Here is a 111,384-nt window from a genome sequence, read left to right as displayed (position 1 = left end):
AAAGATTTATATGATACTTAAATAATTTGTAAATAATGTAACTGGGTTGAGCTGAGCTCTCCTAGTTTGAGTTTTTTATAATTATTGAGTTATGTTGGCCCGAAATAAAATTATAATATTTTAATTTAAATTATTTTTATATGCATGTTGGCCATAAATTATAGGCATGGTCATAGGTTTAAGAATAATAGAGCTTACTACGCCTTGGGAGCTTTATGCTTGTGTTCTAGTCTTGATCCAGCCCATAGGTTGGATCGTGACATATTATAAAAAGAATTGAATAAAATTAAAATAATCATGTAATCATGTAGAGATTTAATGTGAATTAACAATATTCATTCAAAAGCTCAATGTCACCAAATAAATGTATAGGTATAAAATTTAAAAATTTAGAGGCCAAAAAGAGGCACTTTTGTCTTAAATATTTTACATAACTACAATTTGTCTAATCTAAAGAATATTTGCAAAACAAAGTGAACATGCAACTAAATATTATGTGATCCAACAAAAAGGTTCAATGACATCAACCTCGGCTTCTTACCTATAAATAATAATTATAAAAACATCATTATGGGTGAATAACTTAATGGGATAGCATTTTGTTTAGATTCTTTCAGTTTATAATTTTTAGGTCGCTATACTATGTGTTTATACTAACAACTTTAACTTTTGGTATTGTGATAAGTACTTAATTCTATAATTGATATTAAAATTGAGATCATAAGTTGACTAACAAGCTTTTCAGCACAGTGGTAACTCTTTTATGCTACTATCATCTTTTAAATAATATATAACATTAAGTTAATAATTAATTGATAAATATATTAAATTCATATAAATGTTTTATTTCTCTGTGGAGAAATTTTTAGATCACTCTTTCAATTAATATAACTTAATTTCTTAATCAATCAACGCATTTTCCTAGTTTTAACTATTATTTCACAACTCTAAATATGTTAAATCAAAGCCCATTTGATATCTATAAGCAATTTAATGGTTAAATAAATTTTTATTTTTTCTTACTCTATATGTTTGTTAAGATATGCATGATTACATCAAATCTTTTTTTATTTTTCATCAGAAATGTGAATTATATAGGATGATAGATGGAAAGATTCAAATTTAAAATTCTCTCTATATATTTTAAAAGTGAAGATGTTTAATTATCTTGAATCAGCTGATTAAATCAAATATTTAATATAATGCATTAAAAAAATTATTTTAGATTTACATTCATATGATGTGAAAACCATTAAAATTATGAAAAGTGATTTTAACATTAATGTGAGTAAAAGCACAGAAAGTTAATAATAATAATAATTTAGAAAAGAAATGCGGCATCCATTCCACGGACTAGTGGCCCCCAGTTTGTATTTTTCAACCTTAATTGTGCCCTTAACATGATGTCATAAATAGAGTAAGGACATGGGACAAATGAAGCAGAAAAAGTAGCCGTCCGATTTTGATCAACGGTCAAAAGAAGCAACTAGTGGCAATTTGGTATGTCCAGTCTGGCAACCCAACCTGTATCCTATAAAAAAAAAAAATATGATGTATTGTATATTGGAATTGCGCTACGCGCGTGCATATATATATATATAATTAAATTAATAATAAAATTTTAATATATCATAATATTTTATTAAATATTATTTTAATTTAAAATTAGTAAACCACTCGATGATAGTAATGATAACCTAATAGCGGCAGCAACATCAACAGGATGATAAAGTGATAATGTTGACAGTGATGAAGAACATGATGGCAGTAAGATTGTAGTAATGATAATAAATGTGTAATAAAATAAGTAATTATAATTATATTTATTTTTATAAAAAATAATAATAATTAATATTATTTAAATTATTATTTTATTATATTAAATTTTTTATATTATTAAATAAATTAATTAAATATAAAATATAATCACAATTATTTTATATTTTTAATTATGTCATATTAAATATGACTTTAATTTAATAGCTACATAAAATTTATTGGAATGATTTTAGTTTTATTATTTTTTATTCGATTTTGATTTCGATTAAAAGTCAATTTTGATTTTTATTCAAATCTAATTTTAATAATTTAATTAGTAAAAAATATTTTAAAATTTTTTTAAATCGAGTTGAGCCTGATCAAACCATCACTAATTTAAAGTTCAAAAAGGAGAAATCACAGAGTTCCGATTTCCAAATAATTCAAAATCATAGGCTGATCAACAATTCTATAACTAAATTTTGACTAGATGTTACGTAAAAGTGAGATTTTTCATTTTATTAATAAATTGTTGGAGAGCAATCTAACAATAATAATAATAATAATAATTTTAAATACATTAAATTGTTATGGAGAACTGAATATAATTTTAATATTTATAAGCTCTAATTATATCAAAAGATAGTCACTTAAATTTTCTTATTTGTCTACACTTCAATTTTGAAATTATCCTCTTCAAATTGTCTTATAAATCTTTTATTATTTTTTTTTTAAAAAAAGCTAATAAAAGTACAATAAAGGAAGTCTCCTTCAAACTTTGCTTTTTCGTTGAAAGTCTTCTTCAAACTTGCCGTGTGTTGTGTGGCCGACTTTAATTAATTTTGATTAAAATTAAATTCAAACTTCACAGAATTGAAGAAGACTCTAATAAAATATTAGATTAGAATTTAGTTGTTCACAACCTTTAGCTTACTTAGGTGTCATTGTGGACTGTGGACCCTTTGGTGCCATATCCATGGAAGTTAGAAAATGAGACTACGAGAAAAAGGAAAAAGGGACTGAAAATCCTTTCATATCTTTTCTTTTTTAATAGTTTGAAAGAAAATAAAGTTTTAAAAAAATAAATATATACACATATGTTATCATAAAATAACTTTATTTTATTTTTTTTTATTTTTTTTCTAAATAAATAATAAATATTTATTAATAAATTTTAATTCAGTAATGCTGAAGTTATCTTCTGAGTTTTGAGATATAAATTTAAATTCTAATCCAAACCCAACTATATAAAAAAAAAATCCTTTTGCTTTTAAGCCAACAAAATTCATTTTTGTTGTTATAACGCTACATTAGGCTTGCAAAGTTGGGAAATTAACTTATTTCTTAAACTTCCTTCTCTTTCTCTTTCTTATCTGAATTCAGTCTATCATAAATTTAAGACATAATATATATTATATATATTTATTAAATATATAAATCTCACATTTTATATTTTAAATTCATGATAAATCGTGATTCAATAAAAAATTTTCATATATAATATAAATTATCATTTTTTTACAAATTAAGTAATGGTATTATGTAACATAATTAATAATCTTACTATTTAGATTGGCAATCTCCTAACTCAACCATAAACAATCTGTTTTTTATTAAATTAAGAGAGCTCATTTTTTGAAGCACAATTTTAAACGCCAATTTCAAGAAAACTTAATATGATTAAAAATATTTTTTTATAATTTATTAACATCATTATTGAAATAATACTGAAAAGAAATATTATTTTAAAAGTATTTATTGAAATTTTTTTAAAATTTAAATTTAATTTTAATTTAAGATATTTTAGTTATAAAATAATAAAATAAATTTTAAAATTATTTTTTTTTTACAATTGAAAAAAAAAAAAAAAAAACTCCTTTACAAACAAGTGGATAGCGTAAATTGAAAACTTCTGCATTTTAGTTTTTCTTTCTTCGTAGCGATATTTCTTAAAGGTTACTTCTTTTATTTTCTTTTCAAAATCTATGCCATGTAATGTTTAATTTTATGTTCCTTGTTTTTAATTTATTTTATATATTTATATATATCGTGTAATCATGTTTAATTTGAGGATACACAACTCTGCACATGTTCAGTTTTTTGTCTCTCGTATTTTTATTATTTTTTGTTATTTTCTGAATCTGTAAAAAATTTGTAAAAATTATATTCATATTTTACACGAAATTCTATTAATTTTAGGCTCAAGAATCATTAAAAAAACTTTAATATTTTGTAAGTTATGGCTGTTTAAAGTTAGGGTTCCTGTAAAATTCGATCTGCAGGATACCCGATTTATGAAGCCCATATCTTTCTTGTTTCTTAATATTTTTATGTAAATCTGGTATCTAAAATTAAGTTTGGAATCTTGTGAATCTTTTCTAATTAGTTTCGCATTCATATCTGTTATGGTTGATGAGTTATGAATTTTACAAAAAAAAGCAGCGCGATTCTGTCATCAGGAAAATTTACGATTTTTGTAGATTATTTGGCTAGGGTTTTGTTTAATCTATGAATTTTATGATGTTGTATGATGTTTTGGCTTTTTTCTGTAATTTTTTCATGATTTTTAGGCTTATCTAACTATTTTTCAAAAATCAAATTTCTTGCTACTGTCAATCTGCCAGAATTTAGAAATTGTATGTTTATGCATGTTTTTATATTTTCGTGGGTTCCAATTGATATTTGATCTATTTTTCTGTGGTTTTTTAATTCAAGAAGTGTCATGAAGTGTTGGGAATATGTTAGAAGATGTGGACCCTTGGATAGTTGTAACTAATTAGGAATCTTAACCCTTTAGGAGAATAGAGTTAGAATCCAAATAAAATTGTTATTAATATTTTCTTATTTTCTTTATTTATTTTATTTTCTTTAGTTTTTTTTATTTTTTTTTACAAACAAAAATTGGTAAGTAGCCCTAAGGTAAGTACCAAAGAGGGCATTTGCGTGGAGCTTATATAGAGCTAAGTGGGAGTAAGTCAGGGATATCATTGCCATACCAGAAGAAAAGACCATTTTTTAAGGGTAGCTTGCCCCAATGGCAACTACAATTACTAACAAGTAAGTAATCCTAAATTCCTAGAATAACCATTGGCATGAAATTGTAGTAATAATAAGATTTTTCTTTGGTAAATTGAAATTAACTTTGTTTTTAATTTAACTGATTTTTGCATGTAATTAATTTAAATAAATGCTTTGTAAATAAAAATTAATCTTGTTTGTAAATTAAACTAACCTTGGCATGTAAAATAAATTTAATTTAATACTTGGTAATTGTAAAATAAATTTGCACGTTAGAAATCTTTATTAAGTTGTAATTATTTGGGCCTTATGTGATATTAGAATAAATTACACATGTGCATAATTAATTTAGTTTAATTATCCTTAGGATAATTTCGTGAAAAATTAATTAATTAGGCTAATAGAAACATAGGGTTATTTGAAATTGAATTTGTTTGTAAATTAAATTATCAATAATAAATTAATTTTAGTCATCTAGTAAATATCATTTAAATAATTAGCAACCCTATAGATAGGAATTACTTGTGCATGAAAATTATTTGTAAACAATAACCATTTTGTGAATTACTTGCGTATGTAGGATTAAAATTGCATTTTTGAGGATGAAGTTTAATAAAAGAATAATAAACAAGACTTTTAGAAACATTAGTAGAGGACTGACACTCGAATTAACGAGGTTAGATCAGGCGTAAGGGGTGCTTAATACCTTCCCTTACATACCCACTATCCCGAACCTAGATATTGGGCTATGGTAATGACGGTTGTGGAACACTGAATATGTTCCGATTATTACCCGTCCTATCTATCTATGCCTTCGTGGCATAAATCTTTAATACCATGATAGTGTTATGAAAAAAGAGTACTTACCAGTGGTTTGATTCTATTAGGATTGTATGAAGTGCATGTATAGGAAATGTTGTTTAAGGAGGTGGTACTTAAGTGAGATCATTGTGACACCACCATCTTTCCTGGGCATTACCTAATGTATTTTATATAATTCTAGTGGATGATATTTCGCCTCACGCCCCCCTCCTACAGTGAGTGCTCCAAATTTTCTTTTTACTGTTATGATATGATTTGTATAAAATTTATGATGATGTTACATTCCATTCCTTAGGATGCATTAGTTTTAGATAGCTATAGAAATTATCGTTAAAATTAGTATTTTACTCTCTGAGTCGAACGTTCATTCTTGTTCATCTATTTTTCCATGCTACAGGAGGGGTTCTTTTACAGACAACCTGCTTTCTTCCTTGCAGGTTTAACGTCGATTATTTAATTGTTTTATTACTTTTCTAAATTTGAAATCTAGAACTCCGCATGTGTTAGTAGCAGTATGGACCTTGTTAGAAATCGTGTTAATTTAAATTCTTAAAACTAATAAATAAAGATTTATATGATACTTAAATAATTTGTAAATAATGTAACTGGGTTGAGCTGAGCTCTCCTAGTTTGAGTTTTTTATAATTATTGAGTTATGTTGGCCCGAAATAAAATTATAATATTTTAATTTAAATTATTTTTATATGCATGTTGGCCATAAATTATAGGCATGGTCATAGGTTTAAGAATAATAGAGCTTACTACGGGCCTTGGGAGCTTTATGCTGGCCCAGGTTCTAGTGCTGATCCAGCCCATAGGTTGGATCGTGACATATTATAAAAAGAATTGAATAAAATTAAAATAATCATGTAATCATGTAGAGATTTAATGTGAATTAACAATATTCATTCAAAAGCTCAATGTCACCAAATAAATGTATAGGTATAAAATTTAAAAATTTAGAGGCCAAAAAGAGGCACTTTTGTCTTAAATATTTTACATAACTACAATTTGTCTAATCTAAAGAATATTTGCAAAACAAAGTGAACATGCAACTAAATATTATGTGATCCAACAAAAAGGTTCAATGACATCAACCTCGGCTTCTTACCTATAAATAATAATTATAAAAACATCATTATGGGTGAATAACTTAATGGGATAGCATTTTGTTTAGATTCTTTCAGTTTATAATTTTTAGGCTGCTATACTATGTGTTTCTACTAACAACTTTAACTTTTGGTATTGTGATAAGTACTTAATTCTATAATTGATATTAAAATTGAGATCATAAGTTGACTAACAAGCTTTTCAGCACAGTGGTAACTCTTTTATGCTACTATCATCTTTTAAATAATATATAACATTAAGTTAATAATTAATTGATAAATATATTAAATTCATATAAATGTTTTATTTCTCTGTGGAGAAATTTTTAGATCACTCTTTCAATTAATATAACTTAATTTCTTAATCAATCAACGCATTTTCCTAGTTTTAACTATTATTTCACAACTCTAAATATGTTAAATCAAAGCCCATTTGATATCTATAAGCAATTTAATGGTTAAATAAATTTTTATTTTTTCTTACTCTATATGTTTGTTAAGATATGCATGATTACATCAAATCTTTTTTTATTTTTCATCAGAAATGTGAATTATATAGGATGATAGATGGAAAGATTCAAATTTAAAATTCTCTCTATATATTTTAAAAGTGAAGATGTTTAATTATCTTGAATCAGCTGATTAAATCAAATATTTAATATAATGCATTAAAAAAATTATTTTAGATTTACATTCATATGATGTGAAAACCATTAAAATTATGAAAAGTGATTTTAACATTAATGTGAGTAAAAGCACAGAAAGTTAATAATAATAATAATTTAGAAAAGAAATGCGGCATCCATTCCACGGACTAGTGGCCCCCAGTTTGTATTTTTCAACCTTAATTGTGCCCTTAACATGATGTCATAAATAGAGTAAGGACATGGGACAAATGAAGCAGAAAAAGTAGCCGTCCGATTTTGATCAACGGTCAAAAGAAGCAACTAGTGGCAATTTGGTATGTCCAGTCTGGCAACCCAACCTGTATCCTATAAAAAAAAAAAATATGATGTATTGTATATTGGAATTGCGCTACGCGCGTGCATATATATATATATAATTAAATTAATAATAAAATTTTAATATATCATAATATTTTATTAAATATTATTTTAATTTAAAATTAGTAAACCACTCGATGATAGTAATGATAACCTAATAGCGGCAGCAACATCAACAGGATGATAAAGTGATAATGTTGACAGTGATGAAGAACATGATGGCAGTAAGATTGTAGTAATGATAATAAATGTGTAATAAAATAAGTAATTATAATTATATTTATTTTTATAAAAAATAATAATAATTAATATTATTTAAATTATTATTTTATTATATTAAATTTTTTATATTATTAAATAAATTAATTAAATATAAAATATAATCACAATTATTTTATATTTTTAATTATGTCATATTAAATATGACTTTAATTTAATAGCTACATAAAATTTATTGGAATGATTTTAGTTTTATTATTTTTTATTCGATTTTGATTTCGATTAAAAGTCAATTTTGATTTTTATTCAAATCTAATTTTAATAATTTAATTAGTAAAAAATATTTTAAAATTTTTTTAAATCGAGTTGAGCCTGATCAAACCATCACTAATTTAAAGTTCAAAAAGGAGAAATCACAGAGTTCCGATTTCCAAATAATTCAAAATCATAGGCTGATCAACAATTCTATAACTAAATTTTGACTAGATGTTACGTAAAAGTGAGATTTTTCATTTTATTAATAAATTGTTGGAGAGCAATCTAACAATAATAATAATAATAATAATTTTAAATACATTAAATTGTTATGGAGAACTGAATATAATTTTAATATTTATAAGCTCTAATTATATCAAAAGATAGTCACTTAAATTTTCTTATTTGTCTACACTTCAATTTTGAAATTATCCTCTTCAAATTGTCTTATAAATCTTTTATTATTTTTTTTTTAAAAAAAGCTAATAAAAGTACAATAAAGGAAGTCTCCTTCAAACTTTGCTTTTTCGTTGAAAGTCTTCTTCAAACTTGCCGTGTGTTGTGTGGCCGACTTTAATTAATTTTGATTAAAATTAAATTCAAACTTCACAGAATTGAAGAAGACTCTAATAAAATATTAGATTAGAATTTAGTTGTTCACAACCTTTAGCTTACTTAGGTGTGTCATTGTGGACTGTGGACCCTTTGGTGCCATATCCATGGAAGTTAGAAAATGAGACTACGAGAAAAAGGAAAAAGGGACTGAAAATCCTTTCATATTTTTTCTTTTTTTAATTTTTTAATAGTTTGAAAGAAAAGAAAATTTAAAAAAAATGAATATATACATATTTGTTATCATAAAATAACTTTATTTTATTTTTTTTATTTTTCTTCTAAATAAATAATAAATATTTATTAATAAATTTTAATTCAGTAATGCTATAGTGATATTATAAGTTTTAAGATATAAATTTAAATTCTAATCCAAACCCAACTATATAAAAAAAAAAAAAAATCCTTTGCTTTTAAGCAAACAAAATTCATTTTTGTTGCTACTAAGCTACATTAGGCTTGCAAAGTTGGGAAATTAACTTATTTCTTAAACTTCCTTCTCTTTTTTTTTTTCTTGAAATTTTTTCCTTAATTAAAATTTATTTATAATATTTATTTTTTTTAACAATTAGAAACTTTTTAAAATATTATTATAATTTTCCTTTCACAAGTCATAACTAACTTTTTAACATCATTTTATATAAGTATGTTTTAATTTTATATAATGAATTTTTCTTTTTTAAATTTAATCTATCATAAATTTAATATATAATATGTATTATATATATTTATTAAATATATGAATCTCATATTTTATATCTTGAGTTTATGATAAATTAAATTTAAATAAAAATTTTCTATATATAATATAAATTATCAGTTTTTTTACAAATTAAGTAATGGTATTATGTACAATAATTAATAATCTTACTATTTAGATTAGCAATCTCCTAACTCAACCATAAACAATCTGTTTTTTATTAAATTAAGAGAGCTCATTTTTTGAAGCACAATTTTAAACGCCAATTTTAAGAATACTTAATATGATTAAAAATATTTTTTTATAATTTGTTAACATCGTTATTGAAATAATATTGAAAAGAAATATTATTTTAAAAGTATTTATTGAAATTTTTTTAAAATTTAAATTTAAGATATTTTAGTTATAAAATAATAAAATAAATTTTAAAATCATTTTTTTTTTACAATTGAAAAAAAAAAAAAAAAAAAACAACTCCTTTACAAACAAGTGGATAGCGTAAATTGAAAACTTCTGCATTTTCAATTGAGCAAGTCAAAAAAACAGGCTTGATTATTTCTCCACTGTTGCTTCCCTGCTCGTCTTCTTTTCTCGACACGTCTCATCCTTTATCCAATGAAACATCGGCACGTCCGTTTGATTACTTGAAATGACAGAAAGATCCATCAGCGACTCAACCTGGAAGCAGAGAATCAAAACCTACCTTTATCTCCACCTCTCTATATAATGTCCTCCGTCTCCATTTGAAACCTTCACCAGTTTCTTCTGGTTCCTTTTTCATAAACCATTTCTCTCTCTTTCTAGAACTCTCTGTTCTCTTTATCTCTTAGCTTCTGTGTTAAAGGGCCGACTCCGGGCTTATTCTCGAACTGGCTAACTCAGAGGAAATACTGGAAGAATCATCAAGAAAGAACCAAGAGGTGGTTCTTGCCCTCTATGAGGCCTTAAGATCTCGAGACGTGGACACTGTTGAAAAGATCCTCGCCTCCGACCTCGAGTGGTGGTTCCATGGCCCGCCGTCTCACCAGTTTATGATGCGCCTTCTCACTGGTACTGACACCGTATCATCAGGAAAAGTTGGAAAAAGCTCCACTGGTTTTGAGTTCAACCCGGAGGTCATCAGGGCCTTTGGATCGATCGTGATTGCTGAAGGCTGCGATTCTAGCCGCGCCATTTCTTGGGTTCACGCTTGGACCGTCACGGATGGGATAATTACCCAGGTGCGAGAGTACTTCAATACTTCTCTTACTGTTACTCGTCTTGGAAACCAAGATCAATCAGAGCCTTCTGATTATTCATCTCCGTCTTCATCGTCATCTTCATCGGCGGAGATAACTCCCGTGCATTGCCCGTTCGTTTGGGAGAGCAGTCTCTCCAATCGGGTCGGGAAGTCAGTGCCGGGTTTGGTGTTGGCAATTTAGCCAAAATTAGCCTTCTCTGTTCCTGATCAAGTGCAGTCGTTATTATTATATTATAGTATCGGAATAAAGAAAACGCTGCACGTGTCTCTCGTATCCGAACAGAGATGTGAGTCATTAAGGGCTTGTTTGTTTGGTTTGAAATCTGCTCCTTTTGTGTGTTTATGTGTGGAGCCATGATGGTGAGAGCTAGTGGTTCAATTGTTGAAGTGCCTATGTTTGTAATTTGGTGTCCATATTGCATAATAAAGTTGTGCTATTGTGCTTTTCTTACGTTTCCTCTTGGATATTTTGGCTTTAAAATTCATTGATTTTTTATATTTTTTTTTATAAATGTTTGGATGAATTATAAAACATTTTTCTTTAAAGAGTTATAATTTAATAATAAAATTCGAAATTGAATTAATATCCAAATAAAAAAAATTTTAATTTTTTAAATTTTGAATCCGAATTATCGATTCAGACTCTGAACCCGACCAGAGTCGATGCCCAGCCCTAATCTCAATGTAAAACAGGACCTTAAGAATTGATGCTGCAAACAATGCCTAATAAGAAGAACGAACGAGTCATCTTGAAATGATGGTTTTGTCCTCATCCTATCGTAGCAAAACAATTGTAGGCATTTAGGTTAAAATACTTTTCGATTAATTATTTTAAGCGTCTCAAATATTAAAAATATAAATTTTTAAAAAATATATATTTTTTATAAAATAAATAAATCGCGCATATTGTGGTTTGTAATCGCTTATTCAAACCGACTGATCAAAGCTCGAAATCATTAATCTGATTCAATCCTGAATTTGACTAGGCCAATTTCAATTCAGTCCACAAGCCGAACAGACCTGTGGGTAGGTCTAAACGGTTGGTGATCTGATACAGTCAGCAAAGACAATTAAAACAACGGAAACAGAAGAAGTAGGGTCCAGTGTTGGCATAAGCGTGCACCCTCATGACATTAAAAGATTGGAGCTGGAGATCACATGTAAAGTGTGAGTGAACAATTGAAATCCTGGGACGTGGGTGGGTGGGTGGCTACAATATCATACCCTTACAATAATTAGAAAAAATTATTAACAAACAAACAATGCGCAATTATTGATGAAACCCTTAAACTCCAATGGTTTTGAAATAGGAAGCGGTAATGCACACCAAATGATAAAAGATGGGATCGAGCTAAGCTTACCCCATTTGACCAAATCAGACAAAACCAACTTGGATTTGAACTATTCGAGATGAGTACTTCAATTCATAAACCTCACATGGATAGACACATAATTCAATGAACTTAGCTTAATAATATGACAATTAACTCTTAATTAAGCACTAGATTTTTTTAATTAATTGTTCAATTATCCATGCATGCATGCACAAGCACAAACAGCTACCCATATGTTTCTGATGTCAAAAATGTCTGTATATATCCTTTAAATTTAATTATCTATGACAAGCATCTCGTCTCGTCATCATAAAATGTTCCAAATCTTAAATTAATGTTTGATTTTTACCAAACATTAACAAAATATTTCCATATTTATGCTGTAATTATTTTGTTTTCCCTTAAAATTTAGCTTTAATTAAGCAATTCTCTCTCTTTCTTTTTAATATATTCTTTTGGCGGCTGTTTTTTTCAAGCAATAGGGAGAAATTTAAATTTTTTAATTAATAGAATAAAATTATACTCATCAGAAAGGTATATTCTTGTTTTTATAGAAATTTTAAATTATACATATATATATATATATATATATATATAGTGATCAAACTAAAGGCAAAATGCAAGAGAATTAATGAAGGTGATGGGGAATGCTGGCCAATACAAGAAAGTGTCTAAAGAACAATTAATTTAGTGTATATGATGCCAATATATACTAAAGAACATATATTGTTCTACATATAGTTTCTTGATATGTGACATGGAATAATATTCCACCATTATTTCTCCTTATCGATCAATAGTTCATGCAATTTAACAACACAAGCTCTCTCTATCTCTCTAATATATTTTAATTCAATATGATTATAAGAAGACCAAATATAAGTGGTTAACTTTAATATCAATACAATTGAAAGGGTTGAACCAGGAAAAGGCGGTGGAGACCACATATATACCAAATTAAATCACTCAATGTGCACAAAATGGACTTTGATTTGAGATGCTGGAGGATACCCTTTTTTTTCCTTTCCTATCTTTGTTAGAATCCACTCACTTTTTCTTTAAAAGTGGGAATTTATCTTGTGGGTATTTGGGATTTTAAGGAGCCATGTTGATCATTTGAGCTTCCTATTTCAACTTATTCTATCTACTGGCTTAAGGGTTTCTTTCATTTTGTCAAATCAATCTTATTATAAAGTTAATGTTCATGTCTAAAGCGACACCCATGATAATTCATTGATTGATGAATAATCTTGGTAACTGTAATTGTGGAAATAAGGAATAGATTAATAGATACCATCAAATAGTTTTTGTGCTAATCTTGTCATGTCATTTTCTTGCAATCTCTTCAACATTTCTAGTTGTTCTGTTATGAATTAAATGCCAATTTACAAGTAGTTTTCTTTCTTTCCTTTTTTATTTTTGCGTATCTTATACATATTTAATTAGCTGATATACTTAATTGCTAATCTTACCCTAATTACACGCAACATTAATTGGCTAACAGCAAAAAAGAATACTAATTATAGATATATATATATATATATAGGTTATCTTATGATGTTGATAATTAATGTATATTATATAAGATGAGAAGGGAAACTTAAACTTATCATGACTCATGATTAATCAATTAAGGTAGCTTAATTGATCACCAACTTAATTTTAAGATCAAATGGTGAGAGTGATTTACTTTTCAAGTAAAAAAAAAAAAAAAAAAAAAAAAAAAAAAAAAAAAGAGAAAAAAGACGAAGAAGAAGAAGAAGATTAGCTTTATTATGGGAAGATATGGATGGGAGGAAGTAGATATCATTAAGATTTGAATTTGTCAAGCATTTGAATTCTAAAGAGATAAACTTTGTTGATTTTTTATAGACTTTTCTGTGCAATTGGAGCGTAGTTTTTCTGTTTCTTGAAAGGCACTAAAAGTCTAACTGCACAGCAAAACCACAGGGAAAATACTGTTTGGTTTAAATGTTACATGTAATCAATAATTATTTTTGTTAACCGATAACCGATAATAATTGATATTAGGTGTTTGATAAATTTTATCTAACTGTTTTTATTAATATATAAAATGACGATCTAAATGTATATATATATAATTTAATAAAATAATTAAATAAAAATACAATTATTAATTTATTAAATTATATAATTTATTAAACTATTAAAATAAATATATAATTTTTAATCTATTTTATATATATACCTTCTAATATATTTCCAAACCAATTATACCAGCATGCAGAAAAGTGCAAGGTGTATATAAGGGGATAAAAAAAATTCTTTTACGAAATACATTAAAATTAGACTATTATAAAAGTTATCTATCAGCCATCAGTTATGTTTTCAAAAATTTACCAAACACTTTGATTCAGTTATTTGGATGCTTACCAGCTATAGGCTGCATTTAATAGTTAAACCAAACACCCTCTAAATTACTTATGTTTAGGAGTTTTTCTTTCCTTTCCAAAAATTATATCATACAATTATGATTCAGGATAGTCTATATAAAATGACAATTTAATAAAAAATATGCGTGTTGACCCCGTGTAGCTCAAAATGAGCATTGATTTTGATGATAACAAAACTCAAATAGAATCTATCTAACCCAACTTTAAAGTGATGTGTAGATTCTTTCTCTTATTCCTAAAGAATCTTTGAAGTTGCATCTAAGGAGGAAGAATACTCAAAGGTATCTCAAGTCAAATCCAAGATGAGAAAGGACAAGATTATGTAAGCCAAGACTCAAGATAAAGGTATGAAAGACATAGAGTTATAAATTGAGTCTTAGGACTTATGTGAAAAGAATAGATGAAAGGTTAGTCTAATAGAGCTCAAAATTAAATTTTCTTTTAAAGATTTTCTCTCATCATGACCTTGGACACTACTATTGGAACATATTTTTTTTAAGGTCTAAATTAGATTTTTTAAGTATTACAAGTTGAGACATGCAGCTGTTGACTTAGTTTGCTAACTGGTTTGCTAAAATATTAGTTTGCTAATATGTTTGCTAAAACATTAGTTTACTAACTAGTTTACTACTGTTGCCAAAATTTCATTAGTTTGCTAAATGATCAGAGCTGCTCAACTTCGCACAAAAAGACAAAATAACGGCTATTTTGTCTTGAGCAGTGTGTATAACGTTCCAAAAAGGTTTCAAACGATCTAAAATGATTTGGGACTATAAATACACCTTCTTTACTCCATTTTACACTTGATGAAAGCTTACCTTTGAACTCCAACTTTGATTTTTCATTTATTGCTTTCATTCAAGAGCTTTAAAGTCTTTGAGCTACTATTGGCAAATCAACTCATCTTTTCTTTATAGCTTGATTTGTATTAAGTGAGAGTGAGTACTAAAACTTTGAATTGCATTTAAGAGAGGTTGTACAAGCACCTATTGAAGCTTGAGAGAGAGTAAGTGCTTGAGATAGCACTTGTCAAAGGTTTAATCTGCCTTGGTAAAAGCTTGGTGTTGAAAAGTTGTAAAGGGCTTTTGATCTCTTACCTTTAAAAGAGCAAATAGTGGAGAGAAGACTCAAAGAGGGTTCTTTGAGAGAGTGGATGTAGGCTAGTTAAGCCGAACCACTATAAAAATCATTGTGTTTGATCTCTCTCACCTTAACCTCTTTACTTTTGTGCAATTTAATTTTTTTTATATACATGACACTGAATGTTGAATGAATAGATTGAGTTGGTATATTTGAGAATTTATGAGTATGATGAGAAACTAGTTGAATATATTGTGATGCATGTTATGTTAACAATTGCTATAAATATTGATTAAAGGTTGAATTGCAACTTAGGGATACTTTATTGAAATACATATCACTGTCATTATATAATAAGAAGCACCTAGTTGAAAAAAGCTGCAATTTTTCATTAGGCTACAAGCAAGAGCCGAAAAATTGTTAAAATCCAATTCACCCCCCTCTTAGACTATTTTGAGACAACAATGCGTGTATATAAAAGTGAGCCCCATAAATTATAACTACCATGTAGTTTTTTTTTAAATAATTTAATTAATTTTTGTATAAATTTTCTATTTGATTCCTATTCAATGTAAACTACTTACATGGAATAACCAATCCACTATAAAATTGCTCCTTTCTTTAACTATTTATTTTAGATTTTTTCTTACAAAACTAATAAGAGGTTCTTCCTCAACCTTTAAAGGTCCTTCTACTGGTGGAGGGAAAGTCTCAAATAGGGATGATGATAAGTAGGGTGTACACGAAAATTATTTTGTTTAAATTTGATTAATATTTTTAAAATTTAAATTTATCTTAGACTTGATTAAAATATATTTTTAATTATTAAATTCGTCCCAAACCTAATTATATTTAAAAAAAAATTTCAACTCATTTAATTTTATATATTTTAATTAATATTTACATTAAAAATATTTTGATCAATAATTTATATTTTAAAATTAATAATTCCATACAAAATTTAAATTCCATTTTGTATAAAATAAAAAATATATATATAAATTTATAAACAATATTGTGAAAAATATATTTTATATTTAATTAAATATTTATATAAACAAATTTAAGTAATGAATACCAAACATGTAAAATCTAAATTCTATCTGAACCCGTCACGAGTTTATTCTTTAAATTCGAACTTATTCTAAACTCGATTATATACTATCAAAATTAATCCTATTAGGTTTTTATTGAATCAGATACTTACAAAACCTAACCCGTTGTCATCCCTAATCTCGAATTCAAGTATTTTCATTTATCTATTTTAAAATTAATTATCTTAATAGGACAAAAAAAAAAGAAAAATACTTTTACCTAAACTATTATATATCTATTAAATAAGAAAAACTAAAATATACACAAATTATTTTAATGAGCGAGTTTTTTTTTTTTTTTAAATATTTCAACATGATTCTTCTGTAACATATACATTTTCAATTTTCTTTTAATCAACTCACTCTATTATCGTTAAATTCATAATAAAACTATTAATGTCATTACTGTAATCATACAAGTTAATTTTCTCCCAGCAATCATGAACAGAAGGGAATAAAAGAGAAGACTTTTTCAATTGATTTTGATACTTGCGTTTTCCTTCTTTTTTTTAATGAAAGAAATCCTGATATTCATTTCTATATATAACAAATGAAATTAAACAAAAGTATACAACAGTACCTAAAAATGGTGCTCAGCTAATAGATGGATATTCGGATAAGGTTATGCTCGCCTTGTTTATACTGTAACACTCGGATCAGTTATTAAAGATATGGATCTCGGAATATTTATCTGTAATTACAGTCTTAGTATTTGTAAACTCTTATGTAATCTAGACTCCAAGTGCTGCTTTGATATCAACTCCTATTCCTAGTCAGAAGCAAATCCAAAGTCTGTATAAGAAGTAGGAACAAGACTTTAGCTAAATCCAAAAGATAAGAATTTCATGAGTTAGCTATTCACTTTCAGACGCATAGAAGAAGTTATTTTCTTTATAGTATGAAGTTGGACTTACTGTGATAGTGGCAGCCATTTTTTTGAAATTTGTTGTGGGGGTAATTATTCATTGATGTAATTTTTTTTTTAAAATAAATTTTCTTTTCCTTCATCTAGTGGGCTAATTTAATGATACCCAAAAAAGGAATGCATCATAAAATTTGGAGACATGAATCCCATTCCCATTTTCCTCCTTATTTCACTAATTTGCTTCTATTAGTTGATGATGATGATGAAATTGTGCTTCACACCTCTATTTGCCAAATCCTTTCACCTATTCACCAATCAAATTTATAAACATATCATTTGAAATTATTATGATTTTTATTTAAAAATACGATAGATCATATGTAAGATTGAGTGTATATAAAAATTTCCCTTGCAATAATGATAAGAAAACTGGTTTTCTTTAATTTTCGTCTAACTATTGGGTTCTTAAAAATGGAAGATAATGCAGAAAAAATAAATAAATAAAGGATATGAGGATGGAAACTAGAGAGAGAAAAGAAATGAAAGCTTCATTTTATCCAGAATGAAAGAAAAAGAGAAGAAAAGTGTTTGTTTTAAGAACAAAAGCCCATATTGGGCCCATTTGGGATTGAAGCCAATAAATTATTTATTTATTCCAATGGATTTTATTTATAATAATTACATTATTTCTCATAATTATTTAACATCTAAAAAATTGATTTTATGAATAAATATTATGTGAATGTGATGAATAAATATATTGTTATTTGTCATATTAATTTTTTATATATTATAAGTTAAAATTATATAACAGATGAATGATATATTTTCAATTATTTATTTAAGCTAAGTTGGCATAATAGTTAATGGTAAAAATTCAATATTTAAAAGTTTAATAATGGAGAATAGAAAATTACATATATTATGAGAATAATTAAAAGGGATTAAAAAGTAAATATAAGATTAAAAAAAAAAAAAAAAAAAACACCCTTTGATGAAGAGACAATTAAGGGGTGTCATTCTCATCAAGAATTACTAACAATGCCACAATAAATGCAAAATCCACCTCTGGATATACTTTAACTCTGTATTTTTCCTTTCCCTTGCAGAAGCTTTCCAATGTGAAGTTATGCTTTACCTGTATAAATTGTCACATCAGTTCAATCATATCAATATTACCATCAATTTTTTAATATTATGAACTCCAAATAATAGATTTTTAATATTTTCTTTTAATTAATTTTATTAAAATAAATCTGAAGAAAATTGCATGCAAATCTGAAAGGTTGGTACCTCTGCAAGAAGCCGATGGCCTTTGAAAACTTTGAAGGACAAAGAAGTGTAAGATCCAGTAACATGGAAATCAGGGATTTTTTTCTTGAAATTTGCCAAGAAAACATGAAGCTCTTTTTTAATTTGAAGAGGATGAGATTGTTTTACACTGAAGAGGATATTATTTTCATTTGTATTTTCACCTCCATGAGCCTTCCATTTATGCCAAAATGTAAGTGCCTTCACACATTTAAAAAAACAAAAAATCAGATTCTTCAATAATTTACGTAAACTATTAGTTAATTTCTATGAAATTTATGAATGAATGAATGAATGAATAATTACCTTTCCACACAGTGTGAGAATAGGAATGCCTGCAGGATCGCGCAAAATTCTTTTCATCTTCAAATTCCAGACTCCACCATCTACTTGGAGGAGAAGATTTCCAGTCTGATCAAAAACTTCAAATTGTGCATTAGATAGCTTTTTAATCTTCTTCTTCACAATCAACTCCTTAGGATAAGGGAAGCAATAGCCATCCCCAAGAACACTAATAGAAGGAACACCAAAAGTCCATCCTCCAGAGAGATCCATTGCAGTGCCTCTCAAGAAACTGTGTAGAAATTGAAGAACGTACAGCAAAGAGAGAGAGAGAGATTGATTTTTCCTTTTCTTTAGGTTTTGGTGCTAAAGTTAATGTTTGGGAATTGTTTCCAGAATTTTGTAGAATTTTCTTGATGGATTTTCCATTTCTTTTTTGTCCAATAAAGATTTGAAAATTGGGCATTGTGTAAATTAATGGAGATTAGCTGTTGGGATTTGGTTGCCTTCTGTAGTTTTCGGATCTTCTTTCCTTTTTTGAAAAACGAATTCCATGGTATTTCAGTTTGAATGAATGTTGGGAGCTTTTCTCGCTTTGTGTGAGCTATACCCTTTCACTCTTTCAACTTAAAAAAAGGCAAACAACTAGCTAGCCTGTGAGGCAACTTGAAAAGGACTCCATATGTTAATTAGGCTTAATTAAAATACAAACTTATAACACAAGGAATTGCTACTCTTTATGTTTTATGTTTATGGTTTTTAGATAAACTTTTCCAGAATTTATTTTCCATACAATTTACTCATTGCTTATGCTCCATCAAATTACATGTTAATCTAACACTAAACAACTTAAAAGTTTATTTAAAAAAATTGAGAGTTAGAATCATAATTATCATTACTTAGTGTAGTAATATATTTAGCTTTTTGTTTGTAACAAGCATTATATATAAATATTGACTCAATATAAATTTGGTGATACCTTTATGTAATGAAAGTTTTTTTGATAATTAAATTAAGTTAGAGCTGGGCATGTATCACACAGACTTTAGCTCCCATGATTGAGCACTTTTTTTCAGATAAGAAATGAGGCCAGCACTCCCAGCTCTATCACGAGATTTTTTTTAGGCATTTATGTTGATTAGTATATTTGGGCCAGTTTTTACGTGTCAAGTTTAAGTCTTCTCTTTAAACAATCTTCAGAGTACACTGCCTTACATCGAAATAATTCATTCAAAAATAAATAATTCTAAAGTGTTTCATAATGGAGTTGAATCTTAATTAATAAGAAGAAGTGTTCACATCCTTACTGACTGGACTAAATCTCTATTAAGTATATAGTGAGACATTTAGATATAATGAGATATTCAAAATTAAATTATATTAGGAATAAAACTCTACAATTATTAATTGGGTCGGATTATTCCTCACCCATTGATCATTCAATTATTTCTAAGAAGCTTTACTTGGAGTCAGAGCCTAGAACTAGATAAGGGACAATAGTGATAGGAATGGCAACGGAGTAAGTCAGGGACAAGAATCGTCTCCTCATTCCCATCCCTGATCCACATAATTTAGGATTAAGATAGGGATTTCCCCTGCAGAAAAGCGAACAAATGAGTTTTCTTACAAGAATATTTTTTATTTTAATTTATTAATATTAAATATAAATTTATTTATTAAAAATAAAATATAAGTTAAAATTATAAGTTTTAAATATAATTTTAATAATATATTTATATTTTTTTATTAAATTATAATACATAAATATATAAACAAATTATTTTATAATAAAAGATAATAATATGTTATTCTAGGGAGTCAATTATAGATTGGGTGCATCCATATAATATAGCTAAATTTTATTTATCGTCCCTCAACTTTAAAGATTATTTTATTAATATCCTTGAATTTCAATATATGTCACAAAAATATTTAAACTTCAATTTAACACTATCCAAGGTCTCTTATGCCAATTTCCAATGAGAATTCTGATCAAATGCTGACATGGACATGCTTTTGTGAAATTAAAACAATATAAAAAGGTCTCTCTCCACCATATAGCATTTCAATAATAAAAAAATATTTTTCTCCTGTCCTTTCTCTTCTCTTCAATCATTGGTTTTCTATTCCGTAACGGTCGAATCCCTTTTATTTTCTTCTCAATCTCATCTCATCCATAACTCTGCCCCACCTTAAACCTCCTAAAATCTCATCTAACTCCTTTGCCTTTAGCCACACTCTATTGTACCCTTACAAATCCACCTCTCCGCTTTCTAGCTTCCCTTACGTCATCTTTTATTTTGCCTATAACTCGCCTTTTCACTCCTTCCTCATAACCTTAGTCATTCTTCATCTATGGTTTGCTTTCTTTCTCGCCTTTTTAGTGCTTTCATTTTACTTAATGTCTTGAAGCGTTTCACATTATCGCACCTCTGTTTCTTGAAGGTTAAGCCTTACAATCTCACAGATTGTGCTTTGCCTGCCATGGAGGAAGGTTCTTGAATCCTCACATCCACAAAATCAGCCCCTCTTGCCTCTGTTTCTCAAAGTCTCAACTTGTTTATCCTCTCACTAGTTGGACGGTCGCCCCCCCTCTACCTTCCCTTTTATTCTTTAGTAATTGAAATTTCATGTTCATCTAGTTGAAATTTTATTAATCGGTTTATATTCTAATCAATTTTGTTAATAGAGTTGACATTTAGTCTCCCTCCACCTTTCTCATCTCATTCTCTGATTCTCATCTCATTCATGCAGTTGGATTCTTCAGTGGTTTGAATTTTGTTCCATCTTTTTCACTTGGGTTGTTATCTGGTTGAAATTTATTAACTGGCTTTTGTGGGATTGAATTAATTTTATTAATTTAGTTTTGTTTTGTGGGATGAATCAATTTTGTTGGTGTAAATTGATTAATTTTATTAAATTTGATTGTGATTGATATTGTTGCATATTGTAATGAATGATGATTTATATTGCATATAGGTTTAATCTTTTTTTCTTTTGAGTTTTGATTTTCATTTCTGTATACATCTGGGTTTGCTTGAAAACATTTGATTTTATTTTGTTATTGATTTTGGTTAATCAAATGGAATGAATCCGGGTTTGCATGAAGGGATACCAAGATTACACCAAAGGGAGAAAAGGGAAGAGGTAGAGGAGGGAATTTTTTTTAATTATTATTATTAAAATGCCATGCGGTAGATTGAAAAGTGACATAAGGGACTTTTGATAATATTAAATTAAAATATAAATATTTTTATAATATAAATTAAAGTATAAGGATGAAAATAACTCTCAAATTTGGAGGATAATATTGAAATCCGGTTAAGTCAAGATAAAATGATTGGTCAAGGCTATGTTTTTTTGTCCTTCCATCAACAGAAATGCTAAAAATGCTCCAGACCCTGCCATTTTACGTCCCACGAATGATGAATAAAGAAAGATCCAAAGTTCTAAACAATTCCGCAATCTCCCCTGCTTCGAAGATCAGATAAGAAATTTGGTAGAAAGCCGAAAGCAAGAACACGCAAAGACCCCAGTAAAGTAACCATAGCCCAAAAGCAACATTTAAAAAAAAATAAAAAAATTTACTTCATATTGGTTCTCTTTTTCTTTAATGGGGAAATCTCTTCCTTTCACAGGGAAACTCCAAGAACTCACCAAAATAGCCTCTTCCCACCAACCTAAACGCTCAAAAGTAGCGCCTTTAATTCCCCTTAGGCCCAGACAGGTCCGAGTTGACTCCCAGCCACTCAAGGTAAAGAAGATGGAGGATAGCTCGCTCTGTCTTGATGGCCTGAATGGTGTGCCGCTTTCCCAGGTAGTCTCCTTGTGCGCAAAACGGTGGTTTCAAGACACACTTAGGGAGGCCAATGCTGGTGATATTGCCATGCAGGTCCTTGTGGGTCAGATGTATTACAGTGGATATGGTGTTCAGAAAAATGCCCAAAAGGTTTCAATTTTTATTCGTTTGTTTTTTCATTCATCGTTTTCTAATTAAAATGTTGGTATTAGCTGATTAGGATTGTGGGTTTGCTTAGCTTTGTTGGATTTTTTTATGTTATTATAATTGCATTGAGTTTGGTTTTAGGATAAGCATGGTTTTTTCCATTTCAAGTTTTATTAAGAAAGAAAGATTGGAATTTTGGAATGCTTGTTGATTTTGTTTGTAGAGGAAGGAAAGCACAGTTTAATTTAAGCCAAATAGTGTTTGGCTCTTAGCATTTTCTTTTTTCATTCATATTTTGTCTCTAATTCTGTGTATTTAGCATCTAAGATGCTAGGCTTTCTATGTCTGTCTGGTTGCTGCCTAAATTGGGAAGACAAAGGATTTATTAATTTTTTCAGTGGTTGCATGGTCTACATTGCATTTTCTTCCCTAAATAAAGAATACTATCCACTTATGTTTGTTTAGTACTTGTATTGAGGATGAAGTTTCCGTTAATTTGGCCGCACATAAGACAACTCTAGAATTACAAAAATTTGGGTTCTTCTCTTAGCAGCCAAATGAGAAAGTGGTGAACTTGTAAATATTGCTTCCTTCTTAATTGTTTTATATTATAAAAGTTTTGTTCTATTCCTATCTTTTTCAAGACTAAAAGTGTAAAAAGGAAGCATTAGTTAATATGTTTTTATCATGACAAATCAGCAGTATTTTAGCGTATAATAAATTGCCAGTTTATCACTGTGTATTCTCGGGTTTGATATCCTCAGGATTGCAATTCCTTATATATTTTGGTTAGTGAACTTGCAATTCTGAATGATGTTGATTTTCTTGTGTTTAAGGGCTGTGAGTGGATTAACAGAGCTTCAAAGAGTCGGGCGTCAGTGTGGAAAGTGAGTGATAAACATCCAGGTATGTAAACTCTCCTTCTGTCAGTCAAATCCTTGATTATTATTCCTCTGTTTGTTTAATAGATTTCTATTTCGTTTCCTTAGGTTATAATGCAAGTGACTCAGATTCAGATGAAGCAAAGCGGGAGGCAAATAATAGCAGATAGTTATTCTCATTGAACTTGCAAATGAGAATCTGAGGTGAACTTTTTGCTCATTTGCTAATCGTGTTTAATTGATTCTAATTTCTTCTTGTTTGATATGGCAGTACAAAAACTCATTTTTATTGTGACTGAGCATAAAAGTTATTTGTGGATGCATAGTCTAAATTATTGTCTTAAATCTTATAGCATGCAAAAATTGATTGATTTGTTCTGCATATTTTTTTTGTTCATCTTGGACGTTTAGTTGCCGACCCCAAATTTTTGGGATAAAGGCTTAGTTGAGTTGAGTTGAGTTATCTTGGACGTTTAGTTGCAGAACTGCTACATTTCTTCCCATAGGGGGTTCTAAAACCTCTCAGACATGAAAAGTTTGAAAGGTATAAACATTATGTGTAAGGTCAGCTAAGCTAACATAATCAATTGTTTGTGCATTTCTTTATTTTTGGTAGTCTTAGAGTATATCCTTCATCAACTGCTATATTGCATCCATTCAGGAATCAGTATTTATATTTCCACATTATCCAAAACCTGTTTCAAAGGAGCAAGACTGAAGTAGCAAGCTTTTGCCCCTAACTGAAACTTTAGTTTCTAGAGATATTCATAGTTTACGATGCCAATTGAATCTGAGAATTTTATCCTGTGAGCTAGTTACAGTGCATCTTTATCTTGTTTCTTTGGAAATTGACTGATTTTTCTTTCTGAATGTTAACTTAAACTGTTGAATGGTGGTTCATTACTTAACTTTACCTACTATCACCTTCTTTGCGCCCTTTATGATATTTCTTTTGCTGACCCAAAAAATAAATTAATTAAACTAATAAAAAGAACAAGAAGAGGAGAAATACTTCAGGATGATCAGGACACCTGAATTTCTCTTTTATTTTCAAAGTAACTGGCACACTTCAACTTTGCTCATTCTGCATGATAGGCAAATTTGATTTACCTTTTGATGGATTACCTTAGATGCATTAATGCAGGCTGAGGTTTGCATCAATCCCTTTAAAATTCAATGATGCTTTCGTACTGCTGACTTATGAGCACAACTTTAGTTAGTAGTTACCTAATTTGATTTGATGGTGATTATTTTCCTCATTGCAGCAACTTGGAATAGTACTCCAAATGCTTTTGCATATTGTGCATCCTGAAATATATTATTATCCTAGTTGTTACATTGGCCCTAGGTAAGGTATCATGTCACTGTCCCACATGCTCTTTGATGCTTCCTTTTATATGCCTAAACTAGATCAAGTAATCTTTCTTAAGCTAAGTTGAAAGAGATTGTGAACTCTCAGAAAACCAGATTGGGAATTTCATTTATTAGCAATCATTCACAGGGATTTATTAAAGGAAAAAAGGAAAAAGAATGAAAAAAAAGAATGGTATTCAACTAATTAGCAAGAAGCTTTTACCAGCTCAGAAGAGATGAGGAATTGTAGTGGCAATGATAAAGTGGACAAGTAATCTTACCACTACCCAGGCTGACATCCATATTACTTGGGGGACAAATGGAAATTGACAAGAATGATGAATCAGGCACTAGCATTTTATGATTTCACAACACAAACAAGTGTTATTGCAATCTTACTCGAATGATCTAGCAAGCTTTGAAAGATCAAATTTCAAATGCTTCTCATTGGGCATCGAACTTCCAGAATATACTGAATCGCGTTTATTGTTGTTTGCAGCATATTCTTCAGGTGTACTTCCACACTTCATAACAATCCAGAGGCTGACTATATCTTTTTTATCTCTCAAAAATATTTGAATAGTTGTTTTTGTATTTTTTAAACTCTATGTATGTTTACATGCGGTGATTCTATTCAAATAAATATGAAGTTTTTTGGGTCCTCATCAATTTGATTTTGTTCATTTTCTTCTGCTTTCAATTGTTTCTGACTACCAGAGTGTTGAATAAGAGAATATTCCAGTACTTCTTGTTGTCTATGGACATGCTTAATAGTTAGATCTGCATTGAATTTGAAGGAACAAACAATTATCTGCATATCAAAGTGCATGATTATATTGACATTTTCATTCTAGCAAAGATAATCAGTCGCTCTGATATTTAACACGTAGGAGTTGGATTTTCGATACACTATTAATTATAACTGCATAAATAATAAATTGGCTAGCCATTTGCAGGTAGAGTTCTAAAGATGTTTGCTTTCTTTTCTCTGTTCTAGCAGCCTTGGGTCCCTCAACACAAACTTGCTGGTCATCATAGCCCTGGTTTTGGTCATGCATGTTCAATGTGATTCAGGGCAAACGTATTCAGAAAATTTCATCTGCCTTCTCTTCTGTCCTTCCTCCATTCCCATGGCTTCTCAGGATTCGATGAAGCCCATAAGCCTACACGTTTTGCTCGAGCCTCTTTCTCCCACTAATATGATTAATATGAAAGTTAGACCAGGAAGGGTTTACAGTTTACACAAGCAAGTGCAGGAATGAACAAGGGCATTGCGATTACTTACCGTTGCCAGTTCGAATCGTTGGTCATAAGCAGTATAATGCCATGCAAGCCCCTTCTTTAGCATTACTTCCTATTACAAACAAAACATCTATAATGTTCTTGCTCAATCATGTCATAAGGTGATGAATTTTAGAGAGGCAGCTACCTGTGCAAATATGCCGTTGCAATATACATCACCAACGCTACGGCCATAACGATCTTCCTCATAAACAAAGATTCTTAGACACTTCCCCTGGATAAGCTTAACTAGCTCCTCCTGTGCCTCTTTTCCATACGGCATTGAACTCTCTGGTGCATCTATTCCCCTATGTTCTTTCCAATCCAATAATCATTAGTCTCTAATGTGACATGCCAAGATTTAGGAAGGGCTCTTGCAAGTAGGTGTTACCTTAGTCGAATGCGATATTTTCGAGCAAGAATCTCCTCATTTTGAACCTTAATTACCCTGCAGGAAGAGTAGTATCACAAACCAATGGCTAGGACTGAATTCATACAATGGCAGGTAGATAACCAACCTATATCCAGAGTCAATAATTTTCTTGTGGAGTGCGTCTGCTCTCTCATAATTCCTATCTGCACGCGCCTTTGATCTTTGAACAGCTGCCATTTGAACATCCCTCGGAACGCAGGACGACTCCCTAGGATCAGCAGTGCTAACGTAGACAGATATTGTGTCTCCATCAGGCACAGCTTTTGCATCCACCTGAATCCAATCAAGTGTATTTTATCAGAACAAACCCATCTTCAAGATAATTATAACGCTTATTAAGTTTGCGAGGGATTTTGTCATCACTGGTAGAGTCTGCAACTCAAACTTGACCCCCTCGGGTAATGATGTTGGCACCCCAGTAGAAAGTGGAACAAGAGTATGAGGAAGTGGGAGACCATAAAAAGCCAGTAATCCCTATAAACAGAACAAGAAACAATCTTTCTTGCATTAATTAAAATTCTATGTTATGATCATCTTGCAAATATCCTAGTGCTCTAATGCTGTTTTCAGTTTATACCTCAACATCTGCCGTTTGATGTCTTTTCAAGGTCTGAATAACAAGTCTAGCAGCTTCTTCTGGTGTCCTTGGTGGAGGTTTTGCTTCTTTCCATGCATCTGACAGCTTTCTATACCTTTCATAGATTTTCAAGGTTGAAACAGATCACAAATACGAGATAATGTTTACGCTAATTCTCATTTATTTCTGGTAATCCTCACAGTGAAAGTCATGAAAATCAATTCTCAACTACATCTCAGCCATGAAAGACTATAAAGACTGTCCTAATATTTACCAGTTAGCTTGAGCTTTCTTGGAAGAGACCACATGTTCACTGAGCCCTTGGGGGACCTTACAAAACAAAACCCAGACAAAGAAATTTAACTTTAAAATGGTGAAAGTAAACTAGCCATCACATTTAGTTAGCTCAAATGACTTCCATAATGACCCAGATGTGACCATAATCAACATTGAATGAAGCAGCCAAAATTTCCAAAGGGTCCTCAAATCTAACCAAGCAATAAGAAAGAAAAGAATACCTGGGAGGTGATATCAAAGTTAAACAAATCTTGGGCAAGAGCTGAAACACTGACGGTGGCCGCAGACACGCCGTGGGGTCCCAATGATTCCGAGTCCCCTGTTGTAGTGGGCTTGCAACAATGTCCATAGAGTAACCTCAGGGCATTCCCCATATTGGGGTTTTGTCAAATGTGGATTTTAGATAAGTTAGATGAGAAATTGAGGATCAGAGAATCTCAAAGCAGCAACGGATTTTCTGTTTGGGTTTCGGAGGAGATAGGAGAGCAAAAAGAAAAGGAAAAGTTAGGTGGTGTTTTTCTTGAGGAATGACAAGGGAAGGGAGCAACGAATAAGTGGATGGACACGTGGCAAATTATGATTTGGTAACACCATGAAGGTGCTTTGACTTCTACGAACGTCTTGGAATCCCAAGTTTTCTCTAGTTGGCTGCGGCAGGTACGAGTAAAAAATTTGTATTCTATTGTTAATGGGTTGAAAACAAGAAATTAAGTTTATTTAGTGAGATTTTAAAATTTATTTCATTAAATTTTTATAAAATGATATTTTTTTTATAAAATAATTAATTATGAAAAATTTTATTAATTTAAAAAATAAAAATTTTTAAATATTTTAAATTATCATTTTTTCATAATATTTTAAATTTTAATTAAATTAATATATGTTAAATATAACATGTAAAAAATTTTATTTTTTCTAGTTAAATTAATAAATTTCTTTATAAATGATTATTTACTGAAAAAAGTATTATTTTATAAAAATCAAATGAGATAAATTATAAAATTTCATTACATCACTTTATTTTTTATAATAAAATAATATTTATTTTGTTTTAAATCAAGTATTCATAGAACATATCTAATAATAGATAAAAAAATAAATTAATAAATAATAATTTTATTCATGAATAATTATCAATTAATTTGATTAAAATAAATTAAAAATTTAAGAAAGAAAATAAAAATAGGATAAAATGGTTATTTTCTTTAAAAAATAGAGTAAATTAACAATTTTTTAATTAAAAATGTACTATTAAAATAATGGAAATTTCAAGTAAAATAAAACTAAAATCTAGAGATTTTATTTTAACAAGTGATGGAAAGAAGGTTATTGCAATTAACTTTATTATTAGACATTGTCTTGAACTTATTTACTAGAAATTTCAATATAATTTAAAGCTTTATACCTTTGATTTATGATATTTTTCATTTTAGTGAAGCTCAAGAATTAGAGGTAAATCTATTCTAAAAGAGGATCAATTGACTTTTTTTATATATATTAGTTTAAATTGACTCTCATAAATTGAAATTTTTTTTAATGAAGAATGTATTCTTATTAGTAGAAAATTAATTAATCCCTATATATTGTATAAATTATTGTCTGCTTGTAGTATATGTGTACATTCACCTACAAAAATATAAGTCTCATTCTTCTAAATTTAAGACCTAATTGCTTTTATAAACTTACTTTTTTAATATACCCAATATATAATATAATTTATTTATATATTAACCCTAGGAAAAAAAATTCTAAATAAAAGAATTACCCATATATCCTATATATTTCAATCAAATTAAGATATTAAAATCCTTTTTTAAATTATAACATCTCAAATTGAAATTTCAATTAAAAAAAAAAAAACTTTTAGTGGGTAGTATAACTATTTGCAATCCTTTCCTATGTTTCAATGTTGGCGTTGAGGTAAAGAAACCAAATAAACATGCCCTATGAAAGAAGAGGCTTGCAAAATTTCTAGAATGTAACTAGTTCAAGTTTTATTTAGGAGAGTTGCAGGGGTTATGGCCTGCAATCCCAACATGGTACAATATTAAAGGCCCAATTAAAAAGCATTTGATGGTACTCCAAGATGCTTAAATGTAATCCTGGAGAGGCTTCTCACTTATGAGCAACCAAAATATGCATTTGAAGAACTTGCTGTTTGAGTTTTTGGGTTGCTCTCTGAATTCTGATGAAGCATGACTACTAAAATATGAATATGTTTTATACTTTCCCATCTTCCCATAAACATTTGATGCAATTTGAACTTGAGATATGGAATTAAAGAAAAGAAAAGCCATTGATTGAGCAAAAGGACTCAAAACACAGGGGTGAGCAGATTTCTGTTCAAATTGAAAAACTGAACTGAACTGAATTAATTTAATTTATCGGTTTGATTTAAAATTTAATCAGTTCAGTTTGATTTGATTTTATATTATAAAAATTTTTATTATTTTGGTTTGGTTTGATTTTGAAGAGAAAAAAAATCAATTAAACTGAACCGAACCAAATTGTAATTTTATATATTTAAATCAAACTAAATCAAACTGAATCGATTTTTAAATTGATTTATTTTTATGGAGAATTTATGAATTATATTTAATTATATATATATAAATTATTTAATTTCATTGATTAATGATTATTATGTTCAAACCAAAGTTAAAATTAGACCAAATAACTTGAAAATCAAGTCTAAATTAAAAAATCAATCAAAAATTAAAACTGATCGGTTTGAATTGAACCGAACCAAAATAGAGCGGTTCAATTTGATTTGATTTTTCATTCATTTAGATTCAATTCGATTTCTAAAATATGTAATTCAGTTTTCATAATTTAATTTGATTCGATTTGATTCAATTCGGTTTGAACCGAATGCTCACCTCTACTCAAACAATCAAGAAAGCAATAAAAATCAGATGTATATAATATAAGTTCAACTTTATATAATAATTAAATTAAATATTAATAATTTTAATAATAATTAAATTAAATATTTATATTAAAATTTATATAAAATTAATTAAAATATATATCATAAATGCACAAATATAATAGCCATTAAACTCATTTTTATATTAACTCTAGTTTTTCATAGCCATACCTAAGGAAATCTTACACAAGCTTCAAGAAAACACTGGTTAAAAGAAATGTTAATATCTTCTAAAGGTCAATTTCTTGCCAACCATTGTTGAAGAGGAAGGATAAGCTTTTTATTCCAATCTCTCACGGCACAGCACCAATAATTGCATAGGACAAAGCATGTTGCTGTCTAAAACGGACCCACTCACCCATTTTTTGCCTTAAAAGCGTACAATGAACACATCTGTCTCAATTCAGATGTAAATATGCAGTAAGTGACCCTTTAATTAAAGCAAATCACCTTAGTTGGCAAATATTGGAATAAATACATACATAATTTAAAAATAAGACATATTTTTTAATAAAATCATGATAATTTATTAAGATATGTTCGTTCATAATTCATCAATACGATCAAGAGAAGGGCAACTCAATGCACAAAACTTTTCAGTTTCGCAGGGCTGGATTCCAATTTCGATTTCGGCTTAACCAAATTCAACGATTGATTTTTTTTTTTCAATTTAATTCCCATTCTAAATTGACAATTGTCAGGGTCTAATCTAAACCGTTCTACAGTGTTTGATTTTATCTTAGGATAACAAAGCAAAGAATCAAACCTAGAAGATTTGAGTATGAACAGAATTTGCTTAAAGAGAAGCTCTTATATGTGTCCCAATCAAACATAGCAGGGTCATGATTTTTGCCGACCATATGAGCGGAGGCTAGCTTCTCTTGAGTCAACAGTATGGGAAAAAAAGGAAGCTTTTTCACAAAAGTGATATTCCCATCAATCACGGAAAGAATCCAATACCTCTCTAACCTCTCACCTCACCCTTGTATATTTACAGGCTTGAACTCATTCACCAAACATTGACATTGTTTGCTTATTTCTTCCCTTCTCCTCCTCCTCCTCCTCTGCTACCTCGTGGGCCAGTGCTCAATCTCACTCAAATTACATAAGCTTTCAAGTTTTCATTTATCAAAATGACTAATGTAATCACTTCAAGCAATCTTTTGATATTCTTTTTTATTGATTTTGAAGATAAATTTGATTGTTCAATTTGGTAACAGGTGGTGGAACTGAAAGTAGGTTTACATTGTGATGAATGCATTAAGAAAATCTTGAAGGCTGTCAAGAAAATTCAAGGTAAACATGAAAATAAAATCTTCAAGTTATTAAACTTTCTAATCTCTCTACCAAATGAAAGATTGCTTTGACATGTAAAAATGTTTTGGTCTGTTTTCTTACCAACAGATATTGAAACATATAATGTGGACATTGAGCTCAACAAGGTCATAGTGACTGGCAATGTTACAACAGAAGAAGTCATCAAAGCCATCCAAAAGAGCGGCAAGACAGCAACCACTTGGGAAGGAGATCAAACAAATTCCTAAACTTGCGAAAGCTGTGTGCGTCCTCTACTATTTAGTAAGATCACACCAAACTAAAGATTATCAGATGTGGCCATGGATATTTTCACCTTCACTTGGTTAGCAGGACCGAAGATAGAAGCCAATCAGACAAACATTTATGCTTCAATATCTAGATATATATATATAGTAGTAGTTACTTTCAAGAATCATCAAATCTATGTTCTCTACCAAATCAAAATAATTGATCATCAAGCGCAACTTTGTTTTTGGATGAGGTTAATTTCCTTTTATTTAGTAATTTTTTTTATATGAAAATTTTCCTTTTATTATGAAATAGAGTAGAAGTTAAAAGCTTACAGGATGATACACAGAGCATGAAATACAGAAAACAAACGAGTAAATGGAAGTCAGGGTCTTATGTACAGTACAACTACAAAAGCAACCCATCTCGATCATCCTCAAACTCGTTGAATCACGTTATCTACCTCGGTTGCTGAATCAACCGTGGACTCATTTTCACAGTCACAATCTTGGGTGCCTTCTCCGCATGCCTCGGTGCCTGAACAAGCTGAGCTCGACCCACTTGCCATTTCATCACCCCAAATGATACCAAATCCCTGCTATGCTCATTCTCCTCCTCCTCCTCCTCCTCTGATGCAAGAAAGAACGAGTAACAAAGTTAGATCAGCTAATCAGAAATGATTCAAAAGAGCAAAAAAAAACTTTTAACAAGAAATGAAATTACGTTTGTGGGTACAAGTATCATCGCCGGCGTCGAAGAAGAGAGAGTCGAGGTCGCAAATATCGTTGATGACAGGGTCAAATTGGGGATCGTGGAAGCATTCTTGGAGCCAGTAGTCGCGGAACCAAGGGGAGGAGTGGACGAGGCTCCACCACTGGTCAGAGAAGTCCTCAACTGCGCGATACGCCAGAGGGACGAACAATGGAGCATTGGGATTCAGTGATGATCTGTGAGAGATTACATCCATTATTGCCACTTTTAAACAAGAAGCAAGCAAGAAAAATCTGATCTTGAAGAGAGAGAGACAGAGAGAGAGAGAGAGATGGGCGAGTCCTTGAAAAAGCTGAGCCGATAAAGAAAACAGGATAAGGAAGAAGCACCCACTGCTTTCTCTAATAAATAGTGAGGGACGTTGAAAATGACCTTGCACTCGGATATTATTACGGAAATGACACCCACTAAATAAAAATGAAAAATTTAATAATAGAATTTGAAAAAATTATATTAAATTAAAATAAAAAGGTAAATAATTAGCTTCCATTACATAAAAAATTAATTTAGATTTCGCTTATTTTATAAAAAATATTTTATCTTAGTATTTAGGGTGTTTAAAAAATTTAATTAATAGAAAATATTTGTTATAAAAAAATTAAATTATTTTTATAGAAAATAATTTTATTTAAAAAAATTATTTTTTTTTTTATTTTTTTAAATTTTAATAATCTCATTAAAATATTAATATATATTAAATAAATACGTATCATTAATTTAATATTAAAAAAATATTTAAAATATTTTTTATAAAATATTTTTTATATATAAATTATTTTTTATGAAATAAACAAAATATTAACATTCATTTTGTACTAATTATGAAATTCTTATTTAAGAATGTTATAAAAAAATTTAAATACATTAATTATAAATTATAATTTTTTTAAATTAAATTTAATATATTTTAATAATAAAACTCAATAATATTTTTTTAAAATAATAAATAATAATATCTAATTAAAATACATGTATTTTTAAAATTTATTTGACATTAATTATTGTTAAAAAAATTATATTTATGAGATATTATTAAAAATTAAATTCTAACTTATTTTAATTATGCAAAAAATATTTTTAATAATTTAAATTAATTTTAAATTCGATCATTTTCATTAAAAATATAGAATCATATTATAAAATTTCACTTTTGATCTAATTTAGTTAATTTTAATAACTAAAATTTTTAAATATTTAAAAATTAATCTTTTTTTTGTAATTTCAAATTAAATTAAATTAATTTCGATTTTAAATCCGCTCTCAAATTTTGGTGACAGTGGTTTTGTCTGTTACGTGAATAGATAACACGTCATTGCTCTCATCCTTAATTCTGACTCGTCTTCTAGTTCATCGTGCTGTCACGTGCCCCTGTTTGTTTGGTGTAACGTTATCAAAATTTTCATTTCTTTATAATACAGTGGGTACAATGGATACCCACAACAAAACAAAAACAGGCAATTCTTTGTAAAAAAAAACAAAAGAAAACCTTCTAATTTATTTGAAAAATCACTTTAGGCTCATTTATGATAAACAGTATCTATGGAAGTCTTAATAATTCATATATTTATGTTATAAAAATATAATAATCTTGATTAATTAATAGAAGAGGTGAAATGGGCTATAAAAATAATGCCAAGTTGTTGCTCGTAATTCATTAAATTGCCATTAATATTCTTTCTGAATTCATTGTTTTGGTAGCAGGAACAGTTTTCTTTCTTTCTTTCTTTTTTCATTTGCAGGATTCTTGAAACATTGTTGGTTCTGCAATAATGAATGTTTCACAATATAAATTTATTGTGAATTTAAGCGCAGGATGTTTTGATTACATCAGTGCTTCTTCTGATGGCACATGGAATGTAAAACATGGAGGAACTATTCTTGAACATCCCTTTTTTCGTTTTCAACTTCAATTAATTTCAATGGTCATTATTGCTCATTTCTTTCTTGTTCCTCAAAGCGTTTTGTTTCCCCAGGATAACCTCTGACTCCCTGGTAAGAAAAAATCAGCCATTGGAATTTGAATTCGAAATCTCATACCTGCAAAAACGATAATCACTTTTTTGTTCTCTTTTCATTTCTTTCCGGGAATTCACAATTATCTGCAGATGTACTGATTGAAATAATATATATATTTTTTCAATTTATGTCTACCAGGCGGGTATGCTGTTGGGACCAATATTAATGGAACGATTCTTTCCTGGAGCATAAGAACTATTTTTTCCTCCACCACCCAATCAAGTAATGGCTTCAATGGTAAAGATTGGATATGTTATTATGTTCACATTCCTGGCAGCAGTGAGGATGGACATAAGCTTGGTGAAAAGATCAGGGGCCAGAATTATCTTACTGGGGTTTCTTGTATTTGCACTTCCCTACACGTCAAGAACTCTAAGGGTAAAGTTTGATCGCAGTGTGATAAATGCACAGAAGAGTGCAAGGCTGAATAATGCAAATCTTTATTTCTATGCATTCACGACAAGCGAATTCATTGACATAAGTGCTCTTCTAGTACAGCATAAGATCACTAATTCTCGGCTGGGACACCTTGCTTTGGCAACAACTTTGGTTAGCGACTTGACAAGACCAAACACATATATACACCTTCAATAAGGGTTGGGGTTCAGAGCTATGTGTATCTGTTTATTTTCTGGCATCCACAGTTCTAGTTGCACAAAGATTGATATTGTGGTTCATTAGAGCAACTCCACAAGGGAAACCCATAAATCATAGCAGCAGTATTGATTTCTTCAAGTGTGGGTGATTCTCTGGGTCTTAATTATATATTGGGTCCTTTAACTTTAGGTTTGGTAGTCCCTGCAGGTTCTCCATTAGCCACAAACCTTATATCAAAGCTTGACCCTATCGTCTCGGGCTTGCTTATTCCACTCCTCTGTACATACTGTGCTTCCAAAGTTAATTTGTGGGCATTTCTCGCCCATTTTAATGAAGCTCTCAACTTTCAAATGGCCTTCATTGGCTATGCAATTAAGTTGGTAGCAACTGCTGCCTTGATATTCTTTATCAAGATTGATGGCTCCTACTCAATAATCTCTTTACTATTAATTATAGATATAAAATTTTGAATCGATTTTATATAATGGGAAATTTTAACTTACTGTTCTCTCTCTTTATGAGCATAAAAGATATGAGTACTGGGGTTTTCTTAATATTTTTGTTGTCATCATTTGCACCAACACAAATCATAAAGCTCTATGATCCAAGCAAGCATTACAAAGGCTATAAGAAGAAATGCATCCAATATGCTACTTATGAAGCACCAATGAATAAATTGGTCTGTGCACATAAGCAAGAAGAAGCAATGGCTGCAACCAAGTTGTTAGGATTTTCCAATCCAACAAAACAGAGTCCATTGGCAATTTATGGATTTGCTTGGAAGAACTTCTTGGAAATGACACCCCTTATATGATCAACCACAAATTAGGCCAAAGAAGATCCATTTCTCAGGCTTCTCGCTCGCAACCCATAATCGATGTTCTCGATTATTTCATGGTAGGAAACAAATTATTTCATGATAAACTAGGTCCAGTTAAGTTTATAAGGATTTGGGATACTATAAATAAGTCTATTTGAACCAATGAGCTTTTGAAGTTAACAATTAATAGTTACCATTAGCTAGTTACTAACACTTGCTTGGTTATCTTGCCCTTATTTCGGCAATATTAAATAGTGTAGGACCAATTCAAATAATTTAAAATCTTAGTAGATTATGGACTCTAAATTTATATTTTGTGGGGCTCAATAGCACATTAAAACTAAAAAATGTTCAAGGATTTTGTTTAATAGTTGGAACAGCCGAAGACGCTCTGGTTACCAGGGATCTCACTCCCAACCCATCATCAATATTAGCCAGTATTTCAAGACAGAGTGCAACAAACTGAATCTGAAACAATATGACGCCTGTCTCAGTGGACTGAGTTGCCAGAATCTTAGCAGGTGCAACAATTCCAAAAACCAAGTCACAGCAGTATCTTAAATTAAAACCTTTTCAATTAAGAAGTAGCATGGAAGGTGTGCGACACCTCCTTAAGCCACCAAGCAACTGTACTCAGTAAGTCATTGAAAAACATCAGCATGTTGTTGCTGAATTTTGGTGATCATTCAAATGGATCCTCAAATTGTTCCAATTTTTGTTTCCCATTTATCATCGTCAAGAAATGATTTCCAGAGATTGGCAGAAGTTCGAATCCTTTTGCCAGGTTTGGAATTCTGGCCTGGAAAGAATTATTTGATAAAGTAAATTAAACTTTTATTTCATTAAAAATTATACAACAGACCAGCCAACTAGCTCTTAATACACAAGAGTACATGTTAAAATACCCCTACAGTACCCTCCCTTAGATAATATTTTTTATTAAAAAAAAACTGCTTTTCAAAGAGATCTTCAGGACAAATTTATCCGGTCATGATTTGATTTGAAATTGAATTTGGATTGATTCAATTCAAAACTAAAATTAGATTAAAATTGACTGATTTATTCGATTTAATTCCCTGCTAAAATCAGTTTTTTCTTAAAAAGAAAAATTTTAACCATTAGATTTGACAACAATGGGACTAAACCAAACAAAAAATTAAATCGAGGGAGATCCTGTAGTTCAATTTCAGTTCATCTAACTTTAAACCGAAGCCAACTCTGACTAGACCGATAGCCACCTGTATCCATAAGAGAGAAAGGGAGAGAATACACATTGGAAAACCATTAAATAAATTTCCTACAAACAAAAGAATATTGAAAAAACATAACAGCCTTAGCTTGAAAGTCAATCACCCAAAATATCAGGTTTGCCCCTCTCTCTTTCTCTCTGCAGGTATCACAATTTGTAGATTGTTGTTTTCATTCTTTAGTTCAAGAAAGGGGAAAGATATGGGTTAAAACTAGTAATTGTTCTTCATTTTGACCCTTTTTTTTTTCCTCATTCCTCTAAGCAATGGCCATGGCAAAAAGCACTACAGATATGATAAGCAAAATTATGGTGTGCAAAAGCACGAGGTATATCATATCCTACAGCATATGGCAAAGTCGTTATGTCCTAACCCCTGGAATTCTTCTCAAAGCACAGCTTGTGGTTATTTCCTTAGCCTCAAAATTCATAGATTTTTGGCTCTACCATCTTGGACAAACCAGCCTAGTTTCCCAGATCATGGTATGGTTCAATTCTATCTATTCCAGCCCTTTTAATAGCTTTACATATATCTAGACATTAACTTAAAATGTTCTTTTTTTTTTTTAAATTGATTGGATTCTGGAGTTTTAAACTCGTAACTTTACTATCTTGGAGATGACTCGAGTATTTTGTGAAAACTAACCATTGATGATCATGCAGGCAGGTATTTTATTAGGGCCATCGCTACTAGGGCCAAAGAAGGAACTAGTACGAGTCTTGTTTTCTCAAGAAAGCCGAATGACACTAGCAAAATTGGCATCATTTGGCAACATGTTCTACCATTTCCTGAATGCAGTGCAGACAGACCCTCAAATGGTGTTAAGGCCAGGACGGGTGGCAATGTTCATGGCTATAAGTGTCTTCTCCATTACAATGGTTCTCAGCTTCTTTATGGCTATCGTCATGAAGAGGAATTTCGACATGGACACCAAACTCTATAGCTCCCTTTCATTAATAGGCATGAGTCAAGCCTTTACAGGTCTTTCTGTCGTTTATTACCTCGTAAATGAGCTAAAGCCCCAGAACACAGACGTTGGTCGGCTAACCCTTGCTACGGCAGTAGTCACCGATCTGTTGAACATTATCATGATAACAATTTCGTCTGTCACCGGAGAAAAGATGATCAGTCGCCAAATAATAATGGTATGGGCCTTTATAACAACTTTCGCAATAGTTATTCTTGTTCTGTTCGTCTTCAGGCCAATTATATTAGGGATGATAAGAAATACGCCAGCAGGTAAACCTGTGGATCAGAAGTATATCTTTATCATTATCATTCTAACTCTTGTACTTGGATTTGTGAGCAAGGCTATAGGCCAGCATTACATTTTCGGGCTGCACTTCTTGGTTTGATTGTGCCTGATGGACCTCCCTTAGGGGCAGCTTTGGTGGCAAGACTAGACACTTTCATCTTGGGGTTTCTCTGCCCAACATACCTCGCCATCAGTGGTCTGCAAACCAATATCTATGAAAGAAATCCTCGGGAAATATGGATTGTTGGGATCCTCGTTCTCTTTGGTATCGCAGTTAAAACTACAACAGTAATGATGACAGCAAAGCTTATGAATTTGCCCACAAAAGAGGCTTTCTTGCTTGCCATGGTTCTGAATTCCAAGGGCATCGTGGAACTCACAATCTACAACTTCTGGAAGGAGAACAAGGTCTCATCAAAGATATTATTATGATTATTATTATTTCATGTCCTTTTTCATACAGAATAAGTATGGTGAAATTAACCTAATTAATCTTAATTTGCTGATAACTTCAGATTTTAGAAGGGGAAGAGTTCACTATGTGCGTAATGTCGGTTATATTAACAACAGCAATTATAACTCCATTGATGAGATACCTCTATGATCCTTCCAAGCGATACCAATCATTTAGGAGAAACACCATCCAGCATTCCAAACAAGACACTTGATTTTCGATTGCTAGTCTGCATCCACAAACCTGAGAATGTCCCAACCGTTGTAAAACTTTTAGAAATATCCCACGCCTCCACGGAGAGCCCTGTAGAGGTCATCTCTTTTGTCCTTGTCGAGCTCGTTGGTCGATGCACTCCCATCCTAATATCCAACGACTACCATGGATCCCAACACAATCAGACATCCACTGCAGCTAGGATTGCTAATGCCTTAAGGCAGTATGAGCAAAACAATCAAGGTTGCACCAATGTTCATTCATTCACTTCAATCTCCCTGTTCCAAACAATGCATGATGTCATTTTTCGAGTGGCGATAGACAGGAGAGCCACAATCGTGATCATGCCATTCCACAAGCAATGGGCTATCGATGGTGGTATCGAGTCTTCGAATGCTTCTATCCGAGGATTGAACAAAAGGGTCCTGGAAAAGGCTTATTGTTCTGTTGGAGTCCTCGTAGACCGATGAATTCTAAAAGGATCGGCGAATGTGATGACTAGTCAATCCAAATTCAATGTTGCTATCATTTACCTCAGCGGTCCAGACGATGCAAAGGCACTAGAATATGCAGCTAGAATGGCAAAGCATGAACATGTGATCTTGACAGTCATTCGATTCCTTCTCTTTGGAAAAGAAAACAGTGTAGAGAGACAGTGATCTAATCTACCAGTATAAGCAAGCTAACATGGGAAATGATCGATTTATATGTCTTGAAGAGGTGGTGAGAGATGGGGTGGGGCTATCTCAATGCATAGGAAAGATAGTGAATTACTTTGATCTAATTTTAGTAGGAAGGTATCATTGGCAGTCTAATTCATTGTTTGAGGGACTTGAAGACTGGAGCGAGTGCCTTGAGTTAGGGGTCATCGGTGACATGCTTGCTTCACCGGACTTCAAGATTACTGCCTCGGTGTTAGTGGTGCAACAAAAAAAACTAATAGCGGTTAAAAGGAAGAAACACCAGTGTTGTTGTCCCAATGAATGTTTTGACGAAGTAAAAATTAAACTTGTTTTTCTTATTTTTTATTTTACTGCATTACTTGTTATTATTAATAATGAGTCAAACACCAGCTAGATAATAGGAGTTTTTAGTTAGAACTGATCAGAAATAACAGGAGGTATTATCGCCACTTCCTCCTAGTTTGTAGTTCTTTTTTTTTCAATTTACTGATATATAAATGGTGTGCTATCTGCATTAAAAGATATCACCACAAAAAGAGTTTAAAAGAGAAATCTATATTGTTCCCTTATTATCTCTACTATTTTGTTGTTAACATTTGGTATCAGAGCCTCTTCGATCAAGGCCTGAAACATGTCTCACCTTGAGATTGAGAGAGCAAGGAGAGAAAGAGAGCAGAAAGAAAGAGAGGATGCTTCCAGCGATACTTCAAACAGAGAAAGCTTGTCGAGTCAAGAGAAGGAGGGCTCGGTTACGCTAAAATATCCCATGTTGACAAAGAGCAATTATGCAGCATGGGCTATTAAAATGGAAGTGTTTATGATGGCTCAAGGTGTATGGGAGCCAATCGAGTCTGAAGGTCTAGTTGATAAACGAAGAGACAAGATGGCATTGGCGGCTATCTATCAAGGTATAGGTGAAGATACCTTACTGCAACTAGGGGCCAAGAAGACTGCCAAGGAAGCGTGGAATACTCTGAAGGTTATGAACCAAGGTGCAGAGAAGGTGAAGGAGGTTAGAGCTCAAACTTTATGGAGAGAATTCGAGGCACTGAGGATGGGTGATTCAGAAACTGTAGAAGATTTTTCTGGAAAACTCACCATCATTGTCAATAAACTAAGAAGCCTTGGTGAACCAGTTGAAGATGAAAAGGTGATCAAGAAGATGTTGCGTTCTACTTCCTCAAAATTTCTGCAGATAGTTTCAGCCATAGAGGAATTTAGTGATCTAAAAACCAAATCGGTAGAGGAGGTAATTGGATCACTAAAGGCTCATGAAGAACGTTTGCTCGGTTGTGGAGGCAGTTCAGCTGAAACGGTCCTTCTCACAAGAGCTGAATGGAAGGCCGAGAGGAGGGCGACACTTCCATAAAAGCTCGAAATAGCAAGTGGAAAGGGGGCAGAGGTCGAGGCGGCGCGCCGCGGTAGAGGAAGAAGCAACAGCGATTTCCGGAAAAGCGGTGATGATGAGTCAAAGCCGCAAAAGAAAGATAAGAGCAAGATCAAGTGTTATAGCTGTGGCCAAATGGGACATTATGCCTCAGAATGTCCCACGAAAGAAAGAGATGAAAAGGCCAATTTAACACAAGAAGACGAAGGACCATCCTTGCTGCTGCTGGAAACGTGTGTGCCAGAATTGTTACCAGCAGAGGAGTCTGAGATAATTATCTTTGCAAGAAAATACCAATGAATCGAAACAAAAGAAAGTAATTGGTATTTGGATTACGTGCAAGTAGCCACATGTCGTGAAAAACGCTTTGTAGAATTGGACCTTACCATTACGTAAAGTGAGATTTGGTGATGGGTCCATGGCTAGCATTTGTGGACAAGGTTCAATCTTGTTTGATGCAAAAATCGAACACACAACTCTCTGAGAATGTTTATTATATTCCAAGGCTTCAAAGTAACATTATAAGTCTTGGACAGCTTGATGAAGCAGGAAACTCAATTGTGATTGGCAGTGGACACCTGAAGTTGTATGACAGGAGGAGCAGGCTAGTGGTGGATGTTGTGAGAGGAGCAAATCGGCTTTACATTGCAAACTTAAAGCTTGCTACACCAATAAATTTGCTTGCAAAATTAGACAATGAATCTTGGGCATGGCACGCTAGATTCGGTCATCTTAATTTTGATTCATTGAGAAAGCTCAGTAGAAAAGGCATGGTAAAAGGACTGCCCAGTATTGATCAAGCAAATAAGCTATGCGATGGGTGTCTTGTGGGGAAACAGCACAGAACTTCATTCCCGAAACAAACAGAATTCAGAGCAAGCAGACCCCTGGAGCTTGTTCACAGTGATTTGTGTGGTCCAATATCACCAACAACATGTGGAGGTAATAATTATTTCATGTTATTGGTGGATGATTTTTCCCGATTTATGTGGGTATATATGTTGAAAAGCAAGGATGAGGCTCTAGCTAATTTCAAGAAATTCAAGATATTCGTTGAAACTGAATCTGATAAAAAGCTAAGAGCAATCAGAACCGATCGGGGAGGAGAGTTTACTTCCACAGCGTTCAAATTATTTTGTGAAGAACAGGGAGTTAAACGATTTCTTACTGCTCCATACTCACCGCAGCAAAATGGTGTAGTGGAGCGTAGAAATCAAACCGTCGTAGAGATGGCGAGATGTATGTTAAAAAGCATGGAGGTCCCGTCGAAATTCTGGGCAGAAGCAGTAAAGACGGCAGTTTACATCTTGAACAGAGCTCCTACGCAAAGTGTTTCTGAAGCAACTCCCTATCAAGCCTGGTTCGGTAAGATTCCAAATATACATCATTTGCGTGTGTTTGGGTGTGTAGCACACGTAAAAGATGTAACTCCCAATCTTACTAAATTAGCTGATAGAAGCAATCAAGCGATAATGATTGGTTATGAAATTGGGTCTAAAGCTTACAGGTTATTTGATCCAATTCGAAACAAAATAATTGTGAGTCGTGATGTAGCTTTCGAAGAGGGAAGAAAATGGCAGTGGAATGATGATTCAGGTGAGAGAATCAAGGAAGCCGGAGAATTTACTGTAAATTTCAAACAAGCAGTAAATCCTCATCCAGAGACTCCTTCTGAAATTGGAACTCCGATCTCCTCATCCAGTACGCAATCTCAAAGCTCGAGCACTAGTTCCAGCTCAAGTGAACCACGAAATCTGAGATCTCTTCAAGAGATTTACGACAATACTCGAGAAATAGAAGAAGCCAGCTTATGTTTTCTTTCTTTGGAGGAACCCACCTCTTTTGAAGAGGCCTCTAAGAATGAAAATTGGAGAAGAGCAATGGAACAGGAGATTACTTCAATACAGGAAAATGGTACATGGGAACTTACTGAATTACCAAAGGGTCACAAGCCAATCGGTTTGAAATGGGTGTACAGATTGAAAAAGACCCAGATGGCAAGATTTTGAAGCACAAAGCCAGATTAGTGGCAAAGGGCTATGTGCAGAAACAAGGCATAGACTACAACGAAGTGTTTGCACCAGTCGCAAGATTGGAAACTATAAGGGTCTTATTGGCAATTGCGGCACAAAAGGATTGGGAGGTTCATCATATGGACGTGAAAACAGCGTTCTTAAATGGTGAATTGGAAGAAGATGTTTATGTCACACAACCAATTGGATTTGAAGACAAGAGAAATCCATATAAAGTTTTAAAACTACATAAAGCTTTATATGGGTTAAGGCAAGCACCCAGAGCGTGGAATTCGAAGCTTGGTGGATGCTTGAAGGCACTCGGCTTTAAACAATGTCCACATGAACATGCTCTCTATAAAAGGAAAGATGAAGGAAAACTTATGATAGTTGGTGTCTATGTAGATGATCTTATCTTAACAGGAGAAAATCAAGATGTCATCGAAAACTTCAAATCAGAAATGCAGAAGTTTGATATGACTGATCTTGGTTTGTTGAGTTTTTATCTTGGTATTGAGGTTAAGCAAACTACAACCTCAATTTCCATTTGTCAAACAGGTTATGCCAAGAAGATTTTGGAGAAAATGGGAGTAGGGGAGTGCAATCCATGTAAGCTTCCTATGGAGCCAAGAACAAAGCTGAGTAAAGTTGTTGATGGTGAAGCATTGGTTGATGCAACCTTGTGCAGAGCTTAATTGGAAGTCTTAGATATCTGGTTAATACACGACCAGATATCACTTTTTCTGTCGGTGTTTTAAGCAGGTTTATGGAGAAGCCTACAACAACCCACATGGCAGCAGTAAAGCAAGTTCTTCGGTACATCAAAGGTACCTTGAACAGTGGTTGTGTCTACTCAAAGAAGCAACCAGATATGAGTCTTGTTGGCTCTTGTGTGGTGACCTTCTTTGGTGATATTGACGACCAGGAAGAGCACTCTTTGGAATTTTGTTTTTCTTGGCAGTGATCCGAGAACTTGGGTCTCGCAAAACAAAGAGTTGTAGCGCTTTTCGTCATGCGAAATTTGAATATATCATTTGCAACCAGTACTTGTCAAGGGATTTGGCTAAGTAAAGTGATTAGTGCAGTTGAAGATACAGAAGTAAGAGCAACTCTTAAAGTGGACAACAAGTCAGCCATAGCCCTTGCTAAAAATCCAGTATATCATGATAGGAGTAAGCACATCGACACTCGCTATCATTTTATTAAATGATTGTGTGCGGTGGAAACATTGAGTTAGTGTATGTGAATACTGAAATTCAATTGGCTGACATGTTAACAAAACCTTTGGGAAGACAACGGTTTGAAGAGCTTCGAGAGAAGTTAGGAATGAAGACAATTGGTCAGAAAGAATGAACAAGTTTAAGGGGAGTGAATGACGAAGTAAAAATTAAACTTGTTTTTCTTATTTTTTATTTTACTGCATTACTTGTTATTATTAATAATGAGTCAAACACCAGCTAGATAATAGGAGTTTTTAGTTAGAACTGATCAGAAATAACAGGAGGTATTATCGCCACTTCCTCCTAGTTTGTAGTTCTTTTTTTTTCAATTTACTGATATATAAATGGTATGCTATCTACATTAAAAGATATCACCACAAAAAGAGTTTAAAAGAGAAATCTGTATTGTTCCCTTATTATCTCTACTATTTTGTTGTTAACATGTTTCCATGCATGAAGAGGATGAAGAGTCTCTTATTTTGATTTTATGGGTTGGATACAAATTCCTTGGGGTCAATTTTATTAGAAAAATATTGTAGATTTTGTAAAATAAAATCTCCTTAATTATTTTTCACGTTACTCTATTAGGTAAATTATTAAGTGAATTTAATATATATCAAAGAAATTATTAAGTGCACTCGATGCGTATACACCATATCTCACGGTGGGAAAAGGTATGGTGCAGTGGCTAAACAAGAACTTTCACTCTCTATTCTTTATTAAAAAAAAATAGAAATGTTTTTATAAGAAAAATTTTTTATTAATTACAGCGCATGAGGTGTAAAACATGTGTACGTGGCCGTAGTACGATATACATGAATGATCCAAGGACACTCCCATCCAGATATACAGCGATGCTTTGATTGAAAATCAGAATTAAAATTAAATTATTTAATTTAAAATTAAAATTAAATCAAAATTAATTTATATTATATATAAATATATAAAAAAATAATTAGATCATATTGTTCTTTATTTTTAAAATTTATTATAATTATATATTTATTATTTAAATTAATTTAAAATTTTTAATTTTAGAGTTAATAGAAATTTAAAATTTTTAATTTTAGAGTTAATAGAAATTTAAAATTTTTAATCTTATTTATTATTAATTTTAATTAAATATAAAATTTTATAAGAAATAATTAATTAAAATAAGAAATTAATAAATAAAAAAATAATTTGATGGTATTACAATATAGATAAAATACTTTATTAATATCTAATTTTTAAAATTTATATTTACAATTTGTTATTTATTACATATATTTAAAAATATTTTACTAGTTGAAAATTATTTTTTAAGTTAATATCCATCTAAGTTTTTTTATTGCAATGAAACGATATATTAATAATTATAAAATCATGAATATTAATTAAAATTAAATATTTTAATGACTATAATTTATAAAAAAAATAAAAATAATATAAATTATTGAAAGATTATTATTAATTTTAAAATTTATTAAATCAACAACTTAAAAAGAATTTTATTTAATTTTAATAAAAAATAATACTACCAAAAAATAATTAAAGACAATTAAATTTAAATCTAATTAATTTATTTCTATGTATATCTATATTACTATAAGTATGATTTCTTGAAAATTGTTATTATAGAGTTAGCATTATACCATTTATAAAATATTATCACTTACATTAATAATAATAATAATAATAATAATAATAATAATAATAATAATAATAATAATAATTAACTATATTTATATTTATATTATTACTTTATTAATATTTTTATATTTTTATTCTTTTTAGTATTAAAAATAGTAGTGTTTATGATTCTTATTATTTTATAAAAAAAAAAAATTAATAAGAATTGAAATAAAAAAATATATGGTGTGTATAGCCAATCATATTGAATACCAAATAAAAAATAATTAAAGCCGAAATCAATTTTGTAAAAATATTTTTTTTTAGAAACATAATGTAAATTTAATATAATTAAAATTTAAACACAGATCATTTATAATAATAAACTATTTGCATTACAATATATATATAAAAGTATGAATAAGGATCAACTTTAGGAGCTAATAAAAATATTCTTATAAATATTAAGAATATAAATTTACATTTTTTCTTTGATAAATTTTTTTATAAATATTTTATTATAATTTTTAATTTAGAATTAGAAACCTAAGTGTTATATATATATATATATATATATATATATATATATATATATATATATATATATATATATTCATTTTTACAAATAATTTTTTTTCACATTAATTTAGATATGTAATTTTAATAGGCAAGTTAAATTTATTTTAAATTATAAAAAAAAAGTAAAGTAATAGAATTTAAATGAATTAAATTTAATGAGCTAATTTGTATTTATTATTAATTAATTTTAATTTTTAAACTATATGCATTATAATTTTTATACAATTACAAATAAAGATTAACTTTTTAAACTAATAAAAATATATTCTTATAAATATTAAGAATATAAATTTACATTTTTTCTTTTATAAATGTTATTTCATAAAAATTTTGTTATGATTTTTAATTTAAAATTAAAAACCTAAAATATATATATAAAAATAAAATTCATATCCATTTTTACAAATAAATTTCTTTCACATTAATTTAGATATGCAAGTTAACGTTATTTCAAATTATAAAAAAAATTGAAATAAAATATATGCAAATTAATTTTTAAAAAAATAAAGTAATAGAATTTAAATAAATTAAATTCAATGAGCTAATTTGCATTTATTATTAATTTATTATAATTTTTAAACATTTTCGCCTATTTATATTTTTAAAATTTATTATTATATTATTTTATTATATTACATTTAAATTTATAATTAAATTAATAATATATGTTGATAATATAATAGATAACTTTCTTAAAAATATAATTGAATAAAAAAATAATTTTTAAATTAATAAATGTTTTTTATTTATATAATTAGTTAAAATGACATTAAAGTTAATATTTAATTTAAATAATTAAATATAATATTTATAATTTTATAACAATATTATATAATATATAAAAAAAATTAAGCCAATAATATTTATAATAAGTGTAATAATATGCAATATACATTTTTTAAATGATAAAGGTTTTATAATATCTTAACAATAACATTTATGAGATTATATCATCTTTCAATTAGGTTTTCCTTTGAGGGTTGATTTTTTTCAGTTTGAGTATGGAGTTAAAGTTTAGTAGGCCTTTTATACGTAGTGGGCTTTGGACCATGGAAATTTATTGCTGATATTTCTTATTAAAAAGGAAAAAAAAAAAAAATTGAAGCCTCTTACAGAAAGAGACATCGCTGGGCCAGTTTATGAGCGTTGCCAGCCACCATACTCCATGGCTAAAGATGCTTCTTGTTTCTTCTTCCTTTATGTGGTCTCATGGTGGGTGCAGGTTTGAAGGCAGAGGAGAAGTTGACGAACTAGCCTTCAAACTCAAACTCATCTGTCAATACGAAGGAAGCACTAGCAGTGGCCATCAAATTTGCATTTCAATTTCAAGTTGATGTTTTAGTAAATAATAAATTTTAATTTACAAAATTAAAATATTCATATTTTCTTATCATATTTATATTATTTTATTTATAATATTTTAATCACTAAAATAATATATATTAGAAATTCTATTTCATGTATTTTATTTATAATATTTCAATTGATTAAAGTAATTTAACTTTTTATAGTATATTTAAAATAAAGATTTAGGTAAAAAAAATATACTTGACTTTATCTTATTGTAATAATAATTTTAAAATTAATAATTTTTTTAAATATATATTTTTTACTTTTATAAATAATAAAAATAATAAACAGTGTTATTGTAAATCCAGATATTCTCCCCTTCCCACTTTTTAAATATAAGGAGATTTATGCCAATTATCAATTTTAGTAAAAAATTTTAATTATATCAATTTAATAGTAAACATTTCCTGATGTTTAATTTTAATAGCAAATTTAATTAAAAACAATTAACTCATTAATTATTAAAAATAATTAAAATTTTTACATTTGTTATCAATTTTAACTACTGCTTTTATTTTTATTAATATATTCAATAATTTTAATATTTTTATTAATTTTAACAAATTTTTTTATGATAAAAAATAATAAATAAATAATATATTTAATATTTTTATCTGAATTTTTAATTTTTTTCCTCTTTCTTTCTACTTGTATTTTTAATTTACATCTTTTCTATCATTTTATTTCAAATTTAAACTAATAAATATAATTATAATTTTCAAAATGATAGATAAATTAGTTAAAATAATATTTTATATTAATTTGAGAATAATTGTTAAAATTGATAGAAAAATAAAAAATTCACTAATATTGATAACGCTTGCAAATATTTGAATTATTTTTGACAATTAAGTAATTCAATTAGGCTAATTGTCAGAATTAAAATTAATGTCAAAATTTAATATTTAATTGATAAAATTAAAAGGTTTGACTAAAATTAAAAAAATATATAAAGGTTTTGATTTTTTTAATCTTTTGCCATTAAATAATAATATAACATTTATATAAATAAATGAAAAATTAAAATTAATAAGCATTTAAATTTGATATTATGATTTTTTATTATATTTTAATATAAAATTAAAATTTTATTTTATTTTAAGCAATTAATTGTCCAAGTAAAGATAAATAATTTTTATGAATAGTATTTTTATAAAATTTTTAATATATTTATAGATTATAATATTTTAATATTAATATAAAAAATAAAATTAATTTGAAAATAGGACTAATTAATTAAAAAATTATAAGCACCTTTTAAATTTTATTTAAATTTTAGTTGATTTTATTAAAATTATGAAATTATTGTTGGTTTAATTCTACTTACTTAAATTAGTTTAGTTTTATTTTATTTACCTAAATTAGTCATAATTTCATTAAAGTGTACAGTACAAATTATTTTTTAATTTATTATATTAAATAATAATTTGAGAATATAAAATTATTTATTTTTATTCTTATTGAAAATGAAATAAATAAAATTTGTTTATATATAAAAATAAATTTTAAATTTAATTAAAGTTATATTTTTATCAATATAAAAAATTAAAAAGGTGCTATAAATATATGATCAATAATGTGATTTATCTATTTAAATTCGATTAAAAATTTAAATTTTTTATTTTTAATATTTAGTTAATGGTAAATTTATATATATATACTTTTAATCTTATTAAAATAAATTAAATAATTTTTAATAAATTAATAATACTTATAATATTATAATTATATGATTTCTATATTACGAATTATAATATATTTTTTAGTAAAGTAGAATTATTATTGAAATAATATTAAAATTTTAACTTTTATTAATTATAGTAATAGTAAAAAATAAAATTATTAGGTATTTAATGACAAATATTTTATCTTTAAAAGATAAAAACTCCTTACAAATGACTTATATAGCTCTTATATTTATTACTCAAAGTATGCTAAGTTCTTTGTCAACAATTTCATCTCTTTATGCATGTAACTATTAGGAAGAATTGTATCTTTTTACTCGGTCATATCTTTTGGCCAATAAACATAACTTTTTATATGAATGCAACTTTTTGTATGATTTTAATACAATTGAAAAATTATTACAAAATAATTCATATTTTTTAGGTCCTTTCAAATATCTAAAAAACCCTTGAATTTTTTTCTCAATATTCAATATTAGGATATGATTGCTAGTATATCTTAATAATTTATATACTGCAAAAGTAATATCAGATTTAGTGCAATGCATAACATATATTAACTTACTAATAGTACTAATATACTCAATTTGAGCAATTACTTCACTACAATTTTTAGTTAATTTGTAATAAATATTATATAAAGTATTTACTTCCCTCAAAGAGTAAAACTATATTGTATTTCTATTGGATAATTTAAGCAGGTCCCTTCAAGATAATAGCCGAAATAAAATTATAGATAATAATTTTAAAATTTTCTCTATAATGAATTAAAGAATAATAATATTGATTATAAGTAAAAATGAATAGAAGGGATAAAAAGAGAAAAGTTAATTGATTTTTGTTCCAAACAATTATATCATATAAAAGTGGGAAGGTGGGGACATTAAAAATATCAATAATACCCTTCATTATTTATATTATTTGTAATTATATAATTTTTTATTATTTAAATTAAGTTTAGAGTTATTATAAAATTAAAATTCTTAGTGTACTTGTATTTAACTTCTATCTAATTTAAAATAAAATTTTAAGAAAAAAAATTCATATTTCCTAGAAACAATTGTGTATGAATTTAAAAAAAAAATAATTTTATGAAAAATAAATAATTAAAAAATCATAAATTTACGTTTTTTCTTTAATATTAAATTTTACTAAATATCTTAAATTCAGGTTTTCTTAAAATAAAATAATAAGATATATATATATATAATTTAAATTGAAATAATAATATTTTATAAAAGCTGATTTTTAGTTAAATATTAAAATTTATTATTTTATTATAATATATAATTTTAAATTTTAATCCTATTAAAATTTTATTATAAAATAAATTTTATAATACTACACTTATTTGCAAATCATGATTATGGTATATTATAATTATGGTTTTTAATTTTTGTAATATTGTAAGTAATTTTAAAAAGTAAGTATTTTGACGGTTTATATATATATAATTGTGGAGAAGGGGAAATCATTAAGAATATAAAAATAACCACAATAATTTATTATAATAAAAAAAATTATTTTATTTTATTTGAAAAATTAACATTAATTTTGATATATGGACTTAATTTCTATTTCACTTAATATTGATTCATTATTTTTTCATAGTTCCATGTGAACTTGAATTCTATTTTACACGACATTCATATGTATATGAATTAGATTTAGTGAAATAATAATTTAATTGTTTGAAATTAATTTTATTTTATTTAAATTATTATCTCCAATATTTAAGAATTTTATTTCATGTGCAAATGGAGTTGATATGGGTATCCTATATATATATATATATATATATATATATATATATATATATATATATTCTATGGCAAAAGTCTTGATGTATATTAGTTTTAGGTTACTTTATGGAAAATGATAGCTAGAACAATTCCCAATGAGGATATGAATCTCATACAAGACACTTTTGAAGTAGTGAATGCTTTTGTAGTTATAATTGGGCATATTTGAACCAATATTGTATCATTTATAAGTGATTATTCCAACTAAATTGAAAATTAAGGTTTTACTGAGTTATGTAGTAAAAACTTTAGGTATTTGTTCAATTATATTTATTACTTTATTATAATATATGAAAATATAAATAACAAAAGCATATATTAATAAATAAAATGACATATAATTCTATTCATTATTCATAAAATTATATAATTTACTTAATTAATTTGAAATTTTATATTATAATTTATATATCATTATTATAAGTAATTCTATTAATAATAAATAGTATTCCTAACTCTCCAAAATATTTTATAATTTAAATTTAAAAATATATAATAAAAAAATAAAAATAAAATTTGAGTAATTAAAAGAAAATTATCTCTTATTTTTAAAAAATTGTCTTTTTCTTTAAAAGAAAATTTCTCTTTTTACAATTTTAATTGATAAGATGGCGAGTAATTTAAAAGAAAATATTAAGTAATATTAAAATTAGAGTTTTAGTAAAATTATGATTATATAAATATAATTTCATTAAATAAAAAAAGAAAGTTAACTTTTTTTTATAAATTAAAAAAGTGAATTATTGACAAAAAGAAATTATCTATAAATTTTTATTAAATAAAATCTTGCTAACTCTTATATATTATTTTAAATGAAAAATATTAAAAATTAATTTAATTAAATAAATATTCATTCTAAACCTTATTTAACAAATGTTCAGAAAAATCCTATTCTAATTTGAATTTAATAATTCATGTTTGATTTTAATTTTTTTTATTTGATTTTAGATTTATTTTATTTTGAATTTAATCAAATATTCAGAATACCTATAAAAGAGTAACAAAATTTTTACTATGATCTTTTATTATTGTCTTTTAGCAATTAAATTAATAAGAATAAGATTATCGATTATTCTATTTTATAAAATACAATTATTACAGAATAATAATTTAATATTATAAAATAATTTTTGTATGATACATATTTAAAAATACAAAATATTTTAAACATGATAAGAATGTTTTAAAATTAGGAGTAAAATATAATAATGATAATTGATAATATAATAATAGATTAAATTTAATTGATAATTGAGAATATATATATGTTATAATAATATTATATTATATTTAATAAATTAATATAAAATTATATATAAATAAATTAAAATATAAGTATACATGCAATGAACGTTTAGTAAAGATTAGTTAAATTTAAATTGATAAAAATTTATTTTGAATTAAATTAAAATTATATTAAAACCGATTAATTTGATTCCATCAGATTCTAGATCAAACAAATTTTTCCTAAAAAATATTAATATCTTAATTATTAAATTTATCAAAATCACACTAAATTAGGAATGAGATCCTATAAAATTAAAAACTGAGTTGGAAATTGAGACTGATTTAGACCCTTCGATCTAATGCCAATTAGCCCTAACTCTTTGAATCGAACAGACCCGACACATGTCTACTCCAAATCATAAGATCTTTGATAATATCTCAGCCACCAGCCAGCAACCCATATTTCAGGTCCGACACCGAAAGATAAAAAATAAGAGTACTGAATAAATCCAATAAATGGATCTCCAAATTCGTCCATGGATATCTTTGGTCCTAGTCAAGAAAGGCTCCTATTAAAAGCGCTCTAACCCACAGCTCTTAGCCCCATGTTATTCTCTCTCTCTCTCTCTCTCTCTCTCTCTGAAACACCACCACCACCACCACCATGTCTACTTCATCTTCTTGCCAATCTTCAACTCTTAAAATAGGCATAATAGGCTTTGGCCCCTTTGCACAGTTCTTGGCGAAAACCATGATCAAACAAGGCCATACATTGAGGGCAACTTCTCGTTCAGATCACTCTCAGCTCTGTCAAGACTTGGGTATCTCATACTTCAGGTAAAAAGTACTACAAACATGTATTCAAACACAAATAGATGTCTCTTTACATTTGCTTGTATCTGCAACAGTTATATATACATATCTGTCCTCTATAATTCTGCTTATTATGCACTTCTAGGAATGCAATCACATTTCTTGAAGCAGACAACGATGTCATCTTGATTTGCACATCAATCCTATCTCTACCAGAGGTGCTCAAGTCAATGCCACTCCATGGTCTAAAACGGCAAACCCTCTTTGCCGACGTTTTATCGGTGAAAGAGTACCCAAGAGATCTTCTATTGAAAGTACTAATAGAGTTGAGAATGTTTTGTAATCTTCATGGCTAACAAAAATCCTATGAGTATTAAAAGGCATGTGAAATTATGTATCCTTTAGGTACTGCCAGAGGAATCAGATATACTGTGTACTCACCCTATGTTTGGACCTGAGAGTGCGAAAGATGGGTGGAAAGATCTAGCCTTTGTCTACGACAAGGTTAGAGTGAAGGATGAAGCTACATGCTCAAGTTTTCTGAGAATTTTCGAAAATGAGGTATTTTCTTTTTTCATCATGTAATCACCAAGATAACTTTACTTTTGTCCTAAAGCTGACACAGCAATCTACAACAACTGATAAGGAGAAAAGTCATTGTTTTTGTCTAAGAAAAGGATAGAACATTACATTTTATGCACGCAAGCATGAGGAAATACATTAGCTAAACTCAAACAGACAAATGAGCACACTGTACACAGTTGTATGTCTTTACCACAAATTAAATGTATTGTCTTGTCATCATATGAGTGGCTGAATCCTAGAAAATGAAATGTATTGTCTTGTCATCATATCGTCTTGTCCTTTTCTTAGACAAATGAGCACACTGTACACTAGTATCAACAAGAATGAAATGTATGAACATGAACTTGTTCAACTCAAGTCAAATAGTAACTTAGCCAATTACAACATCAGACCAATACTAATTACCATGCACTTTTCAGCAGCAAGTAGCCATTAAAATTCCTTTCCAGTTCCTTTTCTCGATGTGCCAAGTTATCTAAACCTTCAACTTTTGTTTCTTTGTAGAACTTTTTTTTTTTTTTTTTTAAAAAAAGGTCTTTGCATGTCATTTTACGCCAACTAATACTCGTAGATCACAGACCAAATGCATAATTAGATTGGGCTTTCGCCTGTTATGTAACTTAATAACTTGAAAAACCATAATTTTAATCCTATACTCATTCTGTATTGTTTAATGATTTTAGTGGACAGTAGGCCAAATTTGTACACCTATATTTTCATTATTTTAATGTACAAATGTTATTGCTTTATACATTTTTAAATTGGAAATTGTTATACATATTTCTGTTTGTCTATATATTGGCCAGGGATGCAGAATGCTGGAGATGTCTTGTGAAGAGCATGATAAAATGGCGGCTAGAAGTCAATTTCTTACTCATACCATAGGCAGGTAAAATGTTTTTGTTTGACCAACCAAAAAAAAAGAAACACTGGAAAAACAAAGCACCCAAACCTAAGCTTCTTACTATCTGACAGGGTTTTGTCAGAAATGGAGATCAAATCCACACCTATAAGTACAAAAGGCTTTGAGTCACTTGTTCAATTAGTATGTTCAACTACCTAATCTTTCATTAAATGTTCCTTTTTTTTTTCCCCTTACTCTGTGTTCTAACCAATTAAATGGAGCAAAAATAACAAGATGAAAAAGAATAAATAAACTGTTTTTTTACTTTTGGCAGAAAGAGGTCACTGTGAAGGATAGCTTTGATCTGTTTAGTGGGTTATTCCTTTGTAATAGATTTGCCAAAGAAGAGGTAACAACTATTACCTACTCTACCATGATTTTAATATTGATTATGGATTATTTCAGTTTTTATGAATATGTTGATATATGAATATTCAAGGTTTGCTAAAAATTTGTGATGCAGCTAAAGAACCTAGAAATTTCCTTTGAAAAGGTTAAGCTGAAGCTTCTAGATATGATGAATGTGAGGCAGGATATAAATGACTCCAACCTTTGATGTAGATGACTCTTGCCAACAAAAATGAACTTAGAATTTAAAATATTAAGTTTTGTACTCTAGTATTTTTGCAAGTAGAGACAAGATAATGATGTATTTTTAGATTACATTTTCAAATACAATTCCATAGGATATCCATTTGCATCTATACTTTTTTTACAACATTATGTATGCATGTGTTTCATACAAAATCATAGCTACATGGATCCAAATCACAGTCATATTAAAATACGCGGCTCTTGTGAGGATGATTTGAGTAATTTATACAAAAAAATAAAGGATCCTTTCAGTAGTGTGATTTTGGCAGGTTAAGGCTTGGTAAATTTTGTTGATTTTACAGTTTGTACCTGAAGAAAAGTTTACGCATTTGTAGTATGAATGGTGTTTGAACTGGATGTAATTTGAGGACGGAGTAACTTTTGCCTTCCATTATTGGAAAATGATTGCACAGCGGCAACTTAATATTCTGATTTATTGTTTGTTTTAGCTCTCAAGTAGCTTAACTAAGGGAAGGAGAATAGGAAAAACATGCACGAAGTGCAGCTTGGGATGTTCAGATGAGCACAGCGCTTAATAGAGCAAGGAAAAGAAAGAAGTTGGGTGCTGACTAGGTGCCAGACAATAATCAAGGTACTGTAGAAGCAGAATCAGAGAGAAGTAAGAAACAATAAATCCTACAAGGTTTACATGCCTTAAAATGCTAATTCAAGATGATATTCCATTATTCAAGTTAGAAAATAACTCCTACAACTGGTATTTATAACACTCTATGGAATCCTAAATGGAAATCATAATAAACAACTATTTAAAAATCAAAAGATAATAAAACACTAAATTTTTTAAAAATTTTGAAGATCACGTATTTAAATGTAACTAAACTAAGAGAATACCTTCTTGAGTTTACAATTCTGCCTCTGCTTACAAATTCACACAACTTAAAAAAATAAATGAAATAAATGTAAATCCAAACTAGAGACTCCACCTATAGAACTACATAAACTACGAATTCATTAAAGTTCACTTGTGGAACTAAAATGCCAAAATCAAAACATCAAGTGGAATAGACTGAAATTCCTCCTCAGAGTTTGAATAGCATGGAAGAGATTTGTCTGACAGACAGCCCAAGGATTTTGCAATTCATTCCACTGAAATAAGTATTGCTGGAGTTATTAAATAAAACTTACATCATATGCAATTCTCCACGTGCTATGCCTTATAATTTCCAAAATTTGAAAGAATTATATTGACAAATTTGCAGAAAGGTTACAAAAGATATGAACAGACAATTTGAAATCCATTTCTTTTGGTTTGCTCTCAGCAGCTTTGGAAGAATACAAATTAGTATTATATGGAAGTGGAAGAATCACCTTATTGATTCTTGATTTCATCGATAATCGCATCCTGTGAGCTGTTGCATCCAACTATAGCTTCAGTAGCAGAACCCGGTGTATGATATGAGGATGATTTACTATTCTTACCATGCAATCCCGAATAGCGAGCAAGATTGACCCATTGCTGCAGCATGCAAAGCAAGGACAAAATTAACATCATTCTAAAAAAGACAATATTCAAAGACTATGCTATCATCAGTTCTGCATGCACAAATATTAATCATCTTTGACTATAGTTTTCCAAGAAAATGTCTTACTTTAATTACTTCCATAATAGTTTATAAATCGGTGAAGTCATGACTTCTAGCTATGCTTATGCTAGAACTTGCAGTAAGTCAAGAGGGTTCTAACCTGGGTTCCCCAGTAGGAGTTTATTGTCCGAACAACAAATGATAGCATATCTACAAGTAATGTCTGAGAAGCAAATGCATCAGAAATCCGATGCTCGACTATTCCAGCAATAATCTGCATGATAATTGTTAAAATATTAAACAAATACTTAAAAGAATTTAGAAACATAAGCATCATGTAAGCTTCTCAATCTCTAAGCCTCTAATTATTGGCCTACATAGCTTTCTTTTAGAAGGATCGAAGGGGAATTGGGCGCAACAAGGGTTTACCTGCAAGAGCGAGGTTTTGGTGGTTGTGGGAGTGCATCCCTGCTGTTTAGTGCCCTTTGCATTTCATTTTGAAACAAAAAAGATAATAAATACTGTAGCATTGAAGTATTGTCTCTTTGCCAGTCTTACTTGAAGCTCTAGCACAAGTATGCTATTAAAATTTAAAAAGAACACAGCACATGGTTCTAATCCACACATTCATGCATTGTGGACTAGCAATGAACTATAAATCTTTCACCTTGTTTCAAATAATTCTTGTATTAGACTTTAACTCAATTTGAAATGGATCACCAGAGGCACTGCAGATACTAAACTCATGAATTTAACTCAATTTAATACAAGAATTAAATAGATAAATTTAATCTTTCGCCAAATGTGATTTCTAGTATGTTTTATAATGCAAATGACAAATCAAATATCACGCAGCCAAAAAAAAAAATCTTTATTCTCCGCCTGGTATCGCAGATTTGCTGATGTTCCTAGGAAGCATCCATAAACAACTGCTGTTTTAAGTATCGGTGATCTTTTAGTTCGTTGATTAGTAACCAATGCTAGGTTAATTAATTTGCGAATTGCATGCAAAATACTCGAGGCAGCCACAGCCACAACACTGGAGATAAATCCAACACGAGAGTTTCAGACCACCAAAAAGCACTGATGCAAATCTGTGACTGAGATTCCAGTCCTTCCCTGGAAGATTTTTTTGAAATGCATTATCAGGAATAGATCCAAGAAGACCCTTCAAAAAGTCCTTGTTGTGAGGCCTATTCCTCTCATCAGCATATGAAAGGAACGACAGAGTTGGGGCAGGAAGCCACACAGTAAAAAAATAACCACTATTCCCCTGACAGTGTCTGTAATAACATAGTCAAGCTCTTCAAAGAAATTTTCTTTACGCCTTTCATACTGTGCTAAGAGAGTAGTGGTGATTGATATGGCCTCTTCTATAGCTAATCTATGCAAGAATTTGGGATCTGCCAACAGTCTTTCCCTGAAACCTCTGCACCAAAAATAGCTATGGTCAAGTTGAGCACCTATACAATTTCACCTTCCCTACCATCAACTATTCTTTTCCATAGCATCACTTATTGAACAAAAGATGAGGCTCCACTTGCACAATGAAAGGTTTTCGCTAAGCATGCACAGTAATCTCATGCTGGACAAATTTTCACTTCCAGAAAGCAAGCATACCTCGAAACTATGACCAAGTTCCTTAAGCAGAGGATATTGCTCTAGATTGAAGAAATTCTGCAGTACCTCCGGTAATACTAAACCAAGATTAAGTCCTTCCTGAATGTCCTGATAAGCACGGCAGAATATTGTTTCATCAGGAAAAAATACACCCTCATATAGATGGTGCTTACAAAAGTAACTTTTATACTCAACTCATCTCAACTAAGCTTTTATCCCAAAAATTTATTGAGGTCAGCTATATGGATTCTCTTTCTCCACTCTAAATGATTTTGGATTAAATCCTCTTCTAGGTCATGGGTCATGTTGTACCACTCTTCTCCAAATCAGTTTAGGTATAACACTTCTTTTCTTTTTATAATTTAAAAATAACTTGCAAATGCAGAGAAGAAACAACAGACAATTTATTATTATTATTTTTTTAAATCCAAAACAAACAATAGAAAATTTATTTCTTATACTGTAGCACTTTAGCTTACCTGGGGTATAGGGGTGTGCAAACGGTCGGTTCGGTTTCGAACCGAACCGAACCGATAAAACCAAAAATCGAAAATAAAAAATTTTAAAAACCGAACCGAATCGAACCGATGAATTTCGGTTCGGTTCGGTTTTAAACCGATCAAACCGATATTTATAAAATTTCATATTTTTAACATTAAATCTAAATAATAAAAACATAGAAACAAAAAAAATTAGAAATCAAAACTCGAAAATCTAAAGGTTCGGTTCGGGTTTCTTTGATTTCGATTCGGTTCGATTCGGTTCGATTCAATTTGATTCGATTTTTTTTATTTCCTATATATATTTAATAATTTCGGTTCGGTTCGGTTTTTTTGATTTTTTTTATGAAAATAACCGAACCGAACCGATTAACCGAAATTATCAAAATTATAAACCGAACCGAACCGATTAAATTTTAAAACCGAACCGATTGAACCGAATTAATCGGTTCGGTTCGGTTTTTCGGTTTAAACCGAAAACTGCTCTCCCCTACTGGGGTAGGGCATCTTGCCTCCTGCCAGCTGATTTCATTACTCGAGCAATTTCTGCTGCAGGATGTGGCAGCAGAATACCACACAAAAATCAGCAACAGGAACTTCTCGCTCTCTTCGAATGAATTGCCTTTCAGGATCAAGTAATATAACTACTTGGTTCTTCTTCTGTATCTTTTTGGAAATTCTTGCTGGCAGCCCAGTACCTTTTGATCCATACATAAAATGGCTTGCACCTGTCACCAATACAAGCATATTGGTGGCTCCTCCATCAAACATTGCTTGTAAAATAATTTGGGACATAGTGTAATCCTCAACCACTTTTGATTGTGCAGGTAAGTATGAGCTTGGCCCATAAGGAACAGAATGATTTGGAGAGTTCATATCAATTAACCTGAGTGAAATTGAAGTGAATCCTGAGATAAAGCCTGAACCAGGTGGAGGAACATATATTTTACGGTCAGCCTTTGAAAGCCTGCGAATACCTTTAGCGTGGACTGTCCGTATAACCTGTAAAGATGAATCAGATCATTCTACCACAAATGATGCATGAATTAAAAGAACAAACTAAGTGAAAATCTCAACACTTTGATAGGAAAGAAGAAAGATGAGCATACAGTTTATTCCTCAGATACCCATAAATCCACCAAAACATAAAACACAAGACACAAGAAGCATGGAACCAAAAAAATGACAGAAAAATGCAATCCAATCCAATTTAACATGTGTAACAGTATTTTTTCAATAAAAATATTCATGGGTAATGTTAATTATTGTTACAATAGTCATTTATCAACTTCTCAAGCCACTCAATCAATCATATCAAAGATGAGAGACGATAGCACAAGTAATTAAACTAGTTTTAGGCGACTCAATGCTAGCGCAAGGAAACAAATAGTTAGAATCAAGTCAGAATGTAGACAATTTCTTGAGAATAACCAAATTGAATTAACAAGTGAAAGGGTAAATGATATTGACCCATTTTAATCCGATCGGTTAATTGTTATGATGGTAGATTCTCACTATAAGCCAACACAATAAAAAAGAAGGTATCAACAGAGTGCAGATAATGAGGGTAATCATCCCGATGGCGTCTCTATTCTGTCAAAGAAGCCTACAACAAACTGGGGAGGAATTCTAACCGTTTAAAGAGGAAGCAAATCAAGGAAATGGATAAAGGGTAGGCAAGGAGGCTGATTTAAATGGCAGCGTTTGATCCTCAACTGAATAGATAGTTTTGTTCTTCACAGCACATACCTTACTATGTTGTTCTCTAGCACATAGATCAAAATGAACAATCTACCCATTTACGTATTGACACCCATAAAAGAATAGCAATAACCTTAAGTGGAGTACTGCAAGCAACAATCCGAACTCCATTGTCACGGCAACAACTCAACAGAGGCTCATACTCTTGCCATCGCTGAGGCGGCCAATGTGACAAATAAGACTTAAAGGTTTCCGCACCTATGCTGCCACCAAATATACGCTTCAATATCGAAGATTTCTTTGCATACAATTACAAATATCAAAATTCAAGTACCTTCTATCCATATATTGATTAAGCTGCGGCTGCAAGTCACAAGGGTTTGCCTCCATAGCTAAAGAAATGGATTTCTCATTCTCAACGCATCGTTTCCTCAAATTCTTAAAAATTTCAAGCTCGAATTCCTTATCGTCTTTTACAGGCAATTTCAAGCTCCAATTCCTCATCGTCTTTTACAGGCACTTGCTCCGCTTCACCTAAATACACAATCCTCGCATTCATTAGCTTCTCCCACACTTTCCTCTTATCCTTCCGGACCGCCAACGGCTCCCTATCGCCGTCGAGTCATAAATCCTTGAACTTATCTCCCCCGCCTTCTTCTCCGCTTCCACCGAAGGCGATTGAGTAGGAGGAGAAAAGGAATAATCCGGAGGCCTGTTGATGTCTGCAGCTTTGGACGCGGCGGATTGGAGGATCGACGCATCGAGAGCGAGGAGTGGAGTGAGTAACACGCGGCGGCTGCTTGCGTTTTGACTTTGACCATCGGCGGGAGGATGGCGGGAATGGATAGAGAGGGTGACGTTGCGCGGGAACTTTCTGGAGGAAAATTGGCTGCGAAGAAGCGGCCTGGGTGGAGAGGAGTAGCCCATGCGTACGGCGGTGGTCTACAGGCGAGGCCTCGTTGTGTGTGGGCGTGGGGCTTCTTTAGCATAGTGACACATGGACGTTCTTGGTGTGGTGTGAGCCATTCTGGTTCTATTAAAAAAAAAAAAAAAGGAGAAACTAAATTTTGTAAGTTGTAACATGGAAATTGCGTGGGCTTTGTTTTATTTTTGAGATTTTATCTTTTTTTAAGCATAGAATAGAATATAGCTAGTGGTAGGGGAAATTACTTTATTAAATTCAGTCTCAAATTTTAAATTTTATAATTTTTTAAACGATTTAAATATTAGTGCTTAATGAGAAATCTAATATATTTAGTATATTGTAAAATAATATGTTTAATATTTATATTAAAATAATTGAATTTTAAATTTGAAAAGATAGAATTAAGATTTGCATTTATTTTTATGAGTGAAATTACACTAATATCATAAATATATAATAATTTATTAAATATGTAAGTATCAATTAGTTTTTTATTAGTAAAAATATGTTTTTTTATTACATAAAGAGATTTAGTACTTAAGTATATAAGAGTACTTTATTATTCTTTTTATCTATTTTTATTGTCACATTTAAACTTTATATAATAATTAAAAAAATTAAATAATATCATTTTTATAAAAAAAATATTACTAATTAAGTAAATTATTATTTATTTCATCTAATTACTTATTATATAAATATTTATTATACTAATAAAGATTAGAGTAAAATTAAAAATATATGTTTTTTAATTTTATAATTGTGATAGATAATTTCAAATAAAAAAATTCGGATAAAGATAGTATTTAACTAAAATTATTTTTAACACGTTTTATTGGGATAATGAACGGGCCTAGGAAGCCAAATTTTAACTATTATACACAAAAAATACAAAATGAGACAATTGTCTCAAATATAAATTTCAATTCGAGTTTTATTAAAAAAAAATAATTTGATTTTAATCTATAAAAAAAAAATGAAATGAATCATAAAACCCGAAAGATAAAGGAATTTATCCTTTATTAAAGCATCCTTCTAGGTATATTTTTTTTCCCATTGATAGCAAGCGTCCTATTTAATTTTTTTTAATTACAGAAACTCTGTTTAAAATTTATTTTATTATATTTTTTTAATATTCTAAAATTAATTCTTTTTGTTAAAATTTTCTAATGAATCAGTGGTTTAGTCCCTATTTTAAAATTACAATTTATTTACTCTATATTTTAGTCGTTAACACTTTTAAATTAAATTATAGCTTAAATTCTATACTTTGGACTTCATTTGTTCCCATTATCTATGTTGAAGATCTAATTAATCCGGACACGAGACATTGGAATATTCCTCTTCTGCATGCAAATTTCTCTCCAAATGTTTGTAAGGAGATCTTGAAAATCCCTCTTAGTGATGGCACTAGAGAGACGAAAAGGGTGTGGCACTATTCCAGAAATGGAGTGGCATAAGTTAAATCTATGCACTTCCCCTTGAAGAAGGTTCAAGCTAGTCACTCTATTCCTTCTTTTTCACCTACTTCAACGCCGAAATTCTGGCATTTGATTTGGCATCTTCCTATCTCCCCATAAGTTCGAAATTTCATCTGGCGAGTCTCTCACAATTCTTTAGCTACAAAGGAGAATCTCTTTAAAAGGGGCTATTCTAATTCCTCTATTTGTCCTTTGTGTAATGATTCAATAGAGTCTCTACAACACCTCATGTTCTTTTGTCAGCATGCCAGGGCAGAGTGGGTTGGATCTTTCTTGGCCTTATTTCCTCCTAATGATGGATCTCTCTCATTCAAAGAATTGTTGCAAAGGCTCAACGTAGTAGACTTTAATTAGGACCAGAGAGAGAATAGAGGAGCTTGCTTAATAAGTTAGCACATACGGGAAACAAGAAATTCGGCTATTTTTGAAGGGGTTATTCCAAATTCTAGATGGACTATAATCCGAGCTCTAAATGATTTTAAAGGGTTGTAATTAGTAGTAGCTTCGCAACCACATTCTTTGCCTTCTTCACAAAATCCTCATATGCTTAGTCCTTCGTTTTGGGTACCTGTAGATGTTGGTTTGCTAAAAATCAATGTTGATGCTTCCTTTGACTATCATTCATTTTCTGAGGATTGTTGTTCGTAATTATCAGTGTAAGATGTTGGATGGTTGTGTTGAATCCTTCGTGAGTTCTTCCCCTCTTGCTGCAGAGGGGTTTGCAGTTAAGGTGGCTGTGTGTTTTGCTATCTCAAGGGGTTTCAATCCCTGCCTGACTGAATCTGATTCAATGCAGATGATTCAGTTATCGTCTTCTTAAGTCACTTCTTTGTGGGAACTTGAAGACTTTGTTCATGATATTCGATTGTATCTGTGCACCTATCCTTATATTAGTCTTGTTTATGTTCCTAGAGCAGCTAACAAATGTGCGATTTGGATAGCAAATGAGGCCAGAATTTGTGCTGTAAGGGCAGGCTGGGTAACAAATACTCTTGACCCTTTATTTTCTCTTTTACGAAAGGATAGTGCTGTAATGATCCACTCAAGAATAAAGTTTTGTTTTCAGACAAAAAAAAAAACTTCATTTGCATTATTATTTTATAAAAACTTTTGTCTCATAAAATTTTGTGATATTGTATAATATTATATAATATATAGATTAAAAGTATCAATTTTAAAATTGTAAGGATTAAAGTGCAAATTGTGCTTAATTAGATTCCAATGTTTGCATAAAGGCGGTCTTCACACCTTTCAGAGATTGCTAAGAAAGAAAAAAAAAAAAAGAAGGGATATACAATTATATCTCAATCTTTTATTTAGAAGGGGAAAAAAGGAAAAATTTGGATGGAAAGTTATCGTATTATTATATATTTTCATTAAGCTAATTAATGTTGATTTTTATTAAGTCGCTAATTACAGTAGGTTGTTAATTGTATTAATATAGCATGCTAATATAAGCGTCATGTTTGATGTGGTATATTAATAGGAGCATCATATTTGATGTGACATGCTGATATCAATATAGTATATGATGTGACATTCTTATGTTAACGTGCCTTAATAATGTGATACTGACATCAACATGCTATATTAAATGTAACACTGATATCAGCATAACACATCAGCATCACATAAACATACTGGTGTTAGCCTTTTTTTTCTTTAAATTGTTAATGGTGCGATAGTTTAATTCTCGATTTGTTATAAAACTTTTTGTTTAATCCTTGAATGGAAAAAGCTTGAAAATTAAGAGTACCAAATTATACCTTGCCCTAATCAAACATGAGAGTATCCATCATTCATAAGCTCATTTTTCACTTTTATGACTTTGTTAATTGCTCATTCTCTTTTTTGTTACTAACTCTGACCTTCAATACATTCTTTCTGATTTATACTATACAAAGACTAATCCTAAATTGAAATTGAAATTGAGATGAGTGACTTTATGGCCTAATCCTAAATTTCTATTTTCAAGAATCAAATTTAGAACAGTATCCACTTTTATATATGGCCCTTTCTTGTTTCAATTTTATTTCTAGAAGCAAATTTGTCTTTCTTCATATCATTGCAAAGAATTTAACTACCTTGAGCCAATTTTATTTTTCTAATAGCTTAAGGTTAAAATTAATTTTTTTAAATATATTAATTAGAGTATATTAAAAAATAATTATAAATTAAATTTAATTATAAAATATTAAAATAATAAAAAAATTTTATTAATAATATTTAAAATAATATTTTTATTCAAAAAAATAATTCTAATCTTTCATAGTCAAACCCATTCAGTCTAATAATCTATAACCTGCTCCTGCCTGCCACTGACCAAATGTTCATGTACAGGTCGTGCCTAAAGTTTGTATTCGGGCCTGCTGATCCATATCCACCAGAGCTATTAAATATAAAATCCATCGGACGCATAAAAGAAGAGACACGTTGGATAACAACAATAATGGTAAAAATGAAAAGAGCAACCAATGCACGTTAGCAGACGCTAATGAAAATCGAAAGCAGAAAAACCGCATGGCCCTGTGGGTGGAGAAACAGAGGAGCGTTGGCGGAAATTACAAAGACACTCTTCTCTCTCTCTTTCTCTAATCCAAACGTGTCGCTAGTCGCTACACTAACCAAACTAAACTCTCCTTTAATTCTCCCTTTTGCCCTCCTCAGCCCATACTCTATAAGTTCCTCTCCTCTCTCCTTCGCGCAAAAATCCTCCGTTTGCCTCGATTGTTGCCTCCTTCTCTCCTATGGAATTCTTTGTTGCTCTCCAATCCTTTAACTGTAATGCTCTCGCTTTCCTCTCTCTATGTTCTGTGTCTAATCTTTTGTGAAATCTGTTATGTTCTGTAGATTTTGATTCCTTCTGCTTCAGGTAAATTTTACGGCCCGCGCTTGACGGTTGGATGGAAGCTCATTTCTTCTCCGGTGAAGCGAAATGTGTCTCTCGTCTCGTGTGTGAAGGTGCCTGAAGCTGCGGCTACTGCTTCAGCGGCCAAATCTGATGGTGAGTTAGTTTCTTTAGCTGATGTTTCTGGCTAGTGCGTCTAGATTTGAGGTTATTGAGCTTTGCTGTTTATGGATGGAAATGATGAGGTTGTTTATTTCTTCTTCTGCTGGTTCTGTGAAAGGTTCGTTGGAGAAGAGTTCTCTGCGAAGTGCAACTTTTCCTAATGGATTTGAAGTGAGTGCTCCTCTTTTAAGAGGTTTAATTGCTCTGCCTGATACTTTTATAGAACCTTCTCGTAGGAAATTGTATATTTGTTTTAACTGGAAATTTTTAGCGGCTGCTAGTTTTATGTGCAGCGGCATGACTGCAAAATATGAAAAATTTTGTTAGTTGCTCCATTTTCTTAGTGACTCCAGACTCGCTCTGTATTCACCATAAAAGCCTAGTATTTGCCTTTAGGGTTTTGAAGTTTGCCATTGCATTAGGAATTGCCATTTGTAGTTTGCGCATTGTGTTCTTATCTACTGCATGGTAGTTTGTTCAGATTATTAAATTTAGGATGGACTTTGTCCTGATGACTAAACTTGGGGAACATAACATATTATTATAAAGGATCGTGTAAAGTGACTGCATGCCCCAGGTTCTGAGAGCGCCCTCTGCTCATACAGTCATGCTGTTTCATATATAGCAACTAACTTTAGGGCTTCTTTACTTGCAATAGAAAATGAAGGGGAAGGGGGGGGGGGGGTGTGGGGTGGGCGGGTGGCTAGGCGGCGGCACAAGGAAGCACGGGTTGTGTATGATTAAACATATGTTCTCATTAATCTTGAATGTTTCATGCTCAGGACATGGACATTTTTCTGTAATCACCATTTGATAGTTGGTAATTACGTTATAATTTTCCCCCTTTCTCAAGTTTGACTTGTTTCAACTCTTTATTTTGGTTGTTTGGCATTGATTAATGTCACTTCATTTTGATTATAAGTGCTAGCTTCCAATGATTTGAAACATATGTACTTTGCTAACTGCTTTCAAATCATCAGGCATTGGTACTAGAGGTCTGTGATGAGACAGAGATTGCTGAACTCAAACTAAAGGTAAATACTTTTAAGTTTTGTCATGCATTTCTATGAAAAGCAATTCTTGTTGTTTGCTGATATAATTAAAAATGTCTATTTAAAGGCAAATGCTAGAATCAGCTTGACATTAAAAATAGTAGTGGCAAAAGCGTAATCCTTGTTTTATTATTTTCAGATATTTGAATTTATAAATTCATAAAACATTTATTTGACTGGTTATCTGCTCCTTTGTGATAGGTTGGGGATTTTGAAATGCATTTGCGCCGCAATGTTGGGGCTACAAAAGCTCCCTTGTCCAGCATTTCACCTACAGAACCACCTCCAATCCCAACTAAACCAATGGATGTATCAGCTTCTGTTGCCCCTACTCCATCACCACCAAAAACCTCTACAGAAAAACCGACTCCATTTACTAATGTCTCATTTGGGAAGTCATCCAAATTAGCTGCCTTAGAGGCTTCTGGAGCCACTGGATATGTTCTGGTTGCTTCTCCAACGGTAGGTAATATCACTGACGTTACCAGAGAGTGGGAGCAGTTTCATGATATCTTTTCTTTGTGAATGCTTAATAGAACATTTGTATCACTTGCTTTCCAGGTTGGCTCATTCCGAAGGAACAGAACAGTGAAAGGAAAAAGGCAACCTCCCATCTTTAAAGAGGTATTACTGTGTCATGCTTATTATCATTATATTTTGAATTTTTTGAGTTGAGAAATTTGTTGATTACCACAAATAACCACCTTATATAAATTCAGTTGATTTATACAAGTTTAGTTTTTTAATTTTCCATTTATTTGAATTGCATCTATTTTGGGCTCTTTGGGACCAGATAACAGAAGGCAGTAAAGTACACGCCCTGGGCGTGTACGCCCAGGGCGTGTATTCCTCTGGACCAGCTTGTGAGATCTTCATTTTCCATGCCAAATTGCATGTCCAGCCTTCCCAAACTCAGTCTAACTTCCTATTTTTTTTAGTTAAAGATACAGGGGTAGTTTTAGGTGTTTCCTATTCCAAATGGGACCTATTTTAATTTTCTTATTCTACCTAGGATTAGTTATTTAAGTTTCCTGTTTTAATTAGAATTCAGGTTTTTTTTTTCCTATTTAATCTAGGATTCCTATTATAATTTGGTTTATCTAAACTTGTTAGTAGATTAACTTTCCTATTGGAATTAGGAGATTAAAATCTCTATAAATAGGCCTTAATTCTATGTGTTTCAGTTCTAGTTTTTAGTCAATGTAATTTTCAGCAAAGTCATTTGCTCTCAGTATATTGTGTATTGTGTGAGTAGTGTTCTTTGTGAGCTTCGCGCTGCATCATATCTGCATGTTATTGTTTTCTTTTATTTCTAGCACAAAATTATGAGGTATAATTTTTTAGGATAAAATTCAAGCTATGTTACTCATTGCAGTTTGCCAGGATCTTTTGATAATCTGTTCTTTCCAATTTTGCATGATGCAGAGCAGAACTTAAATTCAAAATTTTGATATAATGCAAATGTAGAAATTGATTGTGTCATATAAGAATCTTATCATGGATTTTATTGGCTTGGTTCTAAATTCTGAAAATTTACAAATTCAATATGCAGGGTGATATAATTAAAGAAGGACAGGTGATAGGGTATTTGGATCAATTTGGTACTGAACTTCCTGTGAAGGTAGCCTTTTGTTTTCACATCTTTACTCCGAGCTTTGCTTGTGATAAATGTGCCTTATTTTGTTGTTTGTTGATTGTGCAGTCAGATGTCGCTGGAGAAGTCTTAAAGCTCCTCTTTGATGATGGAGGTAATTATTTATTGCCATGCATATGGCTTTTGGCATCTTAATGTCTTGAATAATGTGATTAATGAATTCTACTCTGACACTAAACGAAAGGATGCCATTTGCATATCCTAGTTGGATTCAGTAAACCAAAACACGATTCTCATGATACTTTCATCTAATTTGATCCAAGGTGGATTGGGTCTCTGAATAGTGACATCATTCTTTAAGGGGTTCAATGAAGTTCTGGTTGATGCTGAGCCTTGTCTTTTGGTACTTTAATTAATTGTGAACAAAAATGTGAAACTGATTTAATTTTCTTGATCTAAGCTTCTTGACGTCCTGTATGCTATGTTGTGCATTTTCTCTTGCTAGGCACTGATATACTAAATTTTAGAATTAATTACTCAAATGACGCAACTCTTTTAAAAGAAGGTACCATTATGGAAAAAGTTCTGTACTCGCATGAACCTTATATAGCAAATGCCTTTGGGTATGATGTAGCAACAGTTTTTTCTCAAATTCCTTGGATTCGAAGATGTTAATTTGTGCCTAATTGCTAAGATTTAGCTCCTTTGATGATGGTTAAGAAAGAAGACAGCCTTATCCAACAAACTTATTTTTCTGATAAGTTTCAGTATTAAATTGTTAAGGGTACAAAAATTTAGGAGTTACAACACAAGGATATGACAATGCATAGATACTGGTCAAAATATAAAGTTTGTGAAAGTTTTTTATTTGTTAATGTTATTACAGATGCTGTTGGTTATGGAGACCCTCTTATTGCCGTCTTGCCATCATTTCATGGCATCAACCAGTGAACTTCATGGCATCAACCAGTGAACTTTCTGTCCTGTCTCCGGATCGTGGAACTACTCATGGAAAGTTCTGAAGATTGTTTTCCCTCATTACTTTGGTCTTTCCATCCTCTACTTTCTGATTTTGCAATTAGAAGACATACATTTTATGATGATCTGTGCTTGGCTTTGTTGGTCAGTTTTATCAATCATATTTTGAAGAATAATTAGGTAAGAAGTGTAGTTTGAGAAGTTCGATATTTGTATAAGATAGTGTTTGTATACTAGTGAAGCTATAGATACCAGTTCCCTGTCATGGCAAATTGTATTTCTGAAAAACCAGTGTTCCATGAAAAGAACATTGAGGGCATTCTGACAATAAAATTTACGCATTGTTTCTGTTTTTTTTTTTATTTTCATATTTTATTGATTGTATGATTTTCTTTCTTGTTATCAATTACAATCCCCATAGCCATCATCTTTTGGGATAGTTATTCCCCCACATTTGTATGAACGTGTGTTAAAATATGTAAGTGGAAATTTATCATTTTCATTGGAGAATCTAGTTATAAAACACTGCATTATTTTGCTTTTTTAATATACATTATTTTGCTTTGTCAATACTTTTATTCAATTTTTTATACCATCTTTATATAAATTTTAAAATTAATTATGAATAAGTCTCTTTTTTTTTTTTTGGCGGAGATTATGTCTCAGAAAGGCTGCAAACGGATTACTCTAGGCCATCCCGTCCCAACTTGGTTAGCGCCTGCTAAATTTGCTTAAAGTGCTGGCAAATTACGTATTATGTATTAGTTCATTTCTAATCCATCCAATTATATGTGGGATATGTATCTCAATAGCAAAGATCTTCGAACATGCTTCGGAGAATGAACCAATTCCTTCAACTCTTAACTTGCCAAAACTGCAGAAGAAGCCGGACGATAGTGACCATCGCAAAGCACATGTTGAAGATGCGCCTTCCATTGCATAGAGAGCAGCTTTTTGCACTTGGAAGACACACCAGCCAACAAAGAACCATATGAATTTACATCTTCGGTGCCAAAAGAGAAGAGCTGCTATCCATTTCAAGCGCAATTTCCTATGCCATTTCAGTCGCAAAACAATCCACCACAACCTGCCTGACCTGGATTACCATGGGAAGCTCCATTAACAATAAGCATAATCCATCCTGGAATTGACCAGACCAACCGTGGTAACCCGACAACTGGCATTAGCAACGAAGTCCCTATTCCAGGTAGGCAAAGTCGTGCAGGTTCAATCGATAGAAACCGGGCAGATGATCTCCACATACAACCAGGTTCCAAAGACAATCCCGCAAAACATGAAGAGTCCATAGAAACGTGCGAATCCGTTGAGAGACCTGGAGCTTCCAAACCACCTCAGTAAGTAACATCACCAAGATCATGACTCACTACAGCATAAGCAGATTTCAAAGAAAACCCCCCAGAGGGGGAGGGCAACCAATAATTACCATCCAAATCTTCAATATCATCGGCATAAACAAAACACGGCCAATAGACTAAGAATATCATCATGTAAGAAGAAAGAACTTGCCAATCCCAACTTCCATTTGGAAGCCAAAACTCAGCCCGCATTTAGATCTCTGGATAATAATACAGATTAGTGACAAAGCCACCCTTCTATTTTACTGTTAATACAAAAACTCAAGTTTTAGCGACGGATTTAATGCGTTGCTAGAACCTGGTCTTATTTTTACCCCGGATGTTAAATTATCTAAGCTGCGCATAATATATTCTAATATTATTTATATAAATACATTGTACAACGCATAAGCATGTGCCTTATAGCTAAGATGAAAGATCAGAAAAATTATAATGGGCTTTGAGGTCCAAAGAGAGAGTGGGAGATTGAAATCTGCAACTGGAGAAAAGGAAATAGTAGTAGACAGAAGGTTCTTGGTCACAGAAAGATTAAGGGATGGTTGGGATGAAGTAGAAACTCGGAATTTTCTTTCCATGGAGCAATTGGTGGAAGCTTATGAACCCAAACAAATATATCAGGACAACAACAAGAAGCCATTGAAGTAAGCTAATCAAGATGAGCTCTACGTAATATGCTTCTCTCTTTAAGCGCTCATAGCTTGGTTGGTACGTAGCTAAGAAAATCTTAGGTGGGTTATTGATTCAACACCCAACCCTTGCATTAAAAAAAAAAAAAAAAAGCTGAGATTCTAGTTGGGAAGAGTGAAATGTCAAAAAATGAAGCAAATAAAGGTTAGCCAATTATATATATCCAAAATATTTTCAAGTGTCTTGCTTGATTGTGATTGTCTATTCAAGTAATTAAGGGAACGGAATATGTTTCCAATAGGAGCTTTTTGAAAAGCAATCAGAAAGATTTTAAGCCAATTCATCCTTTTCTAAAAGCCTTGTCCAGAAAAGCTAGATGCAGTTTGGCAAAGATCAAATATAAACTGGGCATAAGAGTTTAGAAATTATCTTCTAGTTTAATGCTTGACATATAAAAAATGAATTAATTTCTTTTTCTTGTTAATTTTATAAGATTTCCACTAAAAAAAATTATGGGATTTTATCAATTATTACTTTACTATTATTTTGACAAAAGAATACAAAATGACATTAAAGCGATATTTTTAAACTTATTTGATTCTGAATAAAATTTTAATTTGAAAATTCACAGTTTTTAATATAATTTCAATATTTAAAATTAATTTTAATTATAACTTTGAAAATAGCTTCCATATTATTGGTATTGGGTTAAAACTCATACTTATATAGTTATAGTTTTGCAATATAAGAACCTATAGTTTATTATTGTTGTAAAATTTTTATTATTAATTCTAACATTTATTGTAGTTGATTTAGTGTTACTATTTGAAATGTTGTTATAAAATATCACTTTAAATATTTTAATTAAAATTATTAAATTAAATTTATATATTTTTATAAAAATTTTAAATATTTAAAAAATTTCTTAACAACGTTTAAAATAATATTTTTTAAAAATTATATTGAAATCACATTCTCAAACTGGCTAATAATAGGTAGCCATTAAATTATATAAACTACTGACAATGACAAACTGTGATTTAAACCAAGAAAAATAGTTACACTTAACCATTATTGTTTTGGAGGTAGGAAAATTAGTTAAAAGATAATTAAACGAGCTTCTTAGTTTATTACAACTTTTTTTTTTTTATTCACAAAAAGACATGCTTTGTTTGGATAAAAATGAGCTTTCCTTACCATTAAAAAAACAAAAACATATAGTTGTTGGGAGGCAATGAGTTTCCGCCCAGCAACTGTGGAACTGCTAACCTCTAACAGTTGATTGTCTGTCTCACTTTAGTGGTTCTTAGAGTTTCTTCCATCTTTATCCTTTCTTATTATATATATCTTCTCTCTTCTAAATTAATTTGCCAAAACAATTCCTTTTCTGAAAGCTCAAGTAAAGTTTCTTAATAATTGTGTTCTTATATTGGGCAGAGCTAAATCGCAGAGGATTAACACAAAATGGGTGTTTATTACCAAGGTAAGCCAATCCAGGGCTCCTCCATGGGAGGCAAGGAGTTGGTTTATCCTACGGTTTGCTTCTCAGATTATCATGAGCAAATGTATGGCCACGTCCATGGCATTTTCTCTGGAGATATTCCTTTCAATTACAGTTTTCCTGTCTTCATGACTCAAATCATTTTGGCCTTCTTTATCTCCAAAACGGTCCACTATGCTCTCTGGCCTTGGATTAAATCAAAACTTGTGATCAATGTCTTGGTAAGATTTCTCATCGTTTTTTATAAGCAAAAGATTTATTAATGATAAAAATGATTTCTCATCCCCACAATTACTTTATATATATATATATATAACCCCGCGAAGAATCCTATACTTGTATGCTCTGGAGATCGAGGAGGGTTGATATATGCAGCTTTAATTAGCAGAAAAATCTGTGACCTCCAGGTCACAAATGAATTAATTTACATGAAAGCCACCCTCATCTCCATCCCAAATATAAAATTGTTAGCTAGATTAATTGAATATCTTAACCTAATTATTAAGTATATGCTTGATTACTTTCTTTGTAGGCTGGAATAATTATGGGACCATCTGTGCTGGGTATGAACAAGACATACATGGAGAAAATATTTCCAGACAAAGAGATGGTGGTGTACAATACAATGGCGAAGATTGGGATAGGATACTTCATTTTTATTACTGCTGTAAAGATGGATGCAGCTAGGTCTCTAATAGCAACAAGAACTACTAGGCTTATCAGTTCATTATGCTTCTTTATGCGAATTGCACTCACTGGAATTTTCGCCTCTGGTGTTCAGCAGTACACAAAAGGAATTGTTCCAGGAACAGGGACAGCCGTTGTGACTGATGCTTTGTCAATAACATTTTTTGCTGTTACTGCGGAAGCCATGAAAGATCACGACCTTTTAACTTCTGAATTAGGCCAACTTGCCATGTCTTGTGCTATGCTTGTCGAAATGACATGCTGGGTTCTTATTGTTTCTACTACCCTTATTTTTCAGCTCAGCTTTTTTGATTCAATTAGGGTTGTTCTTGTCATAGTTGTGCTGTCACTCATCGGCATATATATTATAAGGCCAGCAATACTACAATTTATCAAGAAAACACCAGAAGGAACTCCAATAAGTGAAAATCTTGTCATAGCAATATTTGTAGGAGCTTCAGTCATGGGAGTCATAGCTGATGCAGCTTGTGGATCTCTATTTCCTGGGGTTTTAGTTATGGGGTTGGTTATTCCAGATGGCCCTCCTCTAGGTGCAGCTATTGTAGAGAAATCTGAACTCATGGTCATGGAGTTATTTATGCCTGCCTTCTTTGTTGTTATTGGTCACAGGGTAGATGTGTCTTCTCTATTCCCCATCAAGGATAATGAATTTTATCTCTTGCTGATTCTTGTTCTTGTAAGTCATATAGCCACCATTTTGGGGACTCTCTTTGCCTCTCTATTTTGTCGCATTAAATTACGAAATGCTATCTTGCTCAGCATGATCTTGAATTTCAAAGGTGTACTTGACTTTGCATCTTATGACAAATGGCATGGAAATGAGGTGAGATCCATTAATCAATTCCTCTATATATTATAATTTTGAAAAAATTTACACATACTCAATCTATTATGATCAAGACACGAAAACATTAGTATTCCATCATACATATATGTCTTGGATCATGATATATCAGGTCTAGAGAAGAGTTCTTTGTTTGTATATATATATATATATATATATATCCTACTTTTATTGTCAAAGTTAAATTAATATTGGTTTTGTTGGCAGCTTTATAACAGGAAGGTTTATACTACACTAGTGCTTGCCAACCTTTTCTTGACCATAATCTACAACATTTTATTGGATATTTTCTATAAGCCTCATATCAGGCTAACTGAATCTCCTCCTGAACCAAAAGGCTTCAGAAGCCTTCAATCAATCTCAGATACTAGAGAATTTCGTGTTCTTACTTGTATTCACTCAGAAGATAATGTCCACACCATTATTAGCTTACTTGAAGCATGCAATCCCTCTCCACTTAGCCCCATGTTCGTCGACGTGATTCATGCCATTGAGCTTGTCGGCCGAGCAGCTCCATTGCTAGCCCCTTACAAAAGCAAGAAGAAAGAGCAACTTAATTGCACAGATCATATCATGTCTGCCTTCACGAATTACTCAACAAACTCTCGAGGTCCTGTCTTAGTACGACCATTCACTATGCTTGCCCCATACACGACTATGCACAACATCATTTGCAACCAGGTGCAAGATAAAGAGATTCCTCTCATCATCGTTCCATTCCAGGGAAATAGAGATGATAATTCCATACAAAGCAATCTAGTCAGGGATTTCAATGCTCAGCTTCAGAACAATGCACGTTGCACTGTTGGGATCTTGGTAGATAGAGGATTCATCCATCAAAACTTTAATCACTTCTCTTGCAATATCGTTGTAATTTTTGTGGGAGGTGCTGATGATCGTGAGGCCTTGGCTCTTGCATCTAGGATGTCAAGAAATCCTGATGTGAGCATCACCTTGTTGAGAATCAATGTGAAAAGAAACGAAGCAGAAATGAATGGAAAAGATAAGCAACTAGATGATTCATTGGTCCAAGATTTCAAGGACAAGAATTCTAACAATGCATGTGTTGTTTGCCGTGAGGTGGTAGCAAATGACAGTTTACAATTGTTGGCTGTGATTCGATCTCTAAAGAATTATTACGACCTTGTTATGGTAGGAAAGATGCCAATCAAAGCACAATTTGTGGAAGAAATGAAGGGATGGATCGAGCGTCCAGAGCTAGGTTTGATAGGCGATGTTCTTGCTTCATCAGACATTTCTAATGGAAAGATGTCAGTGCTAGTGATGCAACATTTTGCAGAATTTGGTGAACATTCTAACCATTGCATATCTTCGACCACTTCATTATCACGGGAAACCAAGTAGTTATATTCTTTGTTAGGAATTGTTTGTATAGGTATGCTACTAATTAATTCCTTTAATCAATGATCTTTCCATCAACGAAATCGTTTGCCTAACTGTATGGTTACGAATATAAACTCTGTAAGGGCCATATCAATAAAAAAGACTCGAAAAGTTTTTCTTAAGGTTTTACAAAATCAATCAATCTATCATTATTTTGTAAGATAGTATTCATACCCTCTCATTCTCGTTCAGAACTTACTTCAGCATGATATATTTTAGTATAATTAACTCTGACTGAGACTCAAACTCAAAATTTTATAGTTCTAGAAATGATTCACTCTAATTATATATTATTATTATCATCTGTTATGTTTGAACAATTTTTTTTATGCAATTAAGAATTCAATTCAAATTTAAATAATTTTTTTAATATAATGTATGTATTTGGGATAAATTTTGCTAAGTAATTGTTTGAAAAAAAAATTAAAAAGTAAACAAATTTATTTATTTTATATTTTATCTTCATTTATAAATGAAAATTTTATTTTAAACAAAGGTATTTTTAAATTTTTAAAATAATACTACAAGAAAAAAACTTTTAAAAATGGAAATATGGTAATTAAATATTAAAAAAAATTTGTTTTAAATCAATGAGCTTTTATTATTATTATTATTATTATTATTATTATTATTATTATTATTATTATTATTATCTCTGGGATTATAAGGTGTCCAATTTAAATCTCAATTAAAACTAAAATCAATTAGCTTTAATTTGCATTATTATTATTATTATTATAATCTCTGGGATTATAAAGTGTCCAATTTAAATCTCAATTAAAACTAAATAAAAAATAAATTTCTTTCATTAATATTTTTTTTTGTTAATGATAATAAAGTGTGGCATTAATTTTATCAAAATATACATAATCTAGAGGTGGTTGTGATCCCATTCAGAACTGAAACTAAGCCTATGTTTGGGAACTTTATTAGGGAGGAAAGAAAATAACGGAGGAAAAATAAGGAAGGAAAAAAAAAATGTAAAAGTTATTTTTCTCTCCTTGTTTGGATCTTAGAGAGGAAAATAAAGAGGAAAAATAGCTTTTTAAATAGTAAAATACTCATTTTGTCCTTTTTATTTAAAATTAAAATAAATAATTATAAGGGTAAAAAAGTAATTTTATTTATTTTCCATTCACTTTCTCTAAAAAATGGAGAGAAAATAAATAGTGACACACATTAATTTATATTTTCCATTCTTCTCAATTTTCCCTCATTCCCAAACAAAACAAAAGAGAGAATATTTTTATTTTCCTTCACAATTTTTCTTCCTCCCTTATTTTCCTCCAATCCAAAGATAACATAAATGGATCCATTCGGAATTAAAGTAAGTTACCTAGCATAATACATCTTTAATTACTAGTCGAATTCAAGTAAGTTACCTAGCATAATACTTCTTTAATTACCTTTCTTCTCACAAACTTCAGTTAAATAATTCAAATGTCAGGTCAATCTCCAGCGATTCCTTCGTTCTTCGTCAGGAATTTGATGAACCCTTAGACTCCTCGAGCCTTGGCAATCTAAATTTCAATGGCTTGATAATTAGATATTGATAATTAGTTAAGATATAAAATCTTATCTAATAATAATCCGTTCAAAATCTAAAATAGATAATGATAATTAGATAAGATTTAAGATTTTAAATCAGGTTTAGGAAAAAGATATGGATATGGAAGGATGTGCTTCTCAAAATGTCATATACACTAACTAAGATATAAAAAATGTTGAAATCATCAGAAGAATTTAAGCAATGGTTGGAAGAAATTAAGCTGGAGTTTAAAGAAAATGGGCCTTTTTGTAAAGAAAATTAACCAGGAGTGGATACAGGAGACTGAAAATATTGAGCAGGTTTTCAAGAAATGTAAACCTATTAGAGAAATGCTATCACCTACACGTAAGGTCCTTTTCGTTAATAGTGGTTTTGTTGTTTGTTTTCATTTATACAAATCCTATAATTTTTTTGTCCCCTCAGGAAGAAGACACAACTTGCCCTGGGTTTTCATACCTATTATTTCTGTTATTTCTAGATTTGTCTTCTTCTATTCTACAAAGAATGCTTTGAGAGACTATATCACAACTGCTATTGGAACTAGTCCTTCTTCAGTGATTATCCTTCAATTATTATCTTTATTTCATTCTGCGGTTATGCCTACAATTACTCTTTCTGAGATATGTTTAGGTATAGGTGTTAGTCAAGGCGCAAAAGTGCCATAATAGCGTACTACTGTGGTATAATTTCTTTGTTGAAAAAACTTTTTGAGTGTTTGTATATGAATTGTGAGGCTGTTGACCCCATACGAAGAAGTGTGTGTGGTGGTAGTGGTAATTTAGAGGATTCAACAACTCCTGTCCAAGAGCAAACAATCTGGGATGGAAAAGATAATAGAAGCTGTCATTGTAACAGCGACAGAAATAATAGTGAAAGTATTGTTACTAGAAATGAAAATAGGGTTGGAATTCTTGTTCCTAGTGACAGAAATGCTAGAGATTCTGGCAGTGGTGACAGAAGAAATGGTAGAGGTGGTGATGGCATTGAAAGTTTTATTAGAGATAAAGGAAGCAGTGATGGAATAACAACTAATTTTGCCAAGCCCTGGAAAGACAGTTTGTCAAGGTTCAGACATCACTTCGATATTAGCTACACTGAGGAGATTGATTCAATACTTGCAGCTCAGATTAAACCATTATCACATTACGGGATTAGATATCGCTCAAATCCTAATAGGTATGATTATGAATTTCATTTTGTTTTATGAACTCATTTGAATCAAAAACTTGTCTATCCAAGAGATTCATGGCTATCAAGCTTACTCTGAAACTTCAGTTGTTGCATTGAACCAATGTCATCTCTATCAAGCTTAGCTTTTATTCGCTGAAATTAATACCTAATGTTTACCTTCTATAAATCGAGGTTAATTTTACTATCTCTGATAAAAAAACTTAAAATTTTGTAAGAATTTAATTCAATTGATTTCTTTTTATCTTTGAAATTAAAATGAAAGAAAATAAAAATTAATCATAATTGTATGAGAATTTATTTTTTTTTTCTTTAAATAATTTGATCCAAACAAATATGTTCAAAAAAATGCTTTAGTGTTACTGGTATTATTCATTCTTCCCATTAATATTCCCATTAATATAAATTCTTTTTGATATATTTATTTTAATTAAAATTTAAATTTGAGACCATAAATGTAGACCACTTTAACACCAAAGCTCATTCAAGTCAACCTAATTATACTTCAGTCATATAGAATCAATTGCATAAGGACATAACCAAGGACCAAAACTTATAGAATAACATAACATCATTTTAATTAAATACTAAATTTATACGTGCGTTACACAAGATTTTTCAATATATTATTTAGTGAATAAAATTTGAAAATAATTTCTATAAAAATTACTTTAAAAATGATTGGCTCGCTGTGTAGAAGCTGTCCAAGTAGTCCAAACATACTTTTATTTTCTATTTTAGTTAGATTTAGTATATTTTATTTTTTTAATTTAATTATGATTAGTTATTAATTTTCCTACTTCAATTAGAATTGATTATTTTTCTATTTTATCTAAATTTTCTATTGTATTTATGTTTATATAAAATTCTTAAATAATAATTATTTTATTTATAATTAGTTTAGGTCTTTAAAATTATTTTCTTTAGTTTAGGATTTTGTAACTCTATAAATATTAGAGTATTTTTATATTCAATAGATTTTTTTTTAACTTTTATCATATTTTTTCTTAATAAGGTTATGTTTTGCTTTATTCGAAGCAGGTCGAGCCAGCATGCGAGCTTAGCAGGCTTTGCGTGCCAAGCCCATTGCGTGGCACCATGCGAAGCAATATGTAAAATTGAAAGTTGTATCATTCATATGATCATTATTTATTTGCAAATAAAAAAATGTTAGAATTAAGTTTTTTTTTTAAAAAAAGAAAAAAAAAAGAAAATGAGGTACTGTACAGTAATATGAATTTTAACAAAATTTGTAACATATATAATAAATAATTTCATATATATATATATATATATATATATATATATGTAAAATAAAAAATTTCATTGCATTTTTTTTTATATAAAGATAGAGATGCATGAAAGGCCAAGATTACGTCCTAGTACGGCCATGGCCCAAGTTCTGAACTTTAGCTACAGCCTACAGCAAGTCCAACCCAGCTAAAGTTCAACCCGTTACATAGACCCAAACCCATTCCCCTCAGAAACCTAATCCAATTGGATAAAGAAACCAAAAAGCTGGACCCGTCTTCTCCAAGTAATAGTGCCACTACCTTGAGATCCTCTGCAATGTGGAGTGTTCCTCCCTTCGTTGGCAACACAGATCGCTTCAAGGTCAAAGGGGACATATGCAGCAAAGCACAAAGAACAATAAGGCAACAAAGAGTTCAAATGAAAAAACCAGAAGAGAACAGGCCATAGGGGTGAAGAACCATCTAGGTTCTATCCATCACTCGCGAGTGGAGCAAGATTATTTTATGCTAAATATTATCATATTGATCATGCTACAAACGCAGAAAAACACTATATATATAAAACAAATAAAATTATTGGAAGGTGTAAAATTTGGGAATAAGTTTTAAAAAAATGCAATTTATTTAATTCTTTCATAATTAGTCTAAAACTATATAGTAAACATCAAAATTATAATATTTATTTATATGATAAAAATGGTATCAGTTAAAATCACGCGAGTTAAATATTATTTTCGTAATTAATTATAAATATTATCATATTATTTATGAAAGTGTGAATATAATCAAAATTAGTTTACAATAAAAATTAGAAATTTAATTAATAATCAAAATTAAATAATTGTGTAAATTTCTAATATTAATTTTAAGCTTTTAAAACTGATTAGCTCCTGCAGTTTTAATGATGAATCAATGTGATGACAAATAAAAGATATACATATATATTTTAGAGATGATCTGCTGTCAATTTTACCGGTCTTTGAAAAATTTTTGCTATTTTCTTGTTCTGGTGGATCATGATTCACGACTTGTCATTTCATGCCCCCTTCTTTTCTTTTCTTTTCTTTTCTTTTTTTTTTTTTTGGCATGGAACATAAACGCATTACAAGGCCCTGCGGGCATCAGCAAGAACAACAGCAGACAGGCTTTGCAGGATTGCCTCAAGCCAAATACAAGGGAGCTTTTTTTGGAGGCTCAATTTGACCAGACAATCGGGCAGCTTTGTTTGCAGATCTTTTTACAAGAGCAATCAGAATATGATAAAAGGACTCCTGCAGTTTTAATGATGAATCAATGTGATGACAAATAAAAGATATACATGTATATTTTAGAGATGATCTGCTGTCAATTTTACCGGTCTTTGAAAAATTTTTGCTATTTTCTTGTTATGGTGGATCATGATTCACGACTTGTCATTTCATGCCCCCTTCTTTTCTTTTCTTTTCTTTTCTTTTTTTTTTTGGCATGCAACATAAACGCATTACAAGGCCCTGCGGGCATCAGCAAGAACAACAGCAGACAGGCTTTGCAGGATTGCCTCAAGCCAAATACAAGGGAGCTTTTCTTGGAGGCTCAATTTGACCAGACAATCGGGCAGCTTTGTTTGCAGATCTTTTTACAAGAGCAATCAGAATATGATAAAAGGACTCCTGCAGTTTTAATGATGAATCAATGTGATGACAAATAAAAGATATACATGTATATTTTAGAGATGATCTGCTGTCAATTTTACCGGTCTTTGAAAAATTTTTGCTATTTTCTTGTTCTGGTGGGCAGCTTTGTTTGCAGATCTTTTTACAAGAGCAATCAGAATATGATAAAAGCACTCCTGCAGTTTTAATGATGAATCAATGTGATGACAAATAAAAGATATACATGTATATTTTAGAGATGATCTGCAGTCAATTTTACCGGTCTTTGAAAAATTTTTGCTATTTTCTTGTTCTGGTGGATCATGATTCACGATTTGTCATTTCATGCCCCCTTCTTTTCTTTTCTTTTCTTTTCTTTTCTTTTCTTTTTTTTTTTTTGGCATGCAACATAAACGCATTACAAGGCCCTGCGGGCATCAGCAAGAACAACAGCAGACAGGCTTTGCAGGATTGCCTCAAGCCAAATACAAGGGAGCTTTTCTTGGAGGCTCAATTTGACCAGACAATCGGGCAGCTTTGTTTGCAGATCTTTTTACAAGAGCAATCAGAATATGATAAAAGGACTCCTGCAGTTTTAATGATGAATCAATGTGATGACAAATAAAAGATATACATGTATATTTTAGAGATGATCTGCTGTCAATTTTACCGGTCTTTGAAAAATTTTTGCTATTTTCTTGTTATGGTGGATCATGATTCACGACTTGTCATTTCATGCCCCCTTCTTTTCTTTTCTTTTCTTTTTTTTTTTGGCATGCAACATAAACGCATTACAAGGCCCTGCGCATCAAGAAGAACAACAGATAAAGCTTTGCAGGATTGCCTCAAGCCAAATACAAGGGAGCTTTTCTTGGAGGCTCAATTTGACCAGACAATCGGGCAGCTTTGTTTGCAGATCTTTTTACAAGAGCAATCAGAATATGATAAAAGGACTCCTGCAGTTTTAATGATGAATCAATGTGATGACAAATAAAAGATATACATGTATATTTTAGAGATGATCTGCTGTCAATTTTACCAGTCTTTGAAAAATTTTTGCTATTTTCTTGTTCTGGTGGGCAGCTTTGTTTGCAGATCTTTTTACAAGAGCAATCAGAATATGATAAAAGCACTCCTGCAGTTTTAATGATGAATCAATGTGATGACAAATAAAAGATATACATGTATATTTTAGAGATGATCTGCAGTCAATTTTACCGGTCTTTGAAAAATTTTTGCTATTTTCTTGTTCTGGTGGATCATGATTCACGATTTGTCATTTCATGCCCCCTTCTTTTCTTTTCTTTTCTTTTCTTTTCTTTTTTTTTTTTTGGCATGCAACATAAACGCATTACAAGGCCAAGAAGAACAAATAAGAACAAGAGGCTTTGCAGGATTGCCTCAAGCCAAATACAAGGGAGCTTTTCTTGGAGGCTCAATTTGACCAGACAATCGGGCAGCTTTGTTTACAGATCTTTTTACAAGAGCAATCAGAATATGATAAAAGGACTCCTGCAGTTTTAATGATGAATCAATGTGATGACAAATAAAAGATATACATGTATATTTTAGAGATGATCTGCTGTCAATTTTACCGGTCTTTGAAAAATTTTTGCTATTTTCTTGTTATGGTGGATCATGATTCACGACTTGTCATTTCATGCCCCCTTCTTTTCTTTTCTTTTCTTTTCTTTTTTTTTTTTGGCATGCAACATAAACGCATTACAAGGCATCAGTCAAGAAGAACAATGTGACAGGCTTTGCAGGATTACCTCAAGCCAAATACAAGGGAGCTTTTCTTGGAGGCTCAATTTGACCAGACAATCGGGCAGCTTTGTTTGCAGATCTTTTTACAAGAGCAATCAGAATATGATAAAAGGACTCTTGCAGTTTTATGATGAATCAATGTGATGACAAATAAAAGATATACATGTATATTTTAGAGATGATCTGCTGTCAATTTTACCGGTCTTTAAAAATTTTTTGCTATTTTCTTGTTCTGGTGGGCAGCTTTGTTTGCAGATCTTTTTACAAGAGCAATCAGAATATGATAAAAGGACTCCTGCAGTTTAATGATGAATCAATGTGATGACAAATAAAAGATATACATGTATATTTTAGAGATGATCTGCAGTCAATTTTACCGGTCTTTGAAAAATTTTTGCTATTTTCTTGTTCTGGTGGATCATGATTCACGATTTGTCATTTCATGCCCCCTTCTTTTCTTTTCTTTTCTTTTCTTTTTTTTTTTTTTTGGCATGCAACATAAACGCATTACAAGGCCCTGCAGGCATCAGCAAGAACAACAGCAGACAGGCTTTGCAGGATTGCCTGAAGCCAAATACAAGGGAGCTTTTCTTGGAGGCTCAATTTGACCAGACAATCGGGCAGCTTTGTTTGTAGATCTTTTTACAAGAGCAATTAGAATATGATAAAAGGACTCCTGCAGTTTTAATGATGAATCAATGTGATGACAAATAAAAGATATACATGTATATTTTAGAGATGATCTGCTATCAATTTTACCGGTCTTTGAAAAATTTTTGCTATTTTCTTGTTCTGGTGGATCATGATTCACGACTTGTCATTTCATGCCCCCTTCTTTTCTTTTCTTTTCTTTTCTTTTTTTTTTTGGCATGCAACATAAACGCATTACAAGGCCCTATGGGCATCAGCAAGAACAACAGCAGACAGGCTTTGCAGGATTGCCTCAAGCCAAATACAAGGGAGCTTTTCTTGGAGGCTCAATTTGACCAGACAATCGGGCAGCTTTGTTTGCAGATCTTTTTACAAGAGCAATCAGAATATGATAAAAGGACTCCTGCAGTTTTAATGATGAATCAATGTGATGACAAATAAAAGATATACATGTATATTTTAGAGATGATCTGCTGTCAATTTTACCGGTCTTTGAAAATTTTTTGCTATTTTCTTGTTCTGGTGGGCAGCTTTGTTTGCAGATCTTTTTACAAGAGCAATCAGAATATGATAAAAGGACTCCTGCAGTTTTAATGATGAATCAATGTGATGACAAATAAAAGATATACATGTATATTTTAGAGATGATCTGCAGTCAATTTTACCGGTCTTTGAAAAATTTTTGCTATTTTCTTGTTCTGGTGGATCATGATTCACGATTTGTCATTTCATGCCCCCTTCTTTTCTTTTCTTTTCTTTTCTTTTCTTTTTTTTTTTTGGCATGCAACATAAACGCATTACAAGGCTCTGCGGGCATCAGCAAGAACAACAGCAGACAGGCTTTGCAGGATTGCCTCAAGCCAAATACAAGGGAGCTTTTCTTGGAGGCTCAATTTGACCAGACAATCGGGCAGCTTTGTTAGCAGATCTTTTTACAAGAGCAATCAGAATATGATAAAAGGACTCCTGCAGTTTTAATGATGAATCAATGTGATGACAAATAAAAGATATACATGTATATTTTAGAGATGATCTGCTGTCAATTTTACCGGTCTTTGAAAAATTTTTGCTATTTTCTTGTTCTGGTGGGCAGCTTTGTTTGCAGATCTTTTTACAAGAGCAATCAGAATATGATAAAAGGACTCCTGCAGTTTTAATGATGAATCAATGTGATGACAAATAAAAGATATACATGTATATTTTAGAGATGATCTGCTGTCAATTTTACCGGTCTTTGAAAAATTTTTGCTATTTTCTTGTTCTGGTGGATCATGATTCACGATTTGTCATTTCACGCCCTCCTTCTTTTCTTTTCTTTTCTTTTCTCTTCTTTTTTTTTTTTGGCATGCAACATAAACGCATTACAAGGCCCTGCGGGCATCAGCAAGAACAACAGCAGACAGGCTTTGCAGGATTGCCTCAAGCCAAATACAAGAGAGCTTTTCTTGGAGGCTCAATTTGACCAGACAATCGGGCAGCTTTGTTTGCAGATCTTTTTACAAGAGCAATCAGAATATGATAAAAGGACTCCTGCAGATCTTTTACATCGGTCAATTGATTTTTTTTTTGTTAGTAAAAGGCTGCTTATTTTAGTATTTTATGTATCACTTTTTTCTGTTCTCTGCACCATATCATTTTATCACTATAAGACAAATGATAATAGTTTGCTATATAACCCGCTCTACCTCCATTCTCCATTACCCACCATTCTCAGTTACAGCTATACCTCCATTCTCCATTATTAGCTACAGCTATACCTCCATTCTCCATTATCAGCTATACCTCCACTGTGAAAATGCAAGCTTTAGGATCTTTCCCTTCCCTCACTCACACTCAACCCCCAAGCAGCTCTCCAGCACATCCTCCACACACTCAAGTAATTTTGTTCATACTAGCTAATTGTTGTTTATTTGCAGGAATGCTTCTTCAGTGGGTGCGTAACTTCAATGAAAACAATTATAAAAAATCGAGGTTTTTCTATATTTATGTGGGTGTGAGTCAATGTGTGTATATCATTCTTCTCTTTTCGGGGCTAATTATCAAAATCAATACTAACTGGATTACTATAATACAAGTTAATCAAAGCAAACAGAAGTACGTAATGAAGGCATTTATAGAATATGTATGTGCTGTAGCAATGGCTATATTTTATAAAGAAGTGGGCAAGGTTACGGATCAATATTTAGTGCTTGCTGCATTTTTCTATTCTCTGCATTGCATACTTTTATCCAGGGTCACATATCCCCATTTGGATTTTTCACCCATAATCCTTTTCTGCGAAATATACTTGAGTATAGGCATTGCTCAGGGTGGCAAAAGTAGCATAATAGCATGTTGCTGTGATGGCTTCATTTTTATATTGAAAAACTATTTTCAGTTTTTTGATAAGACATATGAGGAATCCATCCAAGGAACAGTAAATGCTGATATTGGTGGTGCAGGAGGGGATACTGATATTGGTGATGCAGGAGGAAGTGAAGGTGGTGCAGGAGGGGATACTGATATTGGTGGTACAGGAGGAAGTGAAGGCATTGAGCTTGAAGATGTTGGTAGTTTTGGAGTTCCTAGGGGCAACGGAGGGGGTGCTGTGGGGAATATTGATGCTGATATTGGTGGTGCAGAGGAAGTGAAGGCATTGAGCTTGAAGATATTAGTAGTTTTTGAGTTCCTAGGGGCAGCGGAGATGGTGCTGTGGGGAATATTGATGCTGGTGGAAGGTCTAGCAGGAGCTTTAGCAGGAGTGCAAGACTAACTACAGGTCATGGAGGTTCTGGGAGTGAAGAAAGAATATCCATTCATTTTCAAAGTTTCTGAAGAGATTTCTCCAAGCCTGACTCAAGTCGCAAAAGTCATTCACTTTGATTTTGTATTTTCTCTTAGCTCCTTCTCTCTGTAGCTTTGGCTGTCTGGTGAATTACATTTAACTCAATACTCTCCTTGCAATACTGTTCCGGAGGAAGTTGGCACCAGTTTTTTTTTAATTTTTATTTTGTCCCAAGTGGGAGAATATAAGAATTTATGATATGGGCCAATATAAAAATTTATTATATGGGCTACTATTAATTATGGGTTAGGTGGCCACATTTGTGTTTCACTATTAGGTCTAGGAGTCATTTTAAATTTGTTTAAAAAAAAACTCACAATTAATATTGTCCAAGTGAGAGAATGTAATAATTTATAATATGGGCCAATATGAAAATTTATTATATAGGCTACTATTAATTGTCGGTTATTTAAGTTTGTGAAAAGGGATTGAATAAATATAGTTTAAGAATATGTGTATGGAGCCCAATTTGTATTTTACTTTTTTTTTTGTGATCACTTGTGTATGGTACCAAACTATTGTCCATACACATATTCTTAAACTATATTTATTCAATCCCTTTTCACAAACTTAAATAACCCACAATTAATAGTAGCCCATGTAATAAATTTTCATATTGGCCCATATCATAAATTCTTACATTCTCTCACTTGGACAATATTAATTGTGAGTTTTTTTTTTAACAAATTTAAAATGACTCCTAGACCTAATAGTGAAACACAAATGTGGCCACCTAACCCATAATTAATAGTAGCCCATGTAATAAATTTTTATATTGGCCCATATCATAAATTCTTATATTCTCCCACTTGGGCAATATTAATTGTGTATTTTTTTTAAACAAATTTAAAATGACTCTTAGACCTAATAATGAAATACAAATGTGGCCACCAATTTTGAAAATATACAATTTAAGAAATAACACCTCTACAAATTTTGTCCATGTTAAACCACCAATATCAAATCATGGTGGTAATTATACCCTTTATTGATATAAGACCAATCCATGGTTATAAATATAAATGATTTAATTGACATAGATTACAGTATGGTAGTGTAGCAAGAAAATACCACTCAAATGTGATCAATTTGCTATTTTATTGTCGGTCCTCAATGATTTCTCTTTTAACACAAATACTTAGAAATAATCAAGAGAAATTCATAATAAGCTACTTATTTCCAAAAACACCAATGAAAACGTGCATATTGACTATAAACAATATTTAAGACTAAACCACATATGTCTTAAGAACTTAATATATATCTCCTGACATACCATTAATTAATGAGCAAATATAAACAAATATAATATCACAAATGATGATCATCAAATAATTACATATTTCCATCTCAAACAAATATTGATTATATGGACAAAATAATATATAATTGCTCAAAAGAGTTAATTACGAAACCAAGCTACCACTAATCAAAAACATTAAAAGATTCCACAACACCCATGTAGAGGGATCTTTTACATGCTAAGTGCACTGTGCAGTGTATTGGTTTATTAAAATGGAGGAATAATTCAAATTGTTCTAAAATTACTAATACAAACTACTGTTGTGTCTTGATCAAATAGAAAATGATATATGATTTAGTAGTAAAGGAATTCACTACAAAAGTTTAAGAATCACTTTGTTTTTTGAAATTATTAGATTAATAAAGTTTTCACATGCCAGTCCAAGAAAGACAAATAAATAAATAGATAAATACATAATGAATTTTTTTTTTGAGATTGAAATATACGTGGAAATTGGGAAAAGAGAAAAAGGCCCTTATAAGGCTAATAGTTTCAAATTTCGGACAAATCCATGCAACTTGTTGGAATATAAGGATTAAAGACCCTTGATAGCTTCATGATTTATGAGTTAATTGCGTACATTTATCAAACACATCCCCATCAAGCAAAATGGATAACACCCTAGATAATACTTCTTTCAATTTATTTGACTATGCGTTATGAAAGTATATGTTTTTTTTTTTTTTTTTTTTTAAGTGAGAGTATACATGTCATTCTAAAACTATACATAGAAGGAAAAATTATGGCGTTGGAAACCAATTGTGGTGTTTGTATTGGAGAAATTGATGGATTGCTCAATTTCTCCTACCTCTGTCTGTTGGATCTCTGGCAAAGTGACAGACTGCAAACAAATGAACAAACATTAATAACAAAAAATGAGACGCTCAAACACATGCCATTTGACACTGCCACCCTTTGCTCGTTGCCCAAATATCGCTGTCACCCAAGACTGAACCATAAGCCCGGAAATAGTTGCTAAAATCTTTTGGTCTTAAACTGTGTTAAAATAAACATTATTATATATGTCTAAAAGAGGGCATCTTACCCCTCTCTCTTCTTAATTGATGATTTTAGGCTTCAGGTACAGTAAAATGTTTTGTGGGTCTTAAAATGTCTCTCTTTTTGCTCAATATGCTAAATGCTTATCATGTTGAGATGGCTTAAATATAATTTTTGAGCCAATAAAAGAAACTATTCTTTTAGCAAATGAAATAAATAAATAAAAAAAATTACAATATGAAACTTTAAAAATATTACAATGATTGCAAAAATGAATAAAAATAAAAAAAGATATTGATTAAATTTGTGATCAAATATACGGCTATGGATGCCAAAAATGTCATATTCTTAATTTTAAATAAATAAATAAGATAAAAAAAAACTTGATGCTATAATTACACGTTAAATAAAATTTTAATTTTTTTTAGAAAAAAATATATTACGTTATTATTTTTTGTTTATATAAATATAAATTGACGTATCATGATTAGTGAAAGACTATATATATATATATATATATATATATATATATACACACTGAATAATCTATATTTTTTGGTATGAAGCTGTGACGGTGAGATGGTATAACTTTTTACATATTAATGGCACCAAATTTTTGTTATATAGAAATTAAAATAAATAATACAAGCACGACTACTTACTATTTGCCTGGAGTTAACACAGCTACTCAAAAATATATATTGATGTTAAAATAAATATGATTAATTAAATGAAAATTATAATAAAAAATGAATCATAATTGAATTGACAAAAAAGTTTTCTAAAATATTTTAATTTTAAAAATAATTATCAAAATTCAATAAATTCTAATGAAATAAGTGTTTAATAATTTTTTTATGTAAAATATACTTATTCTAATTATATTTGTACCATTAAAAGAATTTATATTTGATCATTTTTAATCAAATTTATATTTAATGACATAAAATAAAAGAAGAGATCCTTAAAATGGAAATAAATTGACTAAATGTTATCATTGTGAGTTGCAAAATGTAATTGATCCTAAAATTAACAAAATTAGTCACTCTTATTTAATAAATTTTTATTCTTTTTTTTATTCTAATTTCATGCTAAAGACATAAATAACCATCGATAATTATTAGATGATATCCTTTTGATGGGCCTATTCTTTTTCTTTTATTATTTTACTATTTTATTTTCTTTTATTAATTTAAGAAATAATTGAAAAATAAAAAAAATAAGTACAAAAAGAGTAATAACCCCGATAGAAACTGATCCGATTTAATTTATTATTTTATTCATTTGGATTTAATTATGTCATAGTTCTATAATTAATTGATATTAGATTTATTGTTGGATGACTTATATATATATATATATATATATATATATATATATATATATATATATTCTCTGCGTTTGTACTATGATCAATATGACAATATTTATAATTATTGTCATATTGATCATAGTACAAACGCAGAGAATATATATATATATATATATATATATATATATATATAGTTATCAAATTTGTAAATAGGTTTTAGAAAAATGAAATTTATTTAGTTATTTTATAATTAGTCTAAAACTATATGGTAAACATTAAAATTATAATATTTATTTATATGATAAAAATATTATTAGTTAAAACCACATGAGTTAAATATTATTTTCATAATTAACGATAAATATTATCATATTATTTATAAAAAGTCTGAATGTAATGAAAATTAGTTTATAATAAAAATTATAAATTTAATTAACAATCAAGATTAAATAATTATATAAATTTTAATATTATTTTTAATCTTTTAAAACTAACTAGCCCCTACAGCTTTAACAATGAATCAAATGTGATGATATAAAAAATATTAATAGAATTGATACTACATCTTTTTAGATGATATGCTATTAATTTTACCTGGTCTTAGAAAAACTTTTGCCTTTTCCCTGACGCGGTGGATCATGATTCAAATTTTATTATTTAATGCATGTGCTTTTTTTTTTTTTCCTCATGCAACGTAAATGTATTACAAGGCTTTCTGAGCATCAGCAAGAACAATAGCAGACAGGCTTTACAAGATTGTCAGAAGCCAATTACAAAGGAGCTTTCCTTGAAGGCTCAATTTGACTAGACAATCGGGAGCTTTGCTTGCAAGTCTTTTTACAAGAGCAATCAGAATATGATAGAAGGAAGATTTAAGAGAATTAATAAATGCAACAGTGGCAATCAACAGTATTGCTGTTGCTAAAATTGTGATTTGAGTTATTTTCACAATCCATAAAACTGTACTTATATTATTAGAGGCATATTGAAGGTGTTAGAATTATTCTAAATTTGTTAAAGATTAGAATATTAATTTATATGGAACCCACAATTTAAAATATATAGAAGAGAAAAAAAAAAGCCCCGAAACTTGCAATTAGACTTGTGTATTTATACGTTAAATTAGTACTCATATCCATGAAATCTTGAATGTAAAGAATATGAGAGAGAGAGAGAGTTGGATGGGGTGAACAAGGAGAAAAAAAGACAAAGTTGGTAATTACAGATGCTTCTGCTTTACTTCGTGTTTTTAAGTTTTTAAAATTAACTAGTTTTTGCAGCTTTAACAGTGATTCAATGTGATGATAATTAAAGTATTTTAGCAGATCTAATGCCATTATTTTTAGATGGTTTGCCATCATTTTTATCTGCCTTTGAAAATTTTTTGCCATTATTATGATCCTATAGATCATTCTTTCAGGTGAATCATTGAATATAATTATTACATTGTAAGAAAAAATTATCATTCCATGTAGAGATTTACTAATCTCTTTTATTTGTTGTGAATAGCAGATTGCTTTTGATTCCTCAGGCTTATTTCGTCTGCAGCAAACTCTGTTCTGAATAACACATTGATCCTTCAAGATCTGCACAGAACTAATACCATTTATTTTTAAATGATCTGCAAGAATTTTTACCATTCTCATGATTCGGTGGATCATGATTTTAATTGAATTGTTGAATGTAATAATTATATTGTGAGAAACTTTCTTTTTTGAAGATAGGATACATTGAAATAAAAATAATAATACTACTCATGAGCTGTAATCAGCTCTGCTCAGGATGAGCAGGCGTCCTCTCTCTCTGCAGAGGATAGGAAGGGAGAGAGAAAAATTACTATAAGACAAATGATATTTGTTTGCTCAGTCTTACATGTTATATAACCCACCATTATCAGCTATACCTCCATTGTGAAAATGCAACCTTTAAGATCTTTCCCTCCCTATACTCACACTCAACCCCCAAACAGCTCTCCAGCATATCCTCCACACACTTAAATAATTTTGTTCATACTAGCTAAGGACTGTTTATTTGCAGGAATACTTCTTCAGTGGGTGGATAACTTCAATGAAAAAAATAATAAAAAATCGAGGTTTTTCTATCATTTTGTGGGTGTGAGTCAATCTCTGTATATCATTCTTCTTTTTTTGGGACTAGCTATCAAAACCAATACTAACTGATTTACTATAATATAAGTTAATCAAATCAAACTGAAGTACGTAATGAAGGCATTTATAGAATATGTATGTGTTGTAGCAATGACTATATTTTATAAAGAAGTGGGCAAGGTTACAGATGAATATTTAGTGCTTGCCGCATTTTTCTATTCTCTGCATTGCATACTTTTATCCAGATCACGCATCCCCATTTGGATTTTTCACCCACAATCATTTTCTGCGAAATATGCTTGAGTATAGGCATTGCTCAGGATAGCAGAAGTGGCATAATAGCATGTTACTGTGGTTGCTTCATTTTTATATTGAAAAACTATTTTCAGTTTTTTGATATGACACGTGAGGAATCCATCCAAGGAACAGTAGATGCTGATATTGGTGGTACATGAGGGGATACTGATATTGGTGGTAAAGGAGAAAGTGAAGGCATTGAGCTTAAAGATGTTGGTAGTTTTGGAGTTATGAATGTTCCTAGGGGCAGCGGAGGGGGTGCTGTGGGTAATATTGATGCTGGTAGAAGATCTAGCAGGAGTACAAGACTAACTATAGGTCATAGAGGTTCTAAGAGTGAAGAAAGAATATCCACTTATCTTCTTAGTTCCTAAAGACATTTCTCCTAGCCTGATTCAAGTCGCAAAAGTCATTTGCTTTGATTTTGTATTTTCTCTTAGCTCCTTTTCTTTGTAGCTCTGGTTGTCTGTTTTTGCAGCTGTATTTTTGTTGGGGTTGTGTTTGCTTAGTTGGTGGTTTCTTGGCTTTTGTAGGCTTGTTTTTCTCAGTTTTTGTGAGGAATTCTATTCTTTTTTTATTTTTATTATTAATAATATTCTTCTTACTTATCAAAAAGAAAAATTCCATATTTTAGTGTGCTTCTTCAAAATAAATCTCAATTTTTTCATTGCAGTTTTTTATTTTTTTAAATGATCTTAATTAACTTAATTGCTTATTGCTTTTCAGTTAAGCAAAGTTGATATTAGAGTGTTGCTTGTTCTAAAGTTTGCCAGTCTCTCAGGTTGTTGCCATCTGCATTTAAGTTGTTGTACTGACTATTAAGCTTTTATTTGCTAATTCTAGTTAAATAATGTTTAAGGTAATTTTGTTTGTATGTATGAATGAATATGCTAATTGGGTTGCTCAATCTGCTAAAGTAGGCATTTTGTATCCAAGTTGGAGTTTTAATCCACCTGATCAGTTAGAAGCTCTTTTGCTTAAGGATAGGATGTATGGAGATTTTAGTTCATGAATGATATTATCTTATTTTGATAAAAAAAAAAAGTAATTTTGTTTGTTGTTATTGTTAACTTGTTAAAATAATGAAAAGAGAAAATGAAAGATCTATTTGATGTTGAATGAATTCATTTTTCCATTTGGTTATCGGTATTCTTAATTATTTATATCTATTTGACGTAGTTTTATCCAATTCTATGTCAAAAAGATATGAACAATTAAAAATACCGATAACCAAATGGAAAAATAAATCTATTCAACATCAAACAGATCTTTCATTTCTCTTTTCATTATTTTAACAAGTTAACAATAATTACAAACAGAATTAACTTTTTTTTATCAAAATAAGATAATATCACTCATGAACTAAAATCTCCATACATCATATCCTTAAGCAAAAGAGCTTCTAATTGATCAGGTGGATTAGAGCTTTAACCTGGATACAAAATGCCTACTCTAGCAGATTGAGCAAGTCAATTAACACATTCATTCATACATACAAATAAAATTACCTTAAACATTAGTTAACTAGGATCAGCAAATCAAAGTTAATAAAGTTTTCAGTGCAACAACTTAAATATAATACAAAATCAAAGTTAATGACTTTTGTCACTTGAATCAGGCTCGGATAAATGTCTTCAGGAACTACAAAAATAAGTAGACATTCTTTCTTCACTCCCAGAACCTCTATAACCTGTAGTTAGCCTTGCACCACTGCTAGAGCTTCCACCAGCATCAATATTCCCCACAATATGCCCTCCACTGCTCCTAGGAACATCCATAACTCTAAAACTACCAACATCTTCAAGATCAATGCCTTCACTTTCTCATGTACCACCAATATCAGTATTCCCTCCTATACCACCAATATTAGCATCTACTGTTCCTTGGATGGATTCCTCACATGTCATATAAAAAAACTGAAAATAGTTTTTCAATATAAAAATGAAGCCACCACAGCAACATGCTATTATGCCATTTTTGTCACTCCGAGCAATGCCTATACTCAAATATTTCGCAGAAAAGAATTGTGGGTGCAAAATCCAAGTAGGGATAAGTGATCCTGGATAAAAGTATCAATGCAGGGAATAGCAAAATGCGGCTAGTATTAAATATTCATCTGTAACCTTGTCCACTTCTTTATAAAATATAGCCATTGCTACAGCACATACATATTCTATAAATGTTTGAATTACGTACTTTAATTTGCTTTGATTAACTTGTATCCTAGTAAACCAGTTAGTATTGGTTTTGATACGTAGCCCAACAAAAAGAATAACTAAATACACAAGTTGACTCCAACCCACAATATTATAGAATAACCTCGATTTTTTATAATTCTTTTCATTAAAGTTACCTACCTACTGAAGAAGTATTCCTGTAGATAAATAACCACTAGCTAGTATAAACAAAATTAATTGAGCGCGTAGAGGATGTGCTGGGGAGCTATTTGGGGGTTGAGTGTGAGAATGAATAGGGAAAGATCTTAAAGGTTGCATTTTCACAACAATGGTGGTATAGCTGATAATGGTCGATTATATAATATGCAAGACTGAGCAAACAAATTTCATTTGTCTTATAGAAAATTTTCTCTCTCCCTTCCTATCTTATGTAGAGAGAGAGGACACATGCTCATCTTGAGCAAAGCTGATTACAGTTCATGAGCTATATTATTATTATTATTTCAATGTATCCTATCTTTGAAAAAGAAAGCATTTCTCACAATGTAATTATTACATTCAACAATTCAATTAAAATTATGATCCATCGAATCATGAGAATAGTAAAAAATCTTGCAGATCATTTGAAAATAAATGGTATTAATTCTAGGTAGATCTTGAAGGATCAATATGTTATTTACAATAGAGTTTGTTGCAGAAGAAATAAGCCTTTAGAATCAAAAGCAATTTGTTATTCACAACAAATAAAGGAGACACTTCTTAAACCTAGCAAATCTCTGCATGGACTGACAACTTTTTCTTACAATGTAGTAATTACATTCGAGAATTCACTTGAAATCATGATCCACCGTATCATGAGAACGACAAAAAATTTTCAAAGACAGATAAAAATGATGGCAAACCATCTCAAAATAATGGCATCAGATTTGTTAAAATACGTTAGTTATCATCACATTGATTCACTATTAAAGCTGCGGACACTAGTCAATTTTAAAAGCTTAAAAATACGAAGCAAAGCAGAAACATTGTAATTATCAACTTTGTCTTTTGTTTTCCTTTGGTTCAAACCATCCAACTCTCTCTCTCTATCTGATCCTTTACATTCGAGATTTCATGGACATAAGTACTAATTTAACGTATAAATATACACCATTGGCCTAATTGCAAGTTTTCAAGCTTTTTTTTTTCCTCTTCTACATGTTCTAAATTGTGGGTTCCATATGAATTAATATTCTAATTCTTAACAAATTCAGAATAATTCAACATCTTCAATATGCCTCTAATAATGCAAGTACAGCTTTATGGATTGCCAGAATAACTCAAATCACTATTTTAGCAGTAGCAGTACTGTTGATTGCCACTGTTGCAGCCATTAATTCTCATAAATCTTCATTCTATCATTTCCTAATTACTCTTGTAGAAAGATATGCAAACAAAGCTGTCAATTGTCTAGCCAAATTGAGCCTCCAAGGAAAGCTTTCTTGTAATTGGCTTCTGGCAATCCTACAAAGCCTGTCTGTTGTTGTTCTTACAGATGCCCATAGAGCCTTTTAATGTGTCACGACCGGATCCCGTGGACCGGACCGACACTAGGACCTGAGCCGGCATAAAGCCCCCAAGGTCCGTAGTAAGTCTTATTCTCAAATCCATAACCAAGGCCCAAAAATTGAGGCCCAACATGTAAATAAAATAAAATATTTTTATTCGGGTCAACCCAACCCAATAACCATAAAAAACTGAAGTCAAGGGAGTTCCGCTCGACCCTGATACCATCATTTACAATAAATATCATACATATCTTTATTTATTAACCTCAAGAATTTAAATTAACACAATTCCTAACAGGGACCATACGACTACTAATACATGCAGAGTTTTAGATTTCAAATTTAGAAAACAATAAAATAATTAAATAACTGATGTTAAACCTGCGAGGAACAAAGCAGGTTACTCTGAAAAAAAACTCCTCCTGTAGCCTAAATAATAGGATAAATAGAAGTGAGTGTTTGACTCATAGAGTAAGATATTTATTTTACATACAATCTCTATAACTATCTAATTCTAATGTATCCCTAGAAATGAGATGCGTCATCTTCATACAAATCATATTAGGTCACATCAAAGATAATCTGGAGTAATCACACACCCGTGTGTCACATCCATACTCACACATACATATCTGGGGAACTGATCCCCCTATTCAGCTCTCTTAATCCAAGGCCTACCAGTGAGATTAACTAAAGCCGGACTTTCGCTTAATAATCCATATGCGGGGGCCAGTGAGATCAACTCAAAGTCGTGTCTACCCTGACTCATCCATAATAAGAATCGAGTCCCAGCGAGTCAAGCTCCAACCGCGTCTACCCGTTCTACCTATATCCATATACTCCACATATACACCAACTCACACACACAGCTCCATATTATCAAAACACAGCAATCAAAGTAATATCATCAAGTACAAATGCAAAACAGGGCATGTCTAATATTTAACTACATAAATATAAGTATAAGTGATGCATGAGTATGCCAGAAATATAATAATATTAAAATTGTAAATAAAATAAATATATACTCACTGTACACCAGAGACTATTGTGGCTACTGTATGGAGGAAAAATAGCTGACCTCGATCATCCAATTAATTATATTATACATTTATTAGTACTAATTCGAAATAAGACTCTAAAAAGACAAAAGACAGCCTAATTCATGCTGAAAAACCGATAGAGTTTTTTCTACACCTAAGACCTACTCAACCTACAAAATGGTTCAAATAACACTTCTAAACTCAACCCATATCTTATCAATATTATATGGCCCCTCTTGAGCCTTTCAAACCGTTCAATAATCACAACATCAGACAATTCAATTGTAAGGTTTAAAACTAATATTTTTCAAGAACTATCTAAACTAACTTTAAAAATTTTATAAACTTGTCCCGCAATTCTTAATAATATTATAAGGCTATTGAAAAATGAACCAAAATTTTTTGATCATTCACGAATATTTTATGAATTTTATTTTAAACCTAATATAAGATAAAAATTGAACAATTTAGAGTTTGAATTTACCTATGTAAAATCTGACACCTGCATCGTGTCCAGAACAGCTGAAAATGTTAGGATTGACTATAATATCAATCATGTTTCAAGACAGGCCGTCAGACAGTCAGATCTGACCGAAAAATACAGCCATGACGCTAATGAACTATTATCGATCCAATCGTACCTAAATTATACCAAAAAATTATTAATAATTATCATAAAATTATTTTTAATTTTTAAAAATAAAAAAACTCAAAATTCTCACCACCATCCGATAATCGCCTTTTTCAAACAGTGTCCGATCGGAGCGGGACAGATTCTATTTCGAAGATTTCGTCTCCCTGAGTCCATCGGTGGTCTCGGATTTCCGATCCGAAGGGAGGATCGCTGGAAGAGTGACTGGAAACCTACTGCCAAACCCATTTCTCTCTCTTCTTGCTGTTGGCGGAAACCACCATTAGAACCGGTGAGAGAGGTCCCGACAGGATGCTTGAACTGCCAGGAGTTGAAAGCCATCCTCCTTAATCAGAACCACTGCCAGGATCGCCGGCCAAAGAGGCTCAAATTTGACGCCTTTCACTCACTCTCTCTCTTTCACTCTCTTGCTTTCTCATATCTACAACCACTGTCCACTGCCGTTGAGGAGCCCCTAGACGTCGCCGATCTGTGATGCTACCATCCACGTCAAAGCTGGTTCCTAGCCGAAGTTGCTGGACGGAGATGGATGCGAGGTTGTTCTTCTTTGGGCAACGCAAAGAAGAAGTGAAAGTTTTGATTGGTGGTTAATTTCTTTCTTTCCCCAACGAATAAATAAATATATATTAGGGACCTTTCTCTATCTCATAAATATATATTTCTCTATCTCATTGGTGCACTCCAGGCTTCAGTAAATCTGCTATATGCAGAATCGGGGAATCTGGGGGACGAGGGCTGCCAATCTTAAAGTTAGGAAGAGATGGCGCCCAAGGCTCATTCCAGATATTCAAGCAAGACAGCCTCTCATATTCCGTCTAATACCCTGCTTCACGGCATCTCTCCCTTCTAATAAATTTTTGACATATCCCATTAATGTCAGTAGCACATCCAATTTCACAGCAGTTGTCGGTGGTAAGGTTGAAGCCCATTGGGATGTTAAGCCCATCAATAAGAGAGATGTCGAGATAGTTCAAGTTGTTAGGTTGATTGTGTGCAAACTCAGTTAGGGCATTTAGTAGCGACCCTAACCTCGGCATTCTAGGGCCCTGTTGTCTCAGATTGGCTCTTTCCACGCGTTACCATCAAAGTTGCAATTAGTTCGGCCCCAAATTCGAGCTATGGTGGCATGCAAAGTCATATTTTCAAGTTTGGCCAGAGTGGAGATGGCGCCATCACCTGGTGAGGCTGCAATCCAAACTGTGGACATGTAGCTACTCTTTCATCAATGGATTGTTTGGGTCAGGCCGAAATAGCTTGCACATGGACTTGGCCACGGTCCAGTTCGGATCGTGAACTGGATTGGGTCTAAACCGGGTCAAACGAAGACTGGATCGAGACTGAAGGAGGGTGGGCTGGTTAGTGTTTCCCCTTTCCTAAACTGGAATCAGAACCTAGTGATTCAGAGAGTAAATAAAATTCTAGGAGTAAATAAAATTACACAAATATTGATAAAACAACCTGCGAAGGAGAAAAGCAGGTTAACCACAACAAAATCCTCCTATAGCCTGAAAAAATATTGAACAGGAGTGAGCGTTCGACTCAGAGAGTAAAATATCAATTTTAACTATAATCTCTATAACTATCTAAAACTAATGCACCCTGTAGAGTGAAATGCAACATCAACAACATTTTCACATCATAACATCAAAAAGGTAATTTGGAGCACTCACACACCCTGTAATATCAATCATAATATATGGGAGCTGATCCCCTATACAGCTCTCTTAAATCCAACCTGGTGCCAGCGAAGAACTCAGCTCGGACTTCCACTTAATAACCAAATTGGGGTCCCAGCGAAGAACTCAAGTCGTGTCTACCCCGAAGGACCGGGTTCCACCGAAGATCTCAAGCCATGTCTACCAGTCCTATCCATAGTCCACACCACATCACATGCACGCCAACACACGCACACTGCTCAAAATTACCACAACAGCATACATGGCACTTTCACAGTTATGAATGCAACATAAATCGTGCCTAGAGTTTATCTACATAGATATATGCATATAAGTGATGCATGGGCATGCTTGAACATATAATAATATCGAAATTACAATTAAAATTAATATTTTACTCACAGACTTGACAACGGTCACTATGGCGGCTGGGCGGAGGAAGAAGGCTGTCCCGTCTCACCTGACAATTACATTACAATTATTTAATACAAATGACTCAATACAAATCAAGAAAAGACCAAATACGTCCTAAGTCGTGCCAAAAATTCGGCAGAGTCTCCCCTATACCTAGGACCTACCCAACCTGCAAAAGGGCTCAAAACACACTTCTATATCCACAATCCATATATCCACAACTCAATCACATCACACAGCCCCTCCTGGGCCCATCAAATCAATCATCCATCACAATATGTAAAATTTCAATTTGGTCCTTATAATTGATCATTTTTGCAAAAACTACCCAAACAAGCTCTAAAAATTCTAAAAATTTGCCCCGCGGTCCCTAGCAATATTACTAGGCTATTGCAAAAAGAATCATAATTTTCTAAGCTACCACGAATATTTTATGGATTTTTAATCCTATTAAGCACTAGAAAATTACGAAAAAGCAAGGTTCGGGTTTACCTTTGCCAATTCCGACTTCGGCGATGCGCTCGGGACGTCTAACAATGAGGGGGTAGCTAAAACCTCGATCCAATTCGGAGACTTTTCCGATAACGGGTCTGTCTGGCCGGAAATTCACAGACCCGGACAACTGTCGAATTTCCACGAATTGAAGATACCTACACGAAGCCCATAACACGGGGGTTAGTACATAAATTTTTCAGAATTTTTTAAGCTCATTAAATGCTCCGAAAAACACTGCGAAGTTCCGTGGGACCCACCGAAAAATGGTGTCGGAAAAATTCAAAATTTATGTCGCCGCGAAGCTCTCGACGAGTGGAGCGCTCTGGTACTCTCGATTTTCTTGCGAGATTCACGATTTGCGAGAAATCTAGCCCAAAAGTCGAAATGGGCTAAAAACTTCCCGAGCAAAAATCGAACAAACCGCTCGACGGATTTCGGTGTTCTTAGTGTCTATGGAAAGCTCTCGACGAGTAGATGAGTTTAGACACAAGACTCGGTCCGATTGGTGGCCGGATGGGCCGGATTTCTGCTGGGAAGTCGAAAAGTCGCGTGCGCAAGGGAGGGGCGTTCGCGAGCATTTTCTGGCCGTTTGGGGCGGCAGCCGGCGGGCTGGGACGGCTGGGGGGCGGCGCCGGCGAGCTGGGGTGGCAGGGGAGGCGGTGACGCGGCAAGGGGAGAAGGGAGGAGAGAGAAAAAGAGAGAGAAGGGGAGGGAGGTCGGACGCGTGCAGGAAGAAGGAAGAAAAAGAAGAAGACCGGTCCGATTCGACCGGTCCGATCAGGTCCAGTTCGATTCGGCTAGTTCGATTTGGGATATAAAATTTTGAAATTTTACTCTGCCTCGGGACCGAAAACGAGGTCCAAAAATTCCGAAAAAATTTCAGAAAACTCAAAAAAATTTGTAGACTCCAAATATATTTTTAGTTTTGCCACGTGGTCTTTAAATTAATTTTTAAAAATCATCAAAGTTTATATTTTCGAAAAATCGAACTCGATTTTTAAAATCCGAAAAATCCCAAATAATTTCTTAAAATTTAAATAAAATTAAAATATCAATAATGCTCATAAAATAATAAAATTTAAAATTTTGGGGTGTTACAAGACACATATTAAGAGCAGCCATACTAGCATGTTAGCTCCCCAAAAATAATTACCATATTACCCTAAGCATGGCTGCCAAAATTTAGGGTTAGCATACCAATGGTGTTTCATCAAATTTCTTTGTCATTTACACACATTTATAGTTCTTAAACATGAAATTTAAGTGAAATTCAAGGTTTATGTCACTAACCTCTAATGGAGTGAATTTCCCACTTGCTCAAAGTCTTGGTTTCCTTTTCTTTTTTGCTCCCACAAGAATCACCAAGATGATAGAATGAATTTTTGTGTTAGCAATTAGGGTTTTTAGTGGAAGAAAGCTAGGGAAATGGAGGTTGAAAGGTTGTTAATGGTGGAATGAGGTGAGGTGAGTGGAACGGCTTGAAGAAGAAGAGAGGGAGCTGTTTTGGGTTTCTAGAATTCTGCTTCATTTATCCATTTTTATTGCATTTTAATTGTCTTGCTTAATTTTAATTGGCCGTAGCATTTTTAATTACCTCATGCTTACATAAGCATGAGGTAATAAATCCCATTATTTCTATTTTCTTTTCTTTCATTGCTTATTCATTTTTAAATAAATTTTCATTAATATTTGTTCATATTTTATGTCATATAATTCACTTGCATAAATGGACAAGTTGGTCAAAAATCATCTCTGAAGACGAAATGACTAAAATGCCCTCCATTTGGCTTACGGGCCAAAATTATGCATCTGATTGAACAATTTTTCTAAGCATTTCCTTGGCATTCTAATGCCATAAGAACCTCAATGATCCTTCTCTAGAGTCCCAAAAATTATTTTATAATTTTTTCCCTTGGTCTAGGGCTCCTAGTTGCGAGAACCGCAACTTCTCACTAGGTTACCCATCGTTAGGGCACCAGCTCATTTAACTTGGTTGTATTTTATTTCTAAAATTTTTCCTAAATTTTTCTTATTAATATTTGAGTTAATTTTGGTTCCTCACTTTAGTTTAAATATTTTTCCAGACGTTCTAGCTGTCCGGACCGACATCGTCACGAATGAGAATGTCTGAGTTGCTACCAGGAGAGTGTTACAACTCTTCCCCTCTAAATTTAAATTTCGTCCTTGAAATTTACCTGATGCAAACAGTTGAGGAAACTGTTGCCTCATCGTCTCTTCACTTTCCCAAGTTGCCTCCTCGGTGTTGTGGTGCCTCCAAAGCACTTTCACCAGTGGAATTTGCTTGTTCCTCAACTCTTTTACTTCCCGAGCCAGGATCCGTATGGGTTCCTCTTCATATGTCAAATCCGGTTGTACTTCAATTTCTTCCATGGAGATGACATGTGAAGGATCTGAGTGGTATCTTCTGAGCATGGACACGTGGAACACATTGTGGATCTTGTCCAGTTCTGGTGGTAAAGCTAGCCTGTAGGCTACTGGTCCCACACGTTCAATGACTTCATATGGGCCAATAAACCTAGGGCTCAACTTAACTTTTCTTCCAAACCTTAGTACCTTCTTCCACGGTGACACCATGAGGAACACTTTGTCACCAACCGCATATTCTATTTCTTTTCTCTTCAGGTCGGCATAGGACTTCTATCTATCGGAGGCAATCTTCAGGTTAGCTTTGATTATTTTCACTTTTTCCTCAGTCTGTTTCACCAGGTCTGGTCCTACCAGCTTATCTTCGCCCAATTCAGTCCAACACACTGGGGTTCTACATTTCCTCCCATACAGTGCTTCATACGGAGCCATTTGAATACTAGCTTGGTAGCTATTGTTGTATGCGAGTGCGATGGGAGGTATCTATCCCAACTCCCCTCAAACTCAATGACACAACTCCTTAGCATATCCTCCAGGATCTATCACATAATTTACATTGTTACTATCAATTCAATTTATTAATTGCAAAAATTCAATTAGTTCTTAGGTTTACCTGGATTACTCGTTCTGACTGTCCATCTGTCTGAGGATGAAAAGCCGTGCTAAAGCAGAGTTGTGTGCCCAAGGCTTCTTGCAACTTTTTCCAGAATCTTGATGTAAACCTTGGGTCTCGGTCGGATATGATGGAAAGTGGGATTCCATGCAGTCTAACTATCTCACTAATATACAATTCTGCTAGCTTCTCCAGTGAGTAGTCAGTCCTTACTGGCAAAAAATGTGCTGACTTCATCAATCTATCCACTATCACCCATACTGCATCATGCTTCCTTTGGGTGAGGGGTAGACCACTAACAAAATCCATAGTGACCCAGTCCCATTTCCATTCAGGTATGCTTATAGGCTGTAGCAATCCTGATGGAACTTCATGTTCTGCTTTGACTTGCTGACATGTCAAACACTTAGTCACATAGTCAGCTATATCCCTCTTCATACCAGGCCACCAATAATGAGACTTCAAATCATTATACATTTTTGTGCTCCCCTGGTGCATTGCATATACACTAGTGTGTGCTTCTTTCAGAATATTAGTCCTCAGTTCCCCATCATCTGGTACACACACTCTTCCTCTGTAGTATAGACACCCATCTTCTTTCACCTCATATTCAATTTCCTTCCTCTCAGGAATTTTACCGACAATGGCCATTAGTTTTTCATCTGCCCTCTGCCCATCTTGTATCTGCTGTAGTAGGGTTGGCCTCACTTGTAACTCAGCCAAGATAGCTCCATCTTGAGCTAATGACAGATAGGCATTGAGTGATCTTAAAGCTGTGATGGACTTTCTGCTTAAAGCATCAGCAACTACATTTGCCTTCCCAGGATGATAATCTATCACACAATCATAGTCCTTTAGGAACTCAATCCATCGCCTCTGTCTAAGATTGAGCTCCTTCTGGGTTGGCAAATATTTTAGACTCTTGTGGTCTGTATAGATGTAACATTTTTCACCATATAAATAATGCCTTCATATCTTCAGTGCGAAGTTGATTGCTGCTAATTTCAGGTCATGAGTAGGATAGTTATGTTCATATGGCCTTAACTGCCTGGAAGCATAGGCGACCACTTTCCCCTCTTGCATCAATACACACCCTAGCCCATTTTGCGAGGCATCACTGTAGACCACAAAGTCTTTCCCTGACACTGGCTGTGTTAACACTGGTGCTTCTGTCAACATAGCTTTTAGCCTCTCAAAACTGGCTTGGCACTTGTCGTTCCAGCCAAATTTCACATTCTTGTGCAACAACTTGGTCATTGGAGCAGCTATAAGAGAGAACCCCTTCACAAACCTTCTGTAATAACCAGCTAGCCCCAAGAAACTTTTGACCTCAGTTGTATTTCTGGGAGGCTTCTATTCCATCACTGCTTCTATCTTTTTGGGATCCACACTAATCCCCTCAGCTGACACTATGTGTCCAAGAAAAGAGATCTCACTCATCCAGAAGTCACACTTGGACAACTTAGCATACAGCTTCTTTTCTCGCAGGGTTTGCAGAACAATTCTCAAATGTTCATCATGTTCCTCCCATACCGGCTCAGTCTGACAAACTCACGCTCATACTCAGCCACTGACAACTGTTTCTGTCTCAGACTGATAAATTCCCTTTTTCGCTCTTCTAAATACACTTTGCTAATATATTTCTTCCTGAACTCTGTGAGAAAGAATTCCCAAGTGATCCGTTCAGGTTGCACCTCACTGGTTACTGTGTCCCACCACTGATATGCGTCATCCTGAAGTAGGGACACAGCACCCTCCAGGTTCTGCTCGGGGGTGCAGTTTAGCTGTTTCAGTACTCTGATGGTTCTGTCCAACCAATTTTCTACAGCCGTGGGATCATCCTCCCTCTTTCTAAAGAAGTCCACAGCCCCATGCTTTCTCAATTTCTCCAGATGAGATTTCTGTGGTGCTGGTGGAGGTTGTGGCTGTGGTTGTGGTGGTGGAATTGCCCCCATCATTTGCCGATAGAATTCGGTCATTTGCTGGAATAGAGCAAACTGAGGTTGAGCAGGTGCCTTAGCTGCTAGTGGAGTAGGTTCTCCCCTGCCCTCAGACTCAGCCCTTGGTGGAGCATGACTCTCCACCTCTTCATCAACTGCTCTTTGCGAAGCAGGATCCATAACCTATTCAAAATACGAAAACAAATAGATCTGCATCCGTGTCACCTCAACACTTACAAATGCAATGCAATGCAATGGTATGTACTCTATCTAGACCCAGAAACGCCTAAACCGATGCTCTGATACCACTAAATGTGACACCCCTTACCGGTCTACAGTGTAGCCGAGCAAGTTATGCCACTCAGTGTGTCGGAACACCAATTCATGTTTCAATTTCAATTAATCCCCTTTTAATTCATTTATTTATAATTTCTGATAAATCTAAATTTTTTCGCAAATTTTATAGAAAATCCGGCAGAGTGCCAGCTATAAATTGGAAAAACTGTTCTTCTGAACCTGTTAAAAACACTCCCAATAATATCATCACATTATTCTCAATCAACCTCCAATATATTCTCAGCAATTTCTCAATTCACTTCAGTATCTCAAAATTCTATTCAATTCAAAACATAGTCAACTCAATGAAAATGCTCAATTTATTACTGAACATATTTCATAGATACTTACATCAAAAGCTTAATTACATGAATTTATAATATACATTACAGAAGGTTACAAAATACAAAATATCAAAATATCAAAATATCAAAAGTGGCCTAATGTCCTACCAAATGCACTGCAATGTGAGGTGACTCCGGACTCTGAGTGCAGATATGAAGGCTCACCCTGTATGAGGCCTGCTGGACTCCCCAGCTATGTCTCCAGTACTTGCGCGTGGCAAAAGCGACGCGCTAAGCAATTCTGCTTAGTGGTGACAATATAAAATAATATAAAATAAAATAAAATAAAATAAAAACATGTGTGCAGAATGTATGTTTACATTTTTGAGTAGGCTTAATTTCAAATATTTGTTGCAATATTATTCAATTAAAGTTTGGTAAAATTTATTAATACTGCCCGAGTAACCTATACTAGTTGACTGGACTGGATAAATGGGTAAACTGGTACTGGGTACTAAGTACCTCGGACCATCACACCATCGGTCACATTGTGTCTCCCGGTGTGCAATGCGACTAATAAGCTGTAATAATTATCGGGGATTAAACCCGAGTATAACAACTCAATATCATAGCCAAAGACTATTATGTCCCGGAATGGCATGGAAAGCCATGAAAAACAGAATGGCATGAAGCCATATGCAGTACTGCTAACAGAACCCTATTGGCATGCCAACCTATCCAAACCAATCACATTAGGCCTACTAGGGCATTTAACACTTTTAATTTGTGTAATTCTTTGAAATTGAAATTTTTATGACTACTATTCATTTCATTAGTCAACCAAAATGTTCACTTTTGCATTGACAATAGGTAAATTAGTTTAAATATCATCAACATACCACATTTTTCTTCTCCAAAGTTGTGCCATTTTGTGTCTAGTTTCATGTCCAATTGGCCAAACACCAATTGAACCTCTACAATTCAAGTTATGGCTGTCCAAACAGGCTAGACTCACATCCAAACCTGCAGGTCACACAAGGCAGCCACTCCAACCTCAAATCCCACAACGCAATTCACTTCATTTTTTATTCAAACCAAACCAAATGGTCACTAATTGACCATTAAAACCTACCTCCATCATCACAAGATCAAAGTATCATTCTTCAACCCAAACCCTAATTCAACATTTCAAAACCATGCATTATCATTGCATTTATCAATTCACTTATGAGATACACATTAAGGGCAGCCATACTAGCATGTTAGCTCCCCAAAAATCATCACCATATTATCCTAACCATGGCTGCCAAAATTTAGGATTAGCATACATATGGTGTTTCATCAAATTTCTTTGTCATTTACACACATTTATAGTTCTTAAACATGAAATTTAAGTGAAATTCAAGGTTTAGGTCACTAACCTCTAATGGAGTGAATTTCCCACTTGCTCAAAGTCTTGGTTTCCTTTCTTTTTTGCTCCCACAAGAATCACCAAGATGATAAAATGAATTTTTGTGTTAGCAATTAGGGTTTTTAGTGGAAGAAAGCTAGGGAAATGGAGGTTGAAAGGTTGTTAATGGTGGAATGAGGTGAGGTGAGTGGAACGGCTTGAAGAAGAAGAGAGGGAGCTGTTTTGGGTTTCTAGAATTCTGCCTCATTTATCCATTTTTATTGCATTTTAGTTGTCTTGCTTAATTTTGATTGGCCATAGCATTTTTAATTACCTCATGCTTACATAAGCATGAGGTAATAAATCCCATTATTTCCATTTTCTTTTCTTTCATTGCTTATTCATTTTTAAATAAATTTTTATTAATATTTGTTCATATTTTATGTCATATTAATTCACTTGCATAAATGGACAAGTTGGTCAAAAATCATCTCTGAATACGAAATGACCAAAATGCCCTCCATTTGGCTTACCGGGCCAAAATTGTCTGTATCGATTGAAAATTTTTTCTAAGCATTTCCTTGGCATTCTAATGCCATAAGAACCTCAATGATCCTTCTCTAGAGTCCCAAAATTATTTTATAATTTTTTTCCTGGGTCTAGGGCTCCTAGTTGCGAGAACCGCAACTTCTCACTAGGTTACCCATCGTTAGGGCACCGGCTCATTTAACTTGATTGTATTTTATTTCTAAAATTTTTCCTAAATTTTTCTTATTAATATTTGAGTTAATTTTAGTTCCTCACTTTAGTTTAAATATTTTTCCGGACGTTCTAGCTGTCCGGACCGACACTGGTCACCGGAACAGCAGAATGTACGGAGTTGCTACCGGTAGGGTGTTACAATAACTTATTGTTTGATATGATATTAAAAATGTTTCATTTTTATCAATTAATTCAATGACAGGAGAATTATATATTTGATATTAGAAGTTTTAACTGTAAAAATACCTTACATGTGAATATAGTCCAATCCTTTAATTTTAAAAGTTTGCATTTCTATATAATATATTGATATAGAGATAATTTTGAGATAAATTTATTATTATAGTTTTACTTTTTTTAAATTTTCTCACATTTTTCTTTTAATATTTCGATTAATAGAAAAGTTGTAACATGTAGCTAGGTTCCCAAGTTTCATTTATGAAAGCTCAAAGTAAGTTTTACATATTATTCTAAAAAATTATAGTTTATTATGAAAAAAAATCGGTGGTTTAATTAAAAAAAAAGTAATTAGAAATTATTATTATAATTTAATATAATATTATAAAAATTCAACATGCATGATATTAATTTTTACAATCAAAATGACCCTTCCATCCAATTTCCTTATGAATATTTCCAATGGCTGTCATGCATTTTATAATTTTAGTATTAGATCATAAAGAGTCATCATCATAATGATAACACAATTATTGATTTATAAACATAGTTATCAATTTCTGTTAAAAAAAAAAAAAGAAAACACAATTATTCAGAGTGATTAGCGTTGAATCATATCGCTAGCTTCTTGTTTTCGAATTTTGCTTCAACTCATTCCTCCAAATCTTTGCATGCAAGAAAGTGACCATGGCTAACATGATACCCAGTTTCATGGTGGATGGTATGCTGTGCAAGGTGGCAGAAAAGAGTTACAGAGTTTATGCACCGTCTCCTTTGTATACACACGGGGATTAGAGTATTCCTCACACTACTGATAACAATTAAAAACTTAGATATTTTATTAAAATTGAGTAAAATATTAGAAAAAAAAATCATTTCTCTCTGTGTTGGGAGAAATATTTTTCAATTCGGATGAATTTTAACCACATAGGCAAATGCAAATAATTTATCAATTAAGGATAACAACAGACAGAGCATTAGCGAAAATATAACTATCCGAATCTAAATCTAATTAATATTATCAAAATCGAAACTGTCTTAAAATCGATTAAAATTTATTCTCAATTACCCTAACCTAATTAATAATTTATTACTCAAAAAATATTTAAACTTGTTTAGTTTTATATATATTTTAATTAGTAATTTGCATAAAAAATTATTTTTATTAATAATTTATATTTTAAAAATTTAATAATTCTGTAAAATATTTAAATTTTATTTTATATAAAATAAAATATAAAAAATTTACAAATATTATTATAAAAAAATATATATTTTACATTTAATTAAATATTTATAAAATTTTGGCATAAGTTTTAGAAAATTGGAATTTATTCAATTATTTTATAATTAATATAAACTACATTGTAAACATTATAATTATAAAATGAATTTATGTTGCCACAAAAGCATGCAACATTTTCACTAATGTGAGTTAAATAATATTTTGTTGTTTAATTATAAATATTGTCATATTGATCATAGTACAAACGCAGAGAATATATATATATATATATATAGTCATCAAATTTGTAAATAAGTTTTAGAAAAATGAAATTTAT

The 111,384-nt window shown here is 31.4% G+C and overlaps 9 protein-coding genes, 1 long non-coding RNA gene and 3 pseudogenes across 15 annotated transcripts; 8 read left to right on the top strand and 5 right to left on the bottom strand.

Moving 5' to 3' along the window:
• Nucleotides 1-10,232: 10,232 nt before the first annotated feature.
• LOC110656466 (wound-induced protein 1) lies at nt 10,233-11,188 on the top strand. The gene has a single exon (XM_021813289.2). The coding sequence runs from the start codon at nt 10,529-10,531 to the stop codon at nt 10,916-10,918; it is 390 nt and encodes a 129-aa protein (XP_021668981.2). The 5' UTR covers nt 10,233-10,528; the 3' UTR covers nt 10,919-11,188.
• A 7,206-nt stretch (nt 11,189-18,394) lies between these two features.
• LOC131182558 (protein LURP-one-related 14-like) lies at nt 18,395-19,719 on the bottom strand. The gene is made up of 3 exons (XM_058152091.1): nt 19,142-19,719; nt 18,818-19,036; nt 18,395-18,662 (listed from the first exon to the last, which is right to left on the bottom strand). Exons 1-3 carry the CDS (start codon nt 19,388-19,390, stop codon nt 18,531-18,533), a joined length of 600 nt encoding a protein of 199 aa, XP_058008074.1. The 5' UTR covers nt 19,391-19,719; the 3' UTR covers nt 18,395-18,530.
• Nucleotides 19,720-22,685: 2,966 nt separating this feature from the next.
• Nucleotides 22,686-25,966, top strand: LOC131182390 (uncharacterized). Of its 4 annotated transcripts, none has more exons than XR_009150741.1 (5): nt 22,686-23,066; nt 23,900-23,969; nt 24,053-24,148; nt 24,422-25,292; nt 25,797-25,966. XR_009150741.1 is itself a non-coding variant. In XM_058151845.1 (4 exons), exons 1-3 carry the CDS (start codon nt 22,731-22,733, stop codon nt 24,112-24,114), a joined length of 468 nt encoding a protein of 155 aa, XP_058007828.1. In that variant the 5' UTR covers nt 22,686-22,730; the 3' UTR covers nt 24,115-24,148; nt 24,422-25,786. The 4 variants fall into 4 exon arrangements, 2 of the variants coding, with proteins under 2 accessions (XP_058007828.1, XP_058007827.1); XR_009150740.1 differs by having other exon boundaries at nt 22,687-23,066; nt 25,210-25,292; XM_058151845.1 differs by lacking the exon at nt 25,797-25,966 and having other exon boundaries at nt 24,422-25,786.
• A 138-nt stretch (nt 25,967-26,104) lies between these two features.
• On the bottom strand, nt 26,105-28,402 carry LOC110656467 (staphylococcal-like nuclease CAN2). Of its 2 annotated transcripts, XM_021813290.2 has the most exons (9): nt 28,107-28,401; nt 27,863-27,918; nt 27,589-27,703; nt 27,375-27,485; nt 27,097-27,284; nt 26,970-27,026; nt 26,727-26,886; nt 26,583-26,651; nt 26,105-26,491 (listed from the first exon to the last, which is right to left on the bottom strand). In XM_021813290.2, exons 1-9 carry the CDS (start codon nt 28,257-28,259, stop codon nt 26,393-26,395), a joined length of 1,008 nt encoding a protein of 335 aa, XP_021668982.1. In that variant the 5' UTR covers nt 28,260-28,401; the 3' UTR covers nt 26,105-26,392. The 2 variants fall into 2 exon arrangements, with proteins under 2 accessions (XP_021668982.1, XP_058007826.1); XM_058151843.1 differs by lacking the exon at nt 27,375-27,485 and having other exon boundaries at nt 28,107-28,402.
• A 3,369-nt stretch (nt 28,403-31,771) lies between these two features.
• LOC131182389 (heavy metal-associated isoprenylated plant protein 36-like) lies at nt 31,772-32,617 on the top strand. Its single transcript, XM_058151842.1, has 3 exons — nt 31,772-31,956; nt 32,035-32,110; nt 32,219-32,617. The coding sequence occupies exons 1-3, from the start codon at nt 31,948-31,950 to the stop codon at nt 32,356-32,358; spliced, it is 225 nt and encodes a 74-aa protein (XP_058007825.1). The 5' UTR covers nt 31,772-31,947; the 3' UTR covers nt 32,359-32,617.
• Nucleotides 32,618-32,635: 18 nt separating this feature from the next.
• LOC110656469 (protein EARLY RESPONSIVE TO DEHYDRATION 15) lies at nt 32,636-33,453 on the bottom strand. The gene is made up of 2 exons (XM_021813294.2): nt 33,083-33,453; nt 32,636-32,988 (listed from the first exon to the last, which is right to left on the bottom strand). Exons 1-2 carry the CDS (start codon nt 33,324-33,326, stop codon nt 32,819-32,821), a joined length of 414 nt encoding a protein of 137 aa, XP_021668986.2. The 5' UTR covers nt 33,327-33,453; the 3' UTR covers nt 32,636-32,818.
• Nucleotides 33,454-34,780: 1,327 nt separating this feature from the next.
• Nucleotides 34,781-36,721, top strand: LOC131182180 (cation/H(+) antiporter 15-like; annotated as a pseudogene).
• A 1,355-nt stretch (nt 36,722-38,076) lies between these two features.
• Nucleotides 38,077-40,809, top strand: LOC131169167 (cation/H(+) antiporter 15-like; annotated as a pseudogene).
• Nucleotides 40,810-53,624: 12,815 nt separating this feature from the next.
• Nucleotides 53,625-56,294, top strand: LOC131182388 (arogenate dehydrogenase 2, chloroplastic-like). 2 transcript variants are annotated; one of them, XM_058151841.1, is made up of 7 exons: nt 53,625-54,125; nt 54,247-54,415; nt 54,507-54,605; nt 55,493-55,575; nt 55,662-55,731; nt 55,865-55,939; nt 56,054-56,294. In XM_058151841.1, the coding sequence occupies exons 1-7, from the start codon at nt 53,953-53,955 to the stop codon at nt 56,144-56,146; spliced, it is 762 nt and encodes a 253-aa protein (XP_058007824.1). In that variant the 5' UTR covers nt 53,625-53,952; the 3' UTR covers nt 56,147-56,294. The 2 variants fall into 2 exon arrangements, with proteins under 2 accessions (XP_058007824.1, XP_058007823.1); XM_058151840.1 differs by having other exon boundaries at nt 53,629-54,125; nt 54,507-54,662.
• Nucleotides 56,295-57,458: 1,164 nt separating this feature from the next.
• Nucleotides 57,459-62,538, bottom strand: LOC131169161 (protein RETICULATA-RELATED 6, chloroplastic-like; annotated as a pseudogene).
• A 2,012-nt stretch (nt 62,539-64,550) lies between these two features.
• Nucleotides 64,551-72,152, top strand: LOC110650067 (uncharacterized). The gene is made up of 11 exons (XM_058150856.1): nt 64,551-64,759; nt 64,850-64,985; nt 66,806-66,959; nt 67,084-67,136; nt 67,946-67,999; nt 68,219-68,479; nt 68,579-68,641; nt 69,570-69,638; nt 69,720-69,765; nt 71,244-71,299; nt 71,402-72,152. The coding sequence occupies exons 1-11, from the start codon at nt 64,551-64,553 to the stop codon at nt 71,582-71,584; spliced, it is 1,284 nt and encodes a 427-aa protein (XP_058006839.1). The 3' UTR covers nt 71,585-72,152.
• Nucleotides 72,153-72,397: 245 nt separating this feature from the next.
• On the top strand, nt 72,398-77,010 carry LOC110650066 (cation/H(+) antiporter 15-like). The gene is made up of 4 exons (XM_058150855.1): nt 72,398-72,606; nt 74,030-74,075; nt 74,626-75,624; nt 75,853-77,010. Exons 1-4 carry the CDS (start codon nt 72,398-72,400, stop codon nt 77,008-77,010), a joined length of 2,412 nt encoding a protein of 803 aa, XP_058006838.1.
• A 12,734-nt stretch (nt 77,011-89,744) lies between these two features.
• Nucleotides 89,745-100,261, bottom strand: LOC131182387 (uncharacterized). The gene is made up of 2 exons (XR_009150739.1): nt 99,183-100,261; nt 89,745-90,056 (listed from the first exon to the last, which is right to left on the bottom strand). It is a non-coding gene; the product is annotated as an uncharacterized LOC131182387 (long non-coding RNA).
• Between the last annotated feature and the right edge of the window lie 11,123 nt (nt 100,262-111,384).

The sequence above is a fragment of the Hevea brasiliensis genome, chromosome 8 (assembly GCF_030052815.1).
Source record: "Hevea brasiliensis isolate MT/VB/25A 57/8 chromosome 8, ASM3005281v1, whole genome shotgun sequence".
In the NCBI taxonomy this organism is placed as follows: Eukaryota; Viridiplantae; Streptophyta; class Magnoliopsida; order Malpighiales; family Euphorbiaceae; genus Hevea; species Hevea brasiliensis.
This window is presented reverse-complemented; position numbering and strand designations above follow the sequence as displayed.

Excerpts from the sequence above, each read along its gene's own strand:
- LOC110650067 (XM_058150856.1), top strand. The coding sequence starts at position 64,551 with ATGTTGATGCTTCCTTTGACTATCATTCATTTTCTGAGGATTGTTGTT. Across the intron at positions 66,960-67,083 it reads TTCAGCGGCCAAATCTGATG|GTTCGTTGGAGAAGAGTTCT; the intron begins GTGAGTTAGTTT and ends GTTCTGTGAAAG. Across the intron at positions 69,766-71,243 it reads GCTCCTCTTTGATGATGGAG|ATTATGTCTCAGAAAGGCTG; the intron begins GTAATTATTTAT and ends TTTTTGGCGGAG.
- LOC131182558 (XM_058152091.1), bottom strand. The coding sequence starts at position 19,390 with ATGGATCTCTCTGGAGGATGGACTTTTGGTGTTCCTTCTATTAGTGTT. Across the intron at positions 19,037-19,141 it reads TTCTCACACTGTGTGGAAAG|GCACTTACATTTTGGCATAA; the intron begins GTAATTATTCAT and ends AAATGTGTGAAG. Across the intron at positions 18,663-18,817 it reads GCCATCGGCTTCTTGCAGAG|GTAAAGCATAACTTCACATT; the intron begins GTACCAACCTTT and ends CAATTTATACAG.
- LOC110656469 (XM_021813294.2), bottom strand. The coding sequence starts at position 33,326 with ATGGATGTAATCTCTCACAGATCATCACTGAATCCCAATGCTCCATTG. Across the intron at positions 32,989-33,082 it reads TGATACTTGTACCCACAAAC|AGGAGGAGGAGGAGGAGGAG; the intron begins GTAATTTCATTT and ends TTCTTGCATCAG.
- LOC131182388 (XM_058151840.1), top strand. The coding sequence starts at position 53,953 with ATGTCTACTTCATCTTCTTGCCAATCTTCAACTCTTAAAATAGGCATA. Across the intron at positions 54,126-54,246 it reads TTGGGTATCTCATACTTCAG|GAATGCAATCACATTTCTTG; the intron begins GTAAAAAGTACT and ends ATGCACTTCTAG. Across the intron at positions 54,416-54,506 it reads CAAGAGATCTTCTATTGAAA|GTACTGCCAGAGGAATCAGA; the intron begins GTACTAATAGAG and ends TGTATCCTTTAG.
- LOC110656466 (XM_021813289.2), top strand. The coding sequence starts at position 10,529 with ATGATGCGCCTTCTCACTGGTACTGACACCGTATCATCAGGAAAAGTT.
- LOC131182389 (XM_058151842.1), top strand. Across the intron at positions 32,111-32,218 it reads GGCTGTCAAGAAAATTCAAG|ATATTGAAACATATAATGTG; the intron begins GTAAACATGAAA and ends TCTTACCAACAG.
- LOC131182390 (XM_058151844.1), top strand. The coding sequence starts at position 22,731 with ATGGGGAAATCTCTTCCTTTCACAGGGAAACTCCAAGAACTCACCAAA. Across the intron at positions 23,067-23,899 it reads TTCAGAAAAATGCCCAAAAG|GGCTGTGAGTGGATTAACAG; the intron begins GTTTCAATTTTT and ends CTTGTGTTTAAG. Across the intron at positions 23,970-24,052 it reads AGTGAGTGATAAACATCCAG|GTTATAATGCAAGTGACTCA; the intron begins GTATGTAAACTC and ends TCGTTTCCTTAG.
- LOC110650066 (XM_058150855.1), top strand. The coding sequence starts at position 72,398 with ATGGGCTTTGAGGTCCAAAGAGAGAGTGGGAGATTGAAATCTGCAACT. Across the intron at positions 72,607-74,029 it reads AACAACAAGAAGCCATTGAA|AGCTAAATCGCAGAGGATTA; the intron begins GTAAGCTAATCA and ends TATATTGGGCAG. Across the intron at positions 74,076-74,625 it reads AATGGGTGTTTATTACCAAG|GCTGGAATAATTATGGGACC; the intron begins GTAAGCCAATCC and ends CTTTCTTTGTAG.
- LOC110656467 (XM_021813290.2), bottom strand. The coding sequence starts at position 28,259 with ATGGGGAATGCCCTGAGGTTACTCTATGGACATTGTTGCAAGCCCACT. Across the intron at positions 27,919-28,106 it reads ACTTTGATATCACCTCCCAG|GTCCCCCAAGGGCTCAGTGA; the intron begins GTATTCTTTTCT and ends TTGTTTTGTAAG. Across the intron at positions 26,652-26,726 it reads GCAACGGCATATTTGCACAG|GAAGTAATGCTAAAGAAGGG; the intron begins GTAGCTGCCTCT and ends TGTTTGTAATAG.